Consider the following 141574-nt stretch of genomic DNA (forward strand, 5'->3'; position numbering starts at 1 on the left):
GTGGTTTGGGGCACCTGGGTGGCTCAGTCAGTTAAGCACGTGACTTCAGCTCAGGTCATGATCCCACAGTTCGTGAGTTCAAGCCCTGCATCGGGCTTCGTGCTGACAGCTCAGAGCCTGGAGCCTGCTTCGGATCCTGTGTCTCCCTCTCTCTGCCCCTCCTCTGCTCGTGCTCTGTCTCTCTCTCACAAGAATAAATAAAACATTAAAAAATTTTTTAGAAAAGATGGTTTGATAAGCTATTGGTGCTTGTTTGGGGCCTTTTATATTAACCTCTTGTCTGTTCTAGTTAGCCAAGAGTATTTATAGAACACATACGTAGAACGAGGAATAAGTCAATTAAACATGTCCCTACTCGCCGGGCATCGAAAAACTTGTTTGGATTTGGAGTAACAAAAAAGTTCTGGAGATGGATAGTGGTGATGGTTGTACGACCTTGTGGATGTACTTAATTTCACCGAAGCTGTAGACCTAAACGTGATTAAAACAGATGTTATGTTACATATATTTGGCCACAATTCGAGGAAAAAAAAAAAAAAGCCCCAACCTGTTCAAGAGACAATATACCCAAGAGCCACCAAAAAAGGCATTTACAAAGCAATAAACCAGCAAATGTACAGAAGTGGATTTAAAGGGATACTTGAGTGAAGAAAGCCAAACACTCAGGCAGCTTTCGTGCTGGTTTTGAAGGAGGGATGGAATCACGATCCTGGGGGACAGCACAGGTGAAAGAGGTCACAGGGAATAGAAGGCAAACTTTTAAAGGGGAGCGTCTGTGAGGAGGCAGCCCGCACACCACCCCCCCCCCCCCCAGGCTGGGTGAGGGACGTGTTTGCGATGAGTGACAGAGTGAGGAATGACCCTGACACTTCTTGCTTCTAGTGAGTAGAGAGGCATGGTCTTGATTGGAAGGGATTTTCTGCTCTTTGGTATTACAACGCTGACTTAGGGGAAGGAAACACTGGGACCCCCCCGCCCCCCCACCGCCTCCGGGGGCTGAGCTGTTGGAGAGATGGTTAGAAATGGCCAGAAGAGGGGTTCTCACTCATTTCTGCACCAACTGCCGGCTCATACTTCTCTGCCCTGAGCCGCATGGGAAAGAGCCGGAGGTGGGGCCTGGCATAGAAGCCAGCTCCCGCTGGGGAGCCCAGCCCAGGCAAGGGCTTTCTGGAACCCAGAGCCAAAACCCGCCGGGCAGCTGATGAGAAACAGGTGGCTTTCAGGAACAGTGTTACTTGCCAGGAGGACCCCAGATTTGCAGGGGGGCCTCACTTAGAACAACCGGTGGGTGAGCCGAGCTTTATTGGAGGCAGAGGTGCTGGGACCCAGGGCCGCTGTGGCCTCCCCGAGGGGGCTGGGGTGGGGGGGGGACTAGGAGTGGGGCTGGGTGTCTGATAAGCTGCCATGCCAGCCGAGCCATCTGCGGCTAGTCTGGCGCGTAGTAGGCGTTCGGTATCTATTTGCTACACTGAAATGGATTGAAAACTCACTCGTTTCTATTTTGTAGGATTTTGCTTTTTGTTTGTTTTTGTTTTGCTCTTCATTTTCTACTAAAGCGTTTCTTTTTTTAAAAAACTTAAGATATTTGGTTTTTTTTTAAGGTTTATCTATTTTTGAGAGAGAGGAAGAGAGAGAGTGCAAGCGGTGGAGGGGCAGAGAGAGAGGGAGACACAGAATCTGAAGCAGGCTCCGGGCTCAGAGCTGCCAGCACAGAACAGGGCTCGAACCCGCGAACCGCGAGATCGTGACCTGAACTGAAGTCAGATGCTTAATCAACTGGGCAGCCCAGGCACCCCGAAAGGTTTTTTTGGTTTTTTTTTAAGTTTATTTATTTATTTGAGAGAGTGAGTGCCAGCAAGCGTGAGTGGGGAAGGAGCAGAGAGAGAAAGAGGGAGAATCCCAAGCAGGCTCCGCGCTGGCAGCACAGAGCCCAACGCGGGGCTGAAATCACGAGATCGTGACCTGAGCCCAACCAAGGGCTGGACGCTTAACCAACGGAGCCAGCCAGGTGCCCCCCGCAAAAGAATTTTAAGATACTAGACTCAGCTAAATCAAGCTAAAGGTGGGGGGGGGGGGTCGGTCCACATCTAGAACAGCTGGCCCCATGGGTGCTCAGGGCCACTCTTTCAGGCTCCAGGCTCCCCTCCCTCCCCTGGTGATGCCACCTGCCGTCCTCAGCCCCAGCTCTGCCCCACCGGCTCAGTGTGCTCCTCCTGGGGTCCTCTGGGTTCGGCTCTCGAGTTCCCCTTCCTTGCTCCCTGCCTGCAGCCTCCTGCTTCTCAGCGGATCCAGAGTTGCCCCGACCCCCTCTCCTCTCTGCTGCCCGCCTCCCTCCGGGCTTCCATGTGCCCTCGAGAGCCATCGCCATCTGCATGATGTCTCCAGTTAGAAACCTTCTCAACTCGCCCTGCCTTGTTGAGTCGGCTCTGAAGGCTGGCCCCACCTGTCTGAGCCTGCCCACCCCAGCTCTCCTGGACGTACAAACGGGCGCCCGTCAGGCTGTCAGGGGCTCCACGGGGCAGCTGTGGGCTTCGGGATTCATTCCTTCTGTCCTGTGCTCAGAGCAGGCGCTGAGCCCCGCAAACTCCTTGGGTTTCTTAGTTCCCCTCCGGAGCCCTAAGTCTCAAGAAAGCCCAACCAGTGACCCAGTTCCCGCACCCCGGGGCTCTGTGTGCCACATATCTATACCCTCTTCAGGCACCTGAGGCTCAGAGCAGTGGTTCCCAGCCTTGGCTGCACAGTGGGATCACCTGGGGAGTTGACAGGATTACCGATGCCTGGGCACCACCCAGGCCGATTAAATCATCCTCTCTGGAGGTGGGGCACTGGCGTTGGCCTTTTGTCAAGGCTCTCTAGGTGATTTTAATCTTCAGGCAAGGTTGAGAACGACCAGTTTGCAACATATATTTCCACTCTTTTTTTTTTTTTTTTTTAATTTTTGCAGCTCAATTCTGGGACTATGGGTTGAATTGTTGGGGAATTTACTAATTTCTTGGAATATATGCATGTGGGACCAGAGCTGGGAAGAGAGCTTATCTAAGAACAGAGCACAGTCAGAGCAAGGAAGACCCGGGAGGGATCCCGCCCTTGAAGGCCACTCTCTTCTTTTTTTTTGAAGATCACTCTTATGGGGAGACTCACTTGCGGATTCATCCCAAAGGACAGTAAGGTGACAGGGTGCTGGCTCCTGGCAGCGAGGCAGCACAGCCTGGACAGCCCTGGGGCGCTTGCAGCTGGCTGGGCTGCCCAGCGGGTCATTTCCAGCTGTGCCTCTTGTGGCTGAACTCTGCTGGGAGGCAGCCAGGGAGGTCCGGCCTCTCCTCAAGGCTGTTGGGCTGTTGGATGACTGGCCCTCCGCCCAGACCCGCACGCGCTCCGTGGTCTCTCGTTTCGGGCCCCTGTCCCTTACTGGAGGCTGATACACACACCTCCCCTCCTTCCCCAGCCTCGGCTGAACCCGCCCAACTTGGATCCTAACAAAATTCTGCCCTTAATCTCTGCTTCTCTAGCCCATTCTCCCCGCTGCTGCCGGAGCATCTAAGATGCTAATCTGACCATGCTTCAAAACTTGGCTTTGCTTCCCGCGGCCTTCAGAATCAAGTTCAAACTCCTTAATGTGTCCCTAAGATCTTTGCCAGTGTGGTCCCAACCTCCCTCTCATGCCTGGCCACTTCCTACCACACACGACTGAGCCAACCACATGGACGTTGCTGTCATTCCCCATGTGAGTCACGCTCTTGTGCTGGTCTATTTGCAGGAACTGGCCTTCTCTCCCATACATCCTTTAAGATCCAGCTGTGATGTCTCTCTTTTGAAGCCGAAGCCAGGCAAAGTCCGTATTTCATGAACTTTATTTATACCTCGGTTACACTATAGTTTGCTTATTAGGTTGTCTGAGGACACAGCCTGGCTTGTTAAGGTTCAGTGATTGAATGAATGCTTTCAGAATCCCCAGCAGCAGCTAGGACGGACAGACTTAGGAAGGCCCTGGATGGGACTGCTGGCAATCAGTTCCAGCTCGCCTTCCTAAGGGCAGGTCCTCGGCTCGACTGGAAACAAGGGTTGGGCCTGGTGGTCCCACGTCCATCTGGTGTCATCTTAAAGAGATAGCCTGTAGTCTTCTCTGACCCTCAGGTGCCCTGCAGAAGAATCCTGAAGCTGTGAGGAGTTTGGGACACAGGGTTGCAAAGTGTTACCGGGCAGGAAATGCGTGAGCTGTTTCCATACAGTTTCAGAATCCCCAAACCAATTCTAAATTTTAGTGTGTTGACTATATAAATAGCATTATAGCAGTATTAATTCAGTGACAATAAAGAATGAAAATTTCTCCCCGGTTCCACCATGCTAGCCAGTCAATATAATGGTACTTACAATGTATTAAGAAGGTACTATTCCAGGGGCTGAGCTAAGCACTTTACATGTCGTATCTCATTTAAGCTTTCAAAAGACTTGATTCTGAAGATTCAGGGAGCAAGCTAAGATCTGGTGAGGTCTCCTCACCTTACAGGGGAGTCAACAGAGAGGTTGGAGCTTGCCCACCAGCACAGAGATGGTCAGCGGCAGAGCCGGGATGCAGCCCGGGTCTGTCTGACTTCAGTGTTGTGTTTTTACCCCATATTCCTTCTGCTGCCCCGTGAACCAGACTTTTCATTTTCTGTACCTCCAGGCCTTCTCCCTACACACAAATAGCTTTCGCCTAACCAGAGTCCCAACACAGTGAGTATGGGAACATAGATTACTTAACTTTATATCAAAATCTACACCCAGTCCCTCACCAAGTCCTCCTGAGCCTACCTCCAAATACATGTCTGATCTGTAACTCACCTTCCTTCACCTCTGCCCTGACCTTTTGTCTGGGCTTTGTGTGAGAGCGTCTTAACCAGTCTCCGTATTTTTACTCTTGCCCCCTTCTTATCTCTCCTCCCAGTAACCAGAGTGATTTTTAAAATAATATAAACCAGGGGCGCCTGGGTGACTCAGTCGGTTGAGTGTCCAACTTCGGCTCAGGTCATGATCTCACGGTTTGTGAGTTCGAGCCCCACATCGGGCTCTGTGCTGACAGTTCGGAGCCTGGAGCCTGCTTCGGATTCTGTGTCTCCCTCTCTCTCTCTGCCCCTCCCCTGCTCACACACTCTGTCTCTCAAAACTAAATAAACATTTAAAAAAATTAAAGAAAACAAATGTAAACCGGATCCTAGCATTCCCCACCTGCCAGTGCATTTGGGCAAATCCCAAATCCTTAGCCAGGCCTCCGTGCCCGGTGCTCGTCTCCCAGCTCATCTCGTGCCTCACGAAACTCACACCATCCTAACCACGCTGCCCTTGCAGCTCCGGGGAACTTCCTGGGTCTTGTCCACCTCAGCGCCTTTGACGCTCCTCTGCCTGGGACCTCTTGCTCCCACGCCATCCCTGGTCAGTGCCCCTCCAAAGAGGCCATTCCTACCCACGCTTCTCAACCTAAATTAGGACTCTTCTATTCACACAGATCACAGCTTATGTTGTGTGATTATTTGTCATATGTCTTCCACTCGATGTTATAGTTCCACCACAGAAGGACTGTGTCTCTTTGGCTGAGCACTTGCTTTCTCCCTCATGTCCAGCTCAGCATCAGAGACACGGTAGGTGATCAGTATTTGCAGAAAGAATACGTGTTTTTCTATGTTACTATATGGTCTCCACAAACATAATCTAGTGGCTGTGTAACACCTGACAGATATCTATTTAATTAATGGCTTTAATGAAACGTTTGTTTCCTACATCAAGAGCTGACCTTTCGTGGTCAGAAGAAAACAAAATGTTTGAGGTCCCTGCGTCAGCAATATATAGCACCATATACATGTACACAGTAAACCTAATCTTGCTGTTGAAAGAGAAATATATATAGATTGCAGGTTTTTGAAATCGGTGTGGTCGGTTGTGAACAGCGCCGCTTTTCAAAATAGAACAGAAGGGGAAACCGTGAACGCTTTGCAGGTGAGGGGGTAAGAATTGTTCTGTGTAACTTCCATACATATACAGAAGTCGTGTTTCCATTTTATGAGCTCTGCTTGCGCACCTCTCACGCACGGCCGGTGGCGAGACGGCACGCAGGCTTTGGTCTACGGGAGACTCCCAGGGCTGCTTTCTTATTCAATAAACGTTTTTATTCTGGACCAGTTTTAGATTTACAGAAAAGCGGCAAAGACAGTGCCGAGGTCCTTGGGTGCCTCTCACCTGAGTGTCCCCCATTGTCAGGGTCTTACGTCGCCACGGGGCGTGTGCCACGAGGAACCGACGAGTGTCTCGTCAGTAACCGAACTCCAGATTTTAGTTTTTCTTTTTTCTCTTCCAGGACCGAATCTAGGATCTCGTATGCATTCAGTCGTCTTGTCTCCTGGGTCTCCTCTGCTCTGTGACAGTCTCTCAGTCTTTGTTTATCATGACCTTGATGGAGGAGCACTGGTCAGGTATTATGTAGAATGTTCCTCGTTGTGGATTTGTCTGGCGTGTTTCTCATGATCCGACTGGGGCGATGGGTGTAGGGGAAGAAACATCACACAGGGGAAGTACACGCCTCCTCAACACCCCATCAGAGGGCACGTGATACCAAAGTGGCTCATCACTGGTGATGTTAACCTGCACCACTTGGTCAAGAAAGTGGTTTCTCCACTGTAAAGTTACCATTTTCCCCTGTCCATACTTTATTCCTGTTTGTTTAAAATTTACTTATCTATTTTGAGAGAGAGAGAGAGATCATGAACAGGGGAGGAGCAGAGAGATAGGGAGAGAGAACGAATCCCAAGCAGGTGACAGCCCAGAGCCCCAACGCAGGGCTCAAACTCGCAAACTGAGATCATGACAGGAGCTGAAATTAAGAGTCAGATACTTAACCGACTGAGCCACCCAGGCGCCCACCCCACCCCCATACTCTATTCTTTAGAGGCAAATCACTAAGACCTACTCTCAGGGAGTGGGGGAGTGGGGGGTGTTGAACTCTACCTCTTGGAAGGGAAGTATCTCCATATCTTATTTGGAATTCTTCTGTACAGAGGATTTGCCTCTTTTCCACTTATTGAACAATTTCTTTAAATACGGACTCGTGTATATTCATTTCTTATGTTGCGTTATAGTCCTATACAGGGTCCTTTATTTTATTGTTCAAATCGTTCCAACTCTGGCCATTGGAAGCTCTTTCCTGTGTCCCTCTGACAAGCCTCCATCCTTTTGTTTTTTGAGCCTTCCTTACTTCCTGGTGCACCAATACATTCTAGCACATCTTGTATTTCCCCTGCCCCAGCCCACAGCCAGCCATCTCCCCAGGAGCTGGCACCTGACAGACGGGAGGCCAGAGCCGTGGAACGTCACCCTCTCAGGCTCAGAGGGTGCCTGCCAAGGAAGCCTGGGGGATTTGTAGGCAACACAGAGGAAGGGTGCGTTTCCTTACTTCCTCAGCCCTCTGCACCTACAGCTCTCTGGCGAGCCACCCACGGTTGTCTCATCTGCCCCGGTGAGAGTGCAAAACCTTCCCGGACGGACTGTCCGTGCCTGGTGGTCAGATTCTGGAAGCCTCTGCTGCCACACGGACTGGCGGGAGTCCCAGGTGCCCGAGTCTGTGCCGGTCAAGGTTAGGCTTCCCCGACTTCCGGGGGCATCTCCGCGCCACCCACTCCCAACTCCGGATCCACTGACTCTGATCCTTTGACTCTCCCAAGGCTCACATTCCGCAGCTGGCTTCCCCGCACCTTCCCTCGCTCGTCGTGCATGTCCGGTAGGTGTCCTTGCTTCTCTGAGCAGAATGGAACCTCAACCGCCATCAGTTTTCTTCCCTAGACCCTCTTCGCTCCAAGGCTCACGCCTCTGCCTGGGGCTGGAGTCTCGGGCCCCTCACTGGCTCCTCATGTTCAGCCTAAAAGGACACTCGAGTCTCCTGGCCTCGTCTCAGCCTCCAGCCGGCAAGGAGTCTCTCTCCCCCCTTCTTCACATCAGGCCTCTTGCTGAAGAGACTTGCTCGATCCTTTTCCCCGACAACTGGGGCCGCACAGAGCATGTTGCTGGGAGATTTTTCACAGGAAAGGGGTGACTGTTGATTCTGATGAAGCAGGAGGCACTGGTAGGGACCCTGAGGGGCCCCACGCTCAGGCAGATCCCACTGTGACAAAGCGCTCCTGCTGGGGGCCACCCCAGGAAGCTTACACACGGCTCTGGCGACCTCAGAAGGTTCCCAAGAGGCAGCATCCAATCTGGGCCTGGAGTTGGGGGCTGAAGGAGAGGGGGGAAGGCACTCCTCGCAGGTCCCCACGGGGTGGCCGCTCAAAGCTGGTGGAAAGGAGGGGCAGCTGTCTCCAGATCTTGTCTGATCCACACGTTTCCTCTTCCCCCCCGCCCCTCACCCTGTAGCGAGTGCCTTTGTCCAGAGAGATGGGCATTTTACTCATGGGGTCTTTATTTATATCTTTAATTTTATTTTAGTAGGTTCCATGCCCAGTGCGGGGCTTGAATTCATGACACTGAGATCAAGACCTGAGCTGAGCTCAAGAGTTGGACCCTCAACCAACTGAGCCACCCAGATGCCCCTACTCATGGAGTGTTTAGCCTCACGTGGGCTCACACCTCCAGCAGTGCCCTGCTTCCCACTGTCTGTGGGAAGCAGCCCAAGTGATTCAGCAGCCCCACCTGTCTTGCCTCACTGCATCTCCCCGGGGTAATGTGGGTGTGCCCTTCCCATCAGCGGAACAAAAAGAAAGTCTTCTTCAGGATTTGGGAGACTGCTTGGCCCCACCGCGCCGTGAATCTGTCTTCTGATACTCCGACCCCAGCTAAGCTGACCTCTGCCATTCATTCCCCTATGCTGACTTCTCCCTTTGACGCTGCTGAGGGCAACCCTCACCCCCATCCCCCTCATCCCCCCCCCCCCCAGCCGATCTTTGGAATCCAGCTCATGATAGAGTGAGAGATTCGTTTCCTCCCGGACCAAGTACCAGCCCTGGCTTTAAACAGACTCACTTGTGCTTACAGACTCTGGCAAATTTTGTGTGTCTATGGCCTGGCTTATGCTAATTCATTCATTCAACAGGTATTTACGGAGGACTTTCAGGCACAGCTCTGAGCACTGGAGATACAACGATGAGCAAAAAGATACGGCTTCATAGAGTTTGCAGATGTGCCTGGGAGAACAGATATTAAACTGATAATTTCACAAATATTTATTACAAATAATAAGTGCAATAAAGAAAAAGGATGGGTGTTCAGTTTGTCTAGGGCATTAAGTAAAGTTTCCACAGAGAAGTGACAGTTTAACTGAGATCTGAAGAATGAGTAGGAATTGACTAGGGGCGACAGACACAGGAGAGGAGAAAATCTTCCCAGATGGCCGTAATAGCATGTGCAAAGGTCCTGAGGCTGAAAGGAGGATGGCCAGTTGGCTAAGGGCAGAAAGGATGATGAGAGAGAAAAGGCTGGAGAGGCAAAATGGGGCAGGGCCTTATAGGCATGTTTAGTGTCTTGGTCTTTATTCCAAGGACAGTGAAAAGGAAGCCAGTGAAGGATTTTAAGAAGAGTGATATGATCAGATTTGTGGCTGAGAAAATTACTGACCACAGTATGAATTACAGGGGGTGGGGTGCACCCTGAGGAGACTTGGGGAATTAGCAGGTAAAGTTGTGGTCCCAGAAGAGGTGAGGGTAGATTTGAGATGGTGACCCTACTTCATATGCTTGTTCCTCTACTCCCCCCTCACCCCCCTCCCACCCCCCGCTGTCCTCAGATGGCAGGCTTATGTGGGCAGTGTGTTCTCAGCAGAAGATGATCTGGTGGGAGGCCCTCGGGGGATGGAGGTTAGCTTAGTCCCAGTGCCAGCCTTTAGTAGGGAATCAGGACACGATGTGTGGAAAGGGGATTAAGAGACTGCTCGTCTTTAAATTCCTCTTTTGCCATCTCCATTTCCCTTGCTCTAAGAATAAAACCAAGCTTAACTAAGCCTCCTTAAAAGCTATTACACTGTAATTGGAAGCCCTGTCCCACCTTCACGCTGGGAAGAGCCCAGAACACCTGCTGCAGGTGCCGGCTCCTCCCCGCCACGTTGGCTTTCCGGAATTTCATGGCAGCGGGTACCCTGAGCCACCCAGCCTGGCAATGGACGGCAACGCCAAGGTGGGCTTCCAGGAGGGGCGTGGCCGTGCCCATCTCTGATTCTGGAGAGCTGAGCTCTGATCTGAATACGTGACCTTGCGCAACTCGCTTCCCCTCCCGCGGCCTCAGTTCCCTCATCCGCAATCGCAGGGTGGCCCCAAAGTCCCTCCGGCTGCGAGCGGGGCTCTGGGTCGGACCGGCGGGATGCTCGCTGCGGGCACTGCGCCGAGCGCCCGGGGCGCGCCCACGCCGCTCGCCGAGGGAAGGGGGCCTCCCGGCAGGCGGGCGGGGAGCGCGCGGCGGCGCCGGGGGACGCCCCCCGCCCTCTGCCCGGCGCCGCGGCCGGGGGGCCCCCCGAGGTTACGTAAGGAGCCGGCGCGGGGAGCGGGGCGGGACGGGGCGGGACGGGGCGGGGCCCGAGCGCGGCCGCCCAGCCCCCGCCGGCCCAGCCCCCGCCCGCCCGCGCCAGGCGGCGGCGGCGGCGGCGGCGGCGGCAGCGGCAGCGGCAGCCGCGCAGCCCCGCGGCATGGAGCGGCGCCGGGGCTGAGCCGGGCGCGCACGGGCCGCCGCATGTGCGGCGCGGGGAGCGGCTGCGGAGCGCGCGGAGAGCGAGCGCCAGAGGGCCCGTCGGAGCGGCCGCCGGAGCAGCGCCGGAGATGGGGTGAGGGAGCCCCCGGGGGGCCGGCGCCCTCTCCGCGCGTCGGGGGGTCCGGGGGGAGGGGGACGGGCGCGCGGCCGGCCGGGGGTGGGGGGCCGTCGACCCCCGGCAGGGGCGGCCCGGCCGGGGCGCGGACTTGGGGCCCCCGCGCGGTGGCCCTCCGCCTCCGAGCCGGCCCCGGGCGCGCGGTCAACTCCGGGGCCTGTGTGTGCGAGCGCGCGGGGCAGTGTGTCGTGCTCCGCGGCGGGGTTCGTGACAAGCCGAATGGAAATAGAAGTTTTCCTGGAAGGGGAGCAGACCGAGTAATCCTGACCCCCCCCCCCCCCCCCCCGCCCGGCGTAGGAATAGTGGGTTCGGACTCTGCTTGGAGCGGGATGGGGGTGAGGGAGTGCGGAAGGAGCCGGGCTGAGGCTCCGGCCTCGGACCCGACGGAGAAAGAGGCTCAGGGGGAGAAGTTGAAATACTCTGTCGGAGTGACTAATGCTCGTGAGTATATAAAGTAATTTGAAAAAGCAGGATTGATTTCTCCTTGGCGTCTCCGTGAGCAGTAGGCGCTGTGAGTCAGGGAGCCACCGTGCTAATAACACGATTAACTCCTTGCATCTGCTCGCTCGATGGGAGCACAGGGCGGTGAGGGGCCGTCCGTTTTCAGGGAACAGTTATGTAGCCCGATTTACAGATGAGGAAACTGACGCCCTCGGTGGTCGGGCGACTGCCCCCAGGGGGGGCAGCCGACGGGCGTTTGTGGAGGGAGGGCCATTTGGTGCCTCCGCAGAGGGGAAGTCGCAGCCTGCCAGGGGGCGTGGGGCTGGCGCTGGGGGTCAGGGAACCAGAGTTTCCGCGTGTCTGCCTCCTGCTGTGTGCTCAGCGCCCTCCAGACAGCCCTTCTCGGGACCCCCAGACCGCTGCTGGGTGCGTCTGGAGATGTTGGTTTTCTCTGTGGGATCGGGGGAGGAGTGGAAGGGGCGACATGGTCCTGGTGGCCTGACCTAGCTCCCGTGGGTCAGCGGCTCCATTGCGCCTTACTCCAGGCCGTTTCTGGAGTCCTCTTTCCCGGCCAACTTCACCTGTGGGGTCTGGAGGACCCAGAGGCAGGCCAAGAGAAAAGAGTTTGGGTGAAGTGTGAGGGCTCTCCAGAGCTCCATGAGCAGGGCGGGGTGGGGGTGGGGGGTGGGGGGGTGGCGAGAGGGGCCTAGAGATTCGCCTGAGACGTTGGCGTCAGTCCAGGAGATTTCCCGCACGGAGAAACTGGGGGTGATTTTACCAGAGGCACGCCGGCTGGGAAGCGGGTTTTCTGTAACATTTCCAGTGACCTCTTGGTAGATTATGAAAAGGCCGCTCTCTGTGCAGTGGGAACCTTTGAGGCTCTCAGATTTCCTACTTAAAAAAAAAAAAAAAAAAAAAAAAGAAATTGATGGGGAAAAAGGAGTTGGCAAATGTAGGTCTCCAGATAGAAGATAAAAGGGGTCTGATCATTTTAACTCTCTCCCTCCCTCCCCCAGACAACACGAAACCGACTCAACACACTTGCGTGATCCAGAAACAAACGTTGAAACTCTGTTGGTTGAGATCAAATAGTTCTGTGGAAATGAAAGTGTTTTCTCACAAAAGCTGAAAGAAAATGTCAAGATAATTTTTGTTTGTGGAGCATCGGGGAGGAGTGGCTTGGGGGAATCTTGTGAAAATGGAGTGTGGCTTTCACGGAGTTCTACCATCGTTCGGTTCGTGGCTGTTACTCCCTTCGTGTAGGTGAGGGCCGGTCTGCAAGTCCCGCCTGCTTCTGCCAGTTTTAATATGCGCGCTTCTTCCGTAATTGAGGTGTGCAGACAGACCAGGGCAGTAAATTGAAATGGAGTTAAGGCTGGATAAGCAGTTCAGGCAGAGGAGGGTGGAGGGAGCTATTTTCACCCAAAATAGAACCAATGTCATCCTTTCCGAGAGTGGAGTAGGACGAGGGGAAGGAGGAAAGGGCAGCCAGTAGAGAGCCTCATCGCGGCCCTCCCCGTAGCCCTGTCACGGCTCCACTGTGTAGACGTGGCCCAGACTTAAGAGGAAAAAAAAAAAAAAATCTGAGTTTACTTCTCCCACTTCAGATGCTTGTCCTCTTTCAGACACTCACTGTTTCTGCTTCTCTTCTGTGAAGTGTTTTGCGTTAAGTGTGTGGTTTCCCCAGTAAGGTTGTGTTTTGACTCCCGGGGCAGCCGTTGGCACACTCTCTCTCCTCCTCAGACCTCTGTCTGTCCCCTCCCCACCACACCTTGCCTCCCTCCGCGAGCAAAACAGGAGCCACGGACCAAGGAGAGTCTCATCTCCCTGTGGCCCCGTGTCTTGCCTCCCACCTGTTTCACCCACTTGTCCCACCACCCTGTCCCCCTCTCACCTCGTCAGGCAACGTTGCTCTGTTCTTCCACATCCCTCCGTCCAGGCTCTTTCCCATCAGTATACAAACATGCTTTGGTTCAGGGCGGTCCGGTAGAACTTTCCACACTGATGGAAAAGTGCTGTGTCTGCATGGCCCAATTTGGCCGGCCCCAGCCACCTGTGGCTCTAGGGCACTTGAAACGTGGCTAGTGTGACCGAGGGCCTGAGTTTGTAATTTAATTTCCATTGAAATGGCCACATATGGTGGTGGCCGCCATGTTGGAGAGCACCACCATAGCTTCTGTCATTCTGCATCTCTCTCCTGCTTCTTTGCTTCCCTTCCCCTGAAAACATCTGTCCCAAAGCCACTGCGTCCACTGGCTTTCTTCGCCTACCATTTGATTACCCTCCACACCCTGCAGTGCCACCCCGACTGTGGGGTGGCTGCTAGCCTGTGCCCTTGCCTTAGCCTCTTGGCCATTCCCTCCCCCCTGGAACAACTGCCCCACCCCCCTCCAGCCAGCTTCTGGCCGCCACACTCCCCTGCTTTTCTGCTCCCCTTCCTGATGGCTCCTGTCCAGTGTTGCACCTCTGTCTGACCTCTGAGTGATGGGCCGCTTACGGACCGGACCTGCTTCCTCTGTGCGGTCAACACTCCCTTCCTAGGTAACGTTATCCACCCACCCCTGCTGGTGACTCCCACGTTTTTATTTCCAACACAGCCCTTCTGGGGGCCTCCAACTCTTGTCCATGAACGAGCTCCTGATACCCCTTCCAGATCTGACCTTCCCTTTATCTTCTCCATCCCAGTCAGTGGCCCCACCGTCCACCCGCTTGCTAAGAATCATCCTTGCTTCTCCTCTCCCTTACCTTCCACGTCCACGCTGTCAGTGGGCCCCGTGGTTCTACTTTTGGGATACTGTCTGGTGTCCACCTGTCCCCATGGTCATAGCCCCCACACTGGTCCTGGCCACCATTGCCTCTTTCCTGGACCAGCTCCCATTCTGGGTATCTCCAGTCCATTCTCCATACGGGGGCCCAAGTAGCTGGCTTTAAAAATTGCAAATCGGATCAGGTCACCTCGCACACCCTGCAGCCACAGGGGGATGGCTTGTGCCTCATCTCTAGTGTCCCCTGTCCATCCCTCACTGCCTTCTGCTAACGTGAGCCTCATTTCTCCTCTTGCCCTGCTCGGGGTCGGGGGGGGGGGCATCTTTGAACTTGCTCTTCCCTCTGCCTGGGAGGTTCTTGTCCTAACTCTGCAAATACCTTCCTCCTCATGCTTCAGATTCCCACATCAGGGTCACCTGCAGAGCCTTTCCGACCCCTGCCGTTCCTTGCGAACACAGCCACACCTATTTGTCTGCGATTACTCACCACAGCTCACCACAGCGCACCTGCAATCATGTGGGCTTTTTTTTTTCTTTCTTTTTTTTTTTTTTTTTAACTTATTTACAATCTGTCCTCCTTGCTGGCATCCCACAAGGATAGGGGCTTACCTTTGTCACCTGTGTCTCCTAACACCTGGCATAGTGACAGGCCCCTTGTAGGCCCCAGTCCTTTTTTGATGGAGTTAATGCTTGAATGTGGTGGGCAGCCTTGCTTGGATGCTGGCCTGGGAGCTGTGATAATTTTGGGATCACCTTTTATATGGCTTGCTTAATTGAGGGTTACAAGGGCCAAGAGAGAAAGAAATCACATTTGGATGCAATTTTCTTTTAATGCTAAAGCAAGCCATTTAGCTTTTATTATGACTTGGGTTAATTTTCAGGCTGTCAGCTGTCATCCGAGTATTGGGGTTATAAATTATCTTTTTACTCGCCTGCAAAAGGTAACAGAAAAGCCAGCTTGCCTGCTGTTGTGACTCTTGGCTGATTTTGTCAGTGTTTACAAACAAGACCGACTGTAGTCCTGTCAGGCTTTGGTTTACACTCCTTTATTTTGTCCGGCCAAGATTACGTTGCACTGCGCGATAACAATCGCGGTGATCTAATACCTTGGGCCTCCTTTCGGTAACCGATACTGGGTAGCTTTCCTTTGATGTTCATTCCTTCTCGTGTAATTTTCCATTCCTCCCGCAGAGTATGAACTTTGCTTTTGGGTTCGTGTTGACAAAAACAGATACGGTCTCTCAGATCTGTTGAAGGAACTTGTCTTTCTTGGTTCTGTCTTGGGCTTTCTAAACTTCACTTTACTAAGGTTCATTCAATCTGTTTGTAAGGCATTTATTGGGAGGGTCTGTTGGGAGATCCAGGATGAGCAGACCTACTAGGTCACTCCTGCCCTTAACAGAGATTGTATTTCCAAATCGGAGGTAAAGCCACGTGTAGAAGTACCATCTTTATGTGTGTGTTTCAACGAGATGTTGTAACGCAAAGGGTGTCAGAGGCAGTGCCCGCCTATTTGGGACATGTAGGACAGATGCCCCCATATGCTACAGGGACTACCAGGGCGCTGTTAGCATTGATGATCACCGTCCTCACGTAGGCAGCCCTTAGTGTCACATTCCGTGTCAGAGTTGGAAGAATATACAATGGAGTAGGCACTAACTAGGCGTGTATGGAATGAATGAATGCATGCATGCATGAATGAATGAATAGCAATGAATGACTACTCTTTGGGTTGACCTTCACTTGGGGGGGCGTGCCATCATTCTTGCTGGAAACAGACTCAGAGCAAAGCAGGTGGTTTGTTCTTGTCAAGTGGACTTCACGACTTGTGTCAATAGTGGGTTTCTTTTCTGTAACGGCTCCCGGGGAACTAGAGTTAAATGTGCGGTCACCCCCGGCAGATTTACCAGCCCTCGTCTGTTACCTTTATTCCTTGTTCTGTCGGATGGCCCTTCCTTTGCTCTTACTTCTCTCTCTTTTTTTTTTTTTTTAAACAAAATGAAAATAGCTTTGCTTTTCTTCCCCTAATTATAAAAATGTTGCACGTTCATACTAAAAAATAACAGCATGAAGAAGGAAGTGAAAATTACTTGTCATCCCACGTCTCAGGGATAGCCTCCCTGGGCAATCAGATGTCTGTCTTTGCAGATTTCTCTGCATGTACGTGTGTCTCTGTGTCTAGATGTAGGTCTACCTAGAACAAATGTATTTTTAACGAAATGGAATCATCTCCTACATCTGTTTTGTAACATAAGTTTTTCAACTTAAAATACCTTGAGTGGACATGTTTCATGACGGTGACTATAAATATACATCATCTCTCTTTTTTTTTTTTAACTTTTTATGTTTATTCATTTTGGAAAGAGAGAGACAGAGCACAAGCAGGGGTGGGGCAGAGAGAGAGGGGGACACCGAATCCGAAGCAGGCTCCAGGCTCTGAGCTGTCAGCACAGAGCCCGACGCGGGGCTTAAACTCACAAACCGTTGTGAGGTCATGACCTGAGCTGAAGTCGGATACTCAACCGACTGAGCCGCCCAGGTGCCCCAAATATATGTCATCTTTTAAATCCACACCTACTTGTAATTTGTCATTTTGCTAAATTTTATGCATCTTTGTAAACTCGCTTAAGTCCTCTGTAGAACAAGGCAGGGTATTAAAAAAAAAAAAAGACATTTTGACAATTCCTTCAAGCAATCGGTTGCTCTAAATGAATTACCAAAGGAAAGAAATGGTAGAGAAACCAGGATCACAATTAACATCGGGTAATTTGCAGTGGCTGCGTAATTTTGGGTGAGTCACTGCTCCTTAGTGAATCTTGGTGAGAACATCAAGAATTCATCGTTGTTGCTAAGGGTGGTTGGTGGACGAGGACCCAGCTGCTCAAACTATTTCTGCTTGTTTGGAAATATCAGGGCAGAGTGATTCCGCTTGCAGACCTGGACAGGAAGGTTCTCCGTGAGCAGAAAGCACGGTGCTTCAAAGCCCTTTGTCTGGTGGGCACCGCGGCCCCTCCTTTGGAGAATTCCCTTGGCGAGAGGGCTGGCAGGGACATATATACCGGAAGGACGTTCTATTCCCTGCTTCAGTTGTGAGGCAATTAACACACACACACACACACACACACACACACAAGCTGGATAAATCCTGTGACATGTCTCAGCCAACACAGGCAGGGGCGCCTGGGTGGCTCAGTCGGTTGCATCCAGTTCTTTGTTTTCCGTATTTCTAGACACCGTGCACATAGGCTGCCCTCGGTCGTGTTACGGGTTTGGAGGTGAGCACTGGCATCGTGGCCCAGTTTCCTAGTGGGGCGCGCTTGTGTGGGAAGGTAGCGGGTTGGAAGTCTCTGCTCAACTACGACAGAGTCTCCAGTAGTTCTGCCTCTGAGCGCTGTTAGTCATATGGTATCGTTCTGGGAGAATTTATTTAAACTATAGTTCGAATTAGCTTGTTAGAATAAAAATATGCTTGTGGGGAACACATTTAGACATTTGTCAACGACTAGAGAGATTTAAGGAGAAAAACACATTTTTATTCACAACCCTGGTTGATAGTCGTATTATTATTATTATTTTTATTATTCAGCTGGGGAATTGGGGACCGGGGCGTCGCCACCAGCCAAAGAGTTTAGCCTGAGAGATGTGCATTGAGAAATCCCTTGGCGGGGGGGGCCTTGGGTAGCTCAGTCAGTTGAGTGTCTGACTTTGGCTCAGGTCATGATCTTGCGGTTCGGTTCGTGAGTTCGAGCCCCACATTGGGCTCTCTACTGTCAGCGCAAAGCCTGCTTCAGGTCCTCTGTCCCCCCTCTCTCTGCCCCTCCCCCATTCACACTCTCTCTAAAAAATAAATAAAACATTAAAATAATAATAAAAAAGAAACCTCTTGGCGGGCAGGTGTCCTCCAGCCAAATGGAGGCTGGGTCCCGCTAAGGGAGGGGCTCTGGCAGGCCCCTTTCTTTGTGCCTTGTCCTGGGGAAGTCACAGGCAGTGGCACCTGAGGCCGTGTGGTGGGGGGGGGGGGACTGAGACCATTTGTCCTCTGGGTCTTGGGCGGGGGGGCACTGACGTCTGTGGATTATTGGGTAGGGGGTGTCCACAGGGATCCAATTAGTGAGGAATATTGCAGACCCTGCTGCCTGGGTATTGGATTCCTTCTGGGATCTTTAATTGGGAAAACTTTTAATGGAGTTGCTCAGATACATGGAGGAAAGGAGAGGCACTTTGACTTGTGTTGTCCTCGGGGAGGGAGGTGACAGAGAAGGTCCTCGTGGGGAAAAGGAGTGGAGCTGTTCTGGGAGGCTCCAAAGGGCCGGGAGAGGAGCTTCTAGTAGAGCACGTGCCCAGGCAGATTTGAGCTCTGAAGGTCGGGGAAGAGCTCTCTGACGCCTCCGAGTGACTCAAGAGAGAACTTTCATTCTTACGTGGTGGCCAGTTCACTGTCATAGAGGGCCGCCTGTCGGGGGGGTGGGGGGGGACACGGAGGAGGGTTAAATGCAGTCAGATCCCCAGCCCCTGGCTGTGTGAGCTTGGACAAGTCATTGCATCTCTCAGATGTCACTGTCTTCATCTGTTTTTGTTTTTTTTAATTTTTTTTTAACGTTTATTTATTTTTGAGACAGAGACAGAGCATGAACGGGGGAGGGGCAGAGAGAGAGGGAGACACAGAATCTGAAACAGGCTCCAGGCTCTGAGCGGTCAGCACAGAGCCCGACGCGGGGCTCGAACTCACGGACTGCGAGATCATGACCCAAGCCGAAGTTGGACGCTTAACCAACTGAGCCACCCAGGTGCCCCCATGTCTTCATCTGTTAAATGCACAGTAAAGTGACCACAAACGAGGGAATGTGTGTGAAGCGTCCAGCATAGTGCCCGACACATAAGTACTCAGCATGTGGTGGCCAGGTCTGTGATTACTGTCATCGACATCACCATCGTTTCTGCTTTGGGTAGGGGTTTGGCAGCTGACCCCTGAGGAACCTTCTGGAATATGTGGCCAGAGTGTCCCTGATCTTTGATACTCTCGGCTGCTTGCTCCCAGTCCTGAGCGGTGCTGGAGTCGTTCCCGTCATCGGGTGACGCTGACGATATGAAGTTTGCCCTCTGGAGCCTTGCTCGCAGCACAAAACCCCACAGGCTGTGTGGGTGGAGGGCAGTCACCGGCAGAGGATGGGCACGGTCAGGAGAGCCGACCCACATTTGCCAACAAGAACGCCAGGCTGCCGGCCGGTTGCTTTCACGGGGAGGGGTAAGTGTGGGCAACGAAATGAGAGGTTGCTCCCCATTGTGGGTTCAGACTAATGACTTACGTTGCTGATCAGAGAGCCCGTCCTGTGATCATTCACTCGTTCCTTCAAGAAATTCAAGAGGCCATCCACTTTGGGATGCCAGGAACAGAGTGGTGAATGTTTGTGGTCCCATGACGCTTACAGTGTAGCGAGGAAGGTGGACATTAAACAGACATTACCTAAGGGATCAATATGGGGCCAGGGGGCCGTGTGGGCTATGCACCTGTGGGTTTCAGGGCCTGGCGTTTCGTGGCCCTCACCCGCTCCCAGGGGTCTGAACTCCCTCCTCACCCCCCCTCAACTCTTCATCAGCTCCTGCCTGACCAATGAACACCACTTAGCTGCTGAGCGCCATCTCTGGGCCAGGAGCCAAGAAGTTAGAGGTTGTAGAACAGGGGCTCTGCCCTCCCAAGAGAGAAGGATGGTGAGCAGGACATTAGGGCAACGAGATGAGCCTCGTTCTTGAAATACGAACAAGGATAACATGCTTCCCTCTGCGAGAGGTTTGAGAAGTCTTCTTGAAGGAGGTGACCTTCAAACTGGGTCTTGAAGGGTGGGTAGGAGTTTCCCAGGCAGAGGAGTAGGAGTTTGGGGTGGGTGATGGGAGACATTTAGATGGGGAGAGCTTCTCATGCCCGTGGGAAGCGACGAGGCGTGGAGGTCCAGCACAGAGACCCTGGACTCAGTCCTGGCGTCCCGTTCACTTGGCTGCATGACCCAGAGCGAGACACTGCCTGCCTTGGAGCTTTAGTTTCCTCATCTGTGAAATTAGCATAATAATGGCACCAACATCATAGGGTGGTTGTGAGGGTTAAAGGCAACACATTTTGATATGCTGTAGCTGTGAGTTCTGGGCAGAGAGGGGAGGGAGAACGTCGAGTACACGGCCGGGTCCAGTGCTCAGAAGGTCAGGAAGGTACAGGCATGAGGGAAAGGCCTTTGTGGCAGGGTGTTGGGACTTAATCCCGTGGGTGGCAAGGAGCCAGCCAGGGGCGAGGCCACAGGTAGGGGAGTCCTGGTACCAAAGAATGGGGCCTGGCAGAGGCGGCAGGCAGGGAGCTCGGGGAGCAGATGACTGGAGGCAGGAGGAGGAAGTGTGGTGTATACCAAGGAGTTGTGGACTCAGTCTGCAGGCAATGAGAGGACATTTTTAGGCTTGAAGACGAGAATGCTACTTGGGTGGAGAACATCGTTCCAGAGACAGCAGTGAGGGGGGTGGTGTGGAGGGTTAATGGATTGGGGAGAAGAGGCTTACTGGACCGAGCCGCAGTCTGCATGCAGAATGTCAGGAGGAGAAGGGGTGGAGGGAGAGAGAAGACGTGACACAGGTGTATGTGGTGTCAACCCCCTCCTGTTCTGTAACGGATCCGGGACAGGCTTGGGGAATGCACGTGATACGAGAAAACAGAAAATATATGCAAGGGGCCTCGCTGGGGCTGGGAGGGCTTGAGGATCTTTCCTAGAGAGTTGTTAAATTGGGGCACAAATGAAGCCATCCGTTCCTGAGATGCTGGTAGGTTGGAACTGTTGTGTTTATACTACATCCCATTGAACTCCTACAGGGGTCTGTTCGAGTTCGTCGTTGGGGAAACTGGCCTGGGGAGATTCCATGATCTGCTCAAGGTCCCAGAGGAAGGTGGCAGAATTTGGGAATCCAGCTTGAGTCTGAGAGCAAAGTCCGTGTTCTTGAGATGCACTTCCTGGGGGCCAGATCCCCTGTGGAAGTCATGTGGCCAGTGGACCCACGGCTCTTGATTGCTGGGATGAGAGAAAGGGAGAGGCTGGGTTGCCAGCTGTTCAGATGTTTCTCGACTGTGTGCCATTGGCTGAGGTTGGGAACACAAGGGGAGGTGTACTTTTTTTTTTTTTTTTTGGTGGGGGGCAATTATGAGAGTTTAGTTTTGGGTGGAGATGATGAATTCCCATCTGTGGTGGGTCTTCCACAGGGTGGCCTCTCTAAGTAGAAATTCGGCTCTGGAGCTCAGCAGTCAAGGTAGAACCAGAGGTACAGATTTGGGAGCTGTCACCTCTGGGTTCGGTCTCTCAAGGAGAGGACGGGTCAGGGAGATGACCCGTGCAGCTCTGGGTAAGAGTGACAGTTGAAGGGATGGAGAAGGAGCCAGTAGATGAGACAGAGAGGCCAGAAGAGAAGACACTGAGCGGGGCGGCTGCTCTTGGGCGGAGGCCTTGGAAAGCTTGGAGAAGGGTGGGGACCTACGCGTACCCCAACCACCAGTGTGTGGGGAATGGTGTTAGGGCAGGGTGGATTCTGAGGGGAGCTCTGGCCCAGAGTAAAGCTCCAATCCATTTAAGGCCTTTCAAGGAGTGGGTATGTGGTGAGGAGTGGACATCTGGCTGAAAATGCAGGAGAGCTTGTGGGCGAGTCAGGGTGGCAGGAAGCTTGACTTTGTGTGATAAACTGATCGTGTTGGGAGCTGAGGGCAAAGAAGAGGAAGAGATCGAAGGTACTAGAAAAAGCGAGAGCCGGTGAGGCTGGGGGCAGGAGGCAGCTAGAGCAGGAGCCTCAGGGGAGGAGTAAGCCTCCGGAGGGGCCCTGGAGGGTCGTCCCCTGAGACCAGGCGAAGGAGCAGGAGTGGAGGCATCCTGAGGCCACGGCGGGAAGGGGAACGAGGGGCTGGGTGAATCTGGTTGGCCGGCTGTTCCTTCTCAGCCTGAGCCAAGGAACTGAGCGGAGGGCCGGGGTAGATCGGGAAGAAGCAAATGGTTTGGTGCATCTGGTCGTGGAGGTCGGGGCCGGGAGTGAGCTGGAGGCACATCCACATCGGTGAGTAGCCTTGAGGGCTCCGTTGAGGGTCCCAAGAGCGTGAGTCTGTGAAGGTGCCAGTCACCACAGCTAGAAAACTCGCCAACACGCCCGGCGACCTGGGAGCGAGAGCAGAGGCAGGTGGTCCCGGCCTCAGACGGTGGGCGTTACCGAGACGGCCACCCTGTCTGGACGCCTAGCGCCGTGCCGTCCACAGTGGGGGGACGCTGCGCGGACGGAGGGGGAGCTGCTCTGTCCCCATCAGTCACCTTTCTGCCCTCGCTCCTCCGAGTAGCCATTGTTCTGTTGTAATAATTATTCCAGACCCTTTCTAAAAAACGCATTAAAATTCTTGCCAGCATGACCTCTTCGAGTAATGAGATCTGTAAGTTTATTAACCTCTGTGAGAAGTGGATTTCCTTGCTCCACGGGAGCAGATAATCTCTTGGAGGGACGAACATTAATGTGCTGCCCCGGAGGGTGAGCTCGACGCCTGAGGGTTTGGAGGAGGGTGGTGGCGGCTTCTCGGTGCCCACACCCCCCACCCCCCCAGCCCCCTCCTGGCCTAGCAGGTGTCTCGTGGAAGATGGCTGGTTGCTCCTGCACGTCAGTCTCTGCTCAGCCCCATTCAGGGAGTCTCACCATGGCCCAGAGCCGAGATGGTCAGAGAAACCGAGGCATAAAAATACCGTGTCGCTTTAGATGAGCCTCATTCTTTAAAAAAGGCTTTTTTTAATGTTTATTTATTTTTGAGAGAGAGAGACAGAGCAGGAGCCGGGGAGGGGCGGAGAGAGAGGGAGACCCAGAATCCAAAGCAGGCTCCAGGCTCTGAGCTGTCCGCACAGAGCCCGACGCGGGGCTCAAACTCACAGACTGTGAGATCATGACCTGAGCTGAAGTTGGACGCCCAACTGACTGAGCCGCCCAGGCGCCCCTTATTCTTTAAGAAGGGGAGAGCAGGAGATGGGAGCACAGAGTCTTGTGCAGACAGGAATATCTAGACTGCGTGTTCTTTCACAGAGGACTGGGAATACACCAGAGCTGGCATGGGCATTAGGATATCTGCCCTGTGACCATGTTGAAACACATCCTCTGTCATCCCGGTGTCAGCCTTCACCTGGGCACATGGATCGAACGGTTGACGTAAGCTCCTTGCAAGGCCTCCGGCTCGGTAGCAGTGATCTGTGACTTCTTCCTCCTTAGTTGGCATTTCAGGCCTGCTGTAACCTAGCCTGACCTGCCTGCCTTCTGGGTACACTGAGGACTTGGCCCATGCCCCCCTGTGTCGTTAATCACACAAAACATGTCATTATAATGCGGGGTTATGTCAACATATTACCGTGATCTGCGTCTCCCCCATCGTGGCCAACCAGACCGGCACAGTCCAATAGAAACATCAGTGCCACATACGGAATTTCTCATGTTCTAATGTCCGCATTAAAAAAAAGCAAAAAGAGGGGCACCTGGGTGGCTCAGTCGGTTAAGTATCTGACTCTTGATTTTGGCGCAGGTCGTGGTCCCAAGGTTGTGGGGTCGAGCCCCACATCAGGCTCTATGCTGAGTGTGGAGCCTCCTCAGGATTCTCTCTCTCCCTCTGCCCCTCTCCCCTGCTTGCACTCTCTCTCTCTCTCTCTGTCTCTCTCGAAGATAAAATGAAAACAGTAAACACGCAAAAAGAAACAGGTGAAATGAGTTCAATGTATTTTAAGCCAGTATACCCAAAACATCATCATTTCAACATGGAATCAATAATGAGTAAATGAGACATGGTTTCTCTTACCACGGAATTTACATTTTGGTGAAGGAGAAAGACTCCCGTTGTCTCCCCATTACCAAAAAAACAAAAACAAAGCAAAAGACCAGTTGTAAATGGATTTGCAAACAAAATGACTGCAGGTTGTGCGAGGGAAAGCCGCAAGGGCTGAGACGGACTTGGGAGCGTGTGGCTCCAGACGCCTCCCCGAAGACGTGACATTTAAGCTGCTGCCTCGTGTGAAGAACAGGAACAGAGCATTCCAGGTAGAGGGGAGAGCAGGTGTACAGACTGAGAGTGGGCAGGAGCTTCCTGGAGTGTTTGAGAAATTGAAGTCAGTGAGATTGGAGGGTTTTACCAGGGAGGTGACCCACTCCTCAGCTTGTAAGAAGATCCCCCTGCGCTCTGTGGAGCCTGGACAGGCAGGGGGCGAGTGCTGAAGCAAGAGCTGGGGTTCCTGGGCTCCGGGTGACCGGTGACGGAGGGCACTGCCCGAGGTTAAGAAGGTGGCAGAGGAGAGGGGAAGGAACGGGAGCTTGGAGATGGGTTTGCCAGGACCTTCGGAGGGACTAGCTGTGGGGTAAGGGATGAGAGAGAGGGAGGAAATAAGGAGGACTCCTGTGGTTTCTGGGTTAAGCACCCAGTAGATGTGGGGAAGCCCGGAGGAGGAGCAGGTCAGGAGTGAGGCCGGGGGAGTCAAGGTCAAGGATCCACGTGTCCCGCTTGAGGTGGTGAGTGGAGCTGGGGAGAAGGCAGGTCACTACACGCATGTGGGGCTCAGCAGACGTCAGGCTGGAGATGGGACAAGGTCATGGTGGAGGGAGGGTGGGCAGGGGAGGAGGGGGCTGGGGGCCGAGCCCAGAGCACCCCTTGTCTCCTCGCTGGTACTGGACGGGGAGCCGGCCAAGAAATTGGGGGAGGAGCGTCTCGGGAGGAGGGCTTGGACCCCCCCACGCTGCACTGCTGAGAACTGCACTCTGAGCAGATGGCAGTGGCACCTGCTGATGGCCCTGACGTGAGCTGGGTCAGTGGTGAGGTGGGGCTGGGAGCCTCGTGCTGGGACAGCGAAGGAGGCTGGGAAGGGGGTTGGCTGTTAAGGGAGCAGAGAGTAGGACGATCTCATAAGAGGCTGCCGGTGAAGGAAAAGTGTATTTAAGGGGCGCCTGGGTGGCTCAGTCGGTTGAGTATCCGACTTCAGCTCAGGTCACGATCTCATGGTTTGTGATTCTGAGCCCCCAGTCAGGCCCTCTGCTGTCAGTGCAGAGCCCGCTTCGGATCCTCTGTCTCCTGATCTCTCTGCCCCTCCCCTGCCCATTCTCGTTCTTTCTCTCTCTCTCAAAAAAAGCAAGCAAACAAACAAAGCAAATGTATCTAAGGTAGGAGAGCCCCAGCACACGTGGATGCTGGCAGGGATGACGGGAGCCTCGGCCCTGAGAAGATGGCAGAGGTGGGGTTCAGCACCGGGGAAGGACTGTGCCTTGGAGGGGCGAGGGAGGCGCCCTGCCACGGGAAGGAGGGGAGGGGGCCACAGTAGGAGCAGATACAGGCAGGTGTGCATTTGGTGGAAGATACCTGGGCTCTGGTGGTGCTCCTGGTTTCTCCAAGAAGCATGGGGCGGGGTCACGTGCCGAGAGCCAGGGTGGAGGGCAGGGTGTGGGAACACGGAGAAGAAGGTGCGGGTTGTCTGGGAGTGGGTGGCGGGCCTGCTAGAGAGCCCCAAGCTTGTGCGCCATTGCTGACTGACAGTTTGAGGTCAGAGAACCGGAATTTACAGGGAGACGTGTCCGCCCAGTTTTGGGGATGTTGCCCAGTGGCCTGGGTGTGGGCCTGGAGGAGGTGGACGGCGGGGCGCGCCAGGCTGGGGCGGAGGGTGTTCACGCGGGACGGGTGGCAGGGACAGACCCCCCCGGGCTGGGTAGGGGGCGTGGAGGGAGAGCGTGAGGCCAGGAGGTGGCTGGTGGAGAGCGAGCCGGGCAGTGGATTGGAGGAGTCTGTGGGGTGGGAGGTACCTCCGTGCTGGAAAGTCGCACTCGGAGGGGGCGTTCTCCCGGTGGCGAGGGGGCCCGTGGACGGCTGTGGGAGAGCGCCCTGAAGGGGTGAAGAGGGCCTTGCAGGGAGGACAAGGAGCTGAGTCCGGGGCGTTGGGGGTCATCCACGTGTGTGGTGACAGTGACAGGAGGTGGGCAGAGGGAGAAGCTGGGCCCGGAGCTGAAGCCCCTGATCAGTGGCAGGAAGTGACGTGGAGGCTGGCGAGCTTGGCTGCAAGGCAGGTGGCGGGGATGGCCGGGCTCCGGGGCCATGGCGAGAGCCACGTGTGGGGGCCGCCAGGACCCGAATCCTCTGCCTCCCCTGTATTCTCCTTACCTGCAAGGCAAGAGGCACAGAGCGGTGTGGGTGCGGGTGTGTGCGTGGCCGTGCGGCCTTCAGGGACTGGCCCGGTTTCGGGGAAGGCGGGAAGGTGCGGGGAACGCCCCTGCGGCTGGGCTGCCGGTGCCTGCCGACCTCAGGACAGATTTCGGGGAGTCCCTGGAGAAGGGGGCGGTGCGGGGAGGAGCCTGGAGCCTGAGTGGGGCCGAGTGGCCGAGAAAGGGGGGAGTGCTCACGTCCTGGGTTGTGGTGGTGGGCACATCTCCCTGGGCCTGGGAGGGACTCCGGGCCTTGTAGTGGGAAGGTGAGCTCCGTGTTGAGTCCGCCCCGATGATGCGTTCGTCCCAAACGCTGATGGACGCTTTGAAGACCTCAGTCAAGTGTGACACGGCAGGAATAAAGGAGGTGGTGGTCTGCTTTGCTCTGCACCTGGATGCTGGGTTCTGGCACCGGAGTTCATCCTGGTTTAGACGTGTGCAAGGATGTCTTCAGGAGGAGCGGAGCGGGAGCGGTCTGGACACGTTCCGAGAGGGGGGTTCGAAGGAGGCTGTCTTTTGTTTTTTAAAGTTTGTTTATTTTTGAGAGAGTGTGTGTGCGAGGGCAGTAGGGGAGGGGCAGAGAGAGAGGGAGAGAGAGAATCCCAAGCAGGCTCCGCGCTGTCAGCACAGAGCCCGGCGTGGGGCTCGAACTCATGAACTGAGATCATGACCTGAGCTGAAACCAAGAGTTGGACGCTTAACCGACTGAGCCGCCCGGGCGCCTGAAGGAGGGTGTCTTAAAGAGTGGTCTCTCCATGCAGCTCGGGTGTCCGTGAACACCCCTTCCCCAAACTCCATGGAGAATTCTACAAATGTGCTTTTCTGGGGAGGTATCCATCGTTTTTATCAGACTTTCAAAGGGGTCTTTGACCAAAAAGAGATGAGAGCCACAGTTGAAAAGACTTGGGGGTGCATTTAACTGGTGAGGGAGAACTGGGGCCGGAGAGTGAGGGTAGGGGGAGAGGAGAGCAGTTTCCATGCAGACAGCCAGCCATCCTTCGGGGCTCGCTCTGTGTGGACTCAGCTGCCGGAACCTGGCTCAGTGAGAGGGAGGCATAGGGTTTGGCTCTGCGGGCATCTGGGGGAACCTGTGAGCACCTGTCACAGGTGGGGTATGCATCGGGCTGGTGACAGAAGCTGGGGGTCGGGGGCTGTGACTGGCAGAAACTCTGTCCAGATCTTCTGTTCTGATGAAGAATGGCTTGGGGTGTGACCGGGTTTTCTCCGTCCTCAGGGAGAGCATCTCATGGGCTGAGCTTTGCTGGGGAGACGAGGCCCCCGTGGGTGCTCAGGTGTGCAGCTCTGGGCTGCAGGGGCCCCCAGAAGCCTGCCTTTCTGGAGCCGCGAGAATTAAAGATCATTCTGGGGAGTGGGCCCTCCACCTGTTCGGGGGCCTCAGCTGGCTCCTCTGTGGTGTGGGGACTGTGTTCTCCGTGATGTTGTCTGAGCTTACCCCCACGTCCCATTCAGGGTGGGGAGCCCCCCTCGTGGGCCCCGTCACACACCCACGTGGTCTGCGGCACTGGGTTCCCTTCCCCCGTGTGGCATCCTGTGGCACTCGTGGGCCTGGGTTGAGCACAGCTTTCTCCCCTAGCGGGCCCAGCGTGTCCCGAGGGATGGTTGGACTCCTGCCCTACTTTGGCACAGACAAGTGACTCCTGTGAGACAAAAGTGATGATTACTTGAGTTTGGCTTTGTCAGAGCTTCCTCTTTTTTTGTTTTTATGTTTTGTTTTCTTCTTTCAATCTTTTTTTTTTTTTTTTTTCCTAAAAGCAGGCATGCCTCACCAAGGATGGAATGTTCTGGAAAACTGGAATTGGAATTCCACGAGTCTGATTGAAAGCCGTACCACTCGCTTTAAGGAAGGGAGCTAAAAAAAGCCACTCCTTGGCTTCTCCCATGAATTTTAAATGTCCTGGAAGCTTTGCCCACAAAGGAAACAATGTCTCATTCCTTAAATAATTAAGTAGAGTATCCTGAGAATGGGGTGTCACCCAGGCCTGGTCACGCTGGAGCCTCTGGGGGCCCGTCCCTCAAGGGGAGAGCCTGGTGGGCGCCCCCGGAGGTTCTCCTCAGGAGAATCAGAAAATCGGTGCGGCTTCCGACAGCTGCCTTTCACGCATTCGGTGAAATTGGCACCACCCTGGCGATGTCCTGAAAGAGGATGACGGTGGCCAGCTTTGCCCTGAGAGGCTCCGTCCATCCGTCGTTTGTGTCACGGTCTTATGTGTAGTTGGCCTTCAGTGTCCCCTCACTGCCACGTGACTGCCCACGAGAGAGGACAGTGGCCTCAGGCCAAGCCTGTATCCTCGCAACCACTGTCGTATTGGCACTGGCTTCTGTGTGTACTTGGTAGAAATTTCTGGAAAACGTGTGTAGGGAAGAGAAAGCTATTCCTGGCAGAAAGCCTTCCCTCCAGGAGCAGCGGTGGGATCTCAGCACTGGCCGGCTATTCCCCCGCTGTCTGCCCCACTCTGTGATCACCCAGGATCTATGTCACCGAGGCCACAGAATGGCACGTGCCGGGCAGACGTAGGGTCATAACAGACGGTCATTGTGGCATCTTTGTCTGTTTCGGTAGAAGAGCGAGTTCAGCCAGGGTGAGGGGAACTATCTTTATTGCGTATTTCCCTAAAGGTTTATGATTTATGGATGAGGAAACCGGGGTTCAGAGAGGTTCAGTTGGGGAAGGGAAGACCGCTGGGCCAGATCTGGTGGGGCTGGTGACCAAGATGTGTGTCGTTCGACTTCTGAGGCTCATGCTCCGCGAAACTTCTGCAGTTTGGCCAGGAAGACGGCCTTTGTTTCAAAAGTTCAACTTATGGTGGGGCGCCTGGGTGGCTCAGTTGCTTAAGCATCTGACTTCGGCTCAGGTCATGATCTCGAGCCCCACATCGGTCTCTGTGCTGCTGACTGCTCAGAGCCTGGAGCCTGCTTCACATTCTCTGTGTGTCTCTCTCTCTGTCTCTGCCCCTCCCCTGCTCACACTGTGTTTCTCTCTCAAAAATAAATAAACATTAAAAAAAAAAAAAAAGTACAACTTGTGCCCTAAACTTTGGTTTAGAAGGACATGTCTCCAGGAAGTTCTGTCAGTACACCTGTATCTTTTTTTTAAGTTTATTTATTTATTTTGAGAGAGAAAGAGAGAGCAGGCATGGGGGAGGTGCAGAGAGAGAGAGGGAGAGAGAGAATCCCAAGCAGGCCCCTTGCTTTCAGCACAGAGCCCGACGTGGGGCTCGATCCCATGAACTGCGACATCATGACCTGAGCCAAAGTCAAGAGTTGAGTGCTTAACCGCCTGAGCCCCCCAGGCACCCCTGTCAGTACGCCTTTAAAAGGGAGGGTTCAAAGCAGGGATTTGCTCTGATGTGCCCTCACAGCTGTTCACACATCTGTCTGAGTGTTCCACAGATTTCTTCTGCCCAGAATCTACTGAGCCGTCGTTTTTGTCTTTCCTTCCTCATCCTTCTGCCTCCCACTTTCTCCCTGGGTCCTTTTATTCTCAGATTTCAGTGGACATTCTCAGAAGGATTTAATTCTTTAGTGTCGTTGAAGTGAACGTTGTGATCACATCTACCGAGACGGGTTTCAGATCACGCGATAGGAATCTACATTCTGTGTCTCCAATAAGTAAGTCCCTGTGGGCCTCCGTCTACATGTGATCAGTTCTGTGGGCCTCCGTCTACATGTGATCAGTTGTATCCGTATCAATCTCGACAGGAGCAGGGCTGTAAGTTCTGCAAAACCCACGTGCTCACCCTCTTCGTGGCAGCAGGTCAGGATCTCTCAGATTTGTCAGTGGTTCTTGCTGTACGTGGTTGTCTGCTCTCTTTGCCTCAAAGATGCATGAGAGCCCTTCCTTCCTTCCTTCCTTCCTTCCTTCCTTCCTTCCTTCCTTCCTTCCTTCCCTCCCTCCCTCCCTCCCTCCCTCCCTCCCTCCCTCCCTCCCTCCCTCCCTCCTTCCTTCCTTCCTTCCTTCCTTCCTTCCCTCCCTCCCTCCCTCCCTCCTTCCTTCCTTCCTCCATTCCTTCTTTCTTTCCTTCCTTCCCTCCTTCCTCCCCTCCCCTCCCTCCCAAGTGCTCTAGCTGTGATGTTGTAGCTGGGACTCTCCCGCCTGTAATAGAAGGTTTTGCCCATGAGACCTAACTGGGAAAAGTGCCTCAGTGATGGGGTTTTCAGGCCTGGTTTTCCAATCAAATGGCACTTTGTCTCCGTAGAAGTTGAGGGTTTCAAGCCCCTTCATCCTAGGTAAGGGGTCAGACTGAGTCTGAAGTAGTGAAATGTGGTGTTCTCCATGCATCTTGTAAAACTTGTTTGGTTTATTCATCTGCCCCTTTCCCTGGAGCCGGTCTCTCACCCACGAATGGTTAAACTAACCCGGTGAATGGCAGGTGCAGCTTGAAGAGGAAGAGACAGGCTGGAAATGTGACCTGATACCTAGATGGGACCTTGTTAAGTGTGGGTTGTTTTTTTTTTTTTTTTTTTTTTCCTAGAAGAAGTTCATGGTGAGGGTCTTCTAGGTAATTGGGTTTTAGAATGAAAATTTTCAAGTGATCTCTGGAGCTGTTCTTGGTAACTGATATCATCAGTTTCCCCTCATCTGTAGGACCACATCTTTGCATGGCAGAGACAGAAACCACTGTATGTGCTCCTATCTCTGTGTCCAAGGGCTTCTGGTGTGTCCTTGGGTTTATCAGAGCCAACAGCTTAGTTTAGGTCGCCTGGGTCAAGGTGGCAGCCAGCGGGAGCGGAGCTGAGCTCCAGGTGGAGGTTACCTTGTAAACAGCAGTTAGCCCAGCAGTGAGTGCCTTACATCCTACCCGTGCTCCAGCATCCAGTCAGTTAAGTAATATTTACCGAGTACCTCCAAGAGTGGCTAATATGGATTTGGCCCTGTCCTTGTAGGGAAAGTGGATGTTGAGTAATTACAAAACAGTTCATTATAATTCATTAATTCAACAAGTCTTTGTTTAGTGTCTATATTTGCACTAAGAGCTCTTCACTTATTGAGGATATCGGTAACCAGACAGACGAGGAACCCTGTCTTCATGAAGCTCATGTTTGAACGACACGTACAATAAGTTAAAATAGAACAAATAGGGGCGCCTGGGTGGCTCGGTTGGTTGAGCGTCCAACTCTTGATTTCGGCTCAGGTCATGATCTCACAGTTCAGGAGTTTGAGCCCCACATGCTTTGGATTCTCTTTCCCTCTCTCTCTGTCCCTCCCCTGCTCACTTGCTCTTTCTCTCTCTCTCTCTCTCTCAAAATAAATAAACTTTAAGAAATGAGTCAAATATAACAAGTAAATTTTGTGGTGTAAGGGAGGAATACTTTTCCTCTCTTCCTTTTCAGATTCTTCGCTGGTCTAATAATTTAAATGGACATAAAACAGATTAAGAAGAGAAAATGTTAACTATGTACGGGAGCCCCAAAGATACGGGGCTCGAAGAAGTGACCAAAGCAGGCAGCCTTTTCACCTTTTAGACAAAGAACCAATAAACTTGGGCAGAATTGAGGAGACAGGTTTGAGCTTGGTGTGCTGGATGAGTGAAGAAGTAACAGGGTTTGGTTACACAGCCTTCGAGCCTTGGATTTCCTGTCTCTGGTGATAAGGATGCCCTTTGTCCTCCTGGTCCAGGGAGGACATCTTCACATGGGAGATTCACCTCCTGCTTTTAGGGAGACAAAGAAGACTCAGATTATCCTTCTCGAACCTGATGTTTCTAAAGTAACTTTAGGGGCACGTGGGTGGCTCAGTCGGTTGAGCATCCGACTTGTGATTTCGGCTGAGGTCATGATCTCACTGTTCGTGAGTTCAAGCCCCGCATCAGGGTCTGTGCTGACAGTGTGGAGCCTGCTTGGGATTCTCTCTCTCTCTCTCTCTCTCTCTCTCTCTCTCTCTCTCTCTCTCTCCCCCCCCCCGCCCCTCCTCCCCTAAAATAAATAAACTTAAAAAAAAAATAAAGTGACCTTAATTAAAAATAACAAGTATGCCAAAGTGTTGTATTTGGGGGTGGCAGGTGTTAAGTGCCATGGGAAACCAGTGGGTAAAGATGGCTGGAAGTATGATAGGCTGGGCGGGAGGGGGTGTCTGCTTGCAGAGGGAGAGGCAGGAAATGAAGATTCTGCATAGGCTGGAATTACAAATACCGGGCAGGTTATGACTGAGGGTTGCGGGGCTGAGGGGAGAGAAGAGGTGGGGGGAGGCTCATCTGTGTGTGTGTATTGAAATGACTGAGAAGGCTGGAGTCCTGTAGGACAGAGGGATGAGGCCTAGGAGCTAAAATCATGGAGAAGTGACCGAGTGACACGGGGGTTGCTGATTGGCTGCGCTGAGGGGTGGTGTTCTGGGAGGGGTAGGGGGGAGGGTGGACGGGGAGGGATAGGGTGGTGGGTGGGAAGGGGTAGGGTGGTAGGTGAGAAGGGGTAGGGTGGTGGCTGGGGAGGGGGAGGGGGTAGGGGCGGATAGGGAGGGGGAGAGGGTAGGGGGGTGGATGGGGAGGGGTAGCGTGGTGGGTGGGGAGGGGTGGAGTGGTGGACTGGGAGGGGTAGTGGATGACAGCCGGAAGAGGAGAGATTGAAAGCTGGGGAGTTTTGGGGGGAGGGAAAAGGTGTCTGGAGGGGCAGCGAGGAAAACAGTGGTCCGGCCGGGTGCAGTGCTCGGAGGGGGAGTTACAGGGCGGGCAGTCGGGGTCTGGGGGCTGCTGTGATACAGTATTTTATAATAAATATGTATTTGGTCGTCTTCCCATCCCTGGCACAGAGCTCCTAAAACCTTTGGAATTTCCCCGAGCTGAGAGCCAGAAAGGTGTCTTTTGTTATGTTAACGAGGTGGCTTTTGGAAAGGTCCTGAGGAAGGCAGCTGGCGGGGAGGGGGAGGGGGGTGAGCCAGCCCTGTGGGGACGTGGTTGGAACTTTCAGTCCCCGCCCCCTCGAGGAGTGGACCTGGCTGGAGTCTGCATCAGCTGGCAGTAGCCAGTGATGTCATCAACTATGCCTACGTAACGAAGCCTCCATGAAACTCCAAAAGGGTGGCTGGGAGGGCTGCTGGGTTGGTGAACACATGGAGATTTGGGGATTGTGGCGCACCCCGAGGGCATGGAGACTCTGCACCCTGTCCCCACAGGGTGAGTCATTTCCATCTGGCTGTTCCTGAGTGACATCCTTCCAGAACGAGCTGGTGATCTAGTGAGTACAAAGTTTCTCTGAGTTCTGTGAGCCGCTCTAGCAGGTCGATGAGCCCAAGAAGGGGGTGTGGGAACCTCCTAGGTACAGCTGGTAAGTCAGGAGCACAGGTGACAGCCTGGACTTGCAGTTGGCGGCAGAAGTAGGAGCGAGGGGGCGGTCACGTGGGCTGAGCCCTTGCCCCGTGGGGTCTGAGACTGTCTGCAGGTAGACCGTGTCAGAACTGAGGTGGATTGTAGGACACCCAGCTGGTTGTCTCAGAGAACTGCTCGGTGGTGGTGGTGGTGGGGGGGGGGGAACCACACATTAGGCAGCATCTTAGCTTGCCTGAGGAAGTGCCATTTGAGAGGGTGGCAGGTGGGAAGGTGTGGTTCAGGGACAGTCAAGAGGGAGTAGGTACTTTCAGGGCTGCACTCAGAAGGAGGCCTGCCTCACGTTGGCGCCGGGAGTGGGGGTGGGGTGCATGGAGCTTGGGAGAAAAGGAGGTTTCCCAGGGTATTTGTTTAGTGCTGTGGGAAGAAGAGATCTGTTTTGGTATTGGGAGGCTGCAGAGAGACCCTGGGGGGCCCAAGGGAGGTTTTCTGTAGCCACCCAGGAGGCGGGCTGTTGAAACAACAGGTGAGCCCCACCTTACTGATCTGGTGGTTGGTTGATCAACATGGTCCAGACGGGCCTCAAAGGCGCCTTTCGGGTCTGTGAGCCCTTGGTCAGGAACTGGAGCTCAGACAGAATTTTCTGGACTCTCTGCTGCCTACTGGGACTTGGGGAAGGGCTGTGGGGATGCTGCAGGAAGGCAGCCTATGTGAGAGACAGACAAGGATGAGTCTGTCTGCTCAGGGACCTGCCGAGTTCCTCAAGAGCGTCTCAGCCTGACCGTGGTGATGGGGAGAGGGGAGAGTGGCCGGGCCATCTAGGGAGGGGGTCAGTGGAGCACAGGTGTGGGACATCACTGGGAACACGCAGAATAGACTGGCATGAAGGGTGCCTGAAGCCCTGTGTGTTGGGCTCAGGCAGTTTAGGTGACTGTCACTTAATGACTATGGCATTGGGCAGGTTACTGTATCGTGCCCCCCTTTCTGTTTTCCTCTGTAAAATGAGCAGTCAGATGCTGATTTCTCAAGGTTGGTGGGAAAATCAGGTGAGCTATGACGTCAGTGCCCAGCAGGATCAAGGCACACAGTGGGAGACGGCACCTGCTAAAGCCTCCGGAAGTACCTCCAGGAGGTTCTGCTGAGACGGGAGGGGAGGATTGAGGCATTGCCGTGTGACCATGGAAAGGTATTTCCACCTGAAAAAACACACAGAGGAGGGGAGCGTGAATTTCACTCGAGATGTGAATGTGCACACAAACCCGCGCATCTGAGAATGCAAGCTTGATGCAGAGCACTTGGAGAAGATAAAAATGAAGTGGGGAGAAGTCTACACACAGCCATCTGGCCCTTTGGAGGAGACGGGCGACGTGTCCTTGGTGCAAGGGAACAGGCACGGGCTGTTCTGGGGCCAGACTCTGGGCCGCACACACGGGCCCCAGCTGGCTGGCACCTGCCGGCTGCCTCATTCTGCTAAAAGCCGAGCATCAGACCTTTTCTGAAAGAGAGAAGAAACCAGAGAAGACCCAGTTCTGTAGTCCCACATTGGGTGGGTTATAACCTGGAGCCCACACACAGCAACCAGAGCATTCCACAGAGTGACGGGGGACACGACATGCTTCTGTTAGGCATTTATTTCTGTCTGTTGCAGACCTACCGGGACTCTGGACGTTTTCCTTCCAAACCTGAAGAAGCAGGACATATTTGCTGGGTGCTTGCTCCTGTCCTCTCTCGTTCTCTCTTTCTCTCTCTCTCCTCTGCTCTCTCTTCTTCTTCTTCTTTTTTTTTAATGTTTATTTTAGAGAGAGGGGCAGAGAGAGAGAGAGAGACAGAATCCCAAGCAGGCTCCAGGCTCTGAGCTGTCAGCACAGAGCCCGATGCGGGGCTTGAACCCACAAAGCACGAGATCATGACCTGAGCTGAAGTCAGACACTCAACCGACTGAGCCACCCAGGTGGCCCTCTCTCTCCTTTGTCGAGACACATTTACTGCTGCCAGGTTCTGGCTGTGACACGGCACAGAAGATGTGGTCAGTGGCCATCGAGCTCACGCTGGCAGAGTTGTGCTTTCAGGCCAGGCAGGGCACATTGGAAGAGGTCACCTGTGCCGCACAATGGGGATTAGGGAGGAGGTTGCCGGTAGGGAAGCCATATGCTGGGCCTCCAGCCCTGGAGCTGGGGCGGTCGATGCGTCTCGGGCCCATGTGTGTGCGCGTGCCTGGGAGGAGAGCGTTACCTGCCAGGTCTGCTGTAGAGAGAGTTTCCACTGCTGTCCAGCAAGGACCTGCCTTCCTACCCTGTGGAAGTGCCAGGATCCCGCCAGCTGGCAGCTCGTCCCCCGGGCCCTCTGTTACTTGAGTTCACTCAAAGCTCCTGGCTTCAACTTTGAGCTCTTCCTCTTTCAAGGCCCTGCGGGGCCTTTGGAAATGAAGACCGATCCCTGCTCAAGGGGGCTCCTCCCCCAGTCTGGGGGGTATGGCACACGACTAGGTCCCCCCCAAACGAGACAGAGTGGGAGGGTGCAGAGAGCTGGGCTCCAGGGAGAGAATGCGGTCTGGTGATGGAACCAGGTGCTTCAGATGGAAGAGGGGACTGGTTTGCACTTTGCCTTGACGGATGAGAGGATTCTGACCGGTGGGGGGGGGGGTGGGCACACACAAGAGGCATCGCCTGAAGGCACAGGGACTTCTGTCAAGCCTGGAGGTTGGGTACAGGGATCGACGGGGAGGAGACCACAAAGTCAGGTGGAGACAAAGGCCGGTGAGGATTCGAATTCCAGCTCCGGGGGCTGCCTTCAGAGCCTGTTGGTGAATAGCTGGACAGGGTGGACGCCTGTGGTTGGTTTGAATGGGATGCGGCCGACACGGCGTAGTACAAGGGGATCCGGCACAAAAACGGCTGCCTTCATTCGTGGGTCATTGTTTGAGGTCTACAAGGGCCAACTTTCCGTGGACCGCGGCCTCTCGCTCCTTCCGAGCCCGCATATGCCTCGTGTTGTAAGGCACTGTGGGCGCAGACTATTTCTGTGCTCCTTCAAACGCCCGTGTTTATTTTTAAACTTGGGCCTTTGTGAAACAGGGATGTATCCTGCGGGCTTTGCTTTTGAGTAAAAAGGTTCTCTTGGACTGATGGAACCAGCAAAAGATGTGCTCGATTTAAAGCTGTCCATTCTTTTCATTTAACGCCTCCACGCATGCATCCGGCGTTAGAGGGAAGGCCACCGAGGCACTTTGCTTGTTTAAAAGAAAGAATCCTGGAAAGAGGAAACTCGCATGCCGTTTCCCACTTCCTCCACATGCACCGGCAGATCTGCGCCTTGAGCAGCGGAGCTCGGACAGGGAGGGCCCGCAGGAGTCGGAGGGAGGTCGGACAAGGTGGGCTGTGAGTCTGAACCCTGCTGTACCGCCACCCCCCCCCCCCCCCCCCCGGCCTCCCCACTCAGCTCCCACCAAGAGGAGTCAAGGACGAGGGCCTTAGAATGGAATGTCTGTTATCTCTTCAGCATATGCAAGTTGTAACTGAAAAATTAACGAGAGTAACTCAGCGTCCAGGATGGGAGATTCAGCACACACGACTTCCCTCCGCAGAACCCATTAAAATGATAATAAAACGATTACTAGCAGCATAATCCTACGGCAGGGAACTGCAGGGAATTAGCAGGAGCTGAGAGATTGCAGCACGTTTCCGGATGATAGAAAGCAGGCAGGGGAATGGTAATGCCAACGGTGTGTCAGAGGAGCCTGAGTACGGGGGCGGGGGCTGGGGGGGGTGGGGGGGGATGGGCCGGGGTGGGGGGGCCAGTCCGCCCTGCGGACTCCAGAGGGTCTCTTGACCAAGCCCACAGGTCCAGCCCAGGGCAGGAATGGGAAGTCGTGCTAAAAGCTGGAACTTTAACACTTTTTTTTAAATGTTTATTTTTTGAGAGAGAGAGAGCGCAAGCAGGGGAGGTTCAGAGAGGGAGGGAGACACAGAATCCGAAGCAGGCTCCAGGCTCCGAGCTGTCAGCGTGGAGCCCGATGTGGGACTTGAACTCATGAACCCTGAGATCATGACCTGAGCTAAAGTCAGATGCTCAACGGACTGAGCCACCCAGGCAGCCCTGGAACTTTCCTCGGCACTCCTACAGACACTGTGTTTAGTAGGAGAGAATGAGGACGAGCGTACTTACTGGCAGAGTCCAGGCTGGGAGAGCGGGCTGGTTGGTGTTGTGGGAGTGAAGTCTGCGCTGGTCTGGCGTGGCCCCGGGGCGGGTGGATGGTGTTCCAAGCCGTGGTACTAGGAGTGATCAGCTGGGGCGAGCATGTGGAGTGCCAGGGCATCAAGGAGTCAGGAGTCAGGAAGAGCCAGCGAAATAAACTTCTCATCAGATAGAACGGAGGCAGGATACTAGTAAGGCTCTGAGCGAAAAGCATTTGTTAACTATTGAAAACAAAAATTTCATATCCAGTGTGGTCGACTGAAAAACGCCCCCCCCCCCCCGTAGATATTCCATCCCAGCCTCTGCAACCTGTAGATGTGACCATGTATGATAAAAGGGTCTTTGCGGATTGGATTAAAGTAGGGTCTTGAGATGGGGAATTATTTGGAGATGCTAAGCTGAGGGCTTTGAGCCTGGAGGAGGGTAGACATTGGTTCTTCCCCAGAGCCTCTGGGGGGAGCACGGCCCTCCTGGCATTGCAGTTGTAGTCCGGAGACATTGACTGCGGCCGTCTGGCCTCTTCACTGTGAGAAAATAGGGTCCTGTTGTTTAAAGCCACCAAGTTCTGATTTGTTGCAGTGGCCCTAGGGAACTGACACACCTTGCCAAACCAGTCAGGTATAAAGGCAGTTACATTTAAAAAAAAAATTTTTTTTTTTAACATTTATTTATTTTTGAGACAGAGAGAGACAGAGCATGAATGGGGGAGGGGCAGAGAGAGAATCGGAAGCAGGCTCCAGGCTCTGAGCCATCAGCCTAGAGCCCCACGCGGGGCTCGAACTCACGGACCATCATATCGTGACCTGAGCTGAAGTCGGACGCTCAACCGACTGAGCCACCCAGGCGCCCCTTACATTTTTTTTTAGTTTATGTTTTGAGAGAGAGAGAAAGAGCACGAGCAGGGGAGGGGCAGAGAGAGAGGGAGACACAGAATCCAAGGGAGGCTACAGGCCCTGAGCTGTCAGCACAGAGCCCGACGTGGGGCTCGAACTCACAAACCGCGAGATCACAACCTGAGCCAAAGTCGGACGCTTAAACCACCTGAGCCATTCAGGCGCCCCATAAAGACAGTTACAGATGTGCAGGTCCTTAAGGGTTGCTTCCCACTCATTTTGAGTGTCCACACCAGCAAAACAAGGGTGAAAACAACCCTGAAGGAGGCAGTGGGAGGCAGAGAGATTTGGTGGCTTCCAGGAGTCCAGAGAAAAGAACTCCCAGACAGACGGCTGTCAGCGGGCCTCCGCAGCACCTGGTACAAGTTAGAACTGAGAGTCGTTGGTTCCAAGAATAATATCTTCAGGACAGACACTGAAATGGATTCCAGATGATGGACAGAACGCACAAGAAGCTGGAAGACAGTAGGGTTGTGGGGGATGGGCTATGTTTCTTTCTCTCAGTAGGAAAAAGAAGGCAACAGAAAACCCCACAAAAAAATAAAAACAGCCACCAGCATGTCTTATTCCAAATATGAGGCACACTAAGATATTGCCTGCTTTTATTAAAAAAAATTTTTTTTAAGTAAACTCTATGCCCAACACGGGCTTGAACTCACGACTCCAAGATCAAGAGTCGCATGCTCTACCCACTGAGCCAGCCAGGCGCCCCTATACTGCCTGTGTTTTGAACGGTTGGGAGAGCACGAACAAGCTTCTCTTTGACCTTGATTCTGGGAGCTTTTTTTCTTTGAGGAGCACTTGGCTGTTGACATTGGAACTGTACAGGAAGAAATATGAGCCTAGCACATTTCTTGGCTCTGCAGGGAACAATATTTGTATAGTCACAATGTTCTCTTTTTCAGGTGGTTACACCGTACTCTCGAGTTAATTTATGGACTTAACGCTTCCGGGTACTGGCCGTTCCATATAACTTCTGGTTGACCTTTTTGTAAATAAGGCTGGAATCTGAGGTCCACTCGACCCATGGAGCCTCTTTGCTGGAAGAGTTGGAGAACTGAATTGTTACCCTAGGAATGTACCATCATGCATGGGGAGGGCAGAGGCCTCCCGTGCAAGAGTGGTGGCCCAGTGCTGAAGGGAGGGTGGCTCCTTACTGTGCTGGGCACCAGGCCAGCCACCGAACGTGCCCGTGGCCTTCTGATCCTGTATTGCTGAGAGCGGCCTGGTGCTTTCCGGAGCAGGGGCCTGTGGGGGGGAAGGAATGTTGGGGGGCGCTTGGGGGCTGACTTGTGGGTCTGCGGGTCTGGTACAGATGGGAGAGACCTGAGCTTATTTATGTACCGACAGAAAGGATCCAGACACAGAAAGACGCTATACTCATCAAGTTTGGCGTTTCCCAGTCTTTTTTCACGTCACGGACACATGGCATGTATCTGAATGGCACACGGGTAAAAGGGCGAGACCAGTCATGGTCAGAAGTGACCCCCCGGGCGTTCCAGTTGTCCCAGGCTCAGCTCTGCACCCGGAGGCTCGAGGAGATCTCCTTGTCAACAGGCTCTTTGCTCTCAGCCCAAGGACAGGCGAAAGGCGCTCCTTTCTTCAGATACCTTCTGCATATCTGCCGTGTGGCAGCTACTGGACGCAAGTATGAGGTGTTTCGTGACCACCCGGAGATGGACGCCCTCGGGATTGTACGCTGCACGGTCATTTGCAAGCCGGCTCAGCGCGGCCGTGCCCCGTTTGAGGACACGGCTCGCAAGGAGGCTGAGGGCCCCGGCTGCGGGGTGCAGCAGGTCCCCGGGTCTCTGGCTTGCCGGTGGATCTGCTGGTGGGAGTCCCTGAACAGGGCTGCCAGGAGAGCTGCTGGCAGGAGAGATGCCGGCAGAGATCAGCCGAGGCACCTGAGCCGCAGGTACAGATGCCTCTCGATGCCCTGGAAGTGAGCGTGTGGAAACAGTCCCTGGAGAAGAACTGGGAAGGAGCATGCCCCCCTGCTAAGAGGGGCTGCTTCTCGAGTAGTAAACGGAAACAAGGCTGGGGTGGGAGGGCAATCTGAGTGCCCCGACGAGATCGCGCCACCCTACAGGGTCCCTGGCAAACACCTCTGGTGGCCACACCTGAGTCCCAGTACCCGTACCCTCGGGTGTCGGCTTTCTGTGCTCCGTGCTCGCCTGGAGTGGGCGCGGTGAGCGCGGTGGGGGAGGGTGGTACCGCATTCGCGTCTTGTCCCCCCCCGGCCAACTGTTGGATCTTTGAAGGGCTCTACGAGCGCAGTGGAGTGGACGTGTGGGTGACGCGGGCTCCAACAGCCCTGCCAGCTCCCGGCCCCCTGGGTTTTCTTTGGGGATTCTCCACGATACCCGCAGGGAGGGGGGTGCACCTGTCCTGCAGGCTGGCTCCCTCCTGCAGAGCTTTGTCCTCAGCAGCTGTCCCAGGGCTGACCGCAGGGACCAGAAGAGGCCTGTTTTGGGGCCCCACCCCTGTCCTTTTGAACCAGACGAGCTGGTTTACACTTTTGCCCTTGACGATTGTGGGACATAACGGGTTTTGCCTTGCTGGGCACGAGTGATAGAATTTCCACGTCACATCAAAGCCAGAGAATGTAGTTTAGCGAATGTTTTCGACCTGCCGCACGCGTGGGACTGCGTGGGGGAGGTGCCCTGTTCCTGCGCATCCATGTGTCCGAGTAAGCTCTTGCGGCTCTAGAACAATGGGTTTATTTTTATTTTCTAGATTTTCTTCCCTCAAGACATCCAGTGCTTCAGCCTTGTAGTTAAGTTCTGAAGGTGTCGTTTTCTCCCGTGTGTGTGCACACGGGGGCCTTGTTCCTGCCCCCAAGGGACAGATCCACCCCACCCCTACTGCCCCTCCCCCTTCACCCACCCCACCCCTCCCCAGTCCCTTTCCCCTCTGCCTCCCCCTACCCCCACTGCCCCTCCCCCTTCCCCACAACCCTTCCCCTAGTCCCCTCCCCCTCCCCTTCCATTCCCCTTTCCCCCCCTCACCCCTCTTCCCCACTGCTTGCACCCCCTGGGTGCACCTCCAGTGTCCTTGGGCACAAAGGGAAGTGGCTGTCCAGCCATTCCCACCCGGGGGCCTGGGAGAGCAGGGACAGTTGTCCCCACGTCTCATTATTTCCCCGAGACAAAGGGCAACTGTTCAGCCCCCACCGCTGGAGCTGGTAACTAATGTACCTTGTCTTTGGCTGGAATCCTATCAATCCTTGAGGCCACCTTGGTGAAATCCTGCTGATTAGAAAGCTATTTGGCAGTTTTATGTGACTTTGATCAATAAGGATAAGAGAAAACAGATTTTTCTTTCATAAATACTGCCTGGAAGGCCAAAATCTTTCAATAGATGAGGTCCACGGGGAAGATACAAATAATAAATGAGTACTTCCTGGTCACGAGGTTGGAAACCAGTGAGTTAACTGTGAGGTAGAATCAAGCCCAAATAATAACGAAAAAATGAGGGCTCTGGATCTTTCGAGAGCAGCCCATGGTTTGGGAGATACTCAGCCAAGCACCTGGGGGCTCAGAGGGCACCTTGGGGGCTCAGTTCCCTTGGTGCCAAATTCCCAACCAGCTTCTGTCATCTCTGTCCCCTTGCTATCTAAACTTTTTTAAAAACCACTTTGTTGGTGGGGCGCCTGGGTGGCTCAGTCTGTTAAGCGTCCGACTCTGGACTTCGTCTCAGGTCATGATCTCATGGTTTGTGAGTTCAAGCCCCAAGTTAGACTCTGTGTGGTGCAGAGCCTGCTTGGGATTCATTCATTCATTCATTCATTCATTCATTCTCTCTCTCTTCTCTCTCTCCCCCCTTCTCTCTCTGCCCCTCCCCAGGTCATGCTCCCTCCCCTGCCCCTGTAAATAAACGTAAACCAACCACTTTACTGAGGTATCATTGACCTGCAAGAAACTGTACATATTTAATGTATACAACTTAATGAGCCTGGAGATACATACACACCATGGAACTGTCACCACTATCTGTGCCATAAATATTTCCATTCCTTCCAAAAACTTCTTTCTTCTTCATCATCATCATCCTTATTATTTGTGTGTGTGTGTGTGCACGCACACTAAGAAGTTACCGTAAGTCTACCCTCTTTGCAAATTTCCAAGTCTACAATGTCATTTTGTTAACCACAGGCACTGTGCTGTAGAAAGTTCTTGCCTGGCTCCCTCTGTCAGCTGGTGCTGGGGCCCTCTCACACCTGTCTTATTTGGTCCACGTGGTTGTACATTTGACCTTTGGCTGGGGAAGCAAGAGACACCATTTCACATTGTGTGCCGTCAATAAACCTGTTCTCTGTCCTGCCAGAGAAGACTCCAGATGCATAGCCACCATGCCACAGTCTTTCTCCTGCGCACACAGGTGCTCCAAACACAGACAGGTAGGAGCTCCCTGGATTCTGAGGCAGCGGCCGTGACTTGTTTCCTGGGGGTATTCTTAGTGCCCAGCCCAGCCCTCTTACGTAGCTGCAGAGTAAATATTTGTTAAGTAGATATGTATTTATATTAGTATTCGTATTTGTAAGAATGGGAGCACAGTATGATGCTGTTTTGTGACCTTGTCTTTTCTCTCAATACTGTGTCCTTAGCATCCACAGTCCTAGTATTGGCTAGCTTTTGTGGGAGTCCTGGAACCTACAAGGTTGTTGGGGTTTTTTCCTTAATTTTCTCTTCTCTTCTCTCCTTCCTTCCTTCCTTCCTTCCTTCCTTCCTTCCTTCCTTCCTTCCTTCCTTCCTCCCGTTGTTTGTTTTGTTTTCTCTGAAGCAAGAGATTTTGAGTGACATTCAAATCCTCCAAGGTCTAGATAGTTCTGTTCAGAAGGATCTGGGACTCTGCCACAGTTGATGGCCTCCTGATTTTGTAACTTCTGGGTGTAAATCATTGAACTGTGATGAAATAGAGAATGAATCATAATGGATAAAGAAAAAAGGAACATCTTTCCATCTTAGTAAGTAGGCACTTATGGCTTGTAAAGGTTGAATGGTATTTGTTGCATGGATATGTGGTTCTTTATTTAGCGAGTGCCTTGGATTATTCACGAGGTTTTTTGCATGTATGTGTGTTTATTTTCATTTTCCATAGACAGTACTTCAGTGGCCGTCCTTTTGCCTGAGTATCTTTGCATACCCTCCTTCGTTGCCCCTGAGCAGATTCGTAGAAGCGAATGCTTGGCTTCTGGAGTGGACAGTTTTAAGGCTTGGGCTGCATCAAGTTATACGCAAAAGAGACAGATGCATTCCACTCAGCCTGGATTTTTAACAAAATCTTTTATTATTTTTAAAATTTTTTAATAAGTTTATTATTTTTGAGAGAGCATAAGCACAAGCAGGGGAGGGGCAGAGAGAGAGAGAGAGAGAGAGAGAGAGAGAGGCACAGAATCCAAAGCAGGCTCCAGGCTCTGAGCTGCCAGCACAGAGCCCGATGAGGGGCTCCTTAACCATTTTTAGGTGTGCAGTTTGGGGGCGTGACACACGTTCATTCTGCTACGTGACCGTCACTACTGCCCATCTCAGAACTTCGCAGCCCGAGATTGATTTTTTTTCCCTATTCTTTCTAATTTGTAGCTGAAAGGCTCTCATTTTCGTTCACTGTGCCTCTTCGACCGAGAAGATGTAACTTGTTACCACGCGCTGTGGACGCGTGTCTCTTCGGGCCGTCTTCGGTCCTCATCCGTGGCTCCGTGGAGCCATTCAGTGCCGTGGGCCATCCCGCCTGGAACCTCTGTGCCCACAGGCGTCGGCCTTAGCCACCTTCTTCGCTGCTTTCGTCTGTCCCTCTCTGCTTGCTCAGCTTCCGCACTTCACCTGCCCGTCAGTGCTTGCTGTTCAGTTTCCTCTGCGCCTTTGCGCGGTTCTCCACCTGCTGTTCCCACCCCATCCTCATGAGGACACCATTCCCCACCCCTCCAGCCCCCCCAGGGGCCGTGCCTCACACTCTGCGGTCATGGTAAAATAGGATAAAGTTCACCATTTTAACTATTTCTAAACGTATTTGCAATTCAGCGCCATCGAAAACATTCACCGGGCTCTGCACCTGTCACTACCATCCGCCTCCAGGACTTTTTCATCTTCCCAGATAGAAATTCTGCCCCCAGTAAACAGTAACTCCCCACCCCTCTCTCCTCCCAGCCCCTGGCACCCACCGTTCTACTTTCTCTCGTGATGAACTTGACTTTTTGATTCACATAAGTGGAATCATACAGTTTTGTTTTGTTTTGAGACAGAGAGAAAATGAGCAGGGGAGAGGGGCAGAGACAGGGAGAGAGAGAATCCCCAGCAGGCTCCATCCACAGCAAGGAGCCTGATGTGGGGCTCGATCCCACCACCCTGGGATTATCACCTGCGTCGAAATCAAGAGTCAGATACTCAGCTGAGCCACTGAGGCACCCCACAGGTTTTTAGCCTGTTGTGTCTCGCTTAGCATAACGTTTTCAGGACTCGTCTGTGTTGTAGCATGTGTCAGGACCGCGTCCCTTTTATGTCTAAATACTGAACACTGGAGGACGAGGGTCTGTTTGAATCCCTGCTTTCAGTTCTCCCGGGTGTGTGCCTAGATGTGGAGCTGCTGGGTCCTGTGATAATTCTGCGTTTAACTTTTTGGAGCAAACCTTTTTCCACGTGCTCTGCACACTTTGTGAATAAATGGCGAGAAAAGAGATGGCAGCTGAGACCTCCCAGGGCACCAGGCTGAGGGACTGTGCTGCGCGGGGACCCTGAACGTGGGAGTGTGGACGAAGGGTCCAGGCAGGGGCGGGGGCAAGACCTGGTTCCTAAGGCTGCACAGCTTGGCTGTGTGATCGTCCGTCTGTCCTTAGTTTACTCTTCCGAGCAGTGGCTTCTGTGTCTCTAAGGAAGGTGGCCCCTGAGTGCTACTTGCCGGGATGAAATACCAGAAGCGAGGACAGTCGCCGAGATGAGGGGATGGGAGGGCTGTGTGCTCTGGGCTGTGGGTCCCCGCTTAGACTGTTGGGCCCTGCTGGCAGGCACCTTTGGCCGGGAGCAGCTGGGGCATTTCCAGCTGCAAAAGGGAGGTTCTAGAAGGATCTGGAGCTCTCCTCTCCTTGCGGCTCAAGCCTCCACACGATGGTCAGAGTAACTTCGAGGCAAAGGAAGAAAAGTGGAGGTGCTCCCTGAGCACTGGGTGCTTCTGTCGGTCTCCATCCCCAGGGCACAGGGATATGCTGAGCTGTAACTCTGTCCAGGCCACTCCAGACCAGCACAGAATGGCAGCACCCGGAAGGGCATCTTCCTAGCCTTGAGATGAGGCCTCCCCACTGTCTACAGGTTGGCCTGCGTGTCCCCAGGTTGCCTTATGGAAAAACCATTGGCTGCACTGTTGATTGAACTCCTTTCTTGGCACTCTCTAAACCCTGCCTCTCTGTGTTTTCCGTGTTTCTAAAAGCACGCAAAAAATTCTCCTGTTGGGGCGCCTGGGTGGCGCAGTCGGTTAAGCGTCCGACTTCAGCCAGGTCACGATCTCGCGGTCCGTGAGTTCGAGCCCCGCGTCAGGCTCTGGGCTGATGGCTCAGAGCCTGGAGCCTGCTTCCGATTCTGTGTCTCCCTCTCTCTCTGCGCCTCCCCCGTTCATGCTCTGTCTCTCTCTGTCCCAAAAATAAATAAACGTTGAAAAAAAAAAATTCTCCTGTTAATAAGAGACTTTGAAATAGGCAGTCTGGCTCCTTCCTTGGCCACCAGCAACCAAGAAAAGCAGTGGAGTGGGCACACCTCTGTCTCCTCGGGGTGGATGTCCACGAGTATCCTTCTAGAATGTGCTAAGTATCTGTTAGCCTCTACTCCCACCCACTAGGATGACTGTAATCAAAAAGGCAATAACAGGTCGCCTGGGCGGCCCAGTGGTTCCATGTCTGACTGTTGATTTCGGTTTAGGTCATGATCTCACGGTTCTTGAGTGGGAGCCCCGTGTCAGGCTCCATTCTCTCAGCAGAAGGCTCTCTGAATTGCAAGCTCTCTGCTTGGAATTCTCTCTCTTCCCATCTCTCTCTGCCCTTCCCCTGCTTGTGCTCCTTCTCTCTCTCTCTCTCTCTCTCTCTCTCTCAAATAAATAAATAAACTTAACAACAACAACAAAAACGATTAAAAAAAAACACCTGAAAAAGGCAGTAACAAGTGCTGGGCAGGAGGTGGACAAATCGGAACCCTCCTACGCTGCTGGCGGGGGCAGCAGGATGGTGCGGCCTCTTGGAAGTCAGCCTGGCGGCTCCTCAAAGAGTTAAGCATAGCGTTACCCTGTGACCCTGCAATTCCACTCCTAGATGCGTATGTACCCAGAGCCAAGAACACATCTGCGCACGTAAACGTAGGACGCAAGCAATGCCTAGCAGCGTTATTTATAAGGGCCGAAAGGTGGAAACGGTGCAAATGCGCACCCACCGATGAACGGGGAAACAAAAAGGGTCTGTATCCATACAGCGGATAAACGTTCAGCCAAAAAGACAGGTGAAGTATTGATGCGTGCTACAATATGGGTGAACCTTGGAAACACTGTGCTCCGTGAAAAAAGCCACACACCGTATGATTGGATTTATATGAAATGTCCAGAACAGGCGAATCCATGGAGACAGAAAGTAGATGAGCGGTTGCCTGGGGCTGGGAGGAGGGACAACGGGAGAAGTGAGGACGGGATTTGGGGGGAGGGTGACGGAAATGCTCTGAAATGAAAGAGCGGTGGTGCTGTACAATCCTGTGAATCAGCTAAGACCCCTGGAACTGTGCACAGGGGGAGTGTTATGGTGTCTGAATTACAACTCGATAACAATAACGGAAAAACTATCCGTTGTTTATATGAAATTTAAATTTAGCCAGAAATCCTGTATTGTGTGTGTGTGTGTGTGTGTGTATACGCACGTGCACATGCACGCGCACGTGTGCTTGCCAAATCTGGCACCTCTATAATTGCCACCTGTTTTTCTAGACACAGTTTTTTGTAATACACGAAATATCTAATAGCCTGAGAGAGCAATTGATAGTGTAAATGGAAACATCACAAATGTGCTTTTGAGGTATATCTGCACCTTAATTTTATTTTTTAATGTTTAATGTTTATTATTATGTTAAGAATGTTATTATTAATGTTTAATGTTATTTATTTTGAGAGACAGAGTCCGAGCGGGGGAGGGGCAGAGAGAGAGGGAGACACAGACCCTGAAGCAGGTTCCAGGCTCTAAGCTGTCAGCGCAGAGCCCGAGGTGGGGCTCGAACCCACAAACTGTGAGATCATGACCTGAGCTGAAGTCGGACGCTTAACCGACTGAGCCACCCAGGCGTCCAACCCCCCGGTTTTAATGTTATTTATTTGTTTGTTTGTTTATTTATTTTTAATTTTTTTCTAATGTTTTTCTCTTTTTTTTCTTTTTTTTCTTTTTTCTTTTATATTTAAAAAAATTTTTTTAAACGTTTATTTATTTTTGAGACAGAGAGAGACAGAGCATGAACGGGGGAGGGTCAGAGAGAGAGAGGGAGATACAGAATCGGAAATAGGCTCCAGGCTCTGAGCTGTCAGCACAGAGCCCGACACGGGGCTTGAACTCACGGACTGCGAGATCATGACCTGAGCCGAAGTCGGACGCTTATCCGACTGAGCCACCCAGGCGCCCCTAATGTTTATTTATTTTAAGGAAATAGAGATAGAGCATGAACAGGGAGGGGCAGAGAGAGACACAGAATCTGAAACGGGCTCCAGGCTCTGAGCTGTCAGTGCAGATCCCAACGTGGGGCTCGAACTCACAAACCACGAGGTCGTGACCTGAGTTGTAGTCGAACGCTTAACTGACTGAGCCACCCAGGCGCCCCCCCCCCCCCAGTTTTAATTTTAAATAGGAGTGAATCCTAAGATAACAATAGCTTTTTTCCTCCCAAACCCGAATTCAGAGGAGTAGCCACACATTCAGCGAGGGTTGGCTTCTTGAGCTGGTCCTAGAATACTGACTTTGCTACCCAGGAATGTGAAGGGGAAATGATGAACCATTCAAGCAGTTTGCCAGGACTCAGACTAATTGACCAGTAAAGGAGAAAACCAGTCTCAGACTCCTACATTTTTTAAACTTGAAAACGTTTTTTAAATTGTGAAAGCACACAGTCACTCTTTTTGAAGATTTTTTGTTGAATTTGATGATCACAGGAGAGACAGCTAGGTTCCGTTTGGGCGAGCGGAGCTAAAGTGGAAAAGGGATCATGTTCCCTGCATCGTTATATTCAGAGTGAGGGGACTCGTCCCAGGTCCCACGGGCAGGGCCAGCAGCCCCTGCTCCAGGGCCCTCGCCTGGTCCCCCTCCTGCCTCGTAGGAAGAGAGACCACCCAGTCTGAAGTTTGAAAGAGCCCCTCTACTTTCTCAACATTGTCCCCTGACGGGACAGAAATGAGATAAAATCCAACCCTATTATGTCCCTGAGACAAATCTTTTAAATCTTTTCAGTCCACCGTTCAGATACCTGTCATTTTGCTTTCCTTTCCCAGAAAAGGTGGGGCGCGTGGTAGCTCTCAATAGACGTGAAACCAAATGGTTGTGGGGTGACCCCGAGGACTTTTTTTGAGCTCCAGGACTTTGCTGCTGCCTCCCTGGTTGCGTTGTCTGTGTCCTCCTTTCTCCCTGTGGGCGTTCTGAGTACTCTCATCGACCCAGTGGGCTCCCCAGCATAGTCTAACCCCGCAGCGTCACCCCGGAAACGGAGCCCGTCGGCCTTCCAGCGTCTCGGCCAGATGGTCCGCGGGCAAGGTGCTCAGCACAGTGCGGACATCCCTCAACTGCCCCAGCCAGGAAACTCGGCCTCTGGGGCGTCCTTCTCCCTGTTTTCTTCCACATTTGATGTTGAAACAAAACCGAACCGATAAACAAAAAAAAACCCAAAGGAGTGGTATTGCAGTTTGAATCAGGTATGGTACAATTCAGTTATATAAAATACACAATTCATTGATTTTTTTTTTTTTTAATATTCAGAACTTGCACAGACATCCACACCATCTAATTTTAGAACATTTTTATCCCTCCTTAAAGAAACCCAGAACCCGTGTGGGGCACCTGGGTGGCTCAGTCGGTTAAGTATCCAACTTCGGCTCAGGTCAAGATCTCACAGTTCATGGGTTCCGGCCCCGCGTCGGGCTCTCAGATGAGATCTGTCAGCACAGCGCCTGCTGCAGAGTCCGCTTCGGATCCTCCGTCCCTCTTTCTCTCTCTGCCCCCCCCCCCCCCGCTTGTCCTCCCTCCCTCCATCCCTCCGTGTCTCTCTCTCTCTCTTTCAAAATAAACTTAAAAAAAAAAAACGTTAAAAAAAAAAAAAAAAGAAACCCAGAACCCATTAGCTGTCACTCCACGTTCTCCCCATTTGTACTATAGACCAATAAAAAAGCCCTCAGCATTTAAAATTGAGAACGCTGTTCTTCCCGTCCTTTAAGAAAGATCCCATCTGCCGTGATCGGGCATAACGTTGCCAAGTCATACCCTCATACCAGGTGTGGCGTGCAGCCTCCTGTATTTTGTTTCCATCGCGGTGTAATATGGGACTCTGTGCGCAGATGCATTATAGCGAAGGGAAGAGAAACTGCTGCTTCGGCAGTATTTTGTGCTCTCCTGAATTAGCTGTCCCAGGGTTCATTAATCGTTAGGACTTGGGCAGCTTGCCACCTGGCTTTTTAGAAATCATCACTTGGATGTATTCCGATTCTTGGCTTGGTGTTCGCAGTACATGAATCACAGAACTCTGCTTTTTTGTTTAGAACTCCCTTTTCTCCTGATAGATTCAGACGGGGTGAGTTTTGATAGCACAAATGCTCCCTCGGTATGCCACATAACGGAATAAAATCACGAATACGTGTTAAAATCCTCAGACAGTGTTACCTTCCAGAGACAGAATGTGAACAGAAGGTGCCCATCGATGTGAAGGCCAGTTTGCAAGTGGGGGTCGCTCGCTCCCGTGTGGTTCCAGTGACGGACACTGCTGCACTCACAGTTCCCGGGTGACGTCCAGCAGTCTGGGGTAGAGAATACCATTTCTTTTTTTTTGTTTTAATTTTTATTTAAATTCCAGTTAACATACAGGGTAATATTAGTTTCAGATACACAATAGAGTAATTCAACATTTCCATGCACTGCCTGGTGCTCATCACAAGTGCACTCTTTTTTTTTTTAAGGTTTATTTTTGAGAGAGAGGGAGACAGAGCACGAGCAGGGGAAGGACAGAGAGAGGGAGACACAGAATCGGAAGCAGGCTCCAGGCTCTGAGCAGTCAGCACAGAGCCTCGTGCGGGGCTCGAACTCACTAACTGAGAGATCATGACCTGAGCCGAAGTCAGACGCTGAGCCAACTGAGCCGCCCAGGCACCCCTAGTGCACTCCTTAATCCCCATCACCTATTTTACCCATCCCCTCACCCACCTCCCCTCTGCTACCCAGTAATTTGTTCTTTAAAGTCAGGAGTCTGTTTCTTGGCTTGTCTCTTTTTCTTTGTTTATTTTCTTTCTTCAGTTCCACGTATAAGTGAAATCGCATGGTGTTTGTCTTTCTCTGACTTATTTCGCTTAGCGTAACCCTCTCTAGCTCCATCCGTGTCATTGCAAATGCCAAGGTTTCATTATTTTTTGTGGCTGAGTAATACTCCGTTGTGTTTATACCACACCTTCTTTATCCGTTCATCTGTCGACGGACACTTGGGCTGCTTCCATAGTTTGATAATGCTGCTGTAAACATTGGAGTGTGGGACGCCCGGGTGGCTTAGTCGGTTGAGCATTCGGCTCTTTATTTCTGCTCAGCTCATGGTCTTGGCGCCCGTGGGATTGAGCCCCGTGTTGGGCTCTGCGCTGACCGTGGAGCCTGCTTGGGATTGTCTCTCTCTCCTTTTCCCTCTGCCCCTCCCCTGATTGTGCTCTTTCTCTCTGTCTCTTTTTCTCAACAACAACAGCATTGGAGTGCATGTGCCCCTTCAAATCAGCATTTTTGTATCCTTTGGATAAACACCTAGTAGTGCGATTGCTAGGTCGTAGGGTAGTTCATCAGTGTCTTAGAGTTTTCAGAGAGGTGTTTTTGTTTTTTTTTTTTCTTTTTTTCCCAGCAGTTCTTTAACAAGATTTATTTCTGGAGTATCATCATTTTTGTCAGTTTTGCCTATGACACATTTTTAAAGTAAATTTTTTCAGTTATACATACAAAAAAGTGCATACATAAATTGTAAGTGTAAAACCCAGCTCAGGGAGTTTTCACAAAGTGAGCACAACCACACATCCATCACTCAGATGAAGATAGAGAACATCTCTTGCACTCCAGAAGCTTCTCTCGTGTCCCTTTCAGTTGAGAGCCGAGTGAGTTTTGTTGTACTTTCTGTCTTAATCCTGCCCTTGGTCTTGTCTTCCCATAACCTGTTTTCCTGCCCTGCACCCCAGAGAAGCTCCCCACCCTACCCCATGCACATATTTGACTCCCACACCAGCTCTGCTTTTCTGAAACTCTGCCTCTTCTCCTCACTGGCGAGATCCCCACCCGCCGCTCGGGACCACCACCCCTCTCGGAGACTCCTGGCCCTTTTGGATCGGGATTGTCCCTCTGGGGCAGCCCACAGCCTGTGAACCAGTCCTGGAGCTTCGTCAACCCCACATCACAGGGGGACCCACCGAGAACGTGTGCGGAGAGCCCCGGAAAACCGTCAGGCCCTCGGGGATATAAGGCGGTGTTGTTAAGAAAGCCTGCCAGCATTCATCGGGGTCACTTGCCTCATCTCTGATGTAAATGTGACCCAAAAAGGGAACCCCCAGTCGGTGGAGGAGGAGGGTTTGTGACAAATGTGACTTACGTGAGATCTCTCGTTTATCAGGTTTGTTAATCCGGGCAGTTTGGGGGCAGGCAGAAATAACTTGAATAGAATGGGTCCCCTGTGACCTGCTTGTCAGTGCTCAGACCGGGCGAGGACACAGACTTCTGGCTAGCGTCAGCAGGTGCACGTTCACCCCAGGGAGCCCCTAATCCTTTGTCGTCATGGGATAACGGGGAGCGAGTCCCATGCCCCCACTGATGAGCGATTCTGCCTGCATCATGCTTAATTCCTCGGACTTCTGTTTCTTCCTTTTTAAAAAAAATGTTTTTTAATTTTATCTTTTTAATTTACATCCAAATGAGTTAGCATACAGTGCAACAATGATTTCAGGAGTAGATTCCTTGATGCCCCTTACCCATTTAGCCCCTCCCCCTCCCCCCACCCCTCCAGTAACCCTCTGTTCTCCATATTTAAGAGTCTCTTCTGTTTTGTAGCCCCCCTGTTTTTATATTATTTTTGTTTCCCTTCCCTTATGTTCATCTGTTTTGTCTCTTAAAGTCCTCATATGAGTGAAGTCATATGATGTTTGTCTTTCTCTGACTAATTTCACTTAGCATAATACCCTCCAGTTCCATCCATGTAGTTGCAAATGGCAAGATTTCATTCTTTTTGGTTGCTGAGTAATACTCCATTGTATATATATATATACCACATTTTCTTTATCCATTCATGCATCAATGGACATTTGGGCTCTTTCCATACTTTGGCTATTGTCGATAGCACTAGCTGTAAACGTTGGGGTGCATGTGTCCCTTCGAAACAGCACACCTGTATCCCTTGGATAAATACCTAGCAGTGCAGTTGCTGGGTCATAGGGTAGTTCTAATTTTAATTTTTTGAGGAACCTCCATACTGTTTTCCAGAGTGGCTGCACCAGCTTGCATTCCCACCAGCAGTGCAAAAGAGATCCTCTTTCTCCGCATCCTTGCCAACATCTGCTGCTGCCTGAATTGTTCATGTTAGCCATTCTGACAGGTGTGAGGTGGTATCTCATCATGGTTTTGATTTGTATTTCCCTGATGGTGAGTGATGTGGAGCATTTTTTCATGTGTCGGTTGGCCATCTGGATGTCTTCCTTGGAGAAGTGTCTGTTCATGTCTTTTGCCCATTTCTTCACTGGATTATTTGTTTCTTGGGTGTTGAGTTTGACAAGTTCTTTATAGGTTTTGGATACTAACCCTTTATCTGATGTGTCATTTGCAAATATCTTCTCCCATTCTGTCGGTTGCCTTTTAGTTTTGCTGATTGTTTCCTTCGCTGTGCAGAAGCTTTTTATTTTGATGAGGTGCCAATAGTTCATTTTTGCTTTTGTTTCCCTTGCCTCCGGAGACGTGTTGAGTAAGAAGTTACTGCGGCCCAGGTCAAAGAGGTTTTTGCCTGCTTTCTGCTCTAGGATTTTGATGGCCTCCTGTCTTATGTTTAGGTTTTTCATCCATTTTGAGTTTATTTGGTGTCTGGTGTAAGAAAGTGGTCCAGGTTCAGTTTTCTTCATGTCGCTGCCCAGTTTTCCCAGCACCACTTGCTGAAGAGACTGTCTTTCTTCCGTTGGATATTCTTTCCAGCTTTGTCAAAGATTAGTTGGCCATACGTTTGTGGGTCTATTTCTGGGTTGTCTATTCTGTTCCATTGATCTGAGTGCCTGTTTTTGTGCCACTCGGACTTCTGTTTCTAACACTGTTCCATTGCATCAATGTGTTTCTTTGCTCCGTACCTCCTTGTTACATGGGCTGTAACTTTATAATAATATATTTCAGTATCTGATAGGGCCGAATCTCCTCATTGCTCTTCATTTTCAGAATCTGCTTGGCTGTCTTCATACGGTGAGTTTTCCACATGAATAACCCTATCTAGTTCTAAATATATTCCTGTTGATCATTGTGACAAATGTATGTATTAATTTAGGGATGATAGACAGCTTTCTGTTCACTTGTCCTATTTAAGAGCAGAACGTGTCTTATTAAAGTTTGCTTTTGTGTGCCTTTAGAAGTTCTTGGGATGCCTGTGTGGCTCAGTCAGTTGGGCGTCCGACTTTGGCTCAGGTCGTGATCTCACAGTTTGTTGGTTCGAGCCCCGTGTCGGGCTCTGAACTGACAGCTCGGATCCTGGAGCCTGCTTTGGATTCTGTGTCTCCTTTTCACTCTGCCCCTACCCTGCTCATGCTCTGTCTCTCTCAAAAATAAATTAAAATTTTTTTTAATTAAAAAAAAAAGTTCTTAATTTTGTTGAGGGGCAGAAAGAGAAAGAGAATCTTAAGCAGCCTCCATGCTTGGGGCAGAGCTTGACCCTGGGTTCGATCCCACAACTGTGAGATTATGACCTGAGCTGAAATCAAGATGCTTAACTGACTGAGCCACCCAGGTTCCCCTAGAAGTTCTTAATTTTTTTTAATACACTTTGTGCATACCTCTTCAATAGATTCCTACACATGGTATGCTTTTGGTTGCTACTGTCCATGGGATCTTTAAAAAAAACCCATTAGGGGCGCCTGGGTGGCGCAGTCGGTTAAGCGTCCGACTTCAGCCAGGTCACGATCTCGCGGTCCGTGAGTTCGAGCCCCGCGTCAGGCTCTGGGCTGATGGCTCAGAGCCTGGAGCCTGTTTCCGATTCTGTGTCTCCCTCTTTCTCTGCCCCTCCCCCGTTCATGCTCTGTCTCTCTCTGTCCCAAAAATAAATAAACGTTGAAAAAAAAAATTTAAAAAAAACCCATTATATCACCTATGTGGTAAGGCTGTTGGTTTTATTTTTCGACAATTTTATAATTAGTCATCTTGCTGAATTTTATTATTCATATTCACTTGATTTTCAGCTGATTCTCCTGGGTGTTCTAGGTGTGCAGTCATATTATCTGCAAACAACAATCACTTTACTATGTTATATTTACTATGGGGCTTTTGTACGAAAGTAGAACCATGGGATGCCCATGAGTTAGAGTCTTTGCGTGGAAGAATGCACTAGAGGACCTTTTGTCCGTTATCTCCTTTTTTACCCTCTCTGTGTGCTAGGCTTTGGAAATTTGAGACTGCCAGCTAGCACCTTATGAACCATCTAGAGCAAAGTCTAGGAGCCAAGTGAGCCAGTTCTGCTGGTCCCTGTGACAGATGCTCAGTCCCGAACCCGTGTCCTGGGGCACAGATGAGACGTCTCGCGGTGCTCTGATGGGACTTGACGGATGAATAGAAGCTTCTGGCCAGCCAAGCAGGGGAGGAAGTATGGGCTCAAGGCAGGTCACGTGCACATGCACATTGGAAATGCAGGTGATTCGGAAGTGCCCGCAGGAAAACAGCAGGGCCGTCTGGGGTGGCTCACCGGGGGCTTGCAGACCACGTTAGCACAACTGGAGTGGGTCCGAGGGAGCGTAGAACCGGGGAAGGTGTTTGCATCGGGGCAGACCCTACCTTACTGTCCTCTGAGCTTGAGGGCAGGCCTTTCTCTTGGTGTTGTGTGAGTGGTGTTGCAGGGGTTCAAGACCCAAGGTAGCTAAACTAGTTAGGGCATCCTATGAGACTCTGAAACTGTTTAAATAGCTGTAACATAATGCCTGGATGCTTTGTTTTCATTCAAATCAAACAGAAGTAGGAATAATAAGAATCATGAGGTTTTACAGATTCATCTCAGAAAAAAGCTGAGCATTGCCAGTGAAGGATTATGATACATTAAAACATCATTTTTCTTTCTTTCTTCCTTTTTTTTTTTCTTGCAAAAACTGGTCCTGCCAGTTCTTTGCAGAATTATCTTACACGGAGCCAGGAATTGTTCAAAGCGGGAGTCTCTGCTGAGTGGGTTTCATATCCCAAACATACATATGTTGCACAGAGTGTCTAATTATTCTTGGGGACAATTACTGTCAGGTTCCAAAATGTGTTCAATAAGCAGCAATTGGTGTTTATTCAGCTCTAAAAAGACTGTGCGAGGGAACAGTAGGTTATATTGTCTGCCTAAAGAAACGTTTTTGCCATCCGGAAACATCTGCTTTCTATTTAAAGCGCTGGAGAACGAATGGGAGTATTTTTGAAATACACTCCCTAACCATGGAACACCAAAGAAAGGAGAATAAAATTGGGTATGAAGGTAGTTTCTGTTCTCTGATACGCACTCCCCTCAGCTTTTCCCTGCTGGGAGGGAAAGGCGGCCTCCCGGGTTGGAAAGTTCTGCTTCTCTTGAATTTTTCTATTTATACTGATTTGCACACTTACAGGAACTGACTTCTGTGCCCTAGTTCCAGCATTTTCGTTTTTTTCAGGGGATCTCTCAGAGCTGGGGTCTGCATTTCTGAATTCTACGGTCAGGTTTATAGACTCCCCGGATTTTGCCCATAAAGATGTAAGGATTTGTGGTATATAGTAAACTTTCTATGAAGGTCAATGTATTAGTTATCTTTTGCTGTGCAATAAGTTGTCACAAACTTAGCAGCTTAAAACAAAACCCTTGCTCTGGATCTAGAGTCTGGGCATGGCTTAAGTGGGTCCTCTGGGTCTCTTAGGAGATGTCGTTAAGGTGTCAATGGGGGCTGAGATCTCATCTGAAGACTCAACCGTGGAAAGATCTGACCTCAAGCTTCTAAGCAGTTTGGGCAGAATTTTAGTTCCCTGGGCATGTTGGACTGAGAGCCTCATTTCTTCTCTGGCTGTTGGCTGAAGGCCACTCTCCGTTCTGCAATTGGGGGTCTCCCCAGCACGGCGACTTGCTTCACCAATGCCATCAAGAGAGTCAAGAGAATCTGCTAGCAAGACAGAAGCTACGATCCTATGTAGCTTACTTGCACAATGATGTCCCATCACCTTTGCCATATTCTTCTGGTTAAAAGCAAGTCACAGGTTACCCTCCCTCCCCCACCCCCACTGTCCTGTGCTCAAGGGAAGGGGCTTACATAAAGGCGTGATTACGAGGAGGTGGGGATGGTTGGGAACCACATCAAAAGCTGCCTCTTGCAGGGGTGCCTGGGTGGCTCAGTCGGTTAAGCGTCCAAATTCAACTCAGGTCTTGATCTCGCAGTTTGTGAGTTCAAGCCCCGCGTCAGGCTCTGTGCTGCCAGCTCGGAGCCTGGAGCCCGCTTTGGATTCTGTGTCTCCCTCTGTCCCTGTCCCTCCCATGCTCATGCTCTGTCTCTCTGTCTCTCAATAATAAATAAACATAAAAAAAAAAAGTAAAGAAAAAAAAGCTGCCTCTTGCAGACAGCTATTATTTTAGAGAGTGTGGCATAATGATTAAGAGGGAGGGTGACCATGTTACTTAGAGCCGACTTCAAATCTCAGGTCTGCTGCTTACAGTGTAGCCCAAGGCAGGTCCTTGGCCTCTCTCAGCCCCCATTTCCCCACCTGGGCCCCCCCCCCCCCCCCCCCCAGCCAGAGAATTGCTGTGCTCCTAAAGGAGAGGTCACATGTCAAAACCAGCAGATGGTAAGTAGTCATTAATGTTAACTGCTGGCTTTTTTTCCCCAATCCTTCCCTGCCCCCCCTCCCCGCCTTTTTTTAAAATACCATTAGATTTTTGAATTTTAGAAGAATTAAATGGAACTGCCCACTGGCCTCAGGCTTGGTTATTCACGTGGAAATCTCAGTATCGTGGGTAGTTTCCTGGGTGTAAAGCTGCTACCAGGCCGGCTGGCTTTCCCAGGACTGAGGAAGGCAGGTCCTGGGCTCTCCCCGCTCTGCCCTGCAGAGACCTGACCACGGCGAGCAGGGCTGCGGCCACTGAGGGCGTGGTCAGCTGGGTCCGCTGTGCATTTCCGACACACTTGGCGTTCTGGGTGGGGCCCCCAGGGTGACCCACGATGGCTATGGCCCATCCCCAGAGCTGAGCGGGCAGATGTGGAGTTGGGGCATCTTCCTGTCCGTGTGTTCACCTTGACCTGAATCACGCCATGCACATGACTCTCCTCTTTTGCTTATCCCTGGTCAGGAGCTCTCCCGTCTCTTGTCTGTCTGTTCCTCCCACCCCACCTCTGTTCGCTTTGCTCTCCTCACTTCCTCTCTCCTGCAGGCCTCAGGGACACAGGGTGCTTGCAGGAGATCACTGCTTGGCCACATAAGCTGCACCCCCGTCTCTGCCCAGAGCACTCCTGCCTCACCGAGCATCTCCCCACCCTTTGCACCCCAAGTTCCTGTTCTTGGTGTCACCGTAGTCCCCTTCAGGCTGAGGGAGGAAGTGTTCGAGTCATTCCGTGTCATTCAAAGTTAGCTGTGTCTTTCTGGAGGAGAGATGCCAGCTGTGGGGTCACTTTTTTCATCTTTTTATCTAGATCACCTGCTATGTCTGATGTGCGTATCTCCCCATTTTCTTTGGGGGTAAAAATCACCTGGAGCTCTTGTTAAAAACAGAGCTACCCAGGAGCGCCTGGGTGGCTCAGTCGGTTGAGCGCCCAGCTCTTGATTTGGGCTCCGGTCATGATCTCACAGTTCCTGAGTTTGAGCCTGGCATTGGGTTCTGCTCTGAGAGCACAGAGTCTGCTTGGGATTCTCTGTCCCCTCCCACTCACCCTGTCCCCAACCCCCCAGCTGCTTCTCCCCTGTTCATTCTCTCTCTCTCAAAATAAACTTAAAAAAGAAATAGACCTACCTAGCTCCTCCCCCTAGAGCCAGGTTTCTGGGGGGTGGGGAGTGGGGTAGGTTGGGGCTCAAGATCTTGGTGTTTTTTTTTTTTAATGTGTATTTATTTTTGAGACAGAGACAGAGCATGAACAGGGGAGGGTCAGAGAGAGGGAGACACAGAATCTGAAGCAGGCTCCAGGCTCTGAGCTGTCAGCATAGAGCCCGACGCGGGGCTTGAACTCATGGACTACAAGATCATGACCTGAGCTGAAGTCAGATGCTCAACTGACTGAGCCACCCAGGCGCCCCGGGGATCTTGTATTTTTATTAAGTGCCCCAGCTAATTTTATCAGAGGTTTAGGAAACACTGGTCTAATGGTGCTAAAGCCCGGACCCAATCCCTCTTCCTCAGTGTGGAGGACACGAGGGCAAGTCTGAAAGCCGAGCCCTTCCCCAGCGAGGGCTCCTGCCTGACCCCCAGGCCCCTGCCCGCTTGTTCCCCCTCGGTGCCAGGGAGGCGTGGACTTCAGCGCAGTGTGGTTATTTTCTCTTATCGAAGTACAATTGGCATATCGCACTGTGTGAGTTTCAGGTGTATACCGTGATTGGATATGTGTACACATTGCATGATTTCTTTGAAAACCTTTTCTGTGGTTTCTGCCCTTTCCGTCAGCCCCTCTTCTTGCGTGTGCACGAGAATGCCATGTGAACAAGTGTTTTCCTTTATGGTGTTGTGCTTAGATGATTCGCAAAACATGGTGCCGGGGCCGACAGCACAGCTGGGGGATCCAGATGTCAGACTTCCCCACGTGGACGTGATTAGCAGCGCTTGCAGTCGGGTGCATGCGCACACACTCCCCCGCAGGCTGGCCCCTGGTGACAGCAGAGGCGGGAAATTACAATGAGAATATCCCTTTTGTTTCCACACGCAGTCCGCCTGCCGCTGGAAGGGTGTCAGTTTGGGAATGGGTTGGGGGGGGGGGTTGAGGGAAGACAGATGTCCTAGTAATCCACACCCCCAGGGACACATGTCCTGCTCTGGGATCTAAAAGGGAGTTTTCGGGGGGGGGGGGCAGTGAATGCTTCTGTTGGTTCTTCTGGAAAGCTGGCCTCTCGATTAACAGGTACATCGAGGTGGCACGCACAGCATGCCCTTGGCTTTTATTCTCCCAGAACAACAGTCATGAAAATCTTTCTGCATTTGTCTACAGTCGATGGCCGATGCTGATATTCATGGTGATGTTCTGTATTCTTTGCATGAGGCTCAAGTAGTAAATTGCTTTTCTAGGAAGAAGTTTCTCTTCTAAGAAAGAGCTTTCTTTCCAGTAATGAGCCTTCTATAGGCAGGATGGATTCAAAGCCTGCTTTGCCTGAAACCACTCTGTCTAGAGACCAGACTACTTAAAATTCATTTTCTCCTTTTGATTTTTTTTTTTTTTTTTTTTTTACCCATTTGTCACGTCCTACTGTTTTATGTCGTCTCTTTTGGCATTGTCGGGATTTTGAAAACTCGTCCTAAGTTACCTTTTGGTTTTGTTTTTATCTCTAGTAAATGCTTATTACACTTGCAGCATTTTATGAATGATGGGGCTATCTTTACATCCTGCTGGCTTTTTCCCCCATCTTATTTTAAACACTTAAAGGATTTTTTTTAAGTTTATTTATTTTGAGAGAGGAAAAGCATGTGTGCATACATGAGCAGAGGAGGGGCAGAGAGAGAGAGAGAGAGGAGAGAGAGAACCCCAACCCCATGGGTTTGAACCGTGAGCCAAATTAAGAGTCAGATGCTCAATCGACTCAGCCACCCAGGCGCCCCTGAACACCTTAAGGATTTTTGAGCCAGTTTGCCTGAAGACTGTTTCTTTAAAATTAGGTATATTCTGCAATGAGGCCGTGTTTGATTTTTACCTTACTTTGTGAGGCAGATACCTTAAAATATGAATTGCAGTATAATACATTATGGTTTTTATCCATCTGCCTTATTTCTTGATGCTTATTGTCAAGATCGAATTAATTCCCCACTTGTCAGAAAGAAACCTGGATAGTGTGCTCATTTGGTTAATAATCACATTAGGGGCGCCTGGGTGGCTCAGTCGGTTGGGCATCCGACTTTGGCTCAGGTCATGATCTCGCAGTGCGTGGGTTCAAGCCCCGCGTCGGGCTCCGTGCCGACAGCTCAGAGCCTGGAGCCTGCTTCAGATTCTGTGTCTCTCTCTCTCTCTCTCTCTGCCCCTCTCCCACTCACGCTCTGCCTTTGTCTCTCTCTCAAAAATAAATAAAGATTAAAAAAAAACATGCAAAGAATCACATTAAAAATTTACAAACGTGCAGAGGGAAAAAGCAACAACAGTGATACGGAGGCAAGAATAGCAAAAGAGGTGGGTTTCATGACTTTAAAACTCAAAAAGGTTTATAAGTTGGAAACAAAACTTGAAAGCTCAGTCCATTACGAATGAAGCCATCATTCATAAAATGCTGCGGATTTGAGAAGTACTCATAGAAATATAACAACCAAGCTGCAAAGTGGATTACAGAATGCTAAAATGGTGGCAGAATCCTCCAAAATAAATGTGTCGCAAAATCCCCAAGAGGACAACAGGCTGCCAGGAAAAGAGCCGGCCTGCGGCAGGATGCAGAACACTGGACTAGGAGTGGCATTTAAGGCAAATTGTTCGTTAGGACAGTCGCCCTGAAGCCTCAGTGTGCGGGGTTTCAGTGCCTCCTCTGCTGGGGTCTCTTTTTCCTCTTATTTTCATTGTCCTCATGCATATGTATCTTTGCCAGTAAGCTATGAAAATCTCTGGGGGCCACAGGGGGGGCCAGCAGTCACTAGCGACACACGAGGCCGTCTTCCCTCAACTCACGCGCGCTTCTCTCCTCTCGCAGAGAACAGCCTATCTTCACCACGCGGGCGCACGTCTTCCAGATCGACCCCAGCACCAAGAAGAACTGGGTGCCTGCAAGCAAGCAGGCGGTCACCGTTTCCTACTTCTACGATGTCACCAGGAACAGCTATCGCATCATCAGCGTGGATGGAGCCAAGGTACCACCCCAGAGGCTGATTTTAACATCCTCCATTCCTTCCTTCTCATCAAAAGCAGATAGGTTTGAGAGTGGAGGGGAAAGGGTGCACCGGATCCTAATGCTTAACGCAAATGCTGCTGTTAAAATCACAACGTTGGTATAGTCACACAGCCTGCTTTTTTTTTTTTTTTTTCATTTAAAATTATGGTAAGTGAAAAAAGAAAAAAAAAAAGATTTCCCTGTTACCACATTGGCTTTGTAAGTGGTGTTTTAATGCCTGTGTAATGGCTCCACTGAGGTCCCGTAATGTTCTCAATCTCTCCCCTTCTGGTTGCATATGTAAGTAGCTTCCAGTTTTTTACTGTTACAGATAATGAGCATCTTCTTTTTTTTTAATTTTGTTAATGTTTATTTATTTTTGAGAGAGAGAGACACAGAGTGTGAGCAGGGGAAGAACAAAGAGAGAGGAAAACACAGAATCCGAAGCAGGTTCCAGGCTCCAAGCTGTCAGCACAGAGCCTGACACGGGGCTCGAACTCACAAGCCGTGAGATCATGACCTGAGCTGGAGTCAGATGCTTAACGAACTGAGCCACCCAGGCGCCCCTAATGAGCATCTTTATGCAACAAATACTCTCACTCATTCAGCACATACCTAGTGCTTTCTTGTGGATATTTCCTTAGGATGGATTCCCAAAAGTAATATTATAGGCCGAGATATTAACTATGGCTTATGATGGACGTGACCAAATTCTTTCTGAAGAGTCCCTTCTTACAGCACGCACGAGAATGCCTGCGTGTTACACCCTTACCAGCATTGGGTGTTATATCTAGTCTGGTTTTGATGGTGTTATTCCCAGAAGTCGAGTTTTATTATAAGATTTTGTAGTATTTCTTGAAATACATTTTTTTTCTGGATGCTTGTATTATTCTGCTGTCTTCCTTGATATTTTGGCCACATTGCTATGGGAGCAGGATAAAGAAGGCATGTCAGCAGTATCACCAAGTTAACAAAAAAAGTAGATTTGATGCTTTGTGATTTTTTTGTTTGTTTGTTTTTAATCTCTGTTCATCCCACTGGACAGTTTTACAATTTACATTATCTGCTGCACCAGAAATTCAGTCTGTCTGGGCGCCTGGCTGGCTCAGTCAGTAAAGTGTGCAACTCTCTTTTTTTTTTAATGTTTATTTATTTTTGAGAGAGAGAGAGAGAGGGGGACAGAGCATGAGCAGGGGAAGGGCAAAGAGAGAGGGAGACACAGAATCCAAGGGAGGCTCCAGGCTTCGAGCTGTCAGCACAGAGCCCGACACGGGGCTCGAACTCATGAACTGTGAGATCATGACCTGAGCCGAAGTCAAACCCTCAACCAACTGAGCCACCCAGGCGCCCCTAGAGTGTGCAACTTTTGCTCTTGGGGTCATGAGTTCAAGCCCCACGTTGGACGTAGAGTTGACTTAAAAATTTTAAATAAATAAAGTCACTTATTAAAAAAAAGTCAGTGTATCTGAAGCTGAATTCCCCTATTTGCCCTCTAAACCACCTCTCCATTTTCATTCCCAATCATTTGGGTTAAAAAAAGAAAAGAAAAAAAGTAGAAACTCATTCCCTTTTTAGTTGGTCAAAAGAATCTGCCTTTGAAGTACCTCACGTTTATGCCTACTGTTTTGTTTTATGGCCACAACTTGTCCTGAGACCGTCTTTTTCTTTTAACTGAAGTGTAATCAACATACGATGTTGTGTGAGTTTCAGGTACATGACATACTGGCTCACTGACTCCACGCGTTACTTCGTGCTCAGCAGAAGTGTCACCACCTGTCACCAAACAACGTTTTTACAGTATTATTGACTGTTCCCTGTGCTGCACTTTTCATCCGCATGCCTTATTTATTTTCTAACCGGAAGGTTGGGCCTCCTGCTTGCCCTTATGCATTTCGTCCACCTCCCCACACCTGCCTCTCCTCTGACAACCATGAGTTTGTTCTCTGTTTTCTGTTCATTTGTTTTTTCACATTCCACATGTAAGTGAGATCATACAGTATTTGCGTTTCTCTCTCTGACTTATTTCACTTCGCACCGTACTCTCTAGATCCAATCATGTTGTCACAAATGGCAAGACCTCGTTCCTTTTTTTACGCCTGAGTGACATTCCATCGTGTACATGCACCGCATCCTTACCCATTCGTCTGTGGATGCGCACTTGGGCTGCCTCCGTGCTTTTGGCTGTGGTAAATCACACTCAGTAAACATGGGAGTGCGTCTTTTTGAATTAGTGGTTTTGTTTCCTTGGGTGAAGGTGGGGGAGGGGCAGAGAGAGAGGGAGACAGAGGCTCAGAGGCAGGCTCTGTGCTGTCAGCGTAGGGCCTGATGTGGGGCTCGAACCGATGAACTGTGAGATCATGACCTGAGCCACCCAGGTGCCCCGAAATTGTTTTTAATGTTTATTTATTTTTGAGAGAGAGAGAGAAAGAGACAGAGTGCAAGCAGATGAAGGGCAGAGAGAGAGGGAGACACAGAATCTGAAGCAGGTTCCAGGCTCTGAGCTGTCCGCACAGAGCCCGACACGGCACCTGAACCCATGAACCGTGAGATCATGACCAGAGCCAGAGTTGGCGCCCCGATTCTGTATGCTTTTGAGCTGGAATCCCCTTGATTCTTGCCAGGATTCTCTGATAGGGGTGGCCAGTCAAGCTGACCCACTTTATTTTATCTGTAGACGCTGTCACTTCATCTGCTGTCCTTGAGCTGGGCTTACCCTTCTGTCAGCTGTTATCCAAGGATATACTGGGCGTAAATACAGATAAAACCACTTTTCTTAGAGAAAGTGCTTTAGTCCTATTAGCTGGGCTTTCAGTAATTTGTCAAAGTGTCAACCACTGTATCAGACAGCTCTGCGGCTCCTGAAGGGCCAGGACGGTGTGGTGGGGAGTGAGCTGGACGTGCCAGTGGTGTGTGAGGAATCACATGGGTGCAGGGGGGCCGACACCCTGGCTGCAGAGTGGAGCCAATTCAGGCTCGGTGCCGGGGACCTGTCAAGTTACGGGGTCCCTTACAGAGTGGGAATTGGAAACCTGGGCCATGGGACACTGCCGGAATTCAGAGACGGAGCCCGAGGATCTTGGGCCACCCCTCCTATGGTGCCTGGCCTCCTGGTGTTCGTAGAGCCCACCCAGGGCTCCCACTTTACCCCTGCGGCACGAGAACCGTGACAGGGCCTGTCCTGCAAAAGGGGGTGTCCTGTGAGGGAGCAGGAGGCCCAGGGTAGTGGGCATGTAGGGACCTTAGTCATTTAATTACTGTGATTAGCGCTCAGGGAAGAGGTGGGGGTGGGGGGGAGGCAAGTTTCCTGCCGTGAGAACTGGGACATAGGACACAGATAGCAGTCACTGCTTTGTTTTAGGCCTTTCGTCCTAAATGTTGATCCGAACCAAGGTGGCCGATCGGTCAGATGTTTTTAGACTTTGGGGCTGAGTCTTGGTGCTTGGGTAATTGCACCTCAGACCTCGGGCAGGTCTAGGACCTGGGTCCTGCCTCTGTCTGTTGGCCTGGCCAATCAGGTCCACAGCCTTGAGCCTCTTATTGGTACTTGTCAGCCAGCCGTCCCTCCCAAACCATGGAATAGACATGCAGGTGTGGAAGGGACTTGAGGTCGCTGTGAGCAGAGGCCACAGCAGACTCAGCGTCCGAGTGAACCGCGGCCGGCCCGCAGCGCACAGGCCCCCCATTAAGGGAAGGTGGTGGCTGCCATTCCACACCAGGACACGGCAAGTGCTGGGTCCCATCCAGGCTTCTGTCATGATCCATTTGGGGAAGGATTTGGAAGGCCTCTCCTTCCCCTGAGAGCAGTTGGTGCTGTTCATCCCAGGAAAAACCTGTATTCAGACCCGTTCTTCATTCTTCCGGAAACAGTAGGCCCTTTCTTCTTCTCAGGGAAAAGGCTTTGCGTGTCAGCCCCACCCACTTCCAAAGGCACGGCTGGGCCGGAGTCTGGTGCATCATCTCGGCGTTGCTCGATTCTGGGGGGTCACGCGGGTCCTTTTCTGTGTGTGGGCCGCCAGGGTGCCACGCTCTATCTGGGGACCAGGGAGCAGGCCTGGCTCATCGTTGGGGTCCCGGGGCCAAGCCGGACCGGGCCGCACCACAAGGTGGGTGGGATAGTCAGTGGGTGACAAGGCCGGGCCTGGCCGCATCCCCTCTGGCTCTGGGGCACGTGTGCCGAGAGGGACCCAGGACCCGCACCTCAGTGTCACCTGTGCGTGGACAGACAGGTAGGAGCAAGGGCACCCAGAGCGGCGGCCTGAGCCATTCCATGGCCACCAGCTGCACACCAACAGTGGGACGATTTGCGGGGAGTTTGGGGGCAGAACAGCCACCTCCGTTATGCGGGAACTCCGTTCCCAGAGCCACAAGGGCGCTGGATTTCATTGTGCCACTGGCCCTCTTTCCCGACCGAGCTCAGCACCGCCCCCTTGTGAGGTGTCGCCTCGCCTGTGGGCGGCACTTGCCCGGAACAGGTGCTTCTCTCAGGTGCTCTGGATGGCTCTGCTGCCCTTGGTTCTGTTATTTACAGGATCACAAAAACCTGTGTCAGAAGAGACCTCGGAGGTCATCCATTCTGCAAGTACTTAGCAGCGTCCGCTGCATAGTGAGGACTGCCTAACCATGAAATTTCGGAGGATGTCAGCATCTGAAGCCCTGACTCGCTGGTATTTTCTCCTGGGAATGCGAAACTGCTTTCAAGAACACAGCCAGGTCCCCTCCTCCCCCGTCATTATAGTTTCCTCTTTCGGATCCGATCACCTTCTGTTAAAGGAGCTGACATATGGAAGGGTCTCGGCACACGGTAGGTTTTCAATGAACGTTGGTTTCTTTTCTTCCCTGATTGGGGTTGAAAAGAAAAGAGAAAAAGCATCGATTAATCCCTACTCTGGAAGCAGGCAACATGTCTGTCAGTTGCTGTAACTCGGTCCCAGCCTCTTGTAGAAAATTTGCGGGTTCTTCCAGCGTCCAACACCCTGGATTTGGGGACAACTCTCAATGGAGAGGAATCCAGGGATGTCTGCCATTTTGTGCCACAACAGCATCCTCTGAAATCCAGAGCAAGGCCGCAGGCGGGGGTTGGGGGCGGTGGACACATTCGTGCCTTCTCCAAAGACGTGCTTCCGGCGACCCGCAGGAGCTGGGTCTTTTACCACGGAGTCTTTTTTATTTTTCTCTGCGCAAGTTCCAGTGAGAACTCTCTAAAGAGGAAGGGGGTGGGCGCAGGAGACAGGAGCTCACATTAAAGCCTACTCCCCAAGATGCTTTATATAAAGTATCCTTCTGGACTTCACCTTCTCCCCCAAGACAACCCTCCGCCCCTCACGGAGGCACTGCTGACTCATTCCGCTGCTGCATTTACCACCCACGGGGTACCCTCCTTCCCACCGCCCAGGACCTCATTCTCTTGTTCCCTCTGGATTGTCCCCACTGCCTCCTGCGTCCTTCCCCTGCTCCTCTTGGTGCCACCGGGGCCTCTTTTTCTTTTGTCCCCTCCTGCTGGGGACACACCCCACTCCGGTAACCCCACAGTCTGCTAAGCCCCCCTCTCCCCTGAGGCCGGAACCCACAGGCCCAGCCCCTTCCTTTGTCCCCAGCACAATTCCTCAGTGTCCCTGAGTGTAGGGCTCCACCGCCCCTTTCGAGAAGCTTCTGCTCACAGTGATTAGCCTCTCTGACAAGTTTAATTTTTTTTTAATGTTTGTTTATTTTTTTTTTTATTTTTTATTTTTTCAACGTTTATTTATTTTTGGGACAGAGAGAGACAGAGCATGAACGGGGGAGGGGCAGAGAGAGAGGGAGACACAGAATCGGAAACAGGCTCCAGGCTCTGAGCCATCAGCCCAGAGCCTGACACGGGGCTCGAACTCCCGGACCGCGAGATCGTGACCTGGCTGAAGTCGGACGCTTAACCGACTGCGCCACCCAGGCGCCCCTATTTTTTTATTTTGAGAGAGAGCACACACATGCAGGTGAGGGGCAGAGAGAGGGGGGGAAAGAATCCCAAGCAGGATCTGTGCTGTCAGTGCAGAGTCTGATGTGGGGCTCGATCTCACAAACCGTGAGATCATGACCTGAGCCAAAATCAAGAGTCAGACTCTTAACCGACTGAGCCACTAGGTGCCCCATACATATATATATATTTTTTAATTTTATTTAATCTCTACACCCAACATGGGGCTTGAACTCATGACCCCGAGATCGAGTTGCATGCTCCTCCCACTGAGCCAGCCAGGTGCCCCTGATTTACATATATCGTGAAATGATTTCCACAGTAGGTTTAGCTACATTGATCTCATATAGATACAATAAAAAGTTTCTCCTTGTTTTTTTTTTCCTTTTTAATTTTTTTTTAAGATTATTTATTTTGAGAAAGAGAGAGAGAGAGAGCATCCCAAGCAGGCTCTGCACTGTTAGCACAGAGCCCGATACAGGGCTCAAACCCACAAACCACGAGATCATGACCTGAGCTGAAACCAAGAGTTGGACACTTAACAGACTGAGCCTCCCAGGCACCTTGAAAGGTTTCTCCTTGTGATGAGAGCTCTTAGGATCTACTCTCTGTCTCTCTCTTTTTTTTAATGTTTATTTATTTTTGAGAAAGGGACAGAGAGTGTGAGCGGGGAAGGAACAGAGAGAGAGGGAGACACAGAATCCGAAGCAGGCTCCAGGCTCCGACCTGTCAGCACAGAGCCCAATGCAGGGCTCGAACCCATGAACTGTGAGATCATGACCTGAGCCGAAGTCTGACACTTAACCTACTGAGCCACCCAGGTGCCCCAGGATCTACACTCTTGATGACTTCCCCATATATCATTCAGCAGTGTTAGCAGTGGTCATCATGTTGTACCTTCTGTCCCTAGTATTTATGTATCTTACAGCAGGAAGTTTGTACCTTCGATCACCTTCCAGCATTGTTTTTGTGATTCGTCCTTGTTGATGCCTGCAGCCTTGGTTCATTTTGACCGTGGGATATATTTCGTTGTAGGAATATAGGAGTTTATGTGTTCTGCTGGCAGTGAACATTTGTTCTTGCAGAACTGGTACTGAGAACATTCTTGTTTATTTCTCCTGCTAGACCTGTGCAAAGATTTCTTTCATGGGTGTCTTTAGTGGTGCAGTGACTGAGTGAAAGAGAATGTGCATTCTTCTTTACGTATTTACTTATTTTTAAAATATATTTTAAAAGTTTATTCATTTTATTTTGAGAGAGAAGCAGAGGGAGAGGGAGAGAGAAAATCCCAAGCAGGCTCTGTGCTGTTCAGCAAACACGTCAGATCTCACCACCTGTGAGATCGTGACCTGAGCCGAAACCAAGAGTCAGGCACTCAGGCAGGTGCGCTGAGAAGGTGCATTCTTAACTTGAGAGAGAAAGCCACATTGTTTTTCAAAGTGACTTTGGCAGTCTGTGAGAGCCCCCATTGCCCCATGCCCTTGCCCCACCCTTGGTATCATCAGACATATTTTGGGTTTGGTGAGTAGATACTGGTAATGGGCATGCAGTTTCCATATTACTAGTGAAATGGAGTTTAAACTTCTGGCTGTGAGACTCACCCTACCTCATTGTCTCCAGGCTCACGAGAGAGGGGTCCATTCGTCAGCCCAGAGCTGAGCCTCCCTTGGGGACTGGGTCCTCCCTGCACCCCAGGGCGTCCCTCCTACCCCACAGCTGCGCAGGGCACTCCCACCGCAGACCCGAGCAGATTGATGGGCTTTTCACGGGCGTCCCCTTCCTGTGCTCCCTCGTGCAGGCTGAGGAGGGTGAAGGAGCCTCGAGAGAAGCAGAAGCATTAAGGTGAATTCCAGGTACGACACCACGTGGCCAGACGTGACCTGGGGGCCCAGAGGAGTACACGCACGAGGCGTGTCTTCCCGGGAGACTAGTCTTGCTGGGCTGCCCCACGTACAGCACAGAATGAGGTTCCCGTGTTGGTGGAAAATGAAGGAAGCAGGCTGTGGGCTTGATCGTGTTTGACAATGTGATTGCTCCCACTGACTCTCGCGCTGGGTGTCCTGGGAGCACAGCCAGCCACTTGTCTCACTGGTTACAGATGGACTCAGCAGTATGGCCCGGAGGTGGGTCAGACCAGCTACCTCCGGGGAGCTGTGGCAGCATAATGGGTAACGTGGAAGTCAATGATAGCTTTGCTTCCCATTTCTTCCTCTCTTCTGAATCTGGAATGTTCTTTTTTTTTTTTTTTTTCCTTTTTGAGAGAGAGCACGTGCCCACGCACAAGTGGGGTAGGGGCAGAGGGAGAGGCAGACACAGAATCTGAAGCAGGCTCCAGGCTCTGAGCTGTCAGCACAGAGCCCGATGTGGGTCTTGAACCCACAAACCATGAGATCATGACCTGAGCCGAAGTCTGACGGTTAACCAACTGAGCCACCCAAGCACCCCAAACATTTTCTTTTTTTTTTTTTTTTGAGTTTGTTTGTTTGTTTGTTTGTTTTGAGAGGGAAGCAGAGACAGCGAGAGTTTGGGAGGGGTAGGGAGAGAGGGAGGGAGGGAGAGAGAATCCCAAGCAGGCTCTACACTGTCAGCACAGAACCTGATGAGAGGGGCTCAAACTCACAAGACCGTGAGATCGTGACCTGAGCTGAAACCAAGAGTCGGAGGCTTAACCCACTGAGCCATCCACGTGCCCTGCGAGCATTTTCAGTCATTGTATTCGTGATGGTGATCTGTGATCACTGACTCCAAGTCACTGAAAGCTCAGTGGTTCGCATTTTTAGCAATAAAGCATTTTTTAATTAACGTGTGTACTTTTGGGGGACGCCTGGGTGGCTCAGTCGGTTGAGCATCCTACTTCGGCTCAGGTCATGATCTCACTACAGTTTGTGGGTTCGAGCCCCGCGTGGGGCTCTGCGCTGACAGCTCAGAGCCTGGAGCCTGCTTCGGATTCTGTGTCTCCCTCCCTCTCTGCCCCTCCCCCACTCATGCTCTGACTCTCTTTCTCAAAGATAAATAAACGTAAAAGAATTTTAAAAAATGACATACTATTTGTAAGCATAATACTATTGCACACCTAACAGACTACAGCACGGTAGAAACATAACTTTTATATGCATTTAGGAAACTGAAAACCTCGCTTACCACACTTGATTGTGACATTTACTTTATCGCCGTGGTCTGGAACCGAACCCGAAATATCTCTGAGGTGTGCCTACAAATACTCCAAAGAATGAACCTACTAGCGGTTTTCCTTATGAAGGAAATGTTTATTCTCCAGGGCCAACTCAGAACGCTTTTCTTTCATCTGCTAAAGCAGGGAAGAGAGGACACTGAACAGGTACTCTAGTAATAGAAGTGTCATTGCTGTGCGTGTGTGAACGTGCCTACTGGGTTTTCTAGTGAGGCATCAGCTCACGCATAAACCTTGCCTGCTTGGCAGAACAACCTCTAGAAGTTAATACGAAGAGGACGACCGTTTATTGCCTCTGTCAGCTCACGGGGGCCTGGGGCTAGGCTCTCACCTTGATTTCACAGGACGAGAAAATGAGCCGGTGAGGAGCACAGTCTAGCGGTAAAACTCAGGCTGTCCGACTCAAAAACCTGTATTCGGAATTTCTATACAACGTTTCTCCTTCTGTGCGTGATGACCTCCCTTCTTACCCCGTCTGTGGACTAGGGACGCCCCCCGCTGCACTCTTGGCTCCCTTCCCATCCACGTGGTAACTCTCCTGGGGTACCAAAGCCCATGTGAGTTCGGACACGTTATCAAGCATTTTTCAGATAACCAAATTTGATACAGTTGGTCAAGAGCTCTGCCTGCTGTCACCGGACGCTGTCGGCGATGCGGGGGAGGAGGGGAGTGGGAAGTGTGGCCTAAACCAGGGGCGAGTATAAAGGAATGCTTCTGGGGCCTCGGAGGTTGGCTGGGTTCTGGCACAGCTCCGCTTGGGACTGATATGGTGGAATCAGAGCAGGCCTAGAGCTGGTGTGTGCCTGGGCTGCTCGATCAGGGTGGATCCCGTGATCCCAGAAAGCCAACCCTGGTCACCTCTCAATTACCAGGATGCTGGGAAGGGCAAAGCCATCACCAGACCCATTCGGAAACCTGATTCATTCTAGATCTTTCTGCTCCTTTACAGCAAACCTGTACCTTGAGGTCAGCCTCCCCAAAACCCTCTTGATAGTCAGAGGACAGAGGCTGAGCAGAGTAGAGGACACACTTCTGAAGCTCGCCCCAAACAGGCTCTTCCAGAGTCAGTCTGGAATAACATAGGTGAAGTCCCCTGGTAGTTCTTTAGAATGTAACAGATCCTAAGGCACTTTTTCATACAGTCTTCTATCTAATTCCCATTTTACAGATGGGAAAACTGAGGCTCGACAAAGTCACGTTTATCAAATGACATGTTCAAGGTCATACAACTAGTAAGTGCTGAAAAGGAACGTAATGTACGTATTACTTAGAAAACAGTGATTAACTGGCTTTAAGAGCTAAATCTGTCTCCTGCTTGGGGATTCATTCAGCTTCTCAAATCTGTGGACTCAAAAAAAATTTTTTTTTCTTTTTGATTCTCAACCGTTCTATGAATATCGCTCTGTTCCGTCTTCTCGCCTCGCCTTCTGGGACTCTGGTTACGTGTCCACTAGACCTCCTGAGTGCCTCCAACATGGTTTACATTCTTACCAGCTTTGCACCCCCCGATTCTTGGTTCTGTTTCAATCTTGATATTTTCTGTCAATCGGTCTTCCGGTTCCCTAATCCTGGCTATTGATGTATCCAATCAGTAAACCTACTCACTGAACTGTTAATTTTAGACTTAGAATTTTTTAGTTCTGGAATGTCTGTTTGATTCCTAAAAACAAAATTCAGGGGTGGCTCAGCTGGTTAAGCGTCCAACTCTTGATCTCGGCTCGGGTCACGAGCTCACGGTTCATGAGATCAAGCCCCAGGTCGGGCTCTGCGGTGACAGTGCAGAGTCAGCTTGGGATTTTCTCTCTCCCTCTCTCTCTCTATGCCCCTCCCCCCTCAAAATAAATACATAAACTTAAAAACTCCTGAGTCCCTGGGGATATCCTTTTTCATCTACATTGTCCATTTTCCCATTTCCTTGAATATATTGAAAAAATTTTTTTTAATATATTTTATTTATTTTTGAGAGAGAGAGAGAGAGAGAGTGCGCGTGCGCGCGCACGCGCGCGCACAGGTGGGGGAGGGGCAGAGAGAGAGGGAGACACAGAATCCGAAGCAGGCTCCGGGCTCTGAGCCGTCGGCACAGAGCCCGACGTGGGGCTTGAACCCACCAACCGTGAGATCATCACCTGAGCTGAAGTCGGACGCTCAACCGGCAGAGCCACCCAGGCACCCTGTGTTTTGCTTCTCGATATAAACGGCAGCCCCATGCGAGGCTGCATGTTTCCTCAACAGAATGTGTCACCTGAGACACGTGGTGAATTGCAGCCCTGCGAACTTCCCACGGCGTCTGCACTTGCACTTTTGCGTAAGGTGTATAAACTCTAGCAGGCAGTGGTTCCTCTGACGGCCACGAGCAGAAGCTGGGTAAGATACTTAAAGGCATAAGAGAACTGTAGAAACACTATGGACGTGAGGGACTAATATTCCGGAGAGGAGAGGACCACCGGAGAGGTCAGTGGCAGGTGGCAGCTCTTTCTGTGTCGGGAGCATTTGCCAGGCCTGGCTGCCGGCCGGGGCTGCTGGGGGGAGGAAGGAAGCACACAGAACGGGGAACGGCGCACAGGACCCGGGGGGCAGCCTCCCCACAAGACAGTGGCTGAACGGCAAGTCTCTGCGGGTCTGGAGGTAGGCTGGACGTTTCCAAAAGGCCGAGTAAAACTTCTCTCGTGTTTACGGTGCTAAGAAGTGGAGGCCTGCCAAGGGGTCTGGAGAAGAACCGCGAAGGCAGGAAAGCTCCAGCGGGAGCAGGGACTGGCGCTGGCATCTACATCCCCCCCTCCCCCGGGGCGCTAAAGGGTGTGGGGAGGAGCTGGAGCCTCAAAGGCCGTGTTTGGCCCCTGGGGAAAAGACAGACCGGCAGAGATGTGGGAGCCTGAGTGACAGAACTGGGGACGAGCAGCCCCGGACGGCACGGCCCGTTTCCCCTTCAAGGTTTGCCAGATTTGAAGGTTAAAATCTGGAAGGCTACGGAACGAAGCTGAAGACCTCAGACAGAACGGGATGATCTCCCAAAGCCTTTCGGGGAAGAGGATATAAAGACGTGCCAGGCTCACAGCTGAGAGCCGTGGAGGGCCTTCCCTAAAAACAAGTGAAGCCGAGGCGGCCTGAGCCTGACCAGAGCTGGAACTGGGCCCCGACCTGGTTCCGTGCCTGCGTGGAACATGGATTTGTTATACTCCCCGCTTGCCCAGCAGACGAAGAGGGGAACTGTCTCTTGTAGGTGATAACGTCATGTGGAACCCTAACAGTGTGTTCATACCCATTTCCCACCATACAGTGGAGAATGAGTAGACATGCTCAGTCGGTTAAGCGTCCGACTTCAGCTCAGGTCACGATCTTGTAGTATGTAGGTTCGAGTCCCGCGACGGGCTCTGTGCCGACAGCTCAGAGCCTGGAGCCTGCTTTGGATTCTGTGCCTCCCTCTCTCTGCTCCTCCCCCACTTACACTCTGTCCCTCTCTCTCTCTCTCAAAAATATTTAAAGAAAATTGTTTTAAATAATTGAAAACATTTGCAATGTTGCAAGAATCATCAAAACGTGACACTGAAGTGAGCAGACACTGTTGGAAAAATGGTGCCGATCGACTTGCTTGACGCAGGGTAACCACAAACCTCCAGTTTGTAAACAACGCAATTATCCGTGACAGGCAGTAACGTGAACCCCAGCAGAACGCGGTGCGCCCCTACTCAGCATGCTACCGTTCCTGCTCAGATCATCAAAAGCTATTTGATGAGGAAGTCAGCAGCGAGTTTTGTCACTCCTGCCTGTTAGCAAACGTCCAAGAATCCCTTATTTCCAGGGACCTTTTTCTTGATTGTTTCTTAGAGCCTCAGGGCTTCGAAGGATTTCTGCCAGAGTGAGCCTTAGTTGCTATTTCCTAACACTTCTCAGTTGTTCCTTGATGATTTTATTTACATGTCTCCACCCTCTTCCTGACTTCCTGCAACTAGAAGATGAGGAATCTTGACTCATTCATCTCGTATTCGGTTAACAGAATGCCTGACAAGTAAATGCTCAGTATATGAACGTATGAATGTAGCGTGTGCTGGGTTTATCATTCCAGGTTCGTTCTCTCCCCTTCCTACCCTGCTGTGGCCTCCCAGAGGCTGATCTGCAGACCACAGCATGGGTCCCCGGGGGCCTCCGGCTTCTGGTTGGGTCTGGCCAGTGGCAGGAGATCAAGGGGAGAAGCGAGGGTATTTGTGCCCCCGGCTCCCCTCTTGTGGGAAGCCATGCGTATCCTGGGATGTCTCTCAACCAAAGGTCACCTCTCTCCTCCAGGCAGCCAGCTCTACGTGACTCTGGTCTTCCTCAGTCTGTAGCCTCTTCCTCCCTGATCCTTTGAGCCAGAGAAGGGGGCGACATCAAACACCAGGTCCCCCGCACCACCCCCTACAGCCTCCCTCCACCCAGCTCATGCCTGTATCGTTACTTCCTTTGTAAATTAACCCTCGGCAAATTACCCCCGTTAAGTATACCTTCACCTTCTTGTTGGGAAACAGCAAGCCCCAATCGCTTATGGAGATTTTAAGCGAGCTGGACGCTGGGGCTCCGGGTGCTTAAAAAGGGGCACAGCGCTGGTCGTCAGAGTGTGTGGTGTGGCTGGCCACGAAGGACCGTTGGATGCGTGGCAGCTTTGAGGAAATAAACAGCGGTTTTGGAAACTATTCTCCACTCGGGGCAGACTTCTCTCCCACTAACTTGTACGATCTTATTTTAGACCGACGGTCTGTTTTTAAGTCTCTGAAATTACCCCTTATCATGGTTGTGTATCTGACTCAGCACAGAATGTGCCAGGAGAGGAGGAACTCGGGACCAAAAAGAACAGAGTGGGGACGCGTACGTTAGGCACCAGCCGTGCCAGATGAAGACTTTGTAAGGAGTTCCGTTGGTGTCGAATTCTGTGTTTCACTTCCTGCTCTCCTGGGTTTTCTCCTGCAGGTGATTATAAACAGCACCATCACACCCAACATGACCTTCACCAAGACGTCGCAGAAGTTTGGGCAGTGGGCGGACAGCAGAGCCAACACGGTGTTCGGCCTGGGGTTCTCCTCGGAGCAGCAGCTGACAAAGGTAACGAGGTCCCCTCGTCCGGACACTGTCACCCAGTCCCTGGGTGCTGAGGGCCTGAGTGGCCCCGCTGGTGAGCAGGATTCCTCTTCAGCCTTTGATTTCACCCTGGCTGGCCCCGCAGGGCTGCCCAACCAGATGGATGACCTTTTAGAAATCCCAGGTCCCTGGAAATGAAGCTGTTGTTGGGGAAGGAAACTCACAGGACACCTGCTCCTGCAGAGCCTGAGATCCCAGCCCCAGGGCGCGGCTCTGCAGGCGGTTCCTGCCCTGTGTGTCACCCCGGGCCTTGTGCCCAGAGTGCGTGCGCCTGGCGGCCACCAGCATCAATGACCCCCTGGTTGGAGCCCTTAAGGAGAGGGAGGTCCTGCTGACTACTCGCTAGCAAACAGTTCCTCATGTGGAGGCCCTGTGCCCCTTAAAGCGTCACACCGCGTTTTGTCTCACGGTTTCTGGGGAAAGGATTCGTAGCTTAGGTTTGATTCTCCAAGGGGCCCAGGACACGCTCTGTGGACAGTCAGAAGGTGTTGAGGAGCACATCGTGACCGACCACAGGCTTGGAGAGCCCCAGGGTCTGCGGGAACAAGCTGACCACTTCTGAGAGGCTCACCCGCTGATGGATGTGTGAGCAAGTGGGCTTCCCTGGAGGATGGGGAAGGAGCCCTGTGTGCGTGTTCAGAATGCATTGCTTGAAAGCGAGACTGGCTAGTTTACATGACACAGGAACTTACTGGAAGGTCAGAGGGCCTCAGGGAACCCCGGGGGAGAGTTGAAAGGGAAGGGCTGGAGCCAGGCTGGCTTCAGGAGGCTAGGCTCTGGGAGTTGTTTCTCTCTAGACCATTGCCGTGAGCATATTCATTGAGCTGTGGCTGGGCGGACCCCGTGCGAGGCGCTGAGCACGTGGAGCTGTGGTCCCGTCCGTTCCCAGAGGCATTTACAAAATTCCAGGTTCGGGGGACTTGACAGGGCCACTTGGTATGGACTGGGATGCTTGGATTTCCTGAGTACACGGGGGACAGCTTTCAGGAAGCCGCCCCGCAGGGGCCCACGGATTTGTACCTCTTCTCTGTTCAACGTGTGTGCGTGTACTGTGGACACACGCACGCACACCTCGGCACACACGTGCATACCTAGGTACACATGCATGTGCACACTTAGGCACATGCACACGTGCATACTTAGGCACACACATGTGCACGCTTAGGCACACACACACATCTCTAAGGAGGCCTGCAGCCCACAGACCCAGCCATCCTACCTCCAGCCAGACACGCGACCCCGATGGAGGCCACCCCACGCCCTCTGTATCCCCAGGTCCTTACATGGACGCCACTCCCTAAGAAGCCCAAGAGACCCAAAATGACCTGGTGGCACTTTGAGCATCTCTTTTATGCCACCTGCTCACAGGAGCATTCTTTCCTGGGTCCCAACACGTCCAGCTCACCAGGGCTGTGAAGCACAGGGAAAATCCTTGAGTCTAGGTCATCGGGTATCATCGTGGGAGGCGATGTCCCTTGGTCCCCGGACTCGCGTGCTGCGCCTCTGGGGAGAAGCACCACGTGCTCCCACCCGGAAAGCCTGGTGCTCCCGCAGGCAGCACAGCAGGCGGGAGGGCCCACAGTCCTAAGGTTATCGGACGCTGCTTCGTTTCGTCGGCGCAGAAGCGGGTTGGCTGGTTTCAGGCTGTGCTGTGTGGCACAGGAGACCTTCAGGAGGCCTCCGGGCGGCGGGGCTGGCCTAGCGACGACAGACCATGGCATCTGTCAAGGGAGGAGGAGTGCTCCGGACGAAGGGCCCCCGTGCGATCCGCTTTCCACCGAGCCGGTGGCCTGAGGGCGCGGTGCAGATCTGGGGCCTCGGGGTGGATCCCTGTTGTTGGCAGTTGGCGCTCAGCAGGTCAGAGGGTGGGGCGGCCCTGGAGAGCAGGGGTGTGGGTCATCTAGGTCGCGAGGGGCCTCTCTCTCTGGTGCCCGGCGAGTGTGTTGGCAAGCCTTTTGGGCGAGCACTGGGCTGCCTGCAGGACCAGGGTGGGGCGTGTGGTTTTTAAGGATTCTCTCTGGTGTGAAGGTGGGGACTTTGGAAGAGCATAGTCTGTTCAGGCTGTTACAGCAAAATGCCACGTGTTGGGGTGGCTTACAGGCAACAGAAGCTGACTTCTTGGAGCTCTGGAGGCCGGAGGTCTGAGATCGGGATGCCGGCACGGTCAGGTTCAGGGGTAGGTCCTCTTTCTGGTTGTGTCCTGGCAACTTCTTGCTGTGCTCTCACGTGGCCCAAAGAGAGCAAGAGAGCTCTATGGGGTCTCTTAATAACTTCTTCTTTAGTGTTTTTATTTGAGAGAGAGACAGACAGACAGAGCACGAGTGGGGGAGGGGCAGAGCGAGAGAGGGACACAGAATCATCGGAAGCAGGCTCCAGGCTCCAAGCTGTCAGCACAGAGCCCAACACGGGGCTCGAACCCACAAACCGCAAGATCATGACCTGAGCTGAAGTCAGACGCTGGACCAACTGAGCCACCCCGGCGCCCCAATCAGTGGGGTCTCTTATAAGGGTACTAATCCCTTTTATGAGGGAGCCACCCTCATGACCTCATCACCTCTCAGTGGCCCCACCTCCTAATCCATCACATTGGGGGTTAGGACCTCAACGTAAGAATTTGAGGGGGGCACAGGCTTTCAGCCAGTTGCAGCCATTCATGCAGAATATGAATCTTTCAGACTTGGGTTCCCTCTGGGCTCACTGGGTTCCACTGATGTAGCCGTTCCCAAATCTTTGTCACTAAGCTTCCCACTTTGTTTCTTCCAAGTCCCTACCCAGGCAGCGAGGCCCCTCACCATTTCCCCAGGGTTCAGCGTAGACCCGACTCCAGGCGACCTGCCCCGTGCACACCGGACAAGGAAACACTCCAGCTCGTGCCCACAGGGAGGATTTTCCTTTTCCATCATCGTCCACGTCACGGGACCCGCGTGGACAACCCCATGACAGCGTGTGCCGGGGGCCGGTCATGCGGCGTGTGGCTTTGAGGGTGGGCCGGGCTGGTAGAGGCCGGCCCAGACGTGAAACCGCAGGCTACGAAGGGTTTCAAGCCAAGGACGAAAGTGGTCGGATCCGCACCGCAGGCAGATGTTTCCAGTGTTGAGGGAGACGGGGTTGTTCTGGTCCAGAACGGAGATGGCGAGGACCTGCGTGAGTGGACGTGGGAGGCAGGGGCTCTGGGATGAGGGCGGGCACATGGACGGATGGACAGAGCTGCCATTTTCTGAAACGAGGAAGAAGAGGGGCTGTGAGGATCAGAGAGGATTTTTGTGAATTGGAAGCAAGTATGATCGTGGTTTGGTGAATGAATGATTCCAGAACCCCTGTCTGGGGTGGGCACCACGGCTGCCCGGAGGAGGCGGGGTGGGGGAGTTGGGAGCAGCCCCTGCCCTGCCCCCCATGCCCCCTTCCCACACCCGCTGGGGCCCTCGGACCCCTGGGGACGCAGCGATACGGGGAGGCTCCTGTGGGAGGCAGGGCGTTGGCGGGGCCGTGAGGCCGTGTGTCCCTGACCCCGCCCGAGGCTCCGGGCCTTCTGGAAGCCCAGGCAGAATCCCTCTCAGCTGCCTGGAACAACTTCTTCAATCTCTGGAGGAATCAGAGTCGCCAGGAAGGATAAACAGGAGAGAGTTTAACGGAAAGAATCGAAGGAAGGGGGAACTCAAAAATCAGAACAAGTTGTGAAAGTTCACTTCTTTGTCCACCGAGACCTGGGGGGACCTCAAGCCATGCCTGCCTCCACGCTCGGCCACTTTGCATCCTTCCCAGGCCGAAGAAAACGTCCTGTCGTCAAGGAGGAGTGTCTGGTCTTCCCGAGTCACTTGGTCTGTTCTGGCAGCGGAGTCTCGGCTCCGTGACTGTGACCTGCCCTTGCCACAGAGGCTTATCAGAGAAGCGCTCGGATGTCTCCTTTGTTCAGAATGTTTCAAGCCAACTTTTCCCTTCCCTGTGAAGGGAACGATTAACCACACACGGATAAATTACCATGAAGTGCGGCTGGAGGTCTCGACAAGTGGCAATTAGCTAGCAGAAAGGAACTTGGGCCTGAGGGGACAGCTGTGGCCGAGTATTTCTGACTCCACAGAGCAACCACCCACAGTCCTGAGACAGGAATCTGTAATCAAACCCCATAACTAGGCTAGAAAAAGGAACAGCAGCGCGGCTATTTTCATTTCAGAACACTTTCTACGCACGTCTCTCTCTACCCCCCGGAAGGAAAATAGAAACCTTGGTCTCCACTGTTCCCATTATAAGGGCCACTTTACACCACGGTCCCAAAAGTCCTACAGGGACACTTTCTGCTCTTTAGACAGGCTTTCCAAAAATAATAGCAGCTGTGTAGTCCCAGAGGTAAGCTGGGACTCGGCTGTCCACCCACCCGAGGGGACGTGATGGCGCCTACTGAACGTTAAAAGGGATTTGCACATTCTGGTAAAAGGAGGAGCTTCGGAAAAGAGACAAAAAGGAAGGAAACCCAAATGTAAAAGTGAGCCACTTGCTAAAGTTTAGATTCTTTCTGGTATCTGACCTTAGATGTCGCTGTTCTGAGTTTGGTGTCATTTATCCCAGACAGAAGGAACCACTTCCTGCCACGAAGGCGGTGACCCAGGGTGGGGTTGCTTGTGCCCTGCGATTGATTCGTCTGAACCCTGACACACACACAGAACATTTGCTCTTGACCCATTTTAATTATTTCATCTGTAATTCATATTTGTATCCTTATGTTCACTTAAGTCTGTGTAGTTGTAAGAACATTGCTCTGTCTGCCACCTTTCTGATTTAAGGGCAGTTGTTTTAAAGTAGGAGATAGTAGTCATTCATCCTTTTGATGTTTTGGTGAGAATGCCTTTGGCTGCAAGTAACAGGGAACTAGTCACAAGGCTGAAACAAATAGAGTTCTTCTTTACACACAGAAGAGAAGTCCTAAGGCAAGCAGTTGCCAGCAGGATGCAGTGGCTCCACGATATTGGGTGTGAGAGCTCTGCATGTTTGTTTCTTTGATTGGCATTTTCCTCATGGTGCTAAGATGGCTTCTCAAGCTCTATCCATCACATCTGCATTCATCGTAAGAGGGAGAAGGTAGAAGGTAGTGCTACAGGACCTTCCCTGTGAGGTTCTTTGCAGACTTCTCCTTGGGTCCAACTGTCAGTCCCTGGGCCACCTTCCCACAGGGGAAAAAAAAAAAAGAAGAAGAAGTAGGTCACTATGGCCAGCTCGGAGTGGCTCTCATTCTCTCTCACCTTGGAAATTTTCTGCTCCAGTCAAATTTGAGATTTTGTTAAGCCAAGAGAAAACAAGAAATGGATTTTGAATGGAGCAAATAGTGTCTGTCACAGAGTCTTCACTGGCCAAGGCCGAAAAAACAAAAAAGCCACAAATAAGATAATAGTCTTTCATTTTCTAGCAGGATAACGATGAAAAAGATGATGATTTTAACTTTTAAAAAACTATTACTGCAAGTTTAAAAACTGCAGAAAATGATGAAGCACCTGGGTGGCTCAGTCGGTTGAGCGTCCGACTTCAGCTCAGGTCATGATCTTACAGCCCGCATCGGGCTCTGTGCTGACAGCTTGGAGCCTGGAGCCTGCTTCGGATTCTGTGTCTCCCTCTCTCTGCCCCTCTTCCACTTGTGCTCTGTCTCCCTCTCTCTCAAAAATAAATAAACACTAAAAATTTGTTTTAATTTTAAGGGGCTCCTGGGTGGCTCAGTTGGTTAAGCGTCCAACTTTGGCTCAGGTCATGATCTCACGGTTCCTGGGTTCGAGCCCCCCGTCAGGCTCTGTGCTGACAGCTCGGAGCCTGGAGCCTGCTTCAGATTCTGGGTCTCCCTCTCTCTCTGCCCCTCCCCCATTCATGCTCTGTCTCTGTCTCTCTCTCTCTGTCAAAAATAAATAAGAAACATTTAAAAATTTTTTAAAAACTTCAGAAAATTATCCTAACAAGTAAAGACGTGAGAATTTGGCATACGTTTTAGAAAGCTTTATGCTTTGAATATCCTTTGATCCACTGGTTTCATTAACTGGCTTTTATTCTAAGGAAATAATTATAACGGAGTACAGAGATTGAGCTTTAAGAATTTGACTTGAAATATCATTTATAATGGCAAAAGCAAAAAACCAAGACACCAGCCAAATGTCCAACAGTAAGAAATTAGGTGAAATACATTCCAGTATATCCTTCAGGGCAAGATACTGCATAGCAATTCACATGGGGTAATAGAAAAGCATATAATTGCATGGGAATATTAATGTCCTGTTAATTTCAAAAGTGGCTATAAAACGAGGTGTACCATATCATTCTGTTTCAAAGATAAATGTGTGTAATGGATGCATACATAGAGATAGGAAAATATTAGAAGTTTACGTGGTGGTGGGACCATAGGTTTGAAGAATATTTTTTTCTAAACTGTACTTTCTACATTCAGAAGCTTGTGCTTTTTTTTTTTTTTTAATGTTTATCTTAGGGAGAGATCGAACGTGAGTGGGGGAGGGGGAGAGAGAGGGAGACACAGAATCCGAAGGAGGCTCCAGCCTCTGAGCTGTCAGCGCAGAGCCCGACACGGGGCGCGAACTCATGAACCGTGAGATCATGAGTTGAGCCGAAGTTGGATGCTCAACCAACTGAGCCACCCAGGCGCCCTGCGTGTTCTTTTTTATAGTAAGGGGGAATGTTAGAAAACTTAAGCCTTGGCGATAAGATTTTTCACCGGTGGACAATCCCCTGGCTCCTTGGTTGCTTCTAAGTTTCCGTTATTGTATTGAGGCCTTTTTTTTTTTTTTTTTTTTTTCACGTTCTCAATTATTTTCATAGAATAGTTTCCCTGAAGTGATATCACTTAGGTCAAGGGGTATGAACGCTGTTTTCACTGGTGATCTGGAAATGTCTTGCCCGCCCTGGGTATTGTAACTGTATTTACTGTTTGCTAATTTAGCAAGCAAAGAATAGTACCTCATGATTTTGATTTGCATTTCCAGTGGGACTGAACAATTGTTTTTATCAATTGCTTACTTACTGTGTTTTATATTTGTGCATTTTGCTGTTTATCTATTGGGGTTTTCACGTTTTCCTTTTCAGTGTGTACAAACTTCCTCTACTAAAGATAATGGCCCCTTCTCTGTGATACCAGCCTAGCAACGGATATTCCCCCCCAGGCATTTGTTTCCCTTCTGATTTAGTTTTTCTTCCCCTTTTCTGCTGCAAAGCTTTCACCTGTTTTTTTAGACAAATCTGTCTCTTCTGTGATTCTCTTTTATTTCTTCCAAGTTGAGAACATTACCTTCTTACCCCTCAAGCAGAAGTTTGGTGAATGTTCAATTCTGTTTGCATCCAGATTTTTAAAAAATATCCCGACCCCGTTACCTCACCGATCATGTATCATGCCACTTGTTTGTAGTAAAGGTTTAAATTCATTTCCCCTGTTTACTAATGTTGTGTCACTCCATCTCTGTGGGGTAACCTTCCCTATCAGTGTATCGATTCCTCGTTTGTCACAAGATGATGTTTATATAAGAGGTAGGGCCTGTTTCCCTCACGCGGCTACTGATAACACATCTTTTAAGATGATTATTTATTAAATTTTTTTTAATTTAATGTTTATTTATTTTGAGAGAGAGAGAGAGAGACACAGAGTGTGAGCAGGGGAGGGGCAGACAGAGAGGGAGACACAGAATCTGAAGCAGGCTCCAGGCTCTGAGCTGTCAGCACAGAACCCGATATGGGGCTCAAACCCACGAGCCGCAAGATCATGACCTGAGCCGAAGTCAGACGCCTAACCAACTGAGCCACCCAGGCACCGCCCCTACAATGATTATTTGTTCCAAATTGATCCTATAGGGCTTATCCTACTTGGTTGCATTTTAGGCTTACTTTGTGAAATTTCCTTTTTTATTCTCACCCATTTGAATGTAAAACAAAATCCTCCAAAAACTCAGAGTTTCTCTGAGGACAGAAACCAAATCTTAGGTATTTCAGTGTCCCCGGCACAGTCCCAAGTACATAGAGATCACCACTTCCTAGTTCTGAATGAATGAATTCACCCTGTTTTGGCACTCTTTTACTAACGTTCATGGTTTCAAGGCTCTCACTTTTATTTTACTTGAAGAAACTAGTCAGATCGAGGCCAGAGATGCCACAGTTCCCTGTTTGAACCCCTGTCACATGCCCAGCAAAGCCCTGTCCTTTTTCTCGAGTGATCCATGGAGGTAGTGTTATTGCCTGCATTTTATAGATGAGGAAACCGAGGTTCAGAGTGGCTCATTTCCCTGCATTTGAAAGGCTGATGAGGGTCGGAACTGAGCAGCTCACCCAAGCTAGCAGTTAAGCAGGTAAGTCTTAGGACACTGTAGTGTCCAGTGCTGGTGTCAGATGGCCTGTGTTCAGTCTCAGGGTGACCTTGGCGGTTATGAAACCCATGTGTCCCCATGTGGATACTGAGCACCTAAGGGTCGCTGGGAGTGCACGGCCAGACAAGACATTCCAGCTGTTCTCCTCTTATCCCTGTGAAGCCAAGAATAGGTGACCTTCTTTTTCTTTTTCTGAGATGTTCTAGGCCGTTATTATTTTTTAAAAAAATTTTTAATGTTTATTTACTTTTGAGAGAGAGACAGAGTACAAGTGGGGGAGGGGCAGAGAGCGAAGGAGACACAGAATCTGAAGCAGGTTCCAGGCTCTGAGCTGTCAGCACAGAGCCCAAGAAGGGGCTCGAACTCATGAACCTCGAGATCATGACCTAAGCAAAAGTTGGACGCTCAACCGACTGAGCCCCCCCCCCCCAGGCGCCCCTGGCTGTTGTTATTTATAACGGCACCCTCATCCCGCAGTCCCTTTGAGGTTGTGTGTTTTGGTGTATGTGTTCGTGCTCTCCCTTTTATAACTGAGAAGGAGAGCCACCCATCAGTGTAGCGGAGGAGAGCTGTAAAATCGGGACTGGCCAGGGGCTCCCCACTCCATATCTGACATTCTGTGCCTCAAGCCTCGTCTTTGCCTTAAAGGTCCCCGTGGCCTGTTTTGAGTTGAAGCTTTTAGAAGTAATTTTTTAAAGGCTTTTTTTTTTTTTAATGTTTATTTATTTTTGAGAGAGAGACAGTGCGTGGGCAGGGGAGGGGCAGAGAGAGAGGGAGACACAGAACCTGAAGCAGGCTCCAGGCCTCTGAGCTGTCAGCACAGAGCCCGACACGGGGCTCGAACTCACGAACCACGAGATCCTGACCTGAGCCGAAGTCAGATGGTCAACCGACTGAGCCACTCAGGCGCCCCAGTAATTTTCTTTTAAAGAGGGAGTGTGTACAACCGTGTTTTACATCTTAAGGTAATGGAGCCTCTCTCTGCAAGTGGAAAACCTAATCAGTTAAGTATTTAGCAACTGCTTTGGGCAAGACTCTTGGCATTCTTGTTGGCACAGGAAGGTAACTGGGTGTGTGGAAGACAGATCTGCGTCCAAGTTCAGGTTTATCATAACTAGCCGTGTGACCCCCGGGCTTTAACCAGCCTCCCTAAGGGTGCATTTTCTCATCGGGACACTGTAGAGCTATCCCGTCGTACAGAATGGTGGGGAGGAACCAAAAGAGAGAACGTGTGTTAAGAAGCCATTACACTCCTTCACATATAGATGTGGTTGTGCTCAGGGCCCAGGGGAAGTGGGGGGTAAGTACGCCTACCCAAGGCAGCGACTGTGGGACCACTGAGGGGCCGCCATGATGGGTGTCAGGGGACAAAGAAAGAAGCCGCCACTGGAATGGAAGGTTTGCGCCTTAGGCTGAGAGTCTCCAAGAGCAGAGCTAAGGTCTTCACCAGTTAGGGATGTTAGAGACAGAGCGAATGGAGGCCCCGAACTCATCCAGAAGTGACTTGTTCTGTCAAAGCCTGGAAGAACTTTATATACTGACTTGGTTGCCACTGACTTCTGTTACTCAGCTCTTGACCTTCTGGGAGGCAGAGCGGTTTCTGGTAGCTGCACCAGATATCTGAGTATATCTGAGTATATAAGTATATGAGTATATCTGAGTATATGAGTATATCTGAGTATATCTGAGTACATGAGTATATCTGAGTATCTGAGTATATCTGAGTATGTGAGTATATCTGAGTATATGAGTATATCTGAATATATGAGTATATCTGAGTATCTGAGTATATCTGAGTATATCTGAGTATCTGAGTATGTGAGTATATCTGAGTATGTGAGTATATCTGAGTATATGAGTACATGAGTATATCTGAGTACATGAGTATATCTGAGTATCTGAGTATATCTGAGTATGTGAGTATATCTGAGTATGTGAGTATATCTGAGTATATCTGAGTATGTGAGTACATGAGTATATCTGAGTATATGAGTATATCTGAGTATATGAGTATATCTGAGTACATGAGTATATCTGAGTATATGAGTATATCTGAGTATATGAGTATACATGCCTCAGCGCCCAGCTTCCTGCAGGGCCCAGCTCACACATGGTGGCCGGGGGGGGGGGGGGGGGGGGGAGGGGTACCTCTTCACCGAAGGGCTGAGTGCTGCTTGGACCATGTGTTTTTGACTGAATGAGCATGACGCTGGCTAATGACATTTCCAGTCTAGTTTAAAAACAGCTTCCCGTGAGACAAGGGGCAGAGACAAGACAGAGACAAGAAAGGATCCGTGAGAAAGAGTGCCCATTTGGTTTGGTAGCCTGGCAGAACATCGGCCTGCTTGTAGGGAGAGAGGCGTCCCCCTCCTTACTGAGTGCAGCACGGGCGAGACCCGGCAGGGCTGTCTGTTGGGAACAGTTTTCTTCACATCACATTTGACTTTTAATGGATACTGGACAAAAGCACTTAAAATGATGCGTTTCGAAAATAGAATCTTTGAGGGGTGCCTGGGTGGCTCGGTCCCTTAGGCGTCCGACTTCATTCGGCTCAGGTCATGATCTCCTGGTTCATGGGTTCGAGCCCCACGTTGGGCTCTGTGCTGACAGCTCAGAGCCTGGAGCCTGCTTCGGAGTCTGTGTCTCCCTCACTCTCTGCCCCTCCCCCACTCATGCCCATTCGCTCTCAAAAATAAATAACCGCTAAAAAAAAATTAAAAAACTGAATCTTTTAACGTCTTAATAGGATTGAAAGGTCTTTATGGTGCCTACACAAAATCTCTTCTGGGATAATGCTCATATTCTGAGGGATGCCCCACCTAGTTGGGTAAGCGTAGGAGGCGGCCAGATGGGGCAGGATGCCCCCAGACACTCACCGCAGTTCCTCGCAGAGTATCCGCTCATTGGTCTAGCAGAAGAGAGCTGTGCCTTTCTCAGGCTCCACTAGCACCTTGGACGTGATTTGTTTTTCAAGTGGCCAGAGGGTGTGTGAGTCTGGAACCCAGAGTTCATTCATTCACTGAACAAACTGATTTGTGCCTGCTCTCTGCAGGTGCTGGGTGGGTGCTAAGAGAAAGGCATGGACCCTACCATCAAGGAGTTCTGGCATGAGGTTTTGACTTTAAGAGTCCCCTAAGAGGAAGCAGGGAGGGGAGGGCTGTGTCTCAGGCTGGACCTCACATGGTTTTTTTTTTTTCTTTTTTTAATGTTTATTTTTGAGAGACAGAGCACGAGCGGGGGAGGGGCAGAGAGAGAGGGAGACACAGAATCCGAAGCAGGCTCCAGGCTCTGAGGTGTCAGCACAGAGCCCGACGCGGGGCTCAAACTCACAAACTGTAAGATCATGCATGACCTGAGCCGAAGTCGGATGGATGCTTAACCAGCTGAGCCACCCGGGCGCCCCTGGACCTCACATGTTTTAAACAAGTAATGTGATTTTCCTCTGATTGCTCTGGGATGGTTAAATATGAAGCCCCGTGGCTGGGCTTTATTTATGGTCCTGCGGGAGCAACATCGGCCAGCACAGAAGGGCTGTCCTTTCCTGCTTCAGCCAGGGTGCTTTGTTCACAGTGTCTGTCATCTGGCAAGGTTTTCCCAAGCGGGCCACTGCTGTCTGCGTTGTAAACACGCTCCCAGAGTAGCCTGTGCTCCGAAATTAACGTGTTCTCAGCAAAAGCCTCCTCGCAGCCTTGCAACTTGCTAGCTCTTTGTGTTTTGCAGCAAGCACATTTAGCTCTCTCTTGCTTTGTAATGCCAGCTTTATCACAGAACGTTCTCTGCTTGAACAATGTATTTGCTAATTAAAATCAGTTGCCTTGTCAGTGACTATAAGCCAGTGATTGATTTGATTGCTCTGGCATTGTAAGAAATTTATTATGAAAATATTAAAACATTTTTTAAAAGTAGAGAGCATAGGATAAAAAACACCGTATACACGTCACCAGACTTAACCCTTGTTTTGCCACATTTCTTCATCTATTTAAAAAAAAATTTTTTTTATGTTTATTTTTGAGAGACAGAGACAGAGACAGAGTGTGAACAGGGGAGGAGCAGAGAGAGGGAGACACAGAATGGGAAGCAGGCTCCAGGCTCCAAGCTGTTAGCACAGAGCCCAACGCGGGGCTTGAACCCACGGACTGCGAGATCATGACCTGAGCTGAATTTGGACGCTTAACCGACTGAGCCAGCCAGGCGCCCCCTTCATCTATATTATTGTTGCTGAAGTACGTTGCAGACATCCAGACATTTTAGGATTTATCTCTAAAAAAATAATGACATTTTCCCTCCTAACCATGACATCACAGGCATTTCTAGTAAAATGAGTAATTCCTTGATGTCATTTAAATCCAGTCTCTGTTCCCATTTCTTCATCTGCCTCCCTGTAAGTCTTCCACGGATGGTCTGTTCAGGGCAGGATTCGATCATATGCTGCATGTTGACTTTTGCTGTTTTTTGCATTTTGCTGTTTTACGTCTTAAAGTTTTAAAGTCTAGACCAGTTCCTTCTCCCCAACTCACTGGATCTTCTTCGTTTCCATCATATCGTACAAGTTCTTGGACCTTTCAGGTCTTTTGATAGAGGTGAAGTTTTTCATGGACTCCTTCTGTGGTACAGCTACATTTTATTTTCTTGCATTTGTATTAGTTACTTTTTTTTTTTTAAATTTTTTTTTTCAACGTTTATTTATTTTTGGGACAGAGAGAGACAGAGCATGAACGGGGGAGGGGCAGAGAGAGAGGGAGACACAGAATCGGAAGCAGGCTCCAGGCTCTGAGCCATCAGCCCAGAGCCTGACGCGGGGCTTGAACTCCCGGACCGCGAGATCGTGACCCGGCTGAAGTCGGCCGCTTAACTGACTGCGCCACCCCGGCGCCCCTGTATTAGTTACTTTTAACTGGAGGTGTTTGTTTTTAAAATTTTTTTTTTCAACGTTTTTTTTTAATCTTATTTTTGGGACAGAGAGAGACAGAGCATGAATTGGGGACGGGCAGAGAGAGAGGGAGACACAGAATCGGAAACAGGCTCCAGGCTCTGAGCCATCAGCCCAGAGCCTGACGCGGGGCTCGAACTCACGGACCGCGAGATCGTGACCTGGCTGAAGTCGGACGCTTAACCGACTGCGCCACCCAGGCGCCCCAGGAGGTGTTTGTTTTTAATACTTCAGTATTAACGTTTATTTTTGAGAGAGCAGAGCATGCGTGAGCCTGAGCAGGGGAGGGGCAGAGAGGAAGATGTAGATTGGAAGCAGGCTCCAGGCTCTGAGCTGTCAACACGGAGCCCAACGCGGGGCTTGAACCCACAGACCGCGAGATCATGACCTGAGCCAAAGTCATATATCCTTAACCAACTGAGCCACCCAAGTGTCCCAATACTTCAGTATTAAACTGGCTTCAGCAGCTTAGAAAATGATTGCGATCTGACCTAGGCCGGGAGTTTACTGGAAGAGGCATTCCTTGTATCATTTCTTTTTAGTCTTGAATAAAATTATTCTTCTGGATTTATACAGATTTTATTGACTTGAAATGAGTGCAAAGTCCCGAAGGTGGGTCCTGGAGACCAGCTGTGTGTAAGGTTGAGAACAACCTCAGTAACTCCTGTTCACGTTCAGTTTGCAGAGAAATTCCAGGAGGTCAAAGAAGCCGCCAGACTAGCCAGAGACAAGTCCCAGGAGAAAACGGAGACTTCGAGCAATCATTCCCAAGTAAGTGATTTGTCCACAAAATAAATCTGAGTGTGATCAGTAATTGAGCCTCTTTGTTCCTTGTCACTTGGGACGAGAAGTAGGGACTTCCAGCATTAGGGGCGTTGTGAAGGCTTTTTCCACTCTTAGCCTGCTCGCACTGAGGTGTGAGGACGTGTTTCTCTGAGAGTCTTGAGTTTTCCAGATGTGCTGATGTATTTTTGACGGAAAGCACTAGATGAGGTTAGAATTACCGCATGCCTCTGGCCCCTAAGAGGCATTCTTTGTCATTGTGTTTAAATACCAGAGGCAAAGCACTGTGTTTCCCTTCAGTGCTGGGGGGCAAGTCTGCGTGAACGATGTGCAGTGACAATACTGGTAGGTACCTCGTGCCCACAAGAGAGAAAACTTGGCTGATGCTGGAGAACCCTTGTCTCTGCTTCTCTGTTTTAACAAAGTCAGATGGGAGATGGTATTCCAACAGCTCTGGTTTAGCAAAGGAGATACGGCTTTGCCAGAAATTGAGTTGTCTGTCTACTTAAAAGTGTGACGATTGGGGCGCCTGGGTGCCTCAGTCGGTTGAGCGTCTGACTTCGGCTCAGGTCATGCTCTTGCGGTTCGTGGGTTCGAGCCCCATGTTGTGCTCTGGGCTGACAGCTCGGAGCCTGGAGCCTGCTTCGGATTCTGTGTCTCCCTCTCTCTCTGCCCCTCCCCCCCCAATAAATAAAAACATTTAAAAAATGTCTAGTTTCTGAGGTCTAGTTTGGTGTATATAATGGTGGGTGGAAGCCTTGATCTCGTGGTAAGGTTATGTGCACAGAGACAGGGAGAGGAGACGTCAGGGGCAGGATTCGGGGTTCGGAACAAGCACGATGCAACAGCCAACACAGCCGGGAGTCTGCCTGGCTGGGAACAAGATGCCCTGTGAGAGGAATTGGAGCTGCACTTGGTGATCCTGCAAAAGACCTGGAATTCTTGACTAGCAGTTTATTATTTGTTGTCTACTTATTGTTGGGTTGTTGTGGTAGACGTTGGAGGTGTTCCCTGACTGTTTCTCTGGAATTGATGTGAGGGTTGTACTCACATGGGGAGGAAGTCAGGGAGCCACAGACGGTCGGTGGATTGGCGAGGGTGCAGCTGCAGGGGTGAGGAGGAAGGGAGGGATGTTGAGGACAGCCTGTAGGAAGAGAACCAGGGGACTGGGCATCTTGAGCTGTCAAGACTGACATTCTAGACTTGACCGTCAGCCTCGAAGAAGTAATAGCTGAAGGCTTGGCCTTTCCAAGAAGCCGTGGGGAGAGGAGGGCAAAGCTAGAGCCTTGTTAAGTTTGCCCAGCTAGGGGAAGGGGCCCAGCAAGGAAGACAGAGGAGAAACCTCCCCGTTACTGACCGGAGGCAGGCGCGGGCTGAGTGAGTCAGTGCTGCAGAGCGGAGGGCCCCGGGTTTGGCCACCGCGGTGACTGACCCTCAGGACCGGGATTTCCCAGCGCCGGTCCCGGCTCATCGTATGAAAGATGCCCCGTGTGAATTTATGGAAATGAATGCGTATTAGACTTCAGGTGGGCAAGAACTTTCCTGACTCTGAATAATCTTTAATGTAATCTAAGTGATCCTGTTAATTTCATATACTGATAACCATAAGTAACCACTGAGCACCTATGAAATTGGACCCCTGAAATGAAATTGGACCCCCAAAATGGTCCACAATCTAGAGTTTCTAATATACAATCTTTTTCTGGACACCACATATTATAGCTATACCTTTAAACTTTAATGTCAGAATTTCTTTATATAAGTGTTTTATTTTAATCTTTGTTTCCCCCCCCCCCCCACAAAAGGTATTTTAAACCTTAAATCATGTATACCCATCAGATGCTATATTATGTGTATGTATTAATTACCTATCAGGGTTTTGTTGTTTTTTTTTTTCTTGTCTCTAAGGTTTAGTTTTTATTTATCCTTCTTGATGTGTCCCCAGATGTAGAGACCACTGTACATTTTTCTTTTCATTTTTATTAGAAGTCATACAATTGCTTGCTTTCCTGAATCTCCTGGGGAATGAACACTTTGGCCCAGTGTTCCAAATATTTGAAGATTTTAAACATTTAATAGGGGTTTCATCCTGACCGTGAAAGCAATATATATTTATTGTAAAAATCAAAACATTGCCATTCTATAAAGAATAGAGTCCGCACCACACAAAGATATGTGTTAAATATCTAGTATATATTTATATTGTTCTTTTTAACCTTTTTTACTTTATGTTTCGTGATCATTCCCCTGTGTTTTCAAATATCCCTTTTCGAAACTATCTTAATGGCTAGACAACATTCTAGTATTTGTCTGTATCACACCTTACTCCATTAACCTCTACTTTGGGGCATCTATGTGGTTTCTGATTTTTCATGAATACAAATGACACTGTGATGAACGTCCTCGCACATCTTTGTGCGTTTGATCATTTCTGCAAGGTAAATTCTTGGACTGGAAGTACTGGGTTAAAAGGCAGGGGCATTTTAAAAGGTTTTGATAGGGGCGCCTGGGTGGCGCAGTCGGTTAAGCGTCCAACTTCAGCCAGGTCACGATCTCGCGGTCCGTGAGTTCGAGCCCCGCGTCGGGCTCTGGGCTGACGGCTCAGAGCCTGGAGCCTGCTTCCGATTCTGTGTCTCCCTCTCTCTCTGCCCCTCCCCCGTTCATGCTCTGTCTCTCTCTGTCCCAAAAATAAATTAAAAAAAACGTTGGAAAAAAAAATAAAAAAATAAAAGGTTTTGATAAATACTGCAGACTTAGCCCACAGAAATGGATGCTTCTCACCACCCCCAGCAGTGACTGAGAGCAAGTTTTCCTCCCACACTCTCACCAGCAAAGCTTTGTTGACTTGACAGAAGAAAAATATATTCTCTTGGCCTTTTCTCATTTTGTATTTCTTTACCAGTGAGATTAAATATTTTTTGTTTATTGGTTCTATGCATTTCTTCTTCTGTAAATGTCAATTATGTATTTTTCCCTTTTTTTTTTAAGTTTATTTATTTATTTTGAGAGAGAGAGAGAGCATGAGCCGGGGAGGGGCAGAGGGGAAGGGGGAGAGAGTCCCAAGCAGGTATGATCTGCTGAGAGCGACGAGCCCGATGCGGGGCTCCAACTCACAAACTGTGAGATCATGACGTGAGCCGAAATCCAGAGTTGGACGCTCGACTGAGCCATCCAGGTGCCCCTTTTTTTTCCTTTTTTAAAAAACATTAAAGGGTTAATCTTTTAGCGTAGATTTCTAGGAATTTTATTTTTTTAACGTGGACGTTTTTGAACCTGTTCACAGCTTGGCAGAATTGTAAAACGAACCTCCGTGGGACGCATAGGTCAGCTTTAACGATTAAGAATTTATGACCTGTTGTTTCATCCATCCCCCCACCCCGGACCCTCCTCTCCCCCTAAATTTTAAAGCAAATCCCAGAGATCATTTCATCTGTAAATATGTCAGCGCGTGGCTCTAGAAGACAAGGCCTCTGAGAGTTTTCCAGCACAAGAAAAGTATTAACATCTTGTTTTTCATATATGCAAATGTTCAGCAGCAGATATGTTCCCACGTTTCTTGTGTGCATTTTAATTTTGTTTATGGCACTTTTTTTTTTTTTAAGAGAGAGAGCAGAAATTTAAAGTCAGATGTACACATCATTCCCTTTCGGGTCCCTGCCTTTGCCTTTATGCTTATTGGAGGCTAAATAAGGTCTTATCCTAGACCAGATGAGATGTCACCCACGGTTGGTATGACTTGTTACACAAAGCAGCTCAGAATATTCATATTCATAATAATGCTGACAGCAGTGGAGGCCACAGCCACATCCGAGTCCTGCATGTTTAAGGAGTGTTGGTCTCTCTGTGGCCCCAGGGGTTTTAAGTTCCAGCTTCTAATACTTTCTCCTCATTCCCTCTTTCTTGTTCCTTGTTGTGAATCCCTCCCCCTGTTTTCGTCTGTGGCTTCTGTGTTCAATAAGGGAGCCCCGGTGTCCAAGCTTGTTAGGCTTATGTATAAAGTTGAGTAAGTGATCCTGAGTCAGGGCCCCGGGTGGACTCTTTTTCTCTGTAAAGTGCACAGACTTTCTGAGCTTCGAGGAGACTCCTCTGGGCCTTTTCCTTTGTTCTTTTTTTTTTTTTTTTTTTAATGTTTATTTATTTCAAGAGAGAAAGAGTGCAAGTGGGGGAGGGGTAGACAGAAAGAGGGAGAGAGAGAGAGGGAGAGAATCTCAAGTAGGCTCTGCAGTGTCAGCACAGAGCCCGACGCAGGGCTTGAACTCCCCAAGCCACAAGATCATGACCTGAGCCGAAATCAGGAGTCGGATGCTCAGCTCGACCCACTGAGCCGCTCAGGCGCCCCTTCTTTTGTTCTTGATATCTTTCCACGTGCTAGTCTTTGCCGCATCCCGGTCCCATGACTTGCTTCTCCCCCGCTCACTAACACGCTTTCTCGTTATGCCCGATTTGCTGCTACTGTGAACAGTAATGTGTGAAGGGAATTCACTTTGGCCAGGAATCTGGGTGTGAAAGCCCGTCTTCTACTCAGGCATCCAGCGTCAACGGGACGGACGATGAAAAGGCCTCTCACGTGGGTCCTGCTGACACGCACCTGAAGTCTGAGAACGACAAGCTGAAGATTGCTTTGACGCAGAGGTAAGGGTGTTTGAAATCCAGACGCTATTTTCTCCCGGCTCAGTGCCTCCCTGCAGCCTTTCCTGCTGCGCAGGGTTTCCTGAGGAGACGGGGTCCTGCTCAGAGTGTCTGGTCTTGTCTCCGGGCCAAAGCAAGGCCAGCTGGCTCTGTGGCTATTCTCCGTCTGGCTGACCAGACTGGTGTCAGTTCATGTGTGTGAATGTGCAAGTGTGTGTGTGTGTGTGTGTGTGTGTGTGTGTGTGTGTGTGTGTCTGTTTATGGTGAGAGTACAGAGAACGTGAAAGAGGTTTGTGTGAGTGTGACAGAGATGTGTGCCTGTGCTTGTATGTGTTTTTTTTCGTGGTTTTTTTTTTTTTTTTTTACATTTTTTTAATGTTTACTTAGTTTTAAGAGAAAGAGACAGGGCGTGAGTGGGGGAGACAGAGAGGGAGACACAGTATCCAAAGTAGGCTCCAGGCTCCGAGCTGTCAGCACAGAGCCCGACTCGGGGCTTGAACCCACAAAGCATGAGATAATGACCTGAGCAAAAGTAGGACGCTCAACCAACTGAGCCACCCAGGCTCCCCTCTTTAATTTTTTTTTTAACGTTTGTTTATTTTTGAGAGAGACAGAGCGAGTGGGGGAGGACAGAGGGAGAGGGAGACACAGAATTCGAAGCAGGTTCCAGGCTCTGAGCTGTCAGCACAGAGCCCAGTGCCGGACTAGAACTCACAAACCTTGAGATCGTGACCTTAGCTGAAGTCTGACACTCAACCGACTGAGCCACCCAGATGCCCCCGTTTTGTTTTCTAAGGACCCAAGTTTATCATTTACTTGTATATAAGATTGCATCTTGAACACTCAAGAAAAACCTGTGAAAATCTAAGAAACTATGAAAAACTATGAAAAATAACATCTCACAAAAATCAGTAGCTTCTCTATATACAAACATCACATAGAAAATATGTATTTGAAGAAGAGATTTCCTTTAACAATAGGAGCTAGAACCATAAATTACACGAGCCAGAATCATAAAATACAAAAACTTCAGAAAATACAGTATCTCTGTAAAGAAAGCTTTAAAATGATTTTGAGGACTATAAATGAATAATTAAAAAATATATTTTCTGTTGGAAAGTAGTAGGAAGCCTTGATATTTTAAAAAGAATCAATTTCCAGGGTGCCTGGGTGGCTCAGTCGGTTGAGCATCCGACTTCAGCTCAGGTCATGATCTCACAGCTCGTGAGTTCGAGCCTCGCGTCAGGCTCTGTGCCAACAGCTCAGAGCCTGGAGCCTGCTTCTGCTTCTGTGTCTCCCTCTTTCTCTGCCCCTAATTCACTTGCATTCTGTCTCTGTCTCTCTCAAAAATGATAGATAGATAGATAGATAGATAGATAGATAGAAAGAATCAATTTCCCCTAAACTGATGTATAAATTATTTAACACAATCCCCATAATAATATCAACATGACTTTAATTTGTAATGACTACACAGGCTATGTGTATGTTTTTGTATCTTGAGATGGCCCTTTTCCGGAAGGCTGGGCTGATCTGACCCTGTGAGCATATTCAGAGCTGCTATCCTTGGGAATCATCCCGTTCCCCCGGCCGGGGGTTTGGCCAGCTTCCCCCAACCTTCCTGTGGCTGAGAAGGTGCTCTCCTCAGACTTGCCCCCATTAAAAAGCTGGGTCATATGAACTCCATTTTACAAATGAGGAAACTTAGTCCCAGGTGGTAAAAAGTGAGTGCTTGCCTGAGGTCCCACGGCTAGTCAATTTTTCCATCATACCACCTGCTTTTCACTCTTTCGTGGTTTTAACACAGCACTGCCTGGATGAAAACGTTTCACCCCTAAAAATAAATGTTTTTAAATCCCCACTTAATGAACAAGTGAATTATAGGAAGAGAGCATGAAACCATTTCTCTAAATCAGCTTACATTCTCGATCATTACCTCTGAAATTAATCAGATTATATTTTACCTTTTTTTTTTTTTTTTTTTTTTTTTTTTTTTTTTTTTTGCTATGGTGTTTGAAAGCTTATCTTTTCCAGTGAAGTTCCTAGATCCTTGAGACTAGGATGAAAGGTGACACAGATTATTGAGATACAGTCCTATTTACTTACTGGGAAAAAAAAAAAAAAATCACCCACCCTCCCCCCCCCCCCCCCCCCCCCCCCCCCCCCCCGTCAAAAAGCATTTAGAGACAGAAGTCTGGTTGTTCACCAGGCAGGATTGATAAGAATCCCGGGCTTGCCCTGTGTGTCCTGTGCGGCTCAGCCCTCGGGGCACCCACGACACCCCACGCTGGGCTCCAAAGCCAGGAGACAGAGGAACATGAAAGCCAACAGTACCTGAGGGGAACCTGATTCCAGTTTGCTTCTGGTTTTTTTTTTAAATGTTTATTTTTGAGAGGGAGAGACAGAGCGCAAGTGGGGGAGCAGCAAAGAGAGAGGGAGACAGAATCCGGAGCAGGCTCCAGGCTCCGAGCTGTCAGCACAGAGCCCGACGCGGGGCCCGAACTCGTTGAACCACGACATCATGACCCGAGCCAAAGCCAAAGTCAGATGCTCAACTAACTGAGCCACGCAGGCACCACCTGCCCCCCCCCCCCCAAGTTTGTTTTTTGAAGCTCCTTCAGGGAGCACAGAGGATAAAGGGCAAACACGAGGTTGTTTTGGTCACATGGAGGTGTCCCGCAGACCTGTGGTCGTCCTCTGCCCCTGACGTCAGGTCAGTCTGGGCCCCCTCTCTCACACGGTCACTGTGTCCTCTGCCCTCTGGTCTCTGGCTCTGGAGTCCTCTTGGGGCTTGGAGGGGACACAGGGGCCTATTATGGCCCGGAGCCAGTGTCTGTCATACCTGGTGTCCTCAGGTGTCCGGGATTGCTGGAAAGGGCCTGCCGGTCATGACACTCCTTCAGGAAGGGACGGGACAGGACACGACACAGGGCTCTGGGGCCAGAGCTCAGGAGGGGGCGAGGGGGTCTTCCCCGTACTGCCGGGGTGGCAGGTGGGGTGGAGCGGGGCGGAGGGCACACGGCCACCCGGTCACCTCCCGCGCCCCCGCAGCGCCGCCAACGTGAAGAAGTGGGAGGTGGAGCTGCAGACCCTGCGGGAGAGTAACGCCCGGCTGACGGCGGCGCTTCAGGAGTCGGCCGCCAGCGTGGAGCAGTGGAAGCGCCAGTTCTCCCTGTGCCGCGAGGAGAACGATCGGCTCCGGAACAAGGTGGGCGCCGGGACAGCGGCCGTGGTCGGGGGCTGCTTTGTTAAGTTCAGGACCTGGCGGGGGAGGGGTGGGGGGGATCGCACGGAGGCTGGTGTTCACTTGGCTGTCGCTCCCCCGTTGGCCCCCTGCCCGCCCGGCCTGGATGGACCCGCAGAGCCGCCCCCCTGTCTCCCCACCTTCCTTTGGTACGGATGGCGCGGAGCCCTGCCTCGTGTTGTCTTTTTCATTTCGGCGCCGTAAGTGCTGCCGGCCAGGGCGCCAGGCCAAGTGCTGACTCCGCGTTCCCTCCCGAGGCCTGGCCGAGTGGCCTGCCAGAGCGATCGGTGGCCCTTTGCTGCTCTTTCCAAGCAGGGAGTTGGTTTCTGTTTGCGTCTGAGTCTCAGACCCAAACCCGGGAGGAGTCCGCTCCCCTCAACGAGAAGCACTGGGAACCTCCAGGGTGCAAGGTGGAAGTCAGTGGGGTCCCCAGCAGCTCCTGTGGCTGGGGGTTCAGACCCCGAGAGCTGGTGTGCCGGCCACCTCTGAAAGTGTCCTCGTGGTGACCGCCCAGTGCCCTTTGCCTCGAGGCCTGCCGCTTGTTTGCGGGACCCCGTCGGTGTGGGGTTCTGTGTTACCAGCGGGTTGCGTTCCTACTGCGCACGTGCGCTCTGGCCGCTGGGAAGCACTCCGCATCAGACACACAGCAGTGCCAAGGTGGTGAGGCCTTTGCGTCCCTTCTGAGGGGGTCAGGGCTGGGAAGGGGAGAAGAATGAACTCTGGGGACTCCCCAGTTCAGTCTGCACGTCTCCTGTCTCCAGGAGGAGGCTCACGGGCCAGGCCCTTCCTGCCGTGCACCGGTAAGGAAAGGTCACCCTGATTTAAAATGTTGGAAACGTCCCTGTGTCCCATTTGGTGGCCATTGTCCCACACGGCTGATTGGTTCTCTTCCCTGCTGGCTTAAACCTTTGAGATGAAACAGAGTGACCCAGGACCTGATTAAACGATGTACCGATCATTATGGGGAGAAGTAGATAGATTCATGGGACATCCGGCCCCTGTACTTGTGAGGAATCCTTTTAAAGCAAACCTGAAGTTCCTATCCTGTGGCTGAGAGAGAGAACCGGAAGCCCGGCTCGTCCTGAAGCCAGGTTTGGTGACGGGACTGGGCTCTGCCGGGGGTGAAAGAGGGCAGCCGCCCGGAGTTGGTTCGTAGACGCGAGGAAAGATGCGAAAGGGGGTTAGTTTGCGGTTCTGTTTGGAAAGACAGCATAAACAGCCGTGGTGACCTTCTGTTTCACCACCGAAGTAACGTGGCACCCCTGCTTTGTTAAAGATTGACGAGCTGGAAGAGCAGTGCAGCGAGATAAACAGAGAGAAGGAGAGGAACACACAGCTGAAGCAGAGGATCGAGGAGCTGGAGTCCGAAGTGCGGGAGAAGGAGACAGTGAGTGGGCCGGAGGGGCCGTCCATGCCTGGGACACGGCAGGTGTCTGGGGAGCACGTGACTTGCCTGGCAGCTGCCTGGGCATCCGCGGGGGACCGCCCAGAGCTGCATCGAGGCACAAACGCTCAGAGCACGGGGCCGACCCTGCCCTGCGCAGCCCCCACACCAGCTGTGTCGCCAGGCCAGGCTGGACGCTTACGAAACACTCGGAAACTGTGACAGGTGATCTGCGATCAGGCAGTTGTTTTCGCCCCGGGGCGGGGGTGGGGGGGTTGGCAGGACAGCTGAGGTACCAAACCTCCCAGCCTCAGTTTCCCCATCTGCAAGTTGGGGATCGTAAGAGCACCTGTCTTTTCTGTGGTGGTGTGCAGACTTCACGCGATAACAACCCCTAACACACCCGGCCGCGCGTTACGTGTTAACTTCATCCCCGTTGTCGTTACGCAGACGGTACGGACTCAGCACAGCTGCCTCCGTCGGCTGCACACGGGTCGTGGACGTTCACGAGGGCTTTTTTTTTTTTTTTTAATCTGACTTGCTTTCACGATTTTTTTTCAAACCTCTGTGCCCCGTAGGAGTTGAATGACCTCCGCAAACAAAGTGAAATCATACCTCAGCTCATGTCAGAGTGCGAATACGTCTCTGAGAAGTTAGAGGTAAGGAGGGGCGCATCTGCCTTGGCTCCGACTGGAAGGCGTTCGTGGGGGCTACCCGTTTCTCCGGGCTCCCCCTTTTCACACCTCCCGCGGTAAAGAACGGTGACTTTCTAGTCCTGAAAAGCCGTTGGTAACCGCCTGCCAGATGCCGTCTGTGACCCCTCCCCAGGGTGCAGACTCAGCAGTGTTTGCCTTCTGGTTTTTCCACTTCTGCGAAGGTGTCTTGTGAATAATCATCGTGCGGTGACTGATTCCCGCCCACAGAAGGCTCTGCAGAGTCTTTGGGCGGTGAGGAGCCCGGCAGAAGGGAGGGCGGAGAGTGTAAGACCCCGCTGCTAGCCCACCTTGCCCGTGACCTTGGACTTAACCTTGGGCACCCATTCCCCCCCCCCACCCCCACCGCACTGGCCTCAGGTTCCCAATCCACAGAGAGGGGTTTCCACGTCCCCTTTCACCTCCAAGGGTCCCCCCACTTCAGGAACGACCCCCATATTAGTCGGTGGTTCCTGTACACGTGAGCAGAACACTCCTGATCACGTCCATAAGATGAAGCTCTTACTGGATGTGAAGAGCACAGGCTTACACCTTGTTTAAGGACTCGCAGCCACCAGACCCTTAGGAGCTCGACTGCCCCCTTGGTCACACCACCTGATGCCGGTGCCCAGACCGCTGTGCCTGAGTCTGGCACGGCTCCGACCTTCCTCATGGACGCCAGAGGCTGGCCCGGGAGCCTCTCCGTAGAGCCGGGGAAACAAGTCACTGTCCCGTTGGACCTGCTTCTCTGTCTCAGAATGGAACTAGCATGTGGTCTCTGCTGACCGTTCTGGGACTGGGGCGGAAAACCCCGTGTGCTAGGCCTGCGGGCTTCCTCTCCTGGGCACTCTGTGAGAAGGCCCTCTTGCCTCAGGCTCCCCCAGGCAGGACCCAAGCTCTGCGTCCTGTGTGGAGCCGCCCTTTATTAGCTCAGGTGTTGGTCACGCACTCTGCCAGGGAACCATCAGGAAAGGGGGTGCACCGGAGAGCCCCGAGTTCTGTGCTGACGTCAGCAGGCACAGGCATGGGTGCTGGGGGACTTAGCTAGGGATGCGGGCCCCCCAGAGGGAGGGGGTCTCGGTGACCGGTCCCCCCGTGTGTCTTCCTTCAGGCGGCAGAGAGAGACAATCAGAACCTGGAGGGCAAGGTGCGGTCCCTCAAGACGGACATTGAGGAGAGTAAGTACCGCCAGCGCCACCTGAAGGTGGAGCTCAAGAGCTTCCTGGAGGTGCTGGACGCGAAGATCGACGGCCTGCACGACTTCCGCCGCGGCCTCTCCAAGCTGGGGACCGACAGCTAGGGGCCGTGGGCCGAGGGCTGGGGCGTCCTCTCGTGTGCGTCGCTCTGTTAGTGCAGGTGTGGTTTGTTGCGCCTCCACACCCGTGGTGCCGTCCACTCTCCCCTCCGGAACACACGCCTCCTCTCGCCTCCCTGACCTCGCGAGGCTGCGGACATCTGGAAGGTTCTGACTCAGGAATCCCGCGCTAGGTCTCCCTTAAACGTTTACGTAGTCAGGGCAGGGATGTTTGTATCTTTCTTAAGGGCTGTTGCGACCATACCAACTGAGCAAAGGATTTTCTATTACAAATAGGAACACGCTTTCCACCTCCTTTTTTTGGAAGAACGTTCAGAGCATTTGAACGTCCACCAGGCACCCGTGCGCGGGGCATGGGGGTAATGCCTTCCCTCTCGGTAAGAATCAAGATGCTTTAAAGCAGCCGCTTAGTAGAGACTTGTCGAGAGAGCAAACAAGTCTGGGGTGGGCTCACAGGCACTGCCTGCACCCACTCTGCCCCCCTTCCACCCACCCCCAGTTCGTAGGGTTGCGACAGTGTTCCTTTCCTGGGTTTTAACTTCTGAGCAGATGACTGTGCTGTGGGGACAGCGTGCAGTGAGGGCGCCTAGCACAGTGCCTGGCACAAAGGTGCTTAATAAATATTTGTTTAACTAAACAGATAAACAGAACTTAGTGTTTTAATCGACACCCCCCCCCTTCCCAGCCTCCTGCCAGCAGGGTCCATTAGATCCTGTTGAACAATCCTTCCTTTTGCTGATCTGGGCGAGTATCAGATAGGAATTTGACTCACTGTGTGTGGTCAAGCTTCTGGATGGGCTCGGGTGGCCCTGGGGCAGGGCAGGTGGCCACGGAAGCGGCAGGAGCTGGTCTGAGGCCCCCCAGTGGTCCATTCATGGTGCTCTGTCCCTGGGCCCTTTTGAACTGGGACCACCCTTCTTCTCCAGGCTTGGGATGTAGGCCAGGACCCTGTGTGGGGAAAGAGCTCGCCCAAGCCCACGAGGGAGAGTCTGCTCAGCCTGGCTGAGCCGTGACCTTAGCAACAGGGGAGCCCTGCCTGCCTCCCTTCCTGCTAAGGGAGGGACCAGAGACATTCAGCTCTCCTCTCTTACAGAGTTTCTCGGCGGGGCCAGGGACATCTGGGTGCCCTGCACGTGCCTTGGCTACAGGCATTTCGAAATGCCTTTCGGGATGTTGGAGGCCTTACTTCCTCCTTGCCTCCCTCTGCCTGCTTTGAGAACCACCAAGAGAGCATCCCCTTCTAGAAAGAGTTTCTAGAACTACCCCCTGGTGAATCTGGATAAACAACAAAACAGCCCGAGGAGGCAGTGGGACACACACACGCACGCACACGCCCACACGCGCTCACCCTATGGTGAGTCCTGCCACCGAGACTGTCTCTGAGCAGAGAGGTCTTATTTGGGAGGAGGGAAGGCCGGTCGTCTGGAGCACCGAGGCACCTCGGGGCAGTGGGGGATGGGGGCCTGCAGGCCGAGTGGGGCAGCTTTGCCTGAGCATGCCGGGCTCGTGGCGCACGGGCAGTGGCAAGTGTGGGCAGCCCTCTCGGTGACAGGAGGTAGGGTGCTGCCATCCTGCCCTCCCCAGAGCTCCGGATGGCACAGGACAGTGGGTAGCAGCTCCCTACTGGTCAGGAGACCAGAAAGCCAGGCCGGCCGTGGTTTGGCCCAGCAGTGGCTGAAAGGGGGTTCTTCTCAGGCCAGGTCAGACCACCTGGCTGCAGACTGGACCTGGGGCTGCCTGGGAGCAGCCGGGATTCCGAGACCTCAGCCTGGAGCCTTCCGATGCCCAGCACTCCTGCGTGTTAGGTCACTTACTGGTCTGGAAGGGACCCTCTTGACTGACGGGAGCGTGCTCGGGTGACCTGTTCACAGGGAGGTAGAGTTGCCGAAGCCCCTGTGCATTGCATCTTGCTGTTGGTAGGAGACGTTGGCAGAAGTTGCACCACGACCGCTGTGTCCCTCCGTGGTCAGGCCCCACGATCCCTGCCCAGCCATCCCTGGGGAGTTGGGTGAGGACCCTGAAGGTGGGAGGTGAGGACCCGCGAGTGGCCTCGTGCGTTGCAGCCCAGGAGCTAAGAGCGGGACGGGCTCCTCAGAGGGCGCTGGGTTTAGCAGGGAAAATACAACAGCCGTACAGAAGCACTAGCCTTGCCCCTCCTTCTGCTTTTCTCGGAAGATCTCAGTGCTTCCTCACCGACTTTATTTAAAAAAAAAAAAAAAAAAAGTCCTGGGGACAACCTGGAGGGTCCATGAAGACACTGCCTGGTCACTCACCCCTGGCACTGTGCGTGTGGGCTCCGTATAATGAAAATGACCTGCTCAGTTCGTCCCAGTCTCTGCCTGAGCCGGTGTAACATGTCCTCACTTATGAGGGCGTCAGCTCCACTGATGTCCTGTGCTTGGCATCATGGAAAGCCAGCGTGGGCAGCTCAGCTCACCCGCCTCCCCCCCCCCCCCCCCCGCCCCCCGGCCCCATGAGCACGTGGCCCCGCCGTGCTGCTGGGACATGTATCGCCAGCCTGCCCTTCGTTTCCAGGTCAGGCCTCCTGATTCCGACACGTCCAGGGCTGGCTGCCCAAACCCGATTGGCTTTTGTCTGCGTCTGTTAAAGCTGGGGTCCAAAGCGGGGGACGTGCAGCACGGAGCCCTGTCATCGTAATGGGCCTGAAAAATAATTTTCCTTCTGAGTAGAGACCCAGTTGGCAAGGGGAGGAGAGGTCTTCCTAGTGACAGGTTGGGGCAGTATGGTCATGCCTGAAGGGAGAGCGAGCCAGCATCCACGTGAGACCTGGAATGTGTGTGGTGCGTCAGTCCCACGCCGTCCAGCACGCTGTCACATTAGACTTCAAGTGGGTGAGAGGGTGTCTCAGGGTCATTCCCCACTTTGCAGACGGTGACACGCCTGTCACCCAGCTAGCGATCAGCCCCAGGGGGCGCTGCATCCAACTCCGCCAGACCTCGGTCCCGCCTCTTTCCGGGAGTCTTGCCACTCTTCTCCCTTGGTGACCTTTTGGCGCTAAGAAAACAAATTCTCTGTGTCCTGATGAGACCACACTGTGGTCATATGATTTTAATGTGAGTCCACAGCAAGCGATGATTTATAAATGAGCGAACTAGAATTACATTTGCGTTCATTATAGACAGTTAGGTCTATTTGGCAAAGCCAGAGTCATTCCGAGACACTCCTGGTTACAGTGATGTCCGTGCTCTGAGAGGCCGGATCTAGGAAACACGAACACGTCGAGTTCTTTGTTGATGGCTCTAGTGGAGACAGAGCAGTGGGTGCACAGCAAGCGAGAAGCCCTGCGATGTTAGAGCGAGAGGTAGCGCTCTGGCTGGGAGGTCCCCCATGGGAAACGTGGACTCAGGGAGGACGGAGTATAAGTCGCGTGCTCCCAGAAGCGTCGCCATCTGCCCGTTTTAAAGGACTGCTTTTCTGTAGAAGTCAGGGGCAACGCGGGACGAGAGCCAGCCGTGGGGCACGGCAGGGACCGTACCGGGGACCTCATGTGTGGCCAGGTGCACCCTTGGAAGGCAGACTTAGCGTAGGCCTTCGAAAGACGCTGCCCTGTGAGACGGAGCCAGCCCCGCTCTTTGCTGATCCCTGAAAGTGGGTTGTTGTGCCATCGGTCCTTGTAAAAGTTACGATTCTTTCTTTGAAATAGCACTGGATTTTGAAGTGCTGACCATTTAAGCTAGAAGCTTGTAAATCAATGTCCGTACATATTTTTAAATGATATGCATGGTTTAAGAGGAACCTAATTCTGGGTACGTGGTTTCCTCCAAAAGAAAACACTATCTATTCCGGGGGTGGTGGGGTGGCATCATGGAGAGGGAATCCTGTACAGAAATGTATGTTCTTTAAGTGTCTTTTCCATACACCTGCCTCAAGGATTGTTACTCTTTAAATGCCAGCCAGGCAAGAGGGGGACTTTGGTGATAATTTGGCAGCTGGATGGAACATTCTAGTGAACTTAGGAGTGTGTGTGTGTGTGTGTGTGTGTGTGTGTGTGTGTGTGTTGGGGAAAGAGATGGGAGAAACTACAAAGAACAAGGTTTTAAATGAAAAATACGTACACCTAAGAAAAAATAGCCTTTAATACTCCTGGTGGTGATACTCCGTGTTCTGGAATCTATGAGAAGATGAGTTTCTGGGTCTTTCGTTTCGAGTGGGGTTGTACAGTGCCCTGCGCTCTCTGATGATGCAGAGCCTTGTGAAGAGGGGTCCCCCCCAGTCACACAGACCCCTGGTGCCCCTGGCCGGAGCCCAGAGAAACCACAATGGAGGCCAGACTGGTACATTTTGGCAGGTGGTTGACAGGTCTGATGATACACAGCTGCGGGGCATGTGTCACTGTTGTTAGGCCGTTGTCCCGCTTTCGGTATCAGGTCCTGACTTGAAATAGTCGTAGCGATGTCTCGTGATGTAGCAGGCCATTAGGCATTTCTTACATCGAATGTAAGAATTTAATCATTAGTATGAAGTGGTCAAGTGGGCTCTCCCAGGAGTACTAGGGTTTGTTTGGATTTTTTTCCTTTTTAAGTGCATTTTTGGTACATGAATAATCTATACATTTTTTTTTTAAAAAAAGGAAACTACAGATGAGTGAAAAGAGAAAAAGTCACCTATCAGACCATCTGATTATAACCACTGTTAACATTTTGATATATATCTTTTCAGACTTTTTTCTGTGCGTTTATATGTTTTATTACTTTTTTCGTGAAATACAGTTATGTTATACGTACTGTCTTAGCACTTGCTTTTTTCCCTTGTGGCACCGTATTGTGACTCGATTTCTATATCACTAAAGATATAATTCTATCATTTTTAATATCTATAGAGGTTGTCCCTCAGGTTACTTAGGTTTCTGATTTTTTACTGTCACAGTTGATGAAATCCTTCATTCTAACATCTTTGTAAACTTTTCAGAATACTTACTTAGGATGATTTTCTGCAGTTGGCCTTGCCAGCTTAACAGCGTGGTGGGCAGTCCACCCAGTACTGCCCTGTGCCTCCTCCCGTCCTTCCTGGGCATGTGGGAGACTACTTTCCAGCCCCCTTAAAGTCACACGGGGTTCCATGACATTCTGGCCAGTGAATTGTGAGCAGAAGTGACATGCGAGACCCCCAGGCTGAGACTGTGGGATGCTTTAGCCTCTGTCCCCTCGCCTCAGCACGGGGTGATGTCCGGCGATGGGGCCTCTGTCCACCTGGGTCCTTGAGTGACTGTGGAAGAGCCCCCGCTCCCCTCAAGACACCCACCCACCTGCATGGACGTGGGGTGTGGGTAGACAGTAAACCTTAGGTGTTGTGTATGCCCCTGGGGTTTCAAGGTTAATTTGTTACTGCGGCATAACACGTCCTATGCTGACTAACAAAACACGGTACGCATATTTTTAGGACTTTTAATGTGTATTGCCTCAAATTGCCTTCCAGAAAGACAATACCAAATTAGACTCTTACCAGCAACGTGTGAGAATGTCCTACTCCCCCTTTAACACTGGTGTTACCGTGGGGGCTGGTGGCTAGTTTTGATATGCATTTTTTCATTAGAGTGTGACCCTCCCTAGCAAAAATATTCACTGGACAATATACTTTTGTACTTTACCTATTCATCCCCTCTGGCCACTTTTCTCATTAACATTCCCATGTTAACTATACTAGAATTTTAAAAAAGTAAAAATGAGTAAACTAGGCTAATCAATAAGGAATAAAAATAAAATGAAAAAAAAAAAAAGGTTAAATCTATGACCCATCTGGAATTTTTTTACTTAAACTGGGAAATCTGTCCTTTCTCTACAGATATGAAATTCCATTTTTACTCTGTCCCCAGTCCTCACATATGGTTCAGTGTGCTTCTGAACTTTCGTCGTTCACGTTCTGGCACTGGTACGACACTGTTTGATCATCCCATATTTAGAGTAAATGCCTCCATTAATTAAACCTTTTCAAAAAAAAAAGTCCCTTTTGTATATTACTATTTCTAAAAGAAATTTGCTATCGTTTGTAATGTTTTGAAGAATCAGAAACTGGATCATGTAAAAATTTATAGGTTACTCCTACAATTCTTCAGCGAGAATTAACATCTTTATAACATTTAAACTCTGACCTCAGTAAATTTATGAAATCGTATGCTCCTCAGTATATTTCTTCTAGTATAGGTAATTTCTGCGCTTGTGCTTGTAAATGAGCTCTCTTGTTCATTATATTTTCCAACTGCTTATTCATATAAAGCATTAAGAAAAATGAAAATTAGGTCCATTGATTTTCTGATCTAAAGTATTATAGGAGAGTTGTATAAAGTGTACCCATTAGGAAAAAACATAGACTGAAAGTCCCCCATAATGAAAATCTCTCTGCCCCAGGATAGTCCGTATTTACAGCATGTGCCTCATTTTTTTTCTAAAAGTCTTTTTCTCTTTTTTCTCACTTTGACCACATGCTACAACTCTTGAACTACTTGAGTCTTTTTTATTTGGCTGTAGATCTCAGGCGTCTTCCTGTGTCAGTCCGTATCAATCTACCTCATTCGTAACTGTGCACAGAGAGCAGCGTGTGTGCATATTGGTTTATTTAACGTGGCAGTTGGTCGTTTATTTTTTAACTAGCCAATCACTGAGTTTTCTTTTGTTCTCCTGTTTTTCTGGTTGTTAATTCTTTTGCCTTTCTCAGGTAGATAATAGTTGTGGGTGGTGATGATGATTTCACCTCCATATTTTTATCTTATTTCACTTCCTTATCATATTGACCAGCACTCTTGAAAGAACATTAAGTAACAAATATTTAATTGTGCTGGCATTTTACATTCTTCTTTATATATGTATACACATATATACATATATATGTGTATATATATGTATATGTATCTTTATATGTATACATATATATATAAAGATACATATACACACACACATATACACATACATATACTTAGCAAGAATACTTCTAGTGTTTGTCTAAAAGTACAAATTTGAGGGGGCACGTGGGTGGCTCAGTAGGTTAAGCATCTGACTCTTGATTCCGGCTTAGGTCATGATCTCACTCTTCACGGGATGGGGCTCTGCACTGACAGTGTGGAGCCTGCTTGGGATTCTCTCTCTCCCCCCCTCTCTGCCCCTCCCCTGCTCGTGCACACACACACTCTCTCTCTCTCTCTCAAAATAAACTTAAAACAATTTTTTTTAAATAAAAGTACAAATTTGACTCAGTGTAAGATATTCTTAATTTATATATTATAAAGTTATATCTTCTCTTTCTAGTTTGCTGAAAGGTTTATCAGTGATGGATGTTAGGATTTTATTAAATTTCTTTTCTGCACATCTGTCGAGATGATGAAATGGTTTTTATCATGACCTAAGATGAATCATTTTAATAGACTTACTGATGTTGAGCCCTCTGTGCATTTCTAGAAAAACCTGGGTTAGTCATGGTATATTACTCTTTTAATGTAGATCTCCACTCAGTGTTAACAGTGGTTATTTATGATGGGTTAGTTTATGGTAGATTTTTGCTCTGTGTTCTTATCTGTATTTTCTGATTTTTCTACAAGTCTTGTGTATTGCTTGTATAATAAAAATAAGAGCTTTAAAATAAGAAAAATATCCCAAACTTGGTTTGCTCATATCTTGGAATTTTTCATATGTTAAGATGGATAGTTGTATAATTGTTTTTCTCCTTTGTCAGGTACTGGTGTTGGGTTTATGTTAACTTCTTTTAAAAACAAACAAAATGGCGCCTGGCTGGCTCAGTGGGTAGGACATGTGACTTGATCTCGGGGTTGTGAGTTTGAGCCCCACATTGGGCATAGAGCTTACTTTAAAACAAACAAATAAGAACTTGGAGAGTTCTTGCTCTCTTTTTTTTTATGCCCTGGACACAGTTTAAATAATATTTAGGATTTTTTGCTCCTTGAAGTTTTTATAACCTGTGTAAAACTGTCCAAGTCTAGTGCCTTTTTAGGAAATAATTCTTTGACATTTTTTTCCAGTATTTTCCAGGCTCATTGGTCTCTTCAAACTTTCTTCCTATTCTGTGAGTTTTGGGCCATTTAACTCCTAAATAAAGATTGTTAAGATTTTCCTATTTGCCAGTGTGGAGTTGTTGTATTCTTCTTTCTCGTTCATGACGTTGTGTGTCTGTTCTTTCCCTTTATTTGTATGCATGTTCCCAGGATTATTCGATTTCATCAGTCTTTTCAAAGAACTTAAATCCTAATTTACTCCACCATTTTATGATTTTTTGTTACTTCCTTTATTTTTTTCACCTTCTCAAATTGAATGCCATTTTAATTTTTTCTTGTTTAAATAATGGACACAGGTACTAGCAGTTGTAAGGCTGTGACTTCTCTGCTGAATATTTCCTTATCCATATCCCTCAAATTTTTAGGCAGGGTGTTCTAAGGTATAAATAATTTGTAATTTCAGATTTGACTTTATTTTTTACCAGAGAGTTATTTGAAATTATGTTTTTTAATTTCCAGATAATTTTATATTTGCTGTTGTTGTTTTTAACATTTGTTACAAATTTCAAGTTTAACTGCTTTGCTGTCAAAGAGGGGATGGCCTGTACAATTTCTGCATTTTGGAGTTTTATTGATATCTTCTTGGGACCCAGCAAATTGTCAATTTTAATATTCCTAGGAAAATGGAAAAGAAGGTATGTTCTCTGAAGGGAACAAAATTCAGTCTGTATGTGTTAATTTGACCTTATTATAATATCATGGACCATTAATTTTTACTTACTTGATTCATTAAAGACTAAGGAAAATGAGTCTCCCACTACTGTTGAATTTCTATTTTTCTTCTGTTTCTAATGGTTTTTGCTTTATGTATTTCAGTATGTTATTCGGCAAATTATCTTTTTTATATTTAAGGGGGAAATTTTTCCCTTTGAAGACTTCTATACCTTTGTGAGTTTTACCTGATTTTGTTGTAACGGAGTTGTTTACGTAGAAATACATAGTTCAGTAAAATGTTTGTGTCTGTTTTTCAGTCAACAAAAATCTTTCAGGATTTCAAAAATCCTTTGTGTCTTAAGAAGGTATTTTGGAAGCTCTTGATCTCCCCAAGGATAGGTTTATGTTCTCCGGGGTCACTTTCTGAGCCAAAAGCAAGGATGGTGATGTGCTTTTGGTGGAACAGAATGAGAGCTTTTGAGTACGCCAACATTTCCGATTCTCGGTTTGGGGCAAACGCATACTTGGATATGCTTAGCAGACACCTTCCCTTCAGGGGGTCACATTTTGCCTCCATGGGGCCCATAGCACAGCTGTTCTCAACCCGAGAGGCTCGTTTCTTCTGCGGGGCTAGCCTTCGGAGCAGAGGGCAGCAGAGAGTAGAGACGCTTGTGTTCCTGGCCATTTGGGGGGCGGGGGGTGGGGGGGGGCGTGCTAATCTCAGAGACTCATTCTGTCAGAAAAGATTTTTCCAGAGCAGTTTGAACAGATTACTCACATGGCAAAGTCTGTGTCAAGCAGAGAACCAGCTTTTCCCAAACACACGTAGGAGGTGTGGATCTCAACCCACAGCTCAGGAGCGAAATTAGTAAGACCTCCTCTCTTTTCCCTTCATTCAAGTTAATGAATTTCTGTTTTGAGTCCCCATTCTGTCGAGCCCATGCAATTTGATCTGGGTCAATTCCGGGACCCCCTTTTCTCCAGTTTGAGTCTTCAGAGGTTTTGGGGGGGGGGCTTGTGTATCTTTCAAGGTATTGGGGGGGGCGGCTAGTGTTCCTGCCCCTGCCCCACTCTGCCACGCACCCCGCTCCCTCTGTGACATGCTTGCGTGCTCGGGAGTTCAAGAATTACGCAGACGTTCCTGTGCGGCAGAAGTCTCCCCGAGGCTGTCCTGGGCCCTGTCTGCAGCCATCCTGTTTGACAGCCAGGGTTTCAGGTAGAGGGTGGCTGAACGTGAGGGGTCCGTAGGACAGGCCAGACGTGTTGGCACGGAGTGCGCTGCCGAGCGGAAGCGGCTCTGTGGCTCCTGGCGCCTGCTTGTTGGCTTGACGGCCTGTCTGCAGGCACCGGCAGTTAGCTTGTGGGTTATCCCGTGACCCTGACCGTGACCAGAGCCACCTCCCGGAGGGGCCTCCTGCTGCCGCATCAGGTCCTGTGTGTTCTCTCTCCGGGGCGTTTGGCCAGGTTGGCCTTGCTCTTGACTTACTCCTCCATGACTCTGAGGTTTTCCCTCCCGATCCTGTCTTAACTTCTCACTGTTCTACCTCCTTCCTCTCCTCCTCCCGCTCTGGAGCGTTGGGGTCTCCACGGATCTGGCCCGGACCATCTTCCCTCGAGACTGTCCCCCGGCGTTTCAGGGCGTCCGTGGTTGATTCCGTCAGCCGCTGCTGTGCACCTGGCCTGTGTCCCCGTGGCCCCTGCACAAGTCAGCTGCCGTCCTCCAGCACCGCCATCCTCCCCTCCGTCCCGGCCCCTCTCATGATCTTGGGTTCCTCCCTCCGGCCAACCAGCGTCTTCACCCCTGCCCTGCTGCTGGTCTCCTTTGGCCCAGAGCTCCTTCGTGCTCCGGTTTCTCACATGGGCAGGTGTCCAGAGGCCTCTTCCCAAAGCTGGAGGCATCGGTTCTTGCCCCACCTCCCCACATCTGCAGGGCCTCCCCGGGCACCTGGCCCGCCTAACTGTGCTGTTGCTGTTCTTCCTCTGCTGCCTGGAACCTTCCCCGTGCCCACCCTGCTCTTCCCGCAGCCAGCCCGCGAACTCAAAGGTGGGACTCACAGACCTCCCACAGGTGTTCCCCCTGGTGGAGGGAAGACCATGTGTTGTGGTGCTAATGGAACCCAGCCGATGGGGGGTCTGTGTCGCCAAGAACAGGGGCAAGAGCACAGCCAGCTTGTCTAGAAGCGGAGGGCCCAGGCCACTCTGAAGACCCTCAGACCCTTGAGACGTCAGGCTCGAGGGCTCCCCGCTTGGAAGGAACCCGCAATGACTACACCTGCTGCACGCCTCCCTCCCCACAGCCTGTGCGCGCTGGCCGTCTGGTTTGCAGACCGCACGCTTCTGGGCTACCTGGGCTATCCAGGCCATCCCAGAAGAACCTCCTGGATGAGCACCTTTGCAGTCTGGGCCTGGCAGCATGCATTCCAGCAAGCTCCTTGTGCTGGACAAGACGCTGGCTCCCCAAAGACGGCCTCATCCTAGTCCCTGCCACCTGTCCCTGTGTGGCAGAAGGGACCTTGCAGATGAACCTCGGATGGGGAGATTCTCCTGGACTATCTGGGTGGGCCCAGTCCCATCCCACGAGGTCCTAAAAACAGAGACCTTTCCTGGCCGGGGTCAGAAGGAGACGTGACGGCCAAAGACTCCGATGAGGTCCTGCCGGCTTCGAAGAGGAACGAAGGGGCCACAGCCCGTGAGCGCGGGTGACGCAGGCCAGGAAACAGCCTCCCCTCTAGAGCCTTCGGAAAGGAACGCGGCCCCGCCGACACCCTGGTGTTAGCCCGGCGAGGCCCCCGTCGGACTTGGGACCTACAGAACGGTAAGATGCCCTGTCTGTGAGTCTCCAGGTTTGTGGGGGTTACGGCAGCAGTTGGTACACTCCTCCCGTGAGTTTCCTTAGAATTGAGAACCTTTGCTCTATGCATTCAGTCAACTGCATGGTTTCACGTGGTGGGTGCTCCTTAATCAAAAACCTCTTGATTCTGGCACCTGCTGCCACCTGCTTGAGTCCCTGCTCAAATTCCGGAGAGGAAGCGAGTGAACACGTGAACAGGTAAGTCTGGCCCAGCTCCTGTTTCGCTGCAGGACAAGCCATAGGATGCTTGTCACCAGGATGGACTGGCTACCTCGGGACCAGCTTTGGCCAGAGGGCCCGTCCCGAGTAGAAAATGTGGCCTCGGTGGGCTGCCCGTGTAGCGGGGGCTCTGGATGTAGAGGCAGCATGACTGGTGTCTGGGACCTGTCATCTGGGAGGGAGGGGGCAGGGAGGACTCGGGAAGATTCCTGGGGCTGACTTCTGCAGGATGGTGCGGCCTTGCCGGCAGGTGGAGGCACAGAGTTGAGGCAGCCGAGCACTCAGGCTTTGGTCGGCCTCTTGGTGCTGGAGTGCAACCCGCCGTGGCGGAGGGGCTGCCCAGGGGATGGAGGTGAGGTCCCTGAGGACTGGGTGCCCAGCGCCAGAGGGGCTGGGGAGCTGGGAGGGACTCTACTTGGGGAGGGGGGAGAGTGACGGGGGGCACTCAGGAGAATGGGTTGGAGTTTGGGACTTAGGCCCTGGGAGCTAACGCTTGTCCTCCTCTACGGTTCTGAAATCCCTGAGGGCAGTCTGGGCTTCGTTCAGCAGCTCGGCTGGAAGAACGGGGAGAAGGGAGGGTTGGGGGGTGGGGGAGTTCGGGAGAAGGAGAAGGTTTGATGCACAGAAGACAGTTGAGTGAGGAGCTTTAATTGGCAGAACTCTCTTCCGAAAAGGATCCTGTTTCGAAGGCTCTTTGGCAGACCTTAGAAAGCAAATGCTGAGAACTGTCCAAGCCCGAGTGCATCTCAGAATACTGAGATTACAGTAATTACCACAGTACTGATCTGCAAAGTAAGCACAGGGAAGGCCAGTCAAGCTCTGACCTTGCCATTTTTTTAAATATCAAATTCTTGGGGCGCCTGGGTGGCTCAGTCGGTTGAGCGTCCGACTTGGGCTCAGGTCACGATCTCACGGTTTGTGAGTTCGAGCCCCGCGCCGGGCTCTGTGCTGACAGCTCAGAGCCTGGGGCCGGCTTCAGATTCTGTGTCTCCCTCTCTCTCTGCCCCTTCCCCACATGTGCTCTGTCTCTCTCTGTCTCTCCGAAATAAATGTAAAAAAAATAATAATAATTAAAAAAATAAATAAATGTCAAATTCTTCCCCGAGGAACATTCTGGAACTGAGCCCGGCCTGTCTGTGGTGGGGACGGGGCTGAGGCAGATACGGCTGCAGAGGCTGCACATGCGTGTGTTCAGTTCTAGATTCGGGGAAGGAAGGACGGGTGACAGACCTGTGAGCCACCTGGCGGCCACGCTGAAATGTCTCCAGCCACTCGTGGAGGTCCGGGCTGCAGCAGTGGAAGAAGGTCCCGGATCCCTCCCGGCTGCAGCCCCTCGGGCCGGACTCACTCGGGGTGTAGTTAGTGAAGAAGAAACCGGAAGTACAACAGGTTTTGGTAAATCACTTTTCTCTGGAAATAAAAGAAGGTCGATTCATATTGTTCTGTGGAAACCCTGGACTGCTGTGGCCATGGCGAGGGTTTGAGGTTAGTGCGGATGCCCTGGACGGCCTGAGAAATGAGCAGACAGACCGCCTTGTGTTTGCCCTTCCCCTTCCCGATTGTAACACGACGTGAGGCAGAGGAAAGATTCCAACATGAGACTTTAGTTCCCGAGGCGAAGCATTATTCCCTCATCCTTAGTATTTGCTTAAGCAAATATTTATCTAAAATCTTGTTAAAAACTTGACCCCCTCCTGCCCCCTGCCAGGCAGGGACAGCTGTGTTCAGATAGTGTCTCATTTCCTCATGAATCACACTGATGCATTATAAATAGTTCTTTATTACAAGTTTATATATGTGCTGGATACATAAAATATATTTCATTTAAAATATTTAAAAGAATTCCTGAAATTAAGCGGTTTATTCTGATTCTTGCTAAAACCATCTTCACATTCGAGCCTTTATCTCGTTTTGTTTATTTATGAGAGAGTGTGCAAGTACGTGAGCCGGGGAGGGGCAGAGAGAGGGGGAGGATCCCAAGCAGGCTCCCATGCTGTCAGCACAGAGCCCGGCACGGGGCTTGATCCCGTGACCTTGTGATCGTGACCTGAGCCGAAACCAAGAGTCGGACGCTCAGCCGACAGAGCCACCCAGGCGCCCCCACGTTCAAGCCTTTAAATGTGGGGAGGCCACGGTCAGTAGCACAACAGCGCCGCTAAACGTAGTAGCATCACCTTTTTTTGGAAGAAGGGAATGATTCTAGATCACCCTCGGTGAAAAACAAATACTCTTCTCTTACGCCGCTAATACTGTGGGTTCTTAGATCCCAACAGTTTGGTGTGTGCATGTCCCCACGTCTCTACGTCCCGCCCTGATTTTAGGAGCCACAACATTCAAGAAAGGCCGCAACGTCACACGAAGCCCCACTGGTCTCTGGGGCTGTTATGTGGCCGGGCCACCTGTTCACATGCCTTTACAAGAACAGACCTTGGGCCTGCGTCTCATTCAAGTGCTCGGGCGGTGCCGTTGGCCGTGGAGGAGAGCTCAGCGGTCCCACTCGCTGCCGGGGCTCGGCTCGTCACCGTCCTCCTCCTCCGAGTCAGCAGACACTCTCTTGATTCTCTGGAGTGCCGCCTTGATACTTGTCTCCAGGTCACTGGTTGGTTTGCTGCTGGGGCTCAGGTCGAGGCCGGAGTGAACTTTCCTCAGTTTGACCCCCTGCCTTATGGCAGCCAGAAGTTGCTCATTGAACGAGGCACGGGGAGGGGGCGAGGCGGTCACCTCCGTTCTCTGCAGAGGGGTCCTGTGGCTCCTTAAGGAGGCCAGCACTTCGTCCATAGATCCTGAAATTGAGCGGACAGAGCAAGGACCGTCAGAACCCACACTCTCTCTCCCCAAGGCGCCAGGGCCTTGTACCAGATATGGGTTTTTGTACCAGATATGGGTTACGTCGCACATAGGTTAATAACGCGGTTTCAGCAAATAATCATTCTGTGAAACAAATGCTTTGAGCACCTGCGAGAAAGGTCAACCGCTAGCTCCCTGTTTGAACACAGGGTGGCTTAATTGCTAATATTTCACTTCGGCCACTCGCTGCCCGCCACTCCCTCAGAGTCACAGCAACTCAGGCACAGTCATACACACCTTTCGTCCCAGTGGCTGTTTTACAAGATGCAGGTGTTGTCTTTTTGTGTGATCCTGAAGAGGGGTGAAAACCTAGGGTGCAGATAACCTGATCCAGTAAGCACGAGAGCTGCACACAGTTTCAGTAAGTTGTATCTTCTCCGTGTTCCTTCCCTACAGTGGACCTGCTGTATTTCTCTAATTTCACCACTCTTTAAAAAATTTTTTAAGGAGTATTCATTTTTTCAGAGACAGAGCACGAGCAGGGGAGGGGCAGAGAGAGACACACACACAGAATCCCAAGCAGGCTCCAGGCTCCTGGCTGTCGGCACGGAGCCCGACGCGGGGCTTGAACTCCTGGACCACGAGATCACAACCTGAGCTGAAGTTGGACGCTCAACCGACTGAGCCCCCCAGGCGCCCCCTGACTTCGCCACTCTTGGATGTTAGTCAGCGGTGACTCATTCTGTGGCGGTGACGGGGGGAGGTCTACGCACAGGAAAAGGCTGGAAGTAGACTTTAGTCAGTGGCTCTGGGAGCCTGATGGGGGCCATGCTGGTGCATCTCTGCTGGTACCTGATAACTGCACCCGAGCGAACGTATGCCTTCTACCTGAGGGTGCACAATGCTGTCAAAACACAAATTCAATCAGAGTTTCAAGGCCTGGGTGAGGAGGAGCTATTTTCTCCTCAGGCACCTTGAGACCCCCGAGGGGGTAAAATCTTTGACCTCTACCTGCTGGAGACGGGGGCGCGACTATGGTCACTAATGTAGAGGTGTCCGGGTGAGGCTTCAAGACGGCAGTCATTTCTGGTTCAGGATTGAGAGGCCGTGCTCTAACAAAATACTAGTTCAGCCTGGATTTGAACCCACGACTTCTCATCACAGCTCCCTTCCAGGAGTGACAAAGCCTCACACTTGGTCATTTCGGGTACTCACACTTTTTTATTCTTTGCAGTGAAACGGGGCAATGTGTGTGTGTGTCGAGGGCCTCCCAACACGGTGTGCGTTAACCCTGAACCGGGATGAGTCCCCCAGAGAGGTCTGCTCACATCCAAACTCCAGGCCCAGGCATGTGAGCTCTTGCTTTCGCTACACTACGTTGTTGCAGACCCTGTGGAAATGGGCCAGCTGGGTCTCCTCCTAACAGTGTGGACATTTTCATTGGTACCTGGTTCTGGATACAGTGACCCGTGAACTCCGAATAACCAGAATACCGGAACCACAGTTTGGAACCGTTTTTTTCCCATGATTCCCATCACCTACTGCAGAGATCTTGTGCGTTCTAGGTGGGGGCGCTCAGGCGTAGTCTTTGTAACAAGCGCACACGTTTGTCTAACACTCCCCCTCCCCGAAGCCGTAGGTTCTGAGTCTGGGCAGATTTAAGCCAGTCTCAACAGTCAGTGGATCAGACCAAACGAGAGCTGCAAGTCAGAGCTTCAGCCCTCCTTAAACAGAAAATTCGTGTATTCAGTGTACTGTACTTGCAAAGGCAAGACGTGGGCTGCTTTTTTTTTTTTTTTTTTAACCACTTCATTTTAGAAAGCTCTCCCTAAGTAAGGTTTCTCAGTCCACCAGTCTGTGGAACAGCCAGGAATATTCTAATATTCCTCTGCAGTCAGTGCCAACCAATATTCTACTTAAGCTGCGACAATTTCATTCTGTAAATGACTCACAGACTCAACAGGAACACGGAGAATTCCAGGGGCCGAAGTCTTAAGAACCTGAAACGGGTGATGCGGCAACAGAGATCCCAAGTCACGTGACCACGGAATGTGTAGACCTGGTTTCTTCAAGGCGAGTTCGCATTTGTGAAACTCAGACTGTGCTGACTTTGCAGTCAGACAGTGACACTAAAGGCAGCGAGCACCGGGGAGTTTTAAGACCGGAGAGAATGCTGACAAAGCCTGATGGGAGGGGGACTGATTGCTTCCCCCGCCCCCCACCCCCACCAGCGCCGAGTGGGGGGAACAGCAGCGGTTACCTGGGCCTCGGGGACCGGCTACGGCTGCGCAGTGGCGCGCGCTCACGGCAGGCGGTTCGCCCCGCAGGGGAAGCGGCTCCTCTGTCCCCGGAGTCCTCAGGGCCGAGTTCTGGCGATCTGCGCACGGACCAGGGAGGGGCGGCGGTGGCGGTGGCGGTGGTGGTGGTGGCGGCGGCGGCGGAGGCGGCGGTGGCGACAGTTCCTCACCGGATTTGGAGCGTGTTTGGTCACCAGCTGGAACAGAGCTCTGGTCGGTATTTCCAGAACAGTCCCGATCCTCGCGGGTTTTCACATCGCTGCCGTCAGGTGTCTCCCCTGGGGACGCAGCCGTCTGTGGGGCGAGCCCAGCTGGCAGGTGCAGGGCCGCAGCCCCCGAGCACGGCGACGTCGCTGCAGACCCGCCCGGGCGCCTCTGGGGAAGAAACACGGGGTCAGAAAGCGGCCGCGGACTCGAACCATCCGAAGGGTAACGCTTGGTGCAAATGCTCTCGTTCACAGAGTGGCTCCTCGTCACCCTGGATGGCCAGCCTGCCTACGAAGGCCGTTCTTACGGAGGAAGCATCCACATCCCTTGATAGATACCGCTTGCTCTGTGACAAAGACAGGCCAGTGTACATGCAGATGAAAACGCTCCTAGTGTTAGTATGCACAATGAAACTCGAAAGAGCAACAACAGGAAGTTACTTCAGAAAACTATGGTGAACTTATTTAAAATAGTAGGCAGCAATGAAAAACCGTAAATGTACGAAGTCGTGAAACATCCTAAAAGAATACAGATGACGCGGTGTTAAATTCACAACCACGTAAAACAGCTGTCTGAAAAACTCCCCTGGAGTGGACCTCAAAGTGATGGTTATCACATGTTTCTTTTCTCTAAGTTTTAGGTTTACAGTAAACTTTATAATTTAAAAATGTGAACTTAAAATGTTCCGGTCTCAGGGCACCTGGGTGGCTCAGTCGGTTAAGCGGGGGACTTTTGATTTTGGCTCAGGTCATGATCTCACGGTTCATGAGTTCGAGCCCCGCATCAGGCTCTGCACTGATAGCACAGACCCTGCTTGGGATTCTCTCTCCCTCTCTGCCCCTCCCCTGCTCATGCTCTCTCTCTCTCAAAAATAAAACAAAACATAAACATTAAAAAAAAGAAGAAGAAAAAGAAAACATTCTGGTCTCTCAAGTATTAGTTTGATAAGTAAAAACATAACCTTAGGGGCGCGTGGGTGGCTCAGTCGGTTAAGTATCCCAACTTCAGCTCAGGTTGTGATCTGGTGGTTCATGGGTTCAAGCCCTGTATCAGGCTCTGTGCTGTCAGGACAGAGCCCACATTGGATCCTCTGTCTCCCCCGCTTTCTGACCCTCCCCAACTCGCCCTCTCTCAAAAATAAACACTAAAAAATGTTAAAAAAGAAAAACATAATCTTATCAACGAATCCTGAGTGGTGGGAAGGTGGTCCCTAATGTAGGCACTGACTAGCCAATAAAACACATAAAATGTTAATACTATGTAGCCATTAAAATGAACTAGATCTACCTATCTATCTGTAAATAAGAACATATCTCCATGTAATTTTTTTTTTTAATTTTTTTTTCAACGTTTATTTATTTTTGGGACAGAGCATCTCCATGTAATTTAAGTGAAAAAAGAAACTGGCAGAGCATGTATACAATGGGATAATACTAATGTAAATTTAGTAGTAATACACCAAAAGGGCAATTCATCATAGAGTACAAGCATACCTCATCATATTGCCCTTTATTTTGCTTTGCAAAAATTGCATTTTTTTTTAAATCAATTGAAGGCTCATGGCAACCCTGAGTCGAACAAGTCTGTCGGTGCTATTTTTCCAGTAGCACTTGCTCAGTTGGGGTCTCTGTGTCACATTTTGGCAATTCTTGCAATATTTCAAACTTTTTCATCGTTACGGTGATGATCTGTGATCAGTGATCTTTGCTGTTACTATTACAGTTGTTTCTGGGGCGCCCAAACTGTGCCTGTATAAGGCAGTAAACTTCACTGTTGTCTTATTCTAAGAAATAGCCACGGCCTCCGCCTTCTGCAGCCACTGCCCTGATCAGTCAGCAGCCATCGACATCGAGGCAAGACCCTCCACTGGCAGAGATGTTACAACTTGCCAAAAGCTCACCAGATGGCATTTTTTAGCAATAAAGTATTTTTAAATTAAGGTATGTACTTTTTTGTAGACCTAATGCTATTACTGCACACTTAATACACTGTAGTATAAACACAGTTTTATATGCACTGAGAAACCAAAACATTCATTCGACTCGCTTCATTGTGGTGGTCTGGGACAGAACCTGCACAGTCTCCAAGGTGTGCCTGCATTTCTCTCTCCTCCACATTTTTCTTTTTTATTAAAAAAAAAATATTTTTAATGTTGATTTATTTTTGAGAGAGACAGAGCGTGAGTGGGGGAGGGGTAGAGAAAGAGAGGGAGACACAGAATCCTAAAACGGGCTCCAGGCTCTGAGCTGCCAGCACAGAGCCCGATGTGGGGCTCGAACTCGTGAATCACGCGATCATGACCTGAGCCAAAGTCGGACGATCAACAATTGAGACACCCAGGCATCCCTCTCCTCCACATTCTTCTAAGTCTTTCCACGACAGAAGAGCGATGGCAAGCCCCAAACCTCACGGATGCGGCTGCTGGTCATGCAGCCACCACACTGTGCCTTTCTGTCATCATATGCCGGGAGAATCAGAATCCTGGAAACCCTGCGCCAGACTCGGGAGGTCATCCAGCCATCCCCAAACCCCAAGGACCCCTCCTCGGCATCCGGGCACCGGCATGTCGCTGTGACCCTGGCCTGTCGAGTTCTGCCTCATGGTGCTGGGCAGTCTGTGTCCCCAGGGCTCACTCAAGACACACTAAATCCTTTACCTCCTAAGAGCCCAACCTATCTGGGCTCAACAAGTGTCACATATCAAGTGATTCACTTCCCATCTTCTCCCTCTCCTACTTTCCCCCTTCCAAATGTGCTCAGATTGGCTTTGTCCCTTTGAGGGTGGCACTTCTTGGCAAACAGACTCCCCTCATTCTACAGAGGACTCATCTGTTCGTACATCTTAAAAAGTCCCGGGCTTTTCTCGAACTTCTTCACAAGTGACTGCTAGGAGGCTGGAAGAAACTCCATTCTCAAGGTTCTTTCCCTACGTTTAAAGCCCACACACTCCATCCTACCACCCTCTGGAGAAATCCACACCTCCAAAGGCCAAAAAACCCTCAGCTCGCATACCTTGGAGACAGGTTCCGTTCCAGGCCACCACCAGTGTGAGGTCAACGTGTTAGATTTTTTAATTCATCCTTCTAGTCTATTGAAAGCGCAGGTGGCCTGGTTCTGCCCCTTCCTTCGGTCTATCCCTCCCACCTCCAGATTTGAAAATTTGATCCTGATCGGATGCTTCGGGGCTAAAGAGCCGGACTTGCACCCCCGGATCCGTCCTCCATCCAGGCTCCATTAACCAGTGCCCTCGGGCGAGAGCTGACCAACCAGCTGTCCTGCGCCCATTCGGTCTACCTTCACCTGGTTTCACACAGCATCCCTCCGGCTCACCCTCCCTCCTTCTGGAGGTGGGGTCTAGGCATCAGCAATTCTGATGTGCTGCCCAGGCAGGAGAAGGCCTCTGCGACTCCAGAGTTAGGAGACAAGCGGCCGCACACAATCCCGAGCGACGCTGTGCCATCACGTGGGCCGCAGGGTTAAGAATTAAATGAGAAAGAACGGGAAATGTCTAGCACCGGGCTGGTATGCAGTTAGGCGCTGGTTAATGAGCACATCAGAAAACAAGTTGAGGTCAGCGTGTCATGATTTATCACTCCAGGGGCCCCATTCCTTGGTAGCACAGCACACCTTCAGGACCTTATCCCGGAGTCCTGTCTGGGAGTGGGACGTTTTCCCTTGTGGGGCAGCTACGAACGTGGATCTGTGTGATGCAAACAGATTTATGTTTTCTATTCAGCTAGTTTAACGTTATTTTTAAATGAGTAGGTACTTGTTTTTAAACCTATACACTTTTAACAGAGTACTTAACTATACTAGGTCACAGGGATTCCTTGGCTGCATTTCATTTAATTTTTGTTAATGTTTATTTTTGAGAGAGTACACACAGGGGAGGGGCGGAGGGAGAGGGACAGAGGATCCGAAGTGGGTTTTGCACTGACAGCAGTGAGCCTGACGTGGGGCTTAAGTTCACAAACCGCAAAATCGTGAGCAAAGTCGGGCGCTTAACCGACTGAGCCACCAGGTGCCCCTCCTTGACTGCGTTTTACAGAATGTTAATAAAGTCAGGGAAAAGCAAGCGAAGGCTGAGGGCAATGTAACTGTTTTCAGTTTTTCTGGCTGGTCAACAGCATGGTGGGCAGAGTCAGCACCACTGGGTCAGGAGGAGAGAGCAAGAACCCTGGTGTCTTGCAATGTCAAAAATGTTAACATTTTAATATTCTTGCTTTTTACTTCTATACTAAAAATGATGGCATTTGAGGAACATTTTGTGTTACAAATTATCGGTTCATAATACTTTATACTTTTCTCCTAGGATGGGCAGTCTTCATTTCTCCAGAAAATGGAGGTGAGGGGTAATTATCTGTAAAACTTACACCTTTATTTATTTTTTAATGTTTATTTTTGAGAGAGAGAGAGAGACAAAGCTGAGCAGGGGAGGGGCAGAGAGAGGGAGACATGAACCCGAAGCAGGATCCAGGCTCCGCATTGTCAGCACAGAGCCCGACGTGGGGCTCAAACTCACGAACTGCAAGATCACGACCTGAGCCAAAGTCAGACGCTCAACTGACTGGGCCACCCAGGCGCCCCTAGAACTTACCTCTTTAAATGCTCTCAATCGTTGGAGTGTCTTCTTGCGTTCCTGGTTTATCCATTCTTTTTTCTTTTGCTCCTCTTCTCTTATCTTGTCTCTTTTCTATATTTAAGCAAACGTGTATTTGTAAATTTCTCAAACTAAAAGTGTTGAGAAAGACAGGGTGTGTGATGCAACGTTACCCCCTCCCCGGGTCTCACCCCCATGTCCCCTCCCCAGGCTGCAGGACTGGACTGCAGTCTCCCCAGGATCAAGGCTGGCACTTGCCAGCCTGGGGCAGTGGAGCCCCAGTTTCTAGAGATCTAAGCCAGTGTGTCACATTATGCAGATATAAACATGTTCTCTACAGCCACTTACCATCTGGATACTGTGATGCTGATGAAAGTGTTTCATACTTTCTGCAGCCAGTTGTAGTCGGAGCCGATGATTCTCTTTGCACTGATCCTGGGAGAATAATACACGTCACGTACATGGTTTTTAATATTACTGTGGGCTCTAGCAAAGAAGTTTAAAAGGCGGCACTGTATTTGTGCTGTCACGTAAGGCGTTTGTTAATACGAGTTTCTGTGGTTCCAGGATCCTGCCTCCGCTAGCCTTGTGATATGTGCTGACGGGCGCCTTACAGGAGTCCACGGTACCCGCTCATAGGACCACAGCTGTGATTCAGCGCCACGAAAGATGAAAAAGCAAATCCTCCAAGTGGAAATGAGAGGACACACAGGCAGTCTCCCGTTCTTAAATGGCACGTGTCCTAAGAATCTGTTTCAATGTGATTATTTTAAACTCAGCTCCTCATATTACAATAGTATTTCCAGTCATAAGTACATGACCATATGCAACCTACAAACACCTGAAAAATTCTACTAAAAACTGTATTTTAACTAAACTTAACCATTCTTAAGGTGTGTTACTTTTTTTTTTCCTTTGTTTTAATTTTAGAGAAAGTGTGAGCAGGAGAGGGACAAAGAGGAAGAATCTGAAGCAGGTTCCATCTCAGCACAGAGCCCGACTCAGGGCTCCATCCCACAACCCTGGGATCATGACCTGAGCCGAAATCGAGATCGGACACTCAAGCAACTGAGCCACTCAGGTGCACCTTTTATGCATTAATGAAGTTTTTGGTGGTTTTTGTTTTTGTCTTTTTAAGTTTTATTTTTTTTCTTTTGAGAGAGAGCGCACCAGGGAGGGACAGAGACAGAGAATCCCAAACAGACTCAACACCATCAGTGCAGAGCCTGATGCGGGGCCCAAACCTCCAAACGGTGAGATCATGACCTGAGCCGAAATCAAGAGTCGGATGCTTAACTGACTGAGCCACCCAGGCGCCCCATATCACAGAGTTTTTAAAAATTAAGAAAAAAAAAAAACAAAAACCACTCACCAAATACAAGGATTGAAATGAGCTGAATATTATGTCTAATATTCTACAATCAACGTTAACAATAAATTTTAGAAACAAATTTTAGAATTTACTCCAGCTGATTATGAGAAGCTTCTACCTATTGTGATTTTAAAAATACCTGTGTATGTAACAGGTATTCAACAAACAATTGTTGAACAGATCGATCAAAATCTAGAGATTATGGTAAATGCTTAAATCCCAAAAGACACAGAATCCTTTTCAAAAGGATTATACTTTTAAAAAGTGCACTTTTAAAAAGTATACTTTTAAAAAGTACTTTATTATACTTTTCAAAAAAAAAATATATATATATATATTTTTTTTTTTCTTTAATTGCAGCCATTGGTATCTATATAAACACGCAAGAAATGAATCACTGTGTGGTCGAGAGCCTTATCTTGAGTGGAGGAATCCTTGACTGGGGAGAGGAGAGCCACTGGGCTGCCCACCCGTCTGTTCCTGAGACAGGCCCTCCGGGCGCAGATCCTGCCCCGCTTGCGCTCCAGGCGCTGGTGCTGCCGTCTCAGCTCTGCCGCCTCCAGGTTCTCGTCGCCAGGCAGCCCCGCCACACAAGCCACAGCCTCAAGTTCCTCTGCACTCTCACATGGGTCGTAATAGACAACTTCCCCCTCTTTATCTAGAAACATAGTGGTGACATTTAAAACGTGTTTGGTATAAAAAATAACACACGAAGATACCTTCAGTGTAAGGGAAGTACGGGAGACTTGTAACCCCGCCACCCAGGGAGAGCTGCTGTTAGCACCCGTGTGGGGAGGCGGGGGAGTGTAGAGACACACACACACACACACACACACACACACACACACACACACACCAGTAACAGTGCTAAGAGGACATTTTCCATGTGATGGAAAGAGAACTTCAATGGCAACACAGTATTCTCTCATTGAAGCACTCTGTATCGTTAGAAATATTCCAAGTTCCATTATTATCAAATTCACCGTGATGAACATCTGAACATAAAGTCTTTGTGTACATTTTTATTACTTCCTTAGAGATGAATAGTCAAGGCTCTTGGCAGCTAGCACTCGATCGCCCTCCAGAAAGGAAACCCACATTCTGCCAGCAGTGTCTCATTAAGGTGCCTTAAAGACATTTAATCGTGATTACGTACATATCTTTTAAAAATACACGCTAATTGTGACAAATCCTAGCTCTGCAGAACTAAATAAAATAGAAAGTGAAATTTTCTTCTTCCTTTCCCAAACCTTTGGGAGCCCATTCCCAAAGGAAAACATTATGAACAATTTGGCATGCATCTTTCTGGATTAACTCTTTCAGTAGGATTTTTTCCTAAATATGTAAAATGCTTATAACCTGAAATTACTGCAAAGTTTTTTGAATACTCAGGATTCAATTAAATGTTCAGATTTGGTATGGCTTAACCCAGTGAGCCACCCAGGAGCCCCAAAGAGATTTTTTTTTTTTTTTTTTACTCACAAACATACTAAAAGAAAACATAAGTAAAATATTGATATAATTTGGGGATGAGGAGCATTTTGCCAAGCATAACAACAAACACGGGAAGACTTCACCAAAAGTAGATAGGACTTCATAAAAATTAAGTATTTCTGCAAGGCAAGAGAAAGCAAATGACAAGGAGAAGTTTTTGGCAACATTTGACAGATACTAGAGTAATAGCCTTAGTACGGAAAGGGAACATTCCAAGAAAAATGGGCAAAGACCAAGGATAGGCAGTTAATGAAAGAAATACAGACAGCCCGTACACATACAAAAATGTGCCTACTATACTTTTTTTTTAAATTTATTATTAAGAGACAGAGTCAGAGCATGAGCAGGGGGGAGCCAGACAGGAGGGAAGACACAGAATCCGAAGCAGGCTCCAGGCTCTGAGCTGTACAGAGCCTGACATGGGGCTCAGACTCACAAACCGTGAGATCGTGGCCGGAGCCGAAGTCGGACGCTTAACTGGCTGAGCCACAGGCGCCCCATGACTGCTACGCTTACAATTAAAGAAATGAAAACTACAAGACGCCATTTTCTTCTATCAGGGAGGCAAGAATTGAAAAGAATGCTGTAAGTATGGGGAACAGGTGCTTTCATAATCTGCTGCGGGGAGCGTCTTTCTGCACAACCTCAACCTACAAGGCCGTTGTATAGTATTGAATTTAGAAGTCAGAAAATAATAGAGGCCAGGAAAAAATGTATACTGAAGGACTGTTATAGTGTAAGCAGGTACGTGTCAAGATGTAAAATTCGCACTGTCCTTGACCCAGCAATTCCATCTTTGGAAATTTATTCCAAAGAAACACTCTCTCTTACATGCAAAGACGTGTAGAAGAAGGCTCCCCACTACACTACTGTTTGCAAGAGTGAAAAACGAAATCACGGTACGTACACATAATGAATGCTGTGCAGTCATTAAAATTTTTCATGTTTTTCTTACTCAAATGGAAAGATGGTTTTTAGGTATTAAATGAAAAGAGGCTACTCTACAGGGTATATACTTTTGGTTTAGAAATTGATATTTACTTATACGCATCAGCATATAACCAAGGCTATGTCAGGATCTATAGATGATGGAACTGGGGTGATAACAGTTTCCTTTGTTTTGCTGTGTGTTTAATGATGAATTTATCATCTGAAAAACAAAAATGCTAAAAGGAAACTTCAGGAAATTTCAGTAGATGTTTTAGACAACTTATAAGAAGTGGTAATACAGTCTTGGTATTTTCTTGAAGGCGTGATTTAAACATTTTAACATACCCATTTAAGTATAAATCTTACCTCTTATAAGCCTTTTAATTGAGTCCAACTGTGTAATAAGCAATATTTCTTCATATTTTAATATCTCGAATTTAACCTCATACAGTTCTAATTGGACTTCATAATATTGTATTTCTAATTCATCGACAACGTCCGTATTTTTTTCTTGTTCTGGAAGATCTTCCATCTGGTTTTCATGGAAAAAGTAAGAGCAGGTTAAAATAACTAGCACATTAAAAGCAAACATTAGATGCATTTGAGCAATATTCTATTCTTTGCTTAATACCAAATATAAAACTAACAGAGAGGAAACCTTTTTCCATTTCATTTAATAAAACAAAAATGCCTTACTTGATGTTTGTTACAAATATTTTAACTTACCCTTGAAACATATGAAAATATTTAGGCTTTTGAGAAAAGTAAATGACCGTGAGGCATTTGCAGCGTTTCCTGCTTCACACTCCTACCATTAGAGGAAGAAATTTAAGTGGCTATGATCCTGGGATAAAGTACCTTTTTATTACCCTCAAGTCATGCTGAAACACTGCTTGATTGATTTAAGTATCTCATCTACTTCAGGGCTGAGCTCAGTGTTATTATCAGGAGCACCCTACAATATATTTCAAAAACATCTTGACCGAAAGGAAGTTTCCTGCCAACCTCCTGCGGTCTACATTCGCAGCCAATAGAAGATGTGCAGTGAGTGCAGCAAGGAAGCTCTAACCGTGTTTGGAAAGAAAGGCACTACCTAAAAGTGTGTTTTTCTGTTACTTTAGATTTTTTTTAAGTTTATTTATTTTTGAGAGAGACAGAGCAAAGGAGCGAGGGGCAGAGAGAGAGAGAAAGAGAGAATCCCAAGCAGGCTCTGGCCTGTCAACAGAGGGCCTGACGTGGGGATTGAACCCACAGATCACGACCTGAGCTGAAACCAAGAGTCAGACCGACTGAGCCACCCAGGCGCCCCTAAAAGTATGTTTTTTTAAACCAAGTTTCATTTATCTTTGTCTTACCTTTCCCTGAATTTCGGCTCTTTTGTGATTTAAACACAACTCCTTGGCCCTCATGAGCTGCAGGGTCTCTTGGGCCAACATCAACTTGAGTTTTTCTAACCTGGGAGCTGCCGTGGCCCAGGCAGCTTGGCCAAACCTCTTCTCATCCTGTTCCATTTGTTTCTGCATTCCTGTCGGATTGGAATTAATAAAATAAAACATAATTACAACTCACCAAAAGGAAGAAAAATGTATCCCGAGCTAATTCTTTGTTTACTGCCTCCCACGTCACTTACAAAACATCCTTTTTAAAAGAAAATTTGTTTTATTTTAATGACCTTGTATTGTCACAAAAATAAAACATACATAAAAACTTTAGATACTTCATTTTAAAAAAAGAGAAAAATAATAAATCCTGAATCTCACCTAGTAGAGGTGATTATTTCTTACATTTTGGTGCATATACTTCCAGACTGTTTCTGTGTCTGTCCGGCTAGACAGGCAGTTTGAACCAAAACCAAAAAATAAAAACACCCCACAAGATCATCATTCCTTTTTGTATTTTATTTATTTCACTTGATAGATAGTGGAAGTGTCACCATTCACAAAAAACAGATCTAGAGAAGCATGCTTAATAGCTACATGGCATTTCACTTTACGGATGTAACTTAAACTGGGAGACACTCGGTGTCCTGTCTGGAGCCATCATCAACGACTTACAGATGAGACAGAAGTCCTTGTCCCCCACCCCCATCCCTGCCGTCTGCCGCATTCTTTCCCACCATGTTCCCCTGCTCATCTCTGCTCCAGCCCCGAGACTCGACGTTCCTCACACTTGCCAAGCTCCCTCCAGCCAGAGCACCTTTGTGAGTGCCCTTTCCTCTTCCTGGAACACTCTTCCCTCACTGTGATGCTCTCTCCACTCCCACTGACCCTCCAGATATCAGGGCAAGGGCTATTTCCCAGAGGCCTTCACTGACCTAGTGAAGGAGCCTCGTTCCTCTCAGTGGCTCTCAGAGCCCCGTGCTTCTCTCCTTCATGTGGCCAGTTGTTAACTGCCATTCTCCATGTGTTTGAATGAATATATAAATAGGATTTCTCTGCCCTCACCAGACTGTGCAGTGTCTGTTTATACTTCTCCTTACACTGAATCCCCAGCTCCTAGAAAACATAGCGCCTGGTGTTCAAGAGGCACTCAAATGTTTTTTGAACAAAATGAAAATGACACACATCTTAGAATTCTAAATTGTCACCTGCTATCGCTTTTACTGTTTCTTTAAAATAATTCACTGTGATGTCCTGAATAGAGACTACAGCTTCTTCAGCCCTTCTGCTCCATTCTTTGGCTTCCTTCTGCAAGGCCACTATCCTTTTAGGACCCAGATCATCCTCATTCAAGGATTTCTACAAAAGAAGGGAAAACTGTATCAGTAAGAGAAAACAGTAATGTAGAGCCATAGGAAATTGAGAGGAAATTGGACACATGGATGATTTCAGCTACTTTTATTACCACTACTTAGTTGGTTCAATTTCATTCATTCAGCAATTCCTTACTGAGTATGAATAAGGCTCTAAGCTAGAAACCACCTGGAAGACAAAAGGATACTCTGGGGCATAAAGAAAAAGAAAAATCTACTTTCAATGTGCATTACTAGAATAACATTTTCTGGAGAGGCATGCTATCAAGTTATGTTTCTCTAACACACAATTGTTTAGGGACACGTGGCTGGCTCAGTCAGTGGAGCATGCAACTCTTGATCACGGGGTCATGAGTTCAAGCCCCACGCTGGGCGTACAGATTAGTTTAAAAAATAAAATAAATGTGGGGCACCTGTGTGGCTCAGTTGGTTAAGCATCTGACTTTGGCTCAGGTCATGATCTTGCAATCTGTGGGTTCGAGGCCCACGTCAGGCTCTGTGCTGACAGCTCAGAGCCTGGAGCCTGCTTTGGATTCTGTGTCTCTGTCTCTGCCCCTCCCACAGTAGCTCTCTGTCTTTGTCTCTCTCTCTCAAGAGTAAATAAACACTAATAAATAAATAAATAGCACCTTGATATAGCCCCACTATCATCTAAACAGAAGGGTGAACCCAAAGTGCAAACACAGACTGAAATCTTAAATGTGATGAAAGAAACAACATGTGACAAATAGTAAATCTGATAATATAAAAATATAAAGAAAACATACCAAAATATCAAGCTTACATAAGGTTGCAACTTCTCTCATATCTCTAAACGGCTGCAGCAAATACTGGAAGAACATGGTTGCCACCGTAACTAATTCCTGGTAAGCTTCATCTTCCTCTCGATAGACTTTCATTAATGTCACCATGGTGTGGGCTTTATCATGCTCCTGAAGAACCTAGAAGACAAAATGCAAATAAAGCTCAGTATGGACAGTATTTATAAGCTCATAACAAAACTAAAGAAACCTTAATGTCCTAAAGTTTAACTTTTTTTTAAAGTTTATTTATTTATTTTTGAGAGAGACCGAGACCACACCAGTGGGGGAGGGTCAGAGAGAGAGAGAGAGAGAGAGAGAGAATCCCAAGCAGGCTCTGTGCTGCCAGCGCAGAGCCCAACTCAGGTCTTGAACTCACGAAACCATGAGATCATGACCTGAGCCAAAACCAAGAGTCAGAAGCTCAACCTACTGAGCCATCCAGGCATCCCAATGTCCTAAACTTTAAAAATTTAAATAACGATTAAATATTAAAAAGCTATTGTCCTCCAACCAAAATGCCCAATAAAACAAGAATGGTTAAATTAAGCCATGGTATATCCACGGTAGAATATCATTACTGTAATCATTAGTAGTTAACACCACTAACAAACTCCTTTTATACAACCATTTTAATTTTAAAAGTTCATTCTATATGTAGCTTGAGAAGATGTAATTAAGATTTTGAGATGGGACTGAATTCTCTCACACCCCTCTTCTGCAAAAGAATGCACAGAGGGGCCGCTCAGTCGGTTAAACTAACCTTACGCTCTTGATTTTGCTCAGGTCACAACTTCACTTTTCCTGGGTTTTAGCCTTCCCTCCCACCCCACTGGACTTTGAGCTGCCAGCCCAGAGCCTTGCTTGGGATTCCCCCTCTCTCTCTCTCCCTCCCTCTCTCTCTCCCCCTCCCCCGACTCAATCTCAAAATTAGACATTAAGTAAAATTCAAGAGAAGGCACAGAAAAATCATCCAGATTAAGAATGGCCTATAATGAGAACGGACAGGGGGTCGGAGCACTAAATCTTGGCCACCCACAGTGAATTGTGAATACACACGCCACATTGTCTCCTAAACCCTTTGGTGAACTCGTGTCCCCCCCCCCCCTTAAGTTCTGTAAGTTTGCCAAAGAATGAATTCTTCGGTTTCCCAAATGACCTCCTTCAAGCTTAAAACAGCACTCCTGTTGCTATTCCAAATCGATAAATAAAGCTCACACACACCCCCCCCACCCCCGCTTTCCATTTGACCGAGTCTGCGTTACTTTCACCACCTTTCTCCTAGAGGCCCCTTGATCTTCTAAAACAGTAGGTCTCTGTTATTCCTGTTCCCTCTTTCGCAGAACCTGAAAGTGGTTACATCTAGTCCGTGTTGTCGCCTCCCCCGTGTACTAAGGGACGTTCCCAGTTCCGCTTTCGGTATTCCCCGAATACGACCGCCGACTCCGCCAGCGATCTCAGAGAACGGGGCCGGGGGCTGGCTCCCCACCTGGGATGAACCCCGACCCGCCTGCGTACGCCCGCTCCCCGAGCCTCGCTGCTCCCCTGCAGGTGACGCGCGCCTGCACACCTGCGCGCGCCCCGCCCGGTCCCCGCCCACCGTCAGCTGGCTCCCCCGCAGCCGGGCTCCGGGACAGCCCCCACCCCCACGCCGGCCGCACCCCTGCAGCGACCCCTAACCCAGCGCGGAGGGAGGAGGCCGGCGCGTACCTGGCACAGCCGCGCGCCCGCCGCGGCCCACCGCGCGCGCAGGGCCCGCTCCCGGAAGTTGCGCGGACTCTCGCAGTCGGCCGCGCCGCCCTCCGCCGGGAAGAGCGCGTCGCGCACCGCCGCGCCGCCGCAGCCGGTGGCCGCCTCGCCCAGGTAGCGCTCCAGCCGCGCGCACAGCTCCTGCAGCGCCGCGTCGCCGGGGCCCGCGCGCGCCGGCCACACCAGCGCCCACAGCCCGAGCCCCAGGCCCCAGGCCCCGCCGGCGCGCGCGTCCAGCTCGGGCGGCAGCGGCGGGAAGCAGCGCTCCAGCGGCGGCCACAGCGCCGCCAGCTGCCGGTGCGCGCCGCGGAGCCCGGCGGCCGACAGCAGGCCCGACCAGCTGGGGGGGGACGCGGCGGGCTCGGGCTCGGGCCGGCTCCCCTCGCGCCGCCGCCGCCGCTGCGCCGTGCGGTCGTGACAGGTCACCGCGAACTTGCCCTCCGCGTCGTTCCAGGCCACGAGGAAGCGCAGCTGGTGCCGCTCGGGCACGGCGAAGAGGTCCTCGCGGACCGGCACCCAGCCCTCCAAGCTGTCGGGCTGCTCGTCCTCCATGGCCGGCGGCTCAGCGGCCGAAGGGCTCGGCTCGCGCGGGCCCGGCCTCCCCGCACCCCCCGCGGCCCGCCGCGGACCGCGACATTCTTCTCGAACTGTGCTGGCGTCAGCTCCCCGACGCGCAGCCCCCTCCCCCTGCGCCTCTGATTGGCTGTCGGCGGCCTGGGCGGGTTCTCGGCAGCCAATGAGAAGGTCAGAAGCCCGTGTCTGTCCGGGCCGTCGGAATCCAGCCCTGTCGCAACCCTGTCCGGAGCCCGAGAATTACCTATCTTGCCTCACCTTTTCCACCTTTGTACACAGTGAATTAGGAAAAGCGACCGAGTTATCGCCATCGCCTCCTGCGGTAAACTTCGAACCCGTTGAGAACGGGGACCGACTGTGGTCCTCGCTCACCAGGGCGCTAGAGAACACACGCGCCCAAGAACGGTGCAAACTTGGTGGAGGCCACACGTTCCATCAGACGTTAAGAGTTATTTCCTGAAGGCCTCTGAGCGCCAAGCACTCAGTGGAAGCCACACATTTGTTGTTATCAATTCAACACGCTTTCACGGAGCGTGTGCTGTGTGCAGGTTTGGGGGCGGGGGCGGTGCCGTGGGGCATACGCAAAAATCTCTCTCTCTTTCTGTCTTCAAAGCGTCCCATCTCCCAGCCAGCATGTTTAACTACGATCTGCGTTCCCACTCTTCATTTTACAGCCAAGGAGACAAACCCAGCAAAGAAACTTGTCCTAACATGCACAGTCAGGCTGGTAAGTCCACCCGGCTACCAAAGACCTGTTTAAGGAGGTCGGGATGTCTCATTTGCACGTGGGGATGGGATGTGACCTGGAGCTCATGCAACAGGCAACACGACGGCCCTGGTCTCTCTGTCCAGGAAACGCACAGTGTAGACGGAGGAACAGCGTCTGTCAGCTTCCATCCTGTGAGTGCACCAGGAAGAGGGGGTGGTTGGGGAGGGGCGGGGGAGATGCCCCGGAAGCCGCGAAGCCGCGAGGAGGAGCCCTTCGCCAAGACAAGGCTCCTGCGGGCTCGATGCGGGAACCGGAGAAAGACCTTTGAAGGTTGCGAGCTGGGAAAGCATGGAATTAGGTTTGCACTTGCTGTTATGGCCAAAGGAAAACAACGACGAACCAGGGCCAGCCTGAAGCAATGGTTAGGACATCTCTCCCCACGAAGATGATCCAGGGTATCTAGAAAACCCTGTGGAATGTAGCTTTAAGGTCTAAAGTTGCCTCTGTTCGAGCTCCTCACCTTGACTCCCCCGGTAGACTCACAACCGCTGGGCTTGCCATTCTTCTTGGAGAGAGGAGGGATTTGTTTTTCCTCAAACCATTTTTAAGTATATTATCTTAGTTAATACGATTTACTTACAACTTTTTTTTATTTAAATTTTAGTTAACATGCAGTGTAGGTTTCAGGAGTAGAATTCAGTGATTCATCACAACAATAATTCTTTAATAGTCTCTTTTAATATCTTGTATATTCTTTACAATATGTCTTTTCACTGCATTTGTTTTATGCTATTTTATCCTTTTGAGTAGCCTTTCCAATTTATTTGCTTTGTCAAAATGACACTAGCAGGCTTTCTAATTATAAGAGTAATTTCTATTTTTGTGTGTGTGAGGGAAGGATGTTTGTATATTCTTAGAAAAAAATATGGACAAACCTAATAATTGTTGTTACCAGGATACATGCCTGCTTTATATTCACTTTATGGTTCTTTTGGAGTATTTACCTTTCTCTGAGCCAAATATCATATATTATTAATAAAAAATGAAGATTCCAGGGGGAACCCGGGTGGCTCAGTCGGTTGTGTTGGACTCTTGATTTCGGCTCATGATCTCACGGTTCTGAGTTCCAGCCCCTCATCTAGCTCAATGCTGACAGTGTGGAGCCTGCTCAGGATTCTCCCTCTCTCTCTGCTCCTCCCCTGCTTGTGCTCTCTCTGTCTCCCTCAAAAATAAACATTAAAAATATATATATTTTAACTATATATATAATTGTTATTAAAATAGGTACCATCAAAGACATGAAGAAAAAAGTAAAATAGTTCAAAAGAGATAAACCCTGCTCTTATTTTTTGTGTGTATCGTTATATATAATGTCATATGTCTTTCTATATTATGCTACGTATGCTATATTCATGTTACATATCGTATATTTATATATTTATATTATAGATTATATGTAGCATATTTGTATATTTCTATTATAAATATATATCATCTGGATAATATATATATGATATATTGCAATGAGATTTTACAAACTCTTTTTTCTAATTACAGATATATTGTGGATATTTTCCACATAAAAAGTAGACATCTACATTATTATTTTTTTGAGAGAGAAAGAGAGAGAGTGCACATGGGGGAGAGGGGCAGAAGGAAAGAGAGAGAGAGAGAATCCCAAGCAGGCTTTGCACCGAGCATGTCTCAATCCCCCGACCCCGGGATCACAACCTGACCTAAAATCAAGACTTGGACCAACCGAACCACCCAACCACTCTACGTTATTTTTTTTAATACTTGCCCAAACTGAGTTGAGCCAGGGGAAGTAGCTGCACTGGGTCCCTCTGCATCCCAGAGTTTGCCGGGACCAAGGATGGGCCTGCCCCCTAAGATCCAGATGTGAGCCAGCATGAAGACAGCGTCAACAAGGAGTCATCTAGATCCCGCCTAAGAGAGCCAACTGCATGGGTGAGGAGACCTCATTTGAGAGCTCTTGGAGGTGGCTCACCGGGGCCTGGAAGGGGAATGCAAGGGACCCCCCGGAACAGAAGGGTTTTCAGCCTCGTTGTGGGAACTCAGGAGAAAGGTCTCCGTGATGGGAAACTCCAGAGATGTACAAAAACTCCCCATGAGGGAGGGAGGGGGTGCATGGGAGAGAGAGGCGTGTACATACACACAAGTGTGCAAGAGAGAGCTCTAAGCACCTGCCAGCCCAGAGAGCCTGACATTAGCACCCACTGTGGCATCAGCTCCGATAGGAGCTGTCTTTTCACCTTGGCGCCTCCAGCCCTGGCGTGCCACCAGCAGCTCAGGGAGGAGGTGCAGGGAGAAGAGGCAGCCCTTGTTCCCCCTTTCCCGGGGCAGACTTCCAGCTGAAGAGGCCCAGGCTGGATAGGAGAGAGGATTCTGGTACTGGCTAAACTAAGTTTGACTTTTCCATCAATATTCCAGACTATATCTTCAGTTACCCAATGAAGACTGTGCCTTCAAACGACCCTAGGACTGAATGTCACCGAAGAGAGAGCAGAAAGTTCTGGGTCTGCTGGATTTTTAGCCGGAGAGGGGAATAATTCCCACCATGAGTAAATGGTAAAGGAATGGCGAGAGGGGAACAAAAACGAAATTGCGTTCGATTACCGTCAGAGTTGTGCTTGTTCAAAACATTTTGGACAAAGACCCTCAGCCCGCGAGGAGGGTGCACAATACGAGGGCTCTCGGAAGCCCCCCTTCTCTGCAGGGCCTGTGGCGCCCCCAGCCCTCTGTACGTGACCAATCACCTGAGCAGCTCGGTGGGGCTACAGGCCTCAAGTCCTCACAGTAAACGAAGAAGCTGGGGGGGACAGCATGTGACCTCGCCCGGTGTCACTTGAGCAGTAAGAAGTGGCAGGACAGCCGAGGCAGGTCTATATTTGGGCTCTCACTCACGGCAGACGTTGCTATTTGCAGTGGGAGTCAGCTCGTGTTACCCGGCTTGCAGAGTCCCCGCTGTAAAACAGGGCCTTCGGGCACGCAGAGGTCACCCGGAGGGAAATCCCATCCCCACCGAAGGCAGAGCAGTTTTCTAGCCCTTCCCCGGAGTCCTCAGAGGTAAAAAAAAGAAGAACTACGGACCCTTAAATCAGCAGGCAAGTTTTTGGATAATCATTATTTTTCTCAAGTGAAAGGTATTATTAGAAACTCAGTAACTTAATGCCACAACGTGAATGCAATATCTTTCCTTCAGGGGAAAGAGGTATCATCTTCAATTGCAGGTGTGTAAATGACAGTAAACAGTGTGAATATTTCCTGTGCCTTCCTGTGGCGTAGACTCGCCTTTACTGAATGTGGTGTTGGTACAGGGTGTGAAAGCCACTCGTGCAGATAGAGGCTGGCGATGCTTGCAGTGTGTCCTTAGGGTATTTTTAGTGCAGGGGCCCGTTTGTAGGACACTTTGGAACCCTAAATAGTGTTATCATCTGGCTGTGGTAGCGGGAGGATAAATACATTTAATTTTAATCTGCATGCGCCTCCCAACAAATCATAATTTCGTGTTTTGTTTCAAATAGGGGGAGAAAAAAACGGTATTGTAATCGTTTTTCACTCACTATTGCAAACCCCCTCCTCCCACAGAAAGTTTTCAGGTTTGGACTATGTCTGTAAAAGCTGATTTGAATTATTTTGCATAACCGTACGGCCAACACTTAAAAGCAAGTTTCTGAAATTATAGGCAAAATTATGTTTGTGCCCTCTGGGCTCCCTTTGGGGGAAAGAATTCACAGCTTTCCGTAGATTCCCGGAGGCGCTCAGGTCCCATAGAAGGTTAAAAACCATTTTTGTGGGGGACTTTTCTAATTAATGCACAGGGACACACCCCCTATCTAAGATTTAAGCCAAAGTCTTTTTGTTGTTGTTTTGACCGCAGCTCTATGGCAGAGAGTAGAAGATGTCTAGCTACCGTATTCTTTATAGGCTGCGACTTCCTGCTTTCTCTAAGCTTCCATTTCATCATGTATAAAATGACAATTTAGTGTTACCGTTCCTTTCTCCCCAACTTCTAAAGGTTTTGTTAAGAAACTGGAAGAGTCCGAACGCTGAGGAGGAAAGCAAGTGTCAGCTCTGGGGGTGTGTTGCAAACTCCTGCTCTGGTGCAGAGTGCCCAGACCAGTGTGTGTGTGTGTGTGTGTGTGTGTGTGTGTCTCTCTAAGGGGGAAATGCTGGCATGGAAGAATTCGTCCCCATTAAGATTTATTCTCAATGTTTTCCAGTCTTCTTACTTGTGTAAAAGTCCAATTTGGTGTTTCATTCTCCAGCTTCCGGTTGACAGAAGTTGTCAGCATGATTTATTGGTAATACAGAATTCTGGTTTTCTCCCTTTAGGTAGCACACAGAAACGTGTTATTTTTAGCCAGCTGATCCGGGGTCTGTAGGTGAGATGGTTTAGTGGAAAACTGGGTCTGATCCAACTCTTTATCTGCCTGGCAACGTATCCAGCATCCAGCCCCGGGGCTGGACACAGATCACCCCTTGTTAAGTGAAATTGGCCACGGCAAGTCCTTTATGTTCGTGGAAAGTCAATTTTGCCATCCTAAAATCAGGGAATTGAATTAGATCCTCTCCAGGGAACCCTCCATCCCTAGAGTCCTACACCTCTCCCTAGGCCCCTTGGAGGCTCTTGCTGTGAGGACAGGCAGCCTCACAGCCAAGGTCTGTGCCTGGGTATGAGGCTGTCCTGCGTTCATGCCTTCTCCTAGCTTTTCAAGGGACAGAATGATCGTACTGTGGCTGCAGGTGGCTCCACCAGATGGCTGACCCTGGTCCTCACCCTTTGTGAGTGACCAGGTGCAGGACTCCTAACCTCGCCCAGATGAGAGAGGCCGAGGTCCAGATAATGATAATAGCAGCCACCACCACAATAATGACAACAGGTGACCTGTACTGGGGACTTACTTGGAGCCATGTGCTATGGTAAGCATTTTACATACCTTATGTTATTTCCTCTAAATGCTAATTTTATGACATAGGAACTGGTAATAAACCCATCTCATGGGCTCATGAACATAAGGCCCAGAGAGGTGATTTTCCCAAGGCTGCACCGCTAGGACGTAGCAGGGACAGAACTTTCTGAATCCAGAAGGCAGTGAACTTAGAGAAGGGAGAAGGGTGGGTGTGGGGAGTGTTATCAGGAGATTGAGTTGGTAGAACCAGAATCAGCATTAATTGGTCATTAATCACATTGGGTGATGGGGCGCCTGGGTGGCTCAGTTGCTTGAGCGTCCGACTCCAGTTCAGGTCGTGATCTCACTGTTGGTGAGTTCGAGCCCCACGTTCTGCTCACTGATGTCAGGCACAGAGCCCGCTTCGGATCCCCTGTCTCCCTCCTTCTGCCCCTTCCCCGCTTGTGCTCTCTCTCTCAAAAATAAAATGAAATAAAACATTAAAAAAAAATCACACCGGGTGATGTCAGGGATGAGCTCCTGGTCTCTGGTTTGGGTGCTAAAGGGAGTAGGCGTCGTGCTGTGCTTTATGGATGTTATGCGCGCGTCGGCCCTCGTGAGGGTGTGACAGGCAGTGGCCACAGTGCAGGCGCAGTTGGGTGGGGAAGGGCGGGTGGCCGTCAGGAGGAAGGGCAGCCCGCCAGGGCCTCAGATGGGACTTGCATGGGAGAAGCCCGGGCGCGGTCAGAAGCAACCATGGTGTCCACTGCGGAAGGCGAGGCTGTTTGGGGACGTGGAGCTAGGGCATGGGGGGCGGGGGTGTGCCCGGTGCCCAGAGGAGTTGAGACTTGGCAGTAATGGAGCCCTCAGAACGCGGGACATGCCGACTTACCACTTCTGCCAGAGTGGCGGGCAGGCAGCTGTGCTCACGCTGGGCTGCCATGCTCCCGAGATGCTGGTGGGACACACGGCCGGCAGACGGTAGAGACGAGGTGGCTTTGAGAAGATCCCTGCCTACGAGGTGGCACTCAGCTGTGACAGCGGGGCACCACAGCAGGAGTATTTTATTTAATCCACACAACAAGTACCCTCCACGTACAGATGAAGAAGCTGGCCCAGAGACGCTGAGAGATGAGGTCAAGGTCGCATCCTGAGACCGGCATTGACCCCAAAGCCCGTGACCTTTGTGGCCCGAGCCGTTGCCGCCTTCAAGCACTTCCCCTGCCGGGAACTTTGCTGGGCGTTTACTCATTCAGCGTCTGCTGTAGCCAGGCTGCGTGTCAGACACCCCCCAGGCCCCAGCTCCCTGTAGCAGCGGCACGCGCTTTCCATACTCCCCCTGCTTCGCTGAGATGCAACTGACAGGTGACCTTGTGCGACTGTGAGACGGAGGCTCGTATGACGCGATGCGCGCATACGCTGGGAGATGGTGACCACGACCAGGTCGCTTGCCTTCAGTAAGGTCCTTCACCTCCCGTAATCACCCGTCTCTGGTGCGCGGTGGGAACATGAAGCATGTGGTGCGGTGTCGTCGACCACGGTCACCACGCGGCAAATCAGATACCGCAACTCACTCGTCTTACACCCGGAAGTTTGTTTGGCCGGCATCTCCCCGTTTCCCCCACTCACCAGCCCCTGGCAACCACCATTCCAAGCTCTGTTTCTGTGAACTCAGCTTTTCTAGATTCCGCACGTAAGTGAGATCATACGCTCTCTGCTGTATTTCTCTGCCGACTCATCTCCTTTAGCTTAATGGCCTCAGTGTCCATCCATGTTGTTGGAAATGGCAGCATTTCCTTCTTTTTATGGCTGAATAATATTCCATTGTGTATCTTCTTTATCCATTCATTTGTTGGTCGACATTTTGGTTGTTTCTATGTCCTGCCTATTGGGAATAGCGCTGCAGTGAACATAGGAGTAGAGATACCTCTTTGAGATCCTGATTTCACTTCCTAAGAAGTGGGATTGCTAGAGCATATGGTAGTTCTGTTTTTAATTTTTTGAAGCCCTTCCGTACTATTTTCCATAATGGCGGTACCAGTTTATATTCCCACCAACAGTGAACAAGATCCTGCCGTTTTTTCTGATTGTTTTTCTGATCCCGCCATTCTGACAGGTGTGAGGTGCTTCTCATTGTGGTTCTGATTTGGGTTTTTCTGATATGAGTGATGTTGAGCATCTTTTCATGCACCTGTTGGCCATCTTCATGTCTTCTTTAGAAAAACAGGGCGCCTGGCTGGCTTAGTCGGTTAAGCGTCCGATTTCAGCTCAGGTCATGATCTCACGGTTCGTGGGTTCGAGCCCATGTGAGGCTCTGTGCTGACAGCTTGGAGCCTGGAGCCTGCTTCGGATTCTGTGTCTCCCTCTCTCTCTGTGGCCCTTCCCTGCTCACACTCTCTCTCTCAAAAATAAATAAACATTCAAAAAAAAGTTAAAAAAAAGGAATGTCTAGAAAAATGTTTACTCATGTCGTCTGTCCATTTTTCATCAGATTATTGTGGATTTTTGCTTTTGACTTGTATGAGTTCCTGACATATTTTGGATACCAACTATCGTGTAGACAGCTTGCACGTATTTCCTCCTATCGCATAGGCTGCCTTTTCATTTTGTTGATCGTTTCTTTTGCTGTGTGGATGTTATTTTCAGTTTGATGTTGTCCCACTTGCTTATTTTTGCTCCTGTTGCTTGTGCTTCTGCTGTCACATCCAAAAAGTTGTTGCCAAGACAAACATCGAGGACCTTTGTCCCTTCTTTTCCTTTTCTTCTTTTTCTTATTTCTATTTTTTTTTGGTCCCTTATTTTTTTCTAGGAATTTTACAGTTTCATGTCTTACATGTAAGTCTTTAATCTATTTTGAGTTAATTTTGGTGGGTGGCATAAAATTGGGGTCCGATTTTACTTCTTTGTGTGTGATTGTCCAGTTTTCCCAGCCCTGTTTACTGAAGATGCTATCCTTCCCCACAACGGGATAGTTCGGATTCTGTAGGCAGCCAGACGTGCGGGAGAGCGAAGGCAGTATTCAGAGCCCCCGAGGACACAGGCCCTGACTGTTTTGTTGACCTGTAGAGGATGTG

General features: G+C 50.4%; 2 protein-coding genes across 3 annotated transcripts; one reads left to right on the plus strand and one right to left on the minus strand.

The window, feature by feature from the left end:
• Positions 1-10636: 10636 nt before the first annotated feature.
• On the plus strand, positions 10637-103797 carry HOMER2 (homer scaffold protein 2). Of its 2 annotated transcripts, none has more exons than XM_030317282.2 (9): positions 10637-10768; positions 61836-61992; positions 76094-76225; positions 90206-90298; positions 94803-94942; positions 97991-98147; positions 99460-99570; positions 100146-100226; positions 101371-103797. In XM_030317282.2, the coding sequence occupies exons 1-9, from the start codon at positions 10764-10766 to the stop codon at positions 101557-101559; spliced, it is 1065 nt and encodes a 354-aa protein (XP_030173142.1). In that variant the 5' UTR covers positions 10637-10763; the 3' UTR covers positions 101560-103797. The 2 variants fall into 2 exon arrangements, with proteins under 2 accessions (XP_030173142.1, XP_032449447.1); XM_032593556.1 differs by having other exon boundaries at positions 94836-94942.
• An 11780-nt stretch (positions 103798-115577) lies between these two features.
• On the minus strand, positions 115578-132882 carry WHAMM (WASP homolog associated with actin, golgi membranes and microtubules). Its single transcript, XM_030317287.1, has 10 exons — positions 132267-132882; positions 130524-130697; positions 129592-129742; positions 128360-128529; positions 127371-127536; positions 125051-125238; positions 123557-123643; positions 123206-123301; positions 118366-118777; positions 115578-116101 (listed from the first exon to the last, which is right to left on the minus strand). The coding sequence occupies exons 1-10, from the start codon at positions 132855-132857 to the stop codon at positions 115803-115805; spliced, it is 2334 nt and encodes a 777-aa protein (XP_030173147.1). The 5' UTR covers positions 132858-132882; the 3' UTR covers positions 115578-115802.
• Positions 132883-141574: the final 8692 nt, after the last annotated feature.

Source organism: Lynx canadensis, chromosome B3 (assembly GCF_007474595.2).
Source record: "Lynx canadensis isolate LIC74 chromosome B3, mLynCan4.pri.v2, whole genome shotgun sequence".
Taxonomy (NCBI): domain Eukaryota; kingdom Metazoa; phylum Chordata; class Mammalia; order Carnivora; family Felidae; genus Lynx; species Lynx canadensis.

Bases quoted from the DNA above. Each gene is read 5' to 3' on its own strand.
- HOMER2 (XM_030317282.2), top strand. The intron at 61,993-76,093 runs GTACCACCCCAG...TTTCTCCTGCAG, and splicing joins TCAGCGTGGATGGAGCCAAG to GTGATTATAAACAGCACCAT. The intron at 100,227-101,370 runs GTAAGGAGGGGC...GTCTTCCTTCAG, and splicing joins ACGTCTCTGAGAAGTTAGAG to GCGGCAGAGAGAGACAATCA.
- WHAMM (XM_030317287.1), bottom strand. From the start codon at position 132,857: ATGGAGGACGAGCAGCCCGACAGCTTGGAGGGCTGGGTGCCGGTCCGC. The intron at 127,537-128,359 runs GTAAGACAAAGA...CATGAAAACCAG, and splicing joins GAGCCGAAATTCAGGGAAAG to ATGGAAGATCTTCCAGAACA. The intron at 123,302-123,556 runs GTAAGTGGCTGT...GCTTAAATATAG, and splicing joins AGCATCACAGTATCCAGATG to AAAAGAGACAAGATAAGAGA.